This window comes from Clarias gariepinus, chromosome 25 (assembly GCF_024256425.1).
Source record: "Clarias gariepinus isolate MV-2021 ecotype Netherlands chromosome 25, CGAR_prim_01v2, whole genome shotgun sequence".
In the NCBI taxonomy this organism is placed as follows: domain Eukaryota; kingdom Metazoa; phylum Chordata; class Actinopteri; order Siluriformes; family Clariidae; genus Clarias; species Clarias gariepinus.
The window spans coordinates 3350001-3466472 of NC_071124.1; the positions used below are offsets into that span (position 1 = coordinate 3350001).

Consider the following 116472-nt stretch of genomic DNA (forward strand, 5'->3'; position numbering starts at 1 on the left):
AAGTTCCTGTAAGGGTTCCCCGTTGGATCTTCGGAAATACACGCAGTCCTGGCTAAGTGGATTTTACTTTGAATTCTGTCTAATGAGAAACTCTTAAGGCCAATGATCTAAACTCTCAAAATCCGGCCATTTGTTCTTAGATCTACCCTGCTTAAAACTGATTTTACTCGGGATCCATGCGTCGTACTGAACTCCTAAGCCTCCATGCGGACGGTGTTGGATGTTTCTTAGTTTCCTTAAGGGGAGCCTTGTAAGTCTGCAGACTTTGGATGGCTGTGGTTGGCTAAAATTGATTTTATCTCCATTAATCTCTATCATAGGGACCTTTAAAGCCTCCACGTCGATGTTGTTCCATGGGTCTTTGCTTCCCAAAGTGATCTCTCTGGCCCTTTGGTTGTGTCTGCATTGCTTCTTAAACTTTTAATCCTCTTTTACGTGTCTACGCTTTGGAGGGTTTTGTGGTCTGTTCTTCCTAAAACTGATTTTTCCTTTAGAAAAAAAAAAAAAAAAAAAAAAAGATCAGATCTCTATTTGTCTTTTCGCTTGTTCCAGACTTCCTAAAAGGGATTTTTTTATTTATTTGAATCGTATTTTTTTGAAAGATAAACCTTGTTTGTGGACTTTGGGTTGCTTTTAACTTGCCATCCGCTTGCTCGGCACATCAGACTAAAAGCTGAGAATGTATTAATAGATCGATCGTTATTCATAATCAGATGTGTGTGCACGACAATTCAGAGTATTATTCACTCTAACTGAGATCTACTCTGTACAGTCAGGTCTCGTACAAGGCCGTTGGTGTCGTTTTGAACGGATTATCGAATATTTTTTCGTGTAAGGTCGAAGGTTCTTCTGCCGTGGTTCCAAGCCCAGATTATGGAAGCAATAAAACACTCAGTCTCATGCTTTTACAGGATGATAAATAATGATGCATGAACGGAGCCAATGTTATCACCGCAAAGTGAATGATTTACATATAACAGCATGTCCTGGAGTGTTTTATCGCTCTTACTTGCATATCAAGGCAACTGTTAATGATTTCTCATTTTATTCGACCTGATAATATTAATATTAAGGTTTCATTAGATATCAGATAGATACTTCTCTAGCACAAACATTATGAAGCAAAGTCAAGCAAGTCACCCTGAAGAACCAGGTTCTTGAATAATAAGAAGAACTTGAATAATAATAATAATAACAACTTTGACGTCATCTCTAACACAGATGCAGATAAATGCGTCAGTTAGAGAAGCAGGCTTAATGAGCAGATTAGCACTTAGACCGTTCTGTGGCTAACGCTGAGCTCAAGGCCGATGTGTGAGCAACCTCTGTGGTACATTTCTTGCTGCCTCGCTCTGATCACTCCTTCCTGTTCGAAAAAAAATGAAACCCACATAGACGATGGTCAGAGGAGGAAGTATGCAGCTTGGGTGGCCTGCTTCACTGTCACACGCGCCGATCTATGGCTACGCGGCCGCTGTACAAGCCTTCTGACAACTTTCTAAAAATACAGTGTCACTTTTCTTCTAGCGTCCAGCCGATTCCCGCACTGGTACGCACTTCTGAATGATTTAACCATAAATCGACCCCCCCGAACAAGTCTAACGCGATCTTTACACAATAACCAAAAAATAATTAATATACATGTAGAAGGAAATCAGATGTATTTCCTGACAGCGCTGTCGGCAGAAGGAAGTATGTTTTAGTTTTGCTTTACACAATGCTACAAATATAATTAGACATTTTTATTTGAATAAAGTGGATGAGTCAGAGGGAAGGAAACAAGGCAGCAGGTTGCTAAGCAACACGAAATTTGCATGAAATAACTGCAACCTATAGGCCGTATGTATCGCATGCTATGTGAAACTAAGACACTTTTAGTAAAACAATGGACCCCTGCTGTACCGTTTGACACAAAGCGAAACCATTAAAACTAACCGCGGCTGACAAAATGTAGCTTCGACCACAGATGAGAGGTGCAGATGTTTAACCTGGCCACCTTACAGGAAAGAAATCAGCAGTGTGAACGAACCTGTTAGACAGCTGCATGGGATTCCCTAACGACACGGCGTGCAAAGTGGACAGCAGTATTTTTGCTCGGAAAGCTGATGTGGGTTTAGTTTCAGTCTGTTGAAAATTGTTTGCGAATGTCTTTAGTAAAGGGTGTGACTCTGGGTTCAGCATTGATGGAGGCTGAGATGTGCAAAGTGTAGAGGGTGTCTGAGGACGCGTCCATCCTGTTGTTGCAAACTCTGAACCAGGAGATTCTTATTAGGTGATTGATTGATTGCAAATTTTACATTCATTTCAAGATACCAAAAATGGTCAAAAATTTTCATTGTTAATGCACTTGCTATTGCTCCAGTTACTGCTGTGCAGCTACGAGAATCACCAGGGACCGGCCGATACGATATTATCGCGATGCCCAGGTGCCAATTCGATTCGTATTGCGATTCTGTCAGTATTGCGTTTTTTGTTTCGTTTTCTTACAGTTCTAAACAAACAACAAAATGCCAGTGTGTAAATAGATTAGAGCACGACGCCTATGGGATTATAGATGAACATTTTTCCACCTTAAATGCAAACAAATGTTAATTGAAAATTCTTTTTGAGAATTTTATTTTGGAGTCAGTGTCACAATACATCGTCAAATCGATATTTTTTGCCATCTCTACTCTGTGCTGGATTAGATTTCATTTACAGCAACAACCTTTATTCAGATATATTTATATCCTTGTACAACCCTTATCCAGCGAGACATACATTTTATATTATTTTACATCTGATTAGCTGAAGGATAACAGCCTTGCTAGACAACTTGGTGATGTTGGGATTTGAACCTGCGACCTTCTGATCAGGAGTTCAAAACCTTAACCATTGTGCTAACGCTGATGTTAAAACACCTCATAAAACGAAGCGCCTGCTTTACATCAAACTATCCTCAAATTCCTGTTCACTGCAGCAAAAATCTAGAATTACCAGACTAGCCAACGTTATCCTTTTTCCACCTTTAACTTCCTAGTTTTATTTTTAATTATTGATTTTATTGGCTTACAGCAGCAGTATGGAAATATACAGTGCGAAAGTCTTGCGCCCTCCCCTATTTTTTAAAGATTAAATTTAATTATATAATGTAGATTTAAAAAAAATTGAGAACAAATAGTTTACTGCGACAGGCTGCGAAGTGACTAAAGTTTTTAAAAAGAATGTAAAAATCTGTTGTTTATGTAACAACCTGAGCAGCGACCTCATTTCCCCTCTCGTCTGTTCCGACCACTCAGCGTTCAGCATCAGCGGTATCGACATCATCACCGGCCTGATCATCATCTGTCATCATCTGAACATGAGAACCTTCAAATACCTTCAAATACCAGAAAGTCTGACTGTTTAGAAGGAAATATGAGCGAAGTGGGGGCAAAACTTTTACACTGTACTGTAAAGTTGTCCTTGATGAGTAGGTCAGGGATAACAGGAGCAAGGAAAAACCTCCTGAGAAGTCATGAGGAAGAAATCTTACGACTCGAAAGGGATCCCGTCCTGATGTAGCTGACATCGGATTTGTTTTAGCGTGAGCGGAATAAATCCTTCCCTTCTATACCTTCTTTTACATCTGTCCTAATAAATGAACCTTAATTCTATTGTATTGTCTAACGTTTCTGCTCACCTGTTCATGTATTTGTTAACTTTGCTCATGTGAAGGATTTACAATAATTTATTGACTCGCTAACCAGGTTCAGTCGAGATGTTAAAGAAATTTCTTCTCAAAAGAAAAATGTTTTTAATCATGTGCATCTTCGTCAGTCTACTTCTTGCTTTGAGGTGTGTGTGTGTGTGTGTGTGTGCGCTAGATGAAAGTAGTGCAGTGGCTGAAACTCTGCCACAGCTGTGACACGAACCTCATCCTTCATAAGGAAGTGGTCACATTCATTAGACCTACCCTAATGAGCACATTTTGCACATTTCATTACTCTGTATGTACACTTAGCAATGGTCGTTTGGATTTTAGCGACTTTGGTCAAAGTACGCTAGGTCTAGCTAGCTGTTTTCGCGTTAGACGAGGTCATACGCAGGACAGACCAAGAAAGGCGGGGTTTTATTTTCCTGCTCACAAAGTTGTTATTTTTTTTTCTGTGAAAAAAAAAAAAAGTTGCTGCTTCTGTTGTCGAGAATACAAGTCAAGAGTATGACATCATTTTTCTGAGAATGTGAACCTTTAGCATACGCAGACGAGCCACATAGGAGACAGCTCTCGTGTGTCTGTGCGTGTGTTCGTGTTCGTCTAGACACAGCCCATCTCAATTCCTTAATTACAGTTAACACTGATTTTTAGAGATGCTTCTTTTGCTTCCGTTCTTATTTGTCCCCGTGATCAACTTTCTGTTTTGTTTTGTAGTTTAGTTAGAAATAAAAAGTTCTGGAATGCCAGTCCTCCTGGCACCAGCACTGGCACAATTTCCCCTTTTGTGTTTGTCGTGAGAAATAGCCTGAAGCTCTTGTCCTGTATTTGCATGACACGTCAGTGACTGTCTGACAAACGCTGCATCGATGTACAGGTGTTCCTAATAAAATGGCCACAGAGCGTAGGGTGTGAGTGGGATGTACAGTAGATTATCTTATCTGTAGAGTTCTGGCCTAGTGCATGGTGAAGGCTGATCAGGAAGGGTACAGTAAGTCGGTGCTTGTCATCACAAGGCCTGTCATGAGTAGGAGTTTAGACTTTTCCTGTGAGCTAGTGGAGCAAAAAGAAAGAAAGAAAGAAAGAAAGAAAGAAGTCTGTTTAAGAATCGTATTCCCCCGGCTCCCAGGAGGAAGTTGTTCAAAATAAAATCCAAGCACCGCATACCTTTGTTTAATTAATTTTGCCCGGTCGCCGTGCCTGCCTGCTCCTGGTGTGTATAGGTGACTGATTAAGTGCTGCGTATTCACTGAAAAACAGAGCGGGGCTTTTGGATGTGTGTTGAGAGAAGATTTCCTGAAAGTGCAATTACAGCTTGTTTTGTTTATTGTTTTGTTTTATAGCGCGTCAATATTTTATCGTGATCCCGAAGTTAGGATTGAAATCTAACCCTGGAGTAGCACAGGATGGAAGTACGACATTATAGAATTACACATTAAATTCTCTTTATTATTTCATATATTTTATTTATTTATTTATTCATTTATTTATCTTAAATACGCACATTAAATCCAGAACCAAACAAAAAAAAGAGAGAGGGGGTCAATACTTATGCAAGTCACTCTAAATGTATTAAATGAACCGAAGTTAATCTTCAAAGGCCTTATTACTTAATCTTGTTGTGATTAAGGTGTGTGTGTGTGTGTGTGCGCGCGTGTGTAAATCCCACAGCCGAAGCAGTGTTATAATAAACTTCGTTCACCGAGTTTAAACTTTAAATAAGAGAATAATATTTACATGAAGTGTAAAGTGATTGTTCGGGTAATAAAGATGGAAACGGAAATTGATAGCTACGATAAATCAATTAGCGCCAGAAGGAAACCGTGACAGCCTACTGTAGGTTACTGTAAACCTGAACGCAAAGCCTCACTCGGGTTCGATGTGTGCGTGGAGTTTGCATGATCGTCCCCTGCTTGGTGGGTTTCCTTCAGGTTTCCCGGTTTCCTCCCACAGTCCAAAAACATGCAGATTAGGGTAATTGGCGTTCCCAAATTGCCCGTAGTGTGTGTGTGTGTGTGTGTAGCGTGGAGATCCTACCACGATCGTATAGTGGGAATGAATACAATGGTCACCATTGGCCTTTACTGTCCCTAGTTGGACTTCGGAGGTTCCTAGATGGATAGATGGATGTCATAAAAATAATAAATTTAAAAAGTTAATAAAAAAAAACAATGATAAATATAAAACATAAAAAAAGTTTTATCAATTGACCAAATTTGCTTTATAGTACATGTTGGGGGAAAAAAATAAATACAAACATAATAGCCTAAAATACATACCATGTCCATTAATCCATATATCCATACTGTACATGTATACGTAAATATATGTATTTGTACTTTGATTGATAGACAAATACATTTTGAATGTAATAAATATAAAAAAAAACAACAAACAAAAACCCTAATAGCTTATTAAAGAGAGACTTAAAGGTATTTATGAGTAAGAGCTTCTTCCTGGTCGGGATCGTGGTGGATCTGGAGTCTGTCCCTGGATCAGTGGGTGGATGTGCCGTCAGTACACACTCATTCTCTCTCTACGTTTGGTCTGTTTCTCAGGGACGATCTGATCATTTTGATTAATATATAATGTCCTCGCACATTTCAAACTCATTTCTCTAATTTTCTTTTGATTCTCTAAAGCTGCTTTTTTGACAATGGCCTTTATTAAAAGTGTCATATACTGTAAATACCAATTAATTGAATTGAAAAATGACGTTTGTGTTTATGGTTTTTGTAGATTTTGTAGACTAAGAATTGAATCTCTAGCTACAGTCTAAGCGTCATGTTCCTGACCTTCTTCTCTTCTTCTCTTCTACTGTTCTCCCTGACAGAAACCATGGGTTGTAAAAAATCCAAGCTGAGCGATGGGCAGAGTGGAGGTTCGTTTGGTGTGAAGAAGCGTGAGCCTGTACAACCTGACAAAACGGTATATGTGAGAGATCCAACCTCCCCTAAACCCCATACTATAGTAAGTAGTGAGTCAGTATGGGGAAAGTCTTCTCACTCACTATGGCTTGTCAGACCATTGCTTTAAGATCACATCAGTCTAATGACGAGTGTGAAAATTGGATTAGTCCGTCATAGATAAGCTTTCGTTTCTTAATTGGAGTTCCTTATTTCAAGAACTCTTTCACACTTGGTGTATTTTTCCCCTTTTTTAAACGACGTGTGAAGGGGCACGTCTCGCTCTTTAACGAGGTGTGACCTGTAACCTGCGTGTGAAAAGAAATGAATGATTTGGTATGTATAGAAGATAAAATTAGACCACAGTCTAGAATAGTGGAGAGACTTAATGTGGTAGGACATCTGGACTAAATAGTAACCTAGCTTTCTGTCTAGATTAGGATTATTTAATGGAATAAAGATTTTACATGAGTCTGACAAGCGGATCTTAAATTTCTACAATGCCAAAAACAAAAACACCAATTATGAAAACATCCTTATCTCACTGTCTGAGATTTTCATTCTTGCTTGTCGTGTTGCAGAGTACTTCTCCTCCGTCAGGACTCTTACCTGGACAGAGATTCCAGCAAATGGAAGGTTTGACACGATTAATATTTAGCAAATACTTTTTAAATGGCTGACGGATTATTATTTTTTTTTTAACAGACCGCTTTTTCTTTTCTCCCAAAGAGCAACATGAGCAAAATGGCAAAATAGTCGTCTCGCTGTATGCGTACGAGGCGATCCATCAGGACGATCTGGGATTTAAGAAAGGGGAGAAGTTGAAGGTTCTTGAAGAGTAAGCGTACTACATCATGGCTTGCGTCTATTTGTTGATATTTTAATATGTTTTTTTACCTGCACTGTCCTAGATGCTGTTTTAAAAATAATTTATTATTATTATTGTGCAGGCATGGCGAATGGTGGAAGGCCAAATCTCTGAGCACAAAGAAAGAAGGTTTCATCCCGTCCAATTACGTCGCCCAGGTCGACACCATGGAGACAGAGGAGTAAGTGCTGTAATGTTTAACTGTCCCAGGGTTTTTCCATCCCAAATGTAATACATCCGACTCAGTCAAACAGGAACATCGGTGTGTGGAGTAGCTCCTTGGTGTCTGGGGTGGTAGGGGCGAATCAGCTTCCCATAAAAAAAGTTCCCCCAGCACCACCAAGCTGTGATTTTCGGGCTTCGCGTAGTCATCATCATCATCATCATCATCTAGAAACCTCTGTAATCCAAGTCGGGGTCGTGGAGGCCAACGTCGATTAACATTGTATTTAGTCAATACAATTTAGCCTAATCTGCATGTCTTTGGACTGTGGGAGGAAACCGGAGTACCCCGGAGGAAACCCACCAAGCACAGGGAGAACATGCGAACTCCATGCACACAGACCACAAGGCATCTAACCCAATCTAACCCAGACCCTGGAGGTGCGAGGCAATAGTGCTAATCACTACGCCATCATGCTAATAACTGTTCACATCTTAGACCTGCTACTGTTAAGAAAGATTCTCATCTCTAAAACTTTGCAAAACATTCCAACCAGAACATTTTTTGGAATCCAAAAACCCTGAACTATTAAGGAGGAAAGAATACGTCTTCACTGTTTGCTAGCAAATAATTAGCTTTACGTAGAAACTGAACTGAGGAGAGTTTTCCAAGAGTTGTTTATTTATTGATTTATTTTCTTTATGGCTGCTTTTCAGATGGTTCTTCAAAGATATTACAAGAAAAGATGCAGAACGACAACTGCTAGCGCCTGCTAACAAACCCGGGTCGTACCTTATCCGCGAGAGCGAGACGTCCAAAGGTTTCAACACTTTGTTCACTTACAAAATTTTTTTTTTAATGAGATATTTATATATAACACATATTTATTTTTTTATTTTGCTATTTATAATGTGGCCACAAAATGTGTAAAGCTTTTTAAAGATGTTAGCTAGCTCCTGCCTCAGCCTGATGATTTAGCGAGCTAGAAAGTAGCACTTCATTGTGTAGTGATATAAAAGTGTAATGATAAAGGAAAAGGGAGAAAACTATCAGGAATATTAACGTTTCTCTCAGATACAGTGTGTTTAATGATAGAAGTCTCTGTCAGTAACAGAAGTCTCTCAGATTAAGCCTTCTGTTTTAGCTAGCTAAAGACAAACAATGTAGCTAAAGGTTTTATAATAAAGGAAAAAGTATAAAATTAACATAAATAGCAATGTTACTCTCAGACATGTTGGAAAGTTAATGCTAAAAGTCTTCAAGCGGCTAAATTTACTCTGTACGCAGGTGAAGTAATTTAAGTATTTAGGTAATTTAAGGTAAGGGTAATTTCAGCCGGTTTCTTGAAAAATTCATTCTGCGTTTGTAACAGCCAGGTTAAATATTCTAAATATTAGCAATACTGATGTGTTTACTGCAGTTGTTAAAATTTTTGGATTATATTTAAAGTACTAAATGAAAATGTAATAAATTTCAAGACATTTATAGACATACTTAAAGCTGTTGCCTTTTTTCATGTAAGTTCTTGGCGAAGCTAAAATGCGACAAACTGAATGATATACATGTTGTTATACAGATGCAAATAGTAAGAAAATTCCGCTTACTAAAAATAAAATGTTTCAAACAGCGTATAACAAGACTGACGTGTCTGTTGGGGTAAATCCTAATGTCCAAAATTACCCTCTTTATAAAGCATCAAAAATTTATATATTAATAAAAATAATATTATAAACTTGAGTGATTAACGGAAGTCTTAGTAACATCTGTATAATTTACTTGTATAAACGTAAATGTTAAGTAATTATCTAAGATCACGTCTCCAGCAGCATTTAACGTGTTGGTTAATAAAAATCTTGATTTATCTGAAAATCACGTTTTTTTTTTATAGTTTATGACTAAAGTAATGATTATACTTACACACATCATTCACAAGAAGCATTACTGCGATAAATGATAGCAATTTTAAATATAGTAACAAACCAAATTTATTGTATTATAACAGATTATTATGTTATTTCTAGTCAAAGTTTATTCAAATTGCAAGGTAATTTTTTTTTCTATCGACACATGATTTTGGTAGTTTTTATGAATATATTTCTTAAAAAAAGAAAATTAACTGGCAGTAGAACAAGACATTTTCGCTTGCAATTTTAATAACATTTGACTAGAAATGAGCTTAATCATCTTATAGTCATATTTGGTTCGTGGTCTTAATATTAAGAAAGTGTGGATAAATTTATACAAAATATAAGACTATATTCTATATTAGAAATATGCTTATATTTGGTTTGTTGTAAATTTATTTTTAAAGACTATATAAAGATGGCTAGTGTGAAAGAATATTTTACTTGCTAACGTCATATTTTTTTGCAATAAAACGAGAAAATGTTTTATTTATCTCTATAAATAGGCTGGGAGGTTTCAAGTAGGTCCGAAATTAGCCAGACTTCCCCTACACTTCGCATTTCTCGTGGTCATTTTCTCATAAACACTATGACATCACTCTTGTAGATACCATAGACCCCATGCTTTCTGCTTCCAACATTCCCTGTGTTTCCTTTTTTACAGGAAGCTACTCGCTGTCCATCCGAGACGTGGGTCCCCAGGGGTCAGACGTTGTAAAACATTACAAAATCCGGAGTCTGGACAACGGCGGCTACTACATCTCCCCTAAAATTACATTCCCAGATATTACGAAAATGATCCATCATTACCACAGTAGGTAGCATTTCAATACGGCAGCTTTGGATTGTAATAAAAAGCAGCCATTGCTACATGGTTCTGTAGTAGCAGAAGTAGTAGAAACTAAAAGTCATATTAGTAGTAGTAGTTTTTATTTTATTTTTGAGTGTTTACGTGTGTTTTATTACAGAGCAATCAGATGGGTTGTGTCGTAAACTGGAGAGGGCGTGTGAAAAGCCCAAAGCGCAGAAACCATGGGATAAAGATGCATGGGAGATCTCGAAAGAGTCCATCAAGATGGTGAAGAAGCTCGGGGCGGGGCAGTTCGGAGAGGTGTGGATGGGTGAGTTGAGGATTTTAACCTCAATGTGACAAAATACAGGAACTGCTCCATGTTTTAGTGAAGTTTCATAACCTAACAAATGAGTTAAGTAACTGCATCTTCGATTGAGTGACAGATGTGTGTGTGTGTGTGTGTGTGTGTGTGTGTGTTCATTTGCATTATTTTACACTAAAGCACGCTCACGAATCAGTCCAAAAATCCACATTTTTAAACTCCTTAATAGCGAGCGTAGCTTTGGAACAACCTCATCTTTAGACCGCCGTCAGCTTTAATTTAAACGTTTCTTGTTTTGAATGGAAGCCTGTGAGCCGAGCACCTGCCCCACACTGGCACTTATCAGGAAGATCGAAGAGGGAAGCTGTGGTGCGGTCGGGCGGTGGATTTGCATTCGAGTTTATTTTTCCATTATTATTCTCACCGCTTCTTCCCTCTTGGCAGGCGTGATGAATTGCAGGAAGCGGTCGAGTTTGCAAATATACCTCAAGATGTTTCCTCATGACGTGCCGCCGGTGCAGTGCCAGATCTAAAAGCTGCAGGTGGCTGAATCGATAGATCTGCTTCCTGCACTCATCTGCTTATGGTGCCTGGGCCCCTAATCACTGCGATTACATGAGCCGACATTAGCAGCATTAAAGCGTCTGGAGCGTTACTGTAGTGTCTAATGTTCTCTAGGCTAGGACATGTTGCACGTTTTTCACGGGGGGGGCCATTGAAAAATCCAAAATTTTAAATAATTTCAAATATTTCTGGCTATTATTATTATTTAATTTATATACCCATAGTAATGTTGCTCAATATTTCGTTCTAGAATCAATAATAATGTTTTTATTTACATTTTCTCATGTAAAATCCATCATGTTCACTGCATACAGTAACGACGCTGTGGTCACTTCCTTCCCGACAGACTAGCGCTTGAGATTACATCATGAGAAAACACAGTTTTTTTCTTATTGTTTGTTGGAAATTTGCTCTTAAGAAGGACAGAAACCAAAAGTATTGGCACCCCCAGTCGGCAATATGCGTCGCTTGCTGTGCCTCATGCTCAATAGTTTACAGTATGAGAAACAGCCAGTTTTAACCCGGAATAATCCTACTACTACTAATAACATCAAAGAAAACATAATAGTTTTACTTTTTCATGGTATTTTTATTAGGAGACTAATGAAGCACATAGTATCAAGTGTACAAAACAGTAATAAAGGATTTACAGAATTTTATTTTTAAAGCGGAAAAATAAGAAAATACAAGAAGTTAACTTTAAATGTTAAAAAACACACCACTCCCAACCCTGGCCAAAAAACAACAACAACAACAAAAATAAAAGGGAGCTAGGACACAATAAATAAGTAACGATAAATAATTTAAAAGATATATAATAATTTCAATAATAATTACAAGTATAGAAACAACTTATCAACTGGCTTTGTCCGAATGAGCGTCATAACATCGCTTATCATGATCCAGCACTTTGTGTTTGCATACTTTCCTGGTAGTGTGCATTAAAGCGTACTGTATATCCATCTCCAAAGGTGCTTAAAAATAGAAAAGAGTCTTTTGCTATTGAATATTGTACAGAATTTGAATCAGGAATCAGGAAACCGAGGCTGCAGTTCGCTTGGGCTCACCATAATTGGACAATAGAAAACTTTGAACTGGAAAAAATGTATCCTGGTCTGAAAAGAGACTCGTCTGATTTCTGCTGCCACATTCGGATGGTCGGGTCAGAATTCGGCGTAAAAAACATGAAAGCATGGATCCAAACAAATCCCCAAAAAACTTTCTTGGCAAACCTTGGGCCCCTTAGTACCAATTGAGCACGATTTAACCTCCACAGCCTGCCTGAGTATTGTTGCCGAGCGTGTCCATCCACAAAGCTGAACTCAAACTGGTTTCTTGAAGATGACCGTGAGGTCACTGTACTACACATCCTCCAGAGTCACCAGATCTCACCCCAATATAGCGACTTTAGAGCGTGTTGTAACGGAAGATCAGCATCATGGAAGTGCAGCCGACAAATCTGCAGCGCCTGCGTGATGCTCTCATGTCAATATCGAGCAGAAACGTTTCCTGCCTTGAAGAAGTGAACCGGTTCTGAAGTCCAACAAAAGGCGTCCATCATACCGTAGCACTAGCAAGATAATAAAGCTCAACTCTAACCACTTTAGTTTGGATCTAGCTGTGTAAGTGAAAAAAAATCAGAGATAGCATCAAGAAGCTGCAAGAGACGTTCCGCTGTCTATGTGGTGAGTTTATCGACAGAAAGAGAACCGCAAAGAAAAGTCTGAAGCGTACAATACTATTTCAGCATACCGGACTGTGAACGCCGGTCGCTAAAAGATGATGGGAGACTGTATTTGGCGGATGATACGCTAAAGTGATTTACATTGCAGTCTGGAAAATCTACAGGCATTTAAACCTTTTTGTTTATGCAAATTATTTAAAAAAAAAAAGAAATCAATGAAAATAGATTCATCTCAAAGTTTCCTTACTAAAGTCATTGTAAAAGCAACATGTGAAGGTAATAAACGCTGCATAAGCATAAGCAGTAAAGAAGATCACACACACTGTCCAAGAATAAAAAAAAAGAAGAAGTGATATTAGTTACTCCAAAATGTCGTCTGAAATGTCTAACACGTCTGAAATGGTTTTAAAAGCAAATGTCACGTGAGTCAGGTCTTCTGCGAAAAAACGTGAATTTGAGCAGCAACTTATGAATCATCCCGGGCACTGATCATCGCTTCCAGTTAGTCACGAGTTACAGTAGAATTAGCCGCGGTGTCCCGCGGAAAGATGTTGCAAGTCTCTAGCTAGCTAGTTACTCAGCACTAACGTAATATTCATTCACGTTACGGCTCATAATTTAGTTAAATAACATTTTCTTTTTTATTCTAACACAATCCTGCTTTTGGAGAAGAGCTCTTTTAGCATTTACTGTCGCTAATTCTGTTTTGTTGTTATTGTTATAAAATTATTTCTTGCGTCCAATCCTGGATTTCTTGTGTCATAGTTATGCAGTATTGATGTACGAAATAAAGCTGTAGATAAAATCAGACGTACGCGTCCTGGGAAGTGTGATGCATGGATGGATATTTAAAGGAAAAGTTTAGAGTGGGACAGTTTTAGAGTGGGACAGTCTGGGGGGACACTAGGAGACTTGTGAGCTGTCCATTTGACTAAACTAACTAAATGATGTGCTTTTCACTTATTGTTAACGTAACACATTATGCTAGGTGACTAACTAGCCGCAGTGCTAGTCGCAGGACCGGCGGGGTTCCTGTTAACTGAGAAATGTCTGAGCACGTACGGGAAAATCCGCGGAGGCGGAGATGTTGAGCGCAACATTCCGAGACGTGACGACATCCGTAACATTATTCAGTTTAAACATATTATACGGTATATCTCTTTATCTTGACTCACCAGTGTTGAGAAATAAGGGAGTGTGTGTGTGTGTGTGTGTGTTACTCTAACCAAAAAATTATAGTAACCCGAAAGAGAAAAGAAACCAAAATGAAAAGATGAAGTCCTGTAGCTTTGCGCAACAGGCTGCTTTTCACCCAAGCGAGATTCGTACCGATTCCTGACGTCCTTGTCTTGAGCGCGACCCGACGGGGAGACGGTGACCTTATGACCTGATGTTTTCACAGCGTATTACAACAACAGCACCAAGGTGGCGGTGAAGACGCTGAAGCAGGGCACCATGTCGGTCGAGGCGTTCCTGGAGGAAGCGAACCTGATGAAGACGCTCCAGCACGACCGGCTCGTTCGCCTCTACGCCGTCGTCACCAAATGCGAGCCCATCTACATCATCACAGAGTTCATGGCTAACGGTATTGACACGTCTCACACACACACACTTCTCTTTAAAAACATTTTTGATTGATCGTGCTCAGCCCTTGTTGACGTCTTGTTTACGGTCAAATGTGTTATCGTTTCCATAGCAACGGCTTGTTTACTGGCATTTGTATAGCGGATGAATTCGGAGACAGGGTATAAATTAAGCCATTGATTAGATGGAGGCGGCACTGCGGCGTGGTGGGTAGCACCGTCGGCCCACACCTCCAGGGTCTGGGTTCGATTCCCGCCTCGGGGTCTGCGTGCATGGAGTTTACATGTTCTCCTCGTGCTTGGTGACGTTCTTTCGTTAGTGATATAATGGAATTTAAAATTTTTTTTTAGATGTTTATTTAACACTTATGTAAGTGTTAAATAGTCTCCAATATCAGGTCTTTTATCAACATTCTCAAGACAGATGAGGTCACACTTATTTCCAGTTTCTCTGCAACATGAAAAGCATGTTTGATTATGTATTTTAGTTTAGAATAGAGAGAGAGAGAGAAATAAGTGAGTCTGGTTAAAGAAACGAGCGTTTTGTTCCATCAATGAAACCATAAACTTGTTTCTTTGATGTTCTACGACAATTATATCCAGATAAATCGTAGTAAAATAATCAGCTACTGGGTTGTAACGGAGACTCTGATTCATCACACCATCTGGTTGTTGATTGTTTTCCTTTTTATTCCTTGTGTATTGAACAATACAGTATATTATGGTCATTAAAGCTATAATGATGATGATGATGATGATGTAAAAAAAAAATTGTCTCATGGATTGTTTAATGATTCTTGATCTTTTTATTTCCTTCTCTTTCCAGGAAGCTTGCTGGATTTCTTGAAAAGCAGCGGCGGCTCCAATTTACAGCTTCCCAAACTGATCGATTTCTCAGCTCAGGTATATAAAAAAATTAATTAAAAAAAAATTATAAAAAAAATTATAAAAAGAACGTTAAATGTGCTTACTGAAAAGATTTTTCTTTTAGTCGTTGTTTTGTCTTCTTCCTCTTTTGTCGTGTCGTAAGATCGGGCATCTGGGGCGTACTTGCGTGCAGGGTTTGGAAACGCTGATGTCACTATTTCCATTAAAAAAAGAGGAACCAGTACTTTGGTGTGAAGTCTGTCGTTATAAATGGGCCAAAGAAAGTGTTTCATTTGCAACAGGAAGCGACCGTCAAGCACAGAAAGGTCTAATCGATTTTAAGATCTTCGGATCGACCTCGGTTTATTATAGTTTTATTATTTTTGATCGTGGTGTCAGCGCCTGTCTCTGTTCAAAGTTAAGTTAATTTGTCACATACACATTACAGCAGAGTGAAATTGCTTCTTCGCACATCCCACCGTGACTGGGGTCAGAGCTCAGGGTCAGCCATGATACAGCGCCCCCTGGAGCAGATAGGGTTAAGGGCCTCGCTCAAGCGCCCAACAGTGGCGACCTGGTGGAGCTGGGGATCGAACCGCCGACCTTCCGATCAGTAACTCGGCGCCTTAGCCCTCTGAGCCTCCACTGCCCCAGATTTAAAGGAAAAAGAAAAAAACGAAACGAAACAAGAGCAGGGATGATTCTTGGAATTAAATTTCGCTTTTGGATTTCTCTAAAATTGCTCAGAGTTGTTTTTTTTTCCCTGAGAGTCAGCTTTCGACATCCTGTTTCTGAGACGGAACGTGGACACTGAAGGAGAAGAGAAACTTTCGGCGTGTCTCAGTTCAGACCAGAGTGCGTTAGCTCGGCTCCAATAAAGCGTGGTGGTTAGATTCGGTTGTTCTGGAGAGAATTAAAACTTCAGTCAACATGCAAAGGTCAGCGGTTTTTCCGCTGGATGTTTATTCATTTATTTAACGAGGCGCGGTCTGTTTGCAGAGTCGTGTCTAGGCTTTGGTGTTTGGGCTTGGCTTTCTTTGTCAGTTCTGGGCTTTGAACTCACAACCTTCTGATATACAGCGCGAATGTATTGTATGGCAAGTATCAAAGAGCAACGTATCAAATATCCTTTGATTATAATTTGCCAAACAGTTATCGTGTATTTAGGCACAAAACGCATACGGGATTCGAACCGAGCAGCTTCTCTTACCACCTCGTAGGTGGTTCTATTTCTATAAGACAGCCTTTTTAGACATTTATAGCTACATATAATAGACCTTCCATGAAGAAGTTCTCATTATTGTTAAAAATTATATGTTGAAAAGCTAAAAAAGATGAAAGTGGTTGAAAAAAAAAAAACATGAATATGTTAAAAAGATTTGCAAGTTTTTTGCAAATCACTGAAACTAGAGACTCCTTCCATTAAAACCATCATATACTGATGGGAATCACCCGGGATCACTTGATTATCACTTATTATCACGATACCTAGGTACTGATACATTTATACCGAGCAGTATCTGGGGTGTGTCCTGTGCCTTAATTGGCCTTTGATCTTCACTCCCACCACACGGGATGCTGTGTGAATAGTTCATGGTGTCCCACCTGTAGGACTATACAGGAGTGATGATGATTCTACCCTAACATTCACACTTACTTTAGAATTGACATGTTGTTTATATGACGGTGTGTGCAGATAGCAGAAGGCATGGCCTACATCGAGAAGAAGAATTACATCCACCGAGATCTGAGAGCCGCCAACGTGCTGGTGTCCGAGAGCCTGCTGTGTAAGATCGCAGACTTCGGCTTGGCCAGGGTCATCGAGGACGATCAGTACACGGCTAGAGAAGGTGTGTGCGTGATGTTGGATGAAGGAGACAGTTCTCTGTGAGTGACGATCCTCCCGCAGTGCTAACGTTTTGCTAAATTGTCTTATAGGAGCGAAGTTCCCTATCAAGTGGACTGCACCGGAGGCGATCAATTACGGTTCCTTCACCATCAAGTCTGACATGTGGTCCTTCGGGATTCTCATCTATGAAATTATCACATACGGGAAAATCCCTTATCCGGGTATTTAATGTTTGTTTTTTTTCTCCTGTTCTATCTTTGTGCTAATAAGATGTAAAGGTTTTAATGCTGCATCGCCCTCTGCTGGACACTGCAGAGGGCGTTATATTAAATCCCACTTTTACAACAATGTTAGCATTCACAAGCACATTCACACACTACGGGCAGGAAAACCGGAGGACCCTGAGGGAACCCACCAAGCACGGCGAGAACATGCAAACGCACACAGACCCCGAGGAGGGAATCGAACCTGAAGCCTACCATCGTTATCAAATCATGAAACTAAACTCTTGAATCTTAAAACTGATCTTCGATTTAAATTCATAAAATAGTTTAGTTTTTTTTTTCATGTTTTAATTTTGGACCTGGATTTTATCAGAATTATATTAGTTACATTAGTTAGAGTAAAAATCTTCACCTAGATAGTGAAATCATGTTTATTGCTCTATTACAAGCAATAATGTCTCTTATGTTTGTCGCCCCCTAGTGGAAAAACAGTGACTAGCTAAACTAAGAAAATTCAGTTTAATTACATTGAAGTTTTTTTTTGAAAGAAGGTTTAATGGATTTAAATGTTTAACGTTTAAAGTTCACTGTATTGTCCCTATACTAGTACAACAATATTGAGTACAATCCCGTAATAGTGTGATACCCGTGTTTTGTACTTTGATACAAAATAAGACAGCACCTAAAAACACCAACACAAAAATACGAATACACACATGAAAAAAAAAACGCATTTACTACTTAACAAGTCACATGAGTGAATAAATAAACAAACATACAAACAAATAAATAAATACCATTATTTTTAAAATAAGTGATGTTACCCAATATAAAACACTCACATTAAAACACAGACTTAAGTGCTAATCAGTGATTATTGCACAGTAATATTGCACTTTACAATCCCTCAGAGCCGCCGTTAGATCCTTTATGACTGTGCCGTACGTTTGACATCTTGATATTAGAGTATTATAAACGTTCATAAACACGATATTTTCACCTGCGCACTTGATGATGACACATCAGGGTGCTGATACTGTATGAGCCTGAAATAGACCGTGTAAATATAATAATAACCAGCGTGTATATATACATTATATTCAGTATATACAGGGGATCTACACAGGAACAATACAGGTTATAAATACACACCACTCATTTTTCTTCTTCATATTAGTCATGGAAACACATAGGTGGATGTATTCGTTATTATCAAGGTCGACATAATGTTAATATTGCGTAATAATTTGGAGTTAATGAACGTATTGGTATAATGAATGTTTAAGTAGTTTTACGGTTAAATAATTTATTTCCTGCTTTTCAGGTTGGATCAGATCTGTCATTAAGTGTGCTGAAAAGTGACAAATTGTTAAATATATCTAGATCTATTCAAGGTTCCTGAATGCTTTTCTCTTTCTCTCCTTAGGAATGAGCAACAGCGAGGTCATGTCGTCTGTGCAGCGCGGCTACCGCATGCCCCGGCCGGAAAACTGTCCCCCCGAACTGTACGACATCATGAACACCTGCTGGAAAAATAAACCCGAGGACCGACCCACCTTCGACTACATGCAGAGCGTACTGGACGACTTCTACACGGCCACCGAGGGGCAGTACCAGCAGCAGCCCTGAGCCACGCCCCCTCCACCCCCCCACCCCGCGCACCCCTTCTATTATTATTTATACTCGCCGAAAGAACAGCCATGCTTTGGGGACGAACTCGTGTATAGATGTAAATGTATAGTATTTTATGCAGCTTGCTTACGTTTGTTTAAGCAAGATCAAAAACGGCTTCTTCAAATTGAAGTTTTATCTGCTTGCTTGTAAAAATGATACGTGATTATAGTGGTGATTTTTATTTTATTTTTTTATTTTATTTTAAAAGGTAACTCTTGGTATCGTAATGGCACTGATGAAGAAGACTAAATGACACGGAGCCACTGTACGATGGTGATGGGTTTATAATCCGGCACTTCTGATAGACTCACTGAGCTGGAAATGTATTCAATAGTACCATCCATAATCATTCCTCAGTTTACTTTATACCTTCCACAAAAATTTGTGCTGCGGTTGTGTTCATCGTCAAACTTTAGCCGACAGTCATGTGTTGCTCGTGAACAGATCAAATCTTCGATCAGGTCTTCGCATATAGGAGGCCATTACTTTTTCTTTTCTTCTGTAGACAGAGCCACGTCTCTTGTGATGGAATTGAATCAAACTTATTTGCTGGGAAACTCTTTCTTTCTTTTCAACTATTATTTTATATTTGACAAGTCTGCATTTCGTTAATTAAATCCCATCTTAAAGTCTGACCAGGTATAGCGCTGACACGTTTGACTTACATCCCTTTTATCACCTTCTATTAATTTGAAATGACTCACGGAAAAAAAAAAACACCGAATTCCCAACACTACCTTGTACAAAATCACCCGATCCCCGTCTCCTGAGGAGTTCCCCTGGGCGTTTCCCAACAGAGGATGATTCAGTGACATTAATTTATTGTCTAATTAGTCTTTCATCAGTTAGCCACCTGATCCGAACACAACTCTGGCACAGGTTTTACGCCGGATGCCCTTCTTGATGTAACCCTCCCAGGATTTTATCCAGGCTTTGGACCGGTCACTGGGGTTTGGGCGTTGGCTCGGAATTGAACCCGGGCCTTGTGGACAGACCTACCACTGAGCCACATTCATTTATTGTTAAGTAATGTTTTATAAATAAACACAGAGAGATTGAGTCAAATAAGTGTCGCCTACAAAGTGAAATTTAACCGGACAGCAGTGAGATTTTATAAACATGTTTTGTTTTGTTTATAAATGTATTATAAAACATAATTCATGATAATCATCCCAATCTTGCAATGATATGATTTCTAAGAGCTCCCTTCAGTGTGACAGCGTTAAAGCGTCTGTGTCTGCGTCTGCGTCTGTCTGTTCACTTCAGTGTTGCTTTAATGGCTAATGATTCAAACTGAAATAATTTATATTAATGCAGACGCTATGGTGTTGTAATTCAGTTGTAATTAAATCTTCTTGTGTGTCAAACCTTAAAATATTGTGCATGAGACTGTTGTACATAAACTCACTGTAGAAATGTTATACCCGATGTTTGATATGAATGTGCTGTACATTTTTATATTTTTAAAAAATAAACTGATTAAAGATTAAATCTGAGTGCAGTTCCGTATTGCTGATGAGTGACACAAATCCTGAATAATAATAGTAGTAATTGTCTTACTAATGTCTAATCCAAAATGTGAAAAGATCACACAGACAGCTGGGTCTGTGATCTCTGTACCCTGATTTTTTACATTTTGAAATACATTTGACAATTTGACATTTTTCAGAGCACTATGTCAGAAAGCTGTCTTAAAGCTGTGTCTCTTTATTTGTTTAGAAATGTCATCATTAATTTTGCAGTTTTATGCAAATGTTTTAAGTCTATCATTGATGTTATTTATTTTATAATTATAACTTGGACATAGAGTAAAAACTGATTACATCTAATAATTTTTTTATTTGGACATAATTGAAAACCATGTAGTTTTACACGTGGAAGCTATTTTATAAAAAGTTATGCTTTTTCTCTAAATTGTCATTGGTGTCACCATCATTGGTCAAGTCAAGTTGGTTTTATTGTCATTTCAACCATATACAGTTCAGGACACAGAGAAATGAAACAATGTTCCTCCTGGACCAAGGTGCTACATGGATGGAATATAAATTAACAAAACTAACTAGCTAACTAAGAAACCGCATTAGCCGACTAGCTGGTTAATTAACACCATTAATTAACCAAAATATCTACGTACTATACAAAAAAAGCAAAAGACAACAAAGTGTGCCAGCCGATGTGCAAACAAGTAGCAGCAAAGATAGAAAAGAGTTCTTGCGCAAATAACAGGTAATACATATTGTGCAAAATGAGCAATTGCGGGTTGTTGTGTGAAATGTGAAATTGATCAGTTGAATTGTAGATCAGTGTGTTTGCATTACCGTCATTGGTATTAATGTCATTGGTGTTAATGTCATTGGTGTTAATGTCATTGGTTTTACCGTCCTTGGTGTAAATATCATTGGTATTAATGTAATTTGTGTTACTGTCATTAGTGCTACTGTCATGGCTGCTAATGTCATTGGTGTTACTGTTGTTGTTGTTAATGTCATTGGTGTTACTGATCATTAGAGTTATCGTCATTGGTGTTAATTTCATTGGTTTTATCGTCATTGGTGTTATTGTCATTGGTGTTATTGTCATTGGTGTTATTGTCACTGGTGTTAACGTCATTGGTGTTAATGTCATTGGTGTTACCGTCATTGGTGTTATCGTCATTGGTGTTACCGTCATTGGTGTTACCGTCATTGGTGTTAATGTCATTGGTGTTAACGTCATTGGTGTTAATGTCATTGGTGTTAATGTCATTGGTGTTACCGTCATTGGTGTTAATGTCATTGGTGTTATCGTCATTGGTGTTACTGTCATTAGTGTTACCATCATTAGTGTTATCGTCATTGGTGTTAATGTCATTGGTGTTATCGTCACTGGTGTTACCGTCAGTAGTATTACCATCATTAGTGTCACTGTCATTGGTGTTAATGTCATTGATTTTACCATCATTGGCGCTTATGTTATTGATGTTACTATCATTGATCTTACTGTCATTGGTGTTAATGTCGTTGTTGTTAATGTCTTTAGTTTTACCATCATTGATGTTACTGTCAATGTTGTTACCGTTATTGTTGTTACATGTGTTCAGGAGATTTTTAAGACCCAAATTCCACTTTTCCTGTAGAATGACCCACTAATAATAATAATAATAATAATAATAATAGGCCAGAATTAACCGCACTTTGTGTATCTGATATTTACACACAATACCGCAAACATATTCATTAATGTGTGTCATGACGATTTTTATTTCTAACATTTACTATTTAGCATATAAAAAGCTTTAAAAAATAAATAAATAAATAAATAAATAAATAATCCTGACTCCAGGAAGCCCGCGCTATCACATAACCCCGCCCACTTTTGGTCATGTGACCGGTTCAAGATGGCCGCGCCCATGCGCTCGTAGGCGTCCGTTCAATTCCAAACACGCTCGTGACCGGAGGTGTAGTGCACTGTGTAGGGGGTTTAAGCCTTTATTCTACCCCCTGCGTAGTGCACATGTAGGGATTAGGGCTGTATTTAAGACACAGCCCGGGTTTAGGAGCGAGAGTCTGTAGTTAAAGACGCTGTTAAGGAGAGATTTGGGTCAGTTTTACACCATGACCAACGACAATCACATCCTGTAAGTGTGTCTTCCTCATCCTGTGTGTGTGTGTGTGTGTGTGTGTGTGTGTGTGTGTGTGTGTGTGTGTGTGTGTGTGTGTGTGTTTAATGGTATTAAGTGTAATGCATGTCTCATGATGATTTTGAGAGATCAAGACTCAACCAGGGTGATCAGTCACGTGACATTATTATTATTATTATTATTATATAAAAGATTTCAGAAATATTTCCTTCATTCAAGCTTGCAAGGCCATAAAAAACAAGAGCTTACTTTTTTCTATTATAAAATATTTTTATGACTTGTGTCATGTTTTTGTCTAAAACCTATGACATTATTAACACATTAAAAGTTAACACATTATTATTATGATTTTTATCTTTGATCTTTTTTTTTAATCAGACGGCACGGTGGTGTAGTGGTTAGCACTGTCGCCTTGCACCTCCAGTGTCTGGGTTCGATTCCCGTCTCTGTGTGCATGTCGTTTGCATGTCCTCCCTGTGCGTGGTGGGTTTTAGTGTTTAGTCTATTTCTAATGCCTGTGAGAATAAACAGATCTATGTGCATTACATTACACCTGATGGTGTTTGCATTGTGACTTGGTGTGGACCGTTATAACCGAGTTGTTAGCAGGTCTTATCTCCTCTCTCCACCTGTTAAGGGTGTTGATGATGAGAAGAGGGAGAGGCAGCTGATAACACTCTTACTGCATTGTGAGAGTCGAGGGTTCGAGTCACGCACGTTTCTAACAGCACCGCTTTCCTTCACAGGCCTAAAGACTTCCCCGAGCTGAAGAATGACACGTTTTTGCGAGCGGCCCGGGGCGAGGAGGTCGAACATGTCCCGGTGTGGTGCATGCGGCAAGCGGGACGTTACCTGCCAGGTACACATCTGTGTCTGAGAGCACATCTGTGTTGATGTCGGTCCTGTTGATGGTTGATTCATCAGGCTGGAAAAGCTGTTGATTATATTTCTGAATACATGCACGTCCCTAATACCAAAAGTGGTGTGTGTGTGTGTGTGTGTGTGTGTGTGTATTTAACAATCTCAACATTCCTCTGATGATACATTCTCAGATTTAGTGAATGTCTGTAAACAGTTTTACACTCCTCCTTTCAGTAGCTCTTATTAGTAGCCCTTTCTTCTCATCATATTAATATTTGTGTAATTATTATAAATTATTATATAGTTCTTTGTTTCTATGTGCATTAATTTAAATCAGATTGTAACTAAGGTGTAGATCAGTGATACACAAGCAATAAAAAGTCACTTATTTTACATGCCTTATTTTTATTAACTAGCTGAATGACTAAGTAACAAACTAACAAATTAAATTATTTATTTACTTATTAACTAACTGGATTATTAACTAACTTCTCTGTTAAACTTACTAACATACCTACTAACACTAATTACTAACTTCTATTGCAAACCCATACTACAAAGGTTTCCATACTAACTTGGACACTTACTAACTCACTAACTCGCTTTATGTCTGACTTTCAATGTAACTTGATAAAACTTAAAATGATTTAGTAATTTCTTTCTTAATTAATTAACTTACCTACTTACTAACATGTTTGTTTAATAACTGAGTGTCTGATGTACTAAATTACTTGTTTACTAACTTGCTTACTAAATAAATAACCTGATTATTAATTAAATAACTAACTGACACATGGTTACCCTGACTGATTCCTGACATGCGAACATGCATTTGTATTAATTGACTTATTTACGTACTGACCTGAACCTATTTATGTATGAAGTAACTACTATACATGTACATATACATATGTGTACTTACTAACATGTATTAAAAAATACTTTTTTATAATTTAATAATTAATATTTTGTAAATAAACAATATTTAATTAGATAATTGCTACATTATTTTCTAACATATTTACTAACTTTGATAACCAACTGATCAGATTTCGTTTGTTTTGGACAAACACGGACTGTAGCCCATCTGTTAGACTGCACAATGTATTGGCACCCCTGTAGCCCATGTTGAATGAGTTAATGGAGGAGCCGTTAGTTGGATGTTGGTGTGTTTATTCTCAGTACAGCACTAACATGTATGTACAGTATATACACTCACAATAGGCCACTTCATTAGGTACGCCTGTTCAATTGCTTTTGTTAACGCAAATATCCAATCAGTCACTTTAATGGCAACAAGTCACTGCGTTCAGGCATGTAGACCTGTTCAAGACGATCTGCTGAAGTTTAAATCGAGCATCAGAATAAGGAAGAAAAGCGATTTAAGGGATTTTAAATGTGGCAGTATGGAATCTATGGTTCTGAAAGCAAAAACGATTCCAACTCAGTACTAGCCAGGTGTACCTAATGAAGTAGCCGTGACTGTTTATGTACACATGGACCGCTTCAGTATCACCATAACTTTCCTTGGCAGAGTTCAGGGAATTCCGAGCGCTGAAGGACTTTTTTGAGACGTGCCGCACCCCGGAAGACTGCTGTGAGCTCACGCTGCAGGTCAGCACCATAAACACCCCCAAACCCCCTAAAACCCCCTCGGTGAAGACTCTGAGGTCACTCAGTAACCGTCTCGTTTTCCCCTCAGCCGCTGAGACGATTCCCATTCGACGCCGCGATCATCTTCTCAGACATCCTGGTGGTGCCGCAGGTAAGGGGTTCAATTAAAAACCCCTTAAATGAAAGTATCTGCAAATTAAATATTGTTGCAGGAGTGTGAGTGCAAGTTCAGCTTTCAGGAAGTGTGTGTGTTTGTGTGTAGGCACTGGGTATGGACGTCCAGATGGTAGCAGGAAAAGGGCCGACGTTCCCAGAGCCTCTGAAGGAGCCGGATGATCTGCAGAGACTCCGGTCCAAAGTGGACGTGGCGTCCGAGCTGGGCTACGTCTTCAAGGCCATCACGCTGACGCGGCACAAGCTGGAGGGTAAAGTTCCTCTCATCGGCTTCAGCGGCGCACCGGTGAGTGGACCAGGATTAAACTGGATCACTGGGTTTTTCTTTTCTTTAAAGATGGTGATGATGTAATCTGGATAAACTGCCCCGCTGTATTTTTCTCCCATGTGCAGTGGACTCTGATGTCGTACATGATCGAGGGCGGGGGCTCCGTCACCCAGTCAAAGGCGAAGCGCTGGTTATACAGACACCCCGAGGCCAGTCACCAGCTCCTCAAGCGCCTCACTGACGTCATCGTGGAGTATCTGCTGGGCCAGGTCAAAGCCGGCGCTCAGGTCAGAGTCACCATGTTAAAATTGTCGAAACTTTGCGGTCCAAAACATAGAATTAATGCTGTTGATGTTATACACACGGTGTTGTAGTGCTCAGCGCTGTCACCTTTTACCGCCAGGGTCAGGGTTCGATTCCCGTCTCTGTTCTTATTACTCTCCCCGCGCTCGGTGGGTTTCCTCCAGGGACTCCGGTTTCCTCCCACAGTCCAAAGACTTCAGACATTTTGGAGAGATGATTTTATATGAGCCCCAAAAATGGCCTTTTTGTAGTGTTGTACTGTCTCGCTATAAACAATAATCATTTAAAATGCAAATTATTAATATTTCTTTAAGTATTTATAGTAAAATTGGTTTAAGCTTCTAGAAGCATATGACCTGTAAAAATAGTTGCTTAAATTGTCTTTTGGTTAAAAAAAATAAAACATCTGTAGTGTCTGTAACCATGTCAAATTCATGCTGCAATATTCTAATCATTTTATATTGTAGAATAATACACTTTCATATTTATGTTGAAGTTTCACCCGAATGACGGTCAAGATCACTGATATATTTAAATTCAAAAAGTTACAGACACTACAGACATAAAATTTAGTATTGTATTTTAATCTGATAAAAATATAAAGGTGTATATTTACAAAAAATGAATTGTGGATCGGGGGATAAGAGGCATGAAAAATTATTCGTAGTTATGTGGTCCTGTCTGAAAATTCACGTTTTAGCAGCGATATCGTGTTTTTGGCTGATGAGTTTATTTTTTTGGTGTGAAGGAGTTTAATTCCAGAAATATCCAGGAATAGAAACGGTTAATTCACTAAAAAAGGAAACATGTGGGACATTAAACACGCTCACGTCTTTGAGCTTCACGCAGACACGAAGACGCTGCTAACTTCTAACTACACTTCACACTCCGTCTAAATATTTTCTTTGACCTTGTACCAAGATCGCTGCAAAGACTGTCTCATTAGCCATGCTGGCACCTGGGTAGAAGTGATGATGCTCATATTGTGTGTGTGTGTGTGTGTGTGTTGTGTATTCTTCAGGCCCTGCAGGTGTTTGAATCCCACGCCGGCTGTCTGGGCCCGGTGGAGTTTAAAGTGTTCGCTCTGCCGTACCTCAGGGACATCGCACGCAGAGTAAAGGACAGGCTGAAGGACTCCGGGCTGGATGACGTCCCCATGGTGGGTGAAGTGTCTCCAGTCTTTACAGATTTGCTTTAACACTAAATGTAAAAAACATTAGACACGATCAGTCTGCTTTCTTCTTATAAAAATTATTTATTTATGAAGTTATTATTCCTCCTCTGTCTCAGAGGTGCCTAAACTGCGATTAAAGTGTAAAACAAATGCATCTGATCAAGAGACGGCTGACCTACGTCTCTAAAAATTCATAAAAATAAAAATATCCTGTTCACTACATAGTGCACTAATTTGGAGGTGAATGGTCAGTGCCAGGGTTGCAGCCAGGGTTAGTGTCTGAGTGATGCAGAGGGAAAAATACAATACCCATAATGCACTTTGTAGGAAAAAAGAAGTTGAAGCACCATGGAACGTCTCGGTTTCAGGAGTCCTGACTGTGATGTTCTTAAAAACACCTGGAGGACTGCCTCACTGCCTCACTGCCTCATATATTGTAGTTAGCTCATGGTTAAGGTGTTGGACTGATGGTCAGGAGGTTCCTGGTTTGAGCCCCGACTCCGCCGAGCTGCCACAGCGAGGTCCTTGTGCTCGAGCTGGAAATAAGTGACTGCCACAGAAACGACGGATCTACCTTCAGGGTTCGGAGGGTCCGTCAACCGATGTGGCTCCTTTTTGTTTTTTTGTTTTTTTTGAAACATGTAATATTGAACATTTTTAGAAATGTTGGTTCTACTGAAGCTCTTGCGCTTGCAAATCCTTGTCACTAGATGTCACTGTTGTGCAAATGTTGTGTTTCAGTCCACTAACACTGGCCTGTTTTTTTTTTTTTTATTTTTTTTAATATATATATATATATTTTTTTATTGGAGTAGATTGTATTTGCGAAGGACGGCCATTACGCGCTGGAGGACCTCTCTCAGTCCCACTACGAGGTGGTGGGCTTGGACTGGACCATTGACCCTCGTATGGCACGGTGGGTCACTGCTGCATCATGGGACATGATGTTGTTGTTTGTTTCACCAAAATACTGACCGTGTGTGTGTGTGTGTTTCAAAGGCAGAGGACTGGAGGAAAAGTCAGTCTGCAAGGGAACATGGACCCCTGTGCACTATATGCTACTAAGGTGACACTAAGCTTTGAATAGGACAGAGCTGTTTTCTGATGATTAACAATTTTTTCCCGTCTCGTTGAGCCTTAATAAAAATCCAGATATAATAAATAAATGATCATTAATGTTTGCAAATCTGTTAAATAATATTTAAAAACATGATGATCCTCAGCTAGGTGTTTTTGTGTGGGGTGCCAAAACTTTTAGTGGAACTGGAATAATGGAATTGTGATGTAATGTCAGACTAGAATCTTCAAATATAAATATAAACCTGTGTGTGTTTAGGAGAACATTTCTGAGATCGTAAAGACGATGGTGGAGGCGTTCGGCACCAGGGGCTACATCGCCAATCTCGGCCACGGGTTGTACCCCGACATGGATCCCGAGAACGTGGGCGCGTTCGTGGAGGCCGTGCACTCGCACTCCCGTCGGCTCCTCGACCACAAATGAGACGTCATGACCGACAGCACGAGTCGCTATCGGAGCCACACACACCATCAGAGCACTATTCAATGCCTTTAAATAAAAAGAGAGAGAATTATTGTAGTATTTTTCCGCGTTACTTGCAATCAGAAATGAATGAATTAAAATAATTTAAAAAGAAGTGCGTTTGTATTTGTGTGTATGTAGGCTTTTTTTTTTTTTTTATATATATTCAACTATATAAAGAGAAAATTTTTCAAAGATTTTTTTACATTTATTTATCAGTTTCTTTATTTGATGGAAACGAGACGGAAGTAGACAAGGAGACAAGCACACAGACTTAAAGAAAAAAACATGATGTAGGAAGCATGACTTACACGTCGTCTCGTGTTACCACGAGCGTGATCGATCAAATCAGGCCAGTGTGGTGTCTGATCCACGCTAGTAATAGACGTCTGACTCAACCAAAAATCACTACTGATTCACTGATGTGGTTTAGGTTACAGAGGGATTTATTAATCGACTCCGTGGCCCAAAAGTCTGGATTCACAGCACGCGTGTTTATTCTGAACACCAGAACGTTAAGCATTTTTTGAACTTCGTCTGGTTTTGTTCCTAATTATATTGTTAGGTTTTTTTTTTTATCTGTCTTAGGTCTGAAATAAACCAGAAAAGTCACACACACACACACACACACACACACACACACACATACATACATACATACATACATGCATATATATATATATATATATATATATATATATATATATATATATATATATAATGCTTATTGATCTAGATCTACACTGCAATATTAGAGGGACAAATTATCCGTTTTTTGTTTAGTGCTGTTAATTAGCACTCCTACGCCCTGACTCCTAAAATTGGAGCTGGTGTCGCACCTCCAGGGACCAGGGTTCGAATCTCACCTTGGGTCTGTGTGCGTGAAGTTTGCACCCGTTGTGACTGGCACCATGTCCAGGGTGTTCACCACCTCGTGCCCAAAGTCTCCTGGGATGGTACAGCATAAGTGTATAGTCAGGGGTAGCTCTGTGGTTTAGACATTGGACTACAATTCAGAAGGTCCCTGGTTCAAATTTCACAACCGCCAAGCTGCTCGGATGTGTATATATATATATATATATAAACATTTTCCATAATACTTGTTGATTTTTATCTATTGTTACGATAGTGCATGACAATTTGACATGGTTACGGACACTACAGATTTTTTAACCTTTTAAGCAACAGTTTTTACAGGTCATATGCTTCTAGAACTTGAAAACCGATTTTATCAATACTTAAAAACTTTAAAAAAATACTGTAAAAGACACGTGTCCACAACCTCAAGCAGTCACACTCCAAACTCCACTATGGCCAAGACCAAAGAGCTGTCAAAGGACATACAAGACCACTGATGATACTGTGAAGCATGGGGGTGGAAACATCATGATCTGGGGCTGTTTTTCTGCAGCAGAACCAGGACGAGTGATCTGTGTAAAGGTAAGAATAAATGGGCCCATGTATCCTGAGCTCTTGAGTGAAAACCTCCTTCTATCAGCAAGGGCATTGAAGATGAAACGTGGCTGGGTCTTTCAGCATGACAATGATCCCAATCTCACCGCCCAGGCATTGAAGCAGTGGCTTCGTAAGAAGCATTTCAAAGTCCTGGAGTGGCCTAGCCAGTCTCCAGATCTCAACCCCATAGAAAATCTTTGGAGGGAGTTGAGTCCTTGTTGCCCAGCGACAGGCCCCAAAACATCACTGCTCTAGAGGAGATCTGCATGGAGGAACGGGCCAAAATACCAGCAACAGTGTGTGAAAACCTTGTGAGGACTTACAGAAAACCTTTGACCTCCGTCATTGCCGGTGAAGGGGATATAACAAAGTATTGAGATGAAATTTTGTTATTGACCAAATATTTATTTTCCACCATAATCTGCAAATAAATTTTTTTAAAATCCTACAGCGTGATTTTCTGGATGTTTTTTTTCTTAATTTGTCTCTCATAGTTGAGGTATACCTATGATGAAAATTACAAGCCTCTTCTTGTCTTCATGACTTGCTAGCTAAACTAGCTAATATTCTAGCCTGAGTGCACAGAACTGAAGAAGGCTTAGCCTAGATAAGAGACGTCCCAGATAAAAGATGAGACGCCGATCCCTCCCAGGACAGCTTACGAACAGTTAGGGCGAGTACCGGCTTGTTTTTGGGCGGTCGGAGGAAACCTGAGAACCTGGATGAAACCCATACGGACACTTGACGGGCTATCGTGTGAAACTTTACAGCGAAAGAAACATGAGATCAGAATCGAGGCGAGGACGAGCCTCGCACCGGGATGTTTTAGTGCATAATCGAGAGAGAAACTGAATATAATGTTAAATATTCTACGCTGACGGAGGTTTATCCGTGTATGATCAGGAATTACAGAAGCAAACATTTAGCTTGAAAGGGAAAATCGAATGGTCTCAGCGGACGCTTTTCCTTAAGACACGTAAACACCCGAGGACGGTCTAATCCTCCAAATCCACTTGTTTTTCCCTCTCTGAGTTCCGCAGCACGTCACCTGACCTCGTCTAGACGGTGCCAATCCTGAACTGATCTGAATAAATGGAATCTGCAATCCCTAACAGGTTTCAATCATGCTCAGGATTTCTGTGTTGACTCTCTCGTCAGGAATCTGCTTGTTTTGTGTCCGTCCTGTGAATCGTATTTGTTTTTCATATCCCTGATCGCCATCGGTGCACAAAGCCAACGCGAACAGGCGGCATCTCATTCTCTAGGTGTCTATTGTCTCTGAACAAACATCTCAACTGTACACAATGGGGGTGGAAAACACACACACACACACACACCAACACGGCCATTGTGTATGAAATGGTAGGCAGCTGCAGCTTGTCCATACGCCATGCTGTTGTCCTTGATTGTTGAAAAAAAAAAAAAGAAGCTGCAGTCAATTTACTGATTAGCGGCGTAGCATTTCTAGTCCCTGTCACTCCAAAGGGCGCAGCTGGGATTTAGGAGGCTGGGATGCACCTCGTCCCTTCTAAACACACACACATACACCTTGTACGAGTTACCTCAAGGGGCTCCGGACATTATTTTTAATTGCAACAATGAATCCACACTCAGAAAACCTCCATTCCCCAAGGTCTTCTTTAAGGACCCACGAGGAGGATAAGCGAGACAGAGAGACAGAGGGGGGTTACCGGGGTTCAGGCGCAATCTCTCAGCGAATCAGCAGGCCTGAAAATCCAATCTGCTGCAGCAGACACCATGCTGTACATCACTTGTCAGGCCCTGGCACTATCAGCGCTTTATCAGACACACAGGGCTTGGCCTGGGATCGATTCGAAATATTAGTGAGCGCAGGGAGAGCGAGGTGAAGTTTGGACATGTCCTCACGGCTCCACTGCAAAATAGAGCTCGGAAAAGGGACTGACAGGTCCTTAAAGTCATGAGCGATTGTGAGAAACAGAGTGGTTTGGCGTTCGTGCCTCTGTGGATAAACAATAATCCATAACTCTTTCAGCTCTGAGGTTTAGGTCTCTACACTTCATGCGGTTCCCGGATCACGCGTACGCCACACTGATGGCATTTTTCTCTAGAACACAATTCCTCTAGCTGAGTATTTCCTTTTCTAAAAAAAAAAAAAAAAAAACCCAAACAACAACCCAATTAAAAAAAAAAAAAAAGCACAGTAGGGAAAATCAGAGAGGCAGAACAAAGCTGCGCAAATCAGCTCCCCTAAGAGCCGAGAGAGAACCCAGACTTTATAGCAGATCAAGGAAACTGCTGGAAAAGTATTTAATGCATGGAAGCACGGTGCTGTAGGACCAACACCACCCTGGGATCCCATCCTGCCTGATGATGATAATAATAATAATGATAGTAATGATAATGATGCAGTGAACTGTAACATTTTAGTCAATCTTGCTTTAAAACAAACACACAAAACTAAAACTGCCAATTTGCAAATTTTACATAAATGTATTGGGAGACCAAAAACTGCTATTATAAGTCTTACTCTTGACCATCTGATCTATACACAGCTTGGCACAGGTTTTTATTCTGGCTGCCCTTCCATGTTATCAGTGCTCGGGACCAGAACTGCATCCCGTGGCTGGGGTTTGGGGCAGTGGGTGGGAGTTGAACCTGGGGTTTTTCGCATGGCAGACAAGAAACCTACCACTGAGGCACCAATGCCTTTACTTCTCCACCTTCCCCCTCTACATGATTAAGCTAAAGCCCCAAAGTAATCACAGTATTTGTTCTACATTTTAGTTCATTTGCATGTTCTAATACATCGTGCAAACATTTCTGTGAAACAAGTAAATGAATGAGAAAAACGTGCACATGTGATACGTAAACAAATTCTATACATCGTGAGTACAAATTACAGTGGACTCAAATTTTGGGGGGATTTTTTTGTATTTTGCTACGACATGCAAAACTACGGCGGCCGTGAAGTGCAAAACAAATCTTGAGTGACAGATGTCTCGTCCAATCAGCGGTAAGCATTTCATTCGCTAACTATACCTACCTTTTCCGGTTTGTATCTGACTGGCCGAGAAGTGCAATACAAATTAACAAAACGGAAAACAAATTAACAAATTCAAAACCAAATTAACAAATCCGAAAACAAAATAACAAAACCAAAAACAAAACAACAAAACTCCTCCCTCCAAAAAAAATAGTTTTGGGTTTTGTTATTTGGTTTTTAATTTATTTTCCGTTTTGTTAATTTGTATTGCACTTTTCGGCCAGTCAGATATTAGTTATTTTGTTTTCCGTTTTGTTAATTTAGTTTCGAATTTGTTATTTTGTTTTGGGTTTTGTTATTTTGTTTTCAGTTTTGTTAATTTGTTTTGCACTTTCGCACGGCCACCGTACAAAGCAGTTTCGCTATACAAGCGATCAAGCCGGTCAAGGTTTTTGTGCAAGATGTAGTGAGAATATAGCTAATGTTAACAAAGATGGTATCAAAAAAAAAAAAAAAAAAAAACGGGAGCCTCTTTCAATGGAAATTAAAAAAGAAACAATTAGAATAATCTGTGTTCTGAGTACTAATTGTCTAGAACTTGTCATAGTTTTAGTGGTAATAATTCCATATAACAAGGAAATAAATCACACTAAGGGTAAATGAGGTTTGGTGTCTGTTTTTTTTTTTTTATATATTTCACGCAATTAATATGTCTTTTATAAATGTTGTGATTGTTTTCATATGCTAAAACTGATTAAGCCTTGGAAATTTAGAATGTGGATTATAATCTGGAACGAATTATGCACATTTATATTGCTTTCTATGGAAAAATGCACTTTGTTATACAATATTACGAGCTACAAACTCGCCTCTGGAACGGACTAAATTTGTATAGTGAGGGTCTATACTAAAAAATGGGGACAAATTGCGTCTTGTGCCCACAAATTAACAAAAAAACATGTAAACTAAATGTATCTTGTGCACAAGCAATAGCATTTCAAGACATTTCCTTGACATGCATTTGTTTTTCACTCCAGGGCTCCATACATCTATTTTAGGGGCGGTTGTAGCTCAGAGGGTTAAAGCACTGAGATACTGATCTGAAGGTCGGTGGTTCAAGTCCCATCTCGACCAGGTTGCTGTTGTCGGGCCCTTGAGCAGGGCTCTTATCCCTAGCTGCTCCAGGGGTGATGTATCATGGCTGACCCTGAGCTCTGACCCCAGCTACAGTGGGAGATGAGAAGATGAATTTCACTGTACAGTAATGTATATGTGACAAAAGTTTAAGTTAAAATAGAGAAACAATAAATATCTTGTAGTGTTACTGAGAAAACGCTCCCTAAAATGGAAAAGCTAAAGCTTTACTTGTGACTGTGGCAAATTATTGGCACTGGAGACTCATTCCATACATGTGGAACCAAATCAACAGGAACACATTCATCATGCGTTTATGTGAACATCCACCCCACCAGCCCCCGTGATCTGCCTTTCAACCACAATTACCGCACCAGTCAAAAGTTTGGACACACCCTTCTAATTCTTTTTTTTTTTTTTTTTGGTTAGTGATTTATTTTCTACATTCTAGAACAATACTGGATTTCTTTCATTTAAAAAAACTATGAAATCATAAATATGGCATTAGGTAATTAGGTAATGAGTTGTTATTTTAAAACATGAAGGTCAGCTGTTCTGGAAGAGTTCTTTCAAGACTGGTATCGTGTCGAGTGCGTTTGTAAAATCCATCAAGCTCCATGATGATGAAACTGTCTCTCATGAAGACCTTCCCAGGAAAGCAAGACCAAAACTGAGCTCTGCTGCAGAGGAGAAGTTCATTTAGAGTCACCAGCCTCAGAAATGGAGTTAGAAGGGGTGTACAAACTTTTGACTGGTTTATAGACCATTAATAAAAAGCTTCTGTGTTACTGTTGCAATAAAAAAATATCAATATTATGTTGACATTCAGAAATTATTATTGATTAGATATGTTAATTAAGAACATGTGTGCTTGTGTTCAGTTAAGACACCATTAAGTTCTGAACTCAAACTCATCCTGGTGTTTTTGAAAGCCTTACAGATTTAGTCCATCCAGCTCTAAACTCACAACCAGTTGAGAAACGCATTTTTTTTTTTTACCTCGTCTCCCAACATGTAAGTTGTGCAATCTCAGCAGGCTGAGGAAGCACACAGTCGCCCCATCTATATTTCAGCTGGTGATACTCCCTCGTACAGTCGGCGGCCCTCGCAGGACCCCAAAACACACGGCTTCACGACTCGGTGATGAATGAAGGAGTTTGTACAAGCAGGTCTGGAGTGTATTGCTCCTGTCGACTGGATCTCCTGTGTGTGTGAGCTCCTGCTACAAAACAACACCGTACAAGCAAGGTACACGTCTTAACATACGGCAATGTCATCGCCATGCAGAGTTTGTATCATGAGTGTTTAATTTTTTAAAAGAATTTGTAAATTATTTAAATGAAGATACACTGGCAACTAGAGGAGGACGATAAAAGAGTCCCAAAAAAGAAATGTGCATCGTGGATAGAGTTGCTATATGTAGAAATATAAAGATGCACAGACAACCTTCTTAGGAAGTATATAAAGATGTATTCAGCTTATTATTATTATTATTAGTAGTAGTATTATTATCAGCTTAACTTTGTCTTTTCTATTTCTTCTAAACCCCACTTAGGAGAAACAAAGAGACATAACTGAGACACAAAGCGAGACATACTTTTGAGAAACATTTGTAGCAGTAGTAGTAGTAACCCTTAGCATTTACCGTTTTTTTATTTATGCATGAAATAAGATTAAATGCTTCATTGTTTTTTGTGACTGTATAGGCGTGCAATAAATTCAACACATACAGTACATATAAGAGTTAAGTATTCGTTTTAAAGTGTGTATGATTTGTGGCATTTTCATTTGAAAACCTTGAATTATTGATGAACATTAATTTGTATAAATGATTGCATAAAATTTGATCTCTAGTCATGTGACGAGCCCTTTCAAAAACGAACATATTAAAAACTTTCCATTATTATTATTATTATTATTATTAGTAGTAGTAGTAGTAGTAGTATTTTAATGCATATATTTGGCTAGAATTTGTCATATTATGCAAATTATCTTAAGTAAATTGATATACTAATATATCAGGCTACATGTATAGGTGAGGCTACAGGGAGCAGAGGTAAAGAAGGTGCAGGATTTTAAGTACTTGGGGTCAACGGTCCAGAGCAACGGAGAGTGTGGAAAGGAGGTGAAGAGGCGGGTACAGACAGGTTGGAATGGGTGGAGAAAAGTGTCAGGTGTGTTGTGCGATAAAAGAGTATCAGCGAGAATGAAAGGAAAGGTGTACAGGACAGTGGTGAGACCAGCGATGCTCTACGGCTTAGAGACAGTGGCGCTGAAGAAAAGACAGGAGGCAGAGTTGGAGGTAGCAGAGCTGAAGATGTTGAGGTTCTCTTTGGGAGTGACAAGGATGGATAGGATTAAGAATGAGTTTATCAGAGGGACAACCCACGTTAGATGTTTTGGAGATAAGGTCAGAGAGGCCAGATTGAGGTGGTTTGGACATGTTCAGAGGAGAGATTGTGAATATATCGGTAGAAGGATGCTGAGGTTGGAACTGCCAGGCAGGAGGTCTAGAGGAAGACCAAAGAGGAGATTTATGGATGCAGTGAGAGAGGACATAAAGTTAGTTGGTGTGAGAGAAGAGGATGCAGAGGATAGGGTTAGATGGAGGCAAATGATTCGCTGTGGCGACCCCTGAAAGGGAACAGCCGAAAGACAAAGAAGAAAAAATTGATATACTAATAATCATTTAAATATTCATCCATTAAAATGATTATTGCTGTTCTTCAAGGTATAACATAAACTGTAGGCATCCTTACTGTATTTTTGCTCAAATACAATTCTGTTTAAAACAAGCTCATGTCAATTTCGATATTAATTAACATTTGACTTTATACATTTCTATGAACGTGCTATATACCATAAATACCACTTTAATGAACAATTAATAACGAAAGCATGTCCCATAGCAAAATTTTGCTGCTCAGAATGAGATTTTTCTTGTCTCATTACAAGCTCGACTTTGTCTTTTTTTATTTCTCCTAAACTCCACTTAGGAGAAACAAAGAGACATAACTGAGACACAAAGCGAGACATACTTTTGAGAAACATTTAAAAAATCTGAGATGTACATGAGAAACAGAACTGCATTTAAAGGAGAAGCAAATGAGACATATATAAGACCATAATGAGATTAAAGCCAGATACAAATGAGATGCATGAAACACAAATGAGAAATATGAAAGTTTATCAAAAATCCTCAATTAACAGCATACGGTGTAATAAATTTACAATTCACACGATATTACAGACACCAGCAATATCTGGCAAATCAAGACACTGAATGATACAAAATGTCACCCAACCTGACCAAGATATAAAGTGTCACACTGCTCAACTCAAAGTATGATTTACACAGGAGTTACACAAAGTCCACAGCATTGTGACAATCTTCCAGTGAAAAGAATCAGTCAAAAAGGAGATGAAAAATGGTTTCTTGCTGTGTGTAAGGGCTACAAGAACGGGCCAAAGCCAGGAAAAGTTCTCTCTCGCTGCACATTTTTCAAACACACTAACATTTTCAGGCTTAGAGCATGTGTGGGAGAAATTGTGGGAAATTATGTCTTTATTATAATCTATATACACTGTAGGCTTAACGACATTTGTATAGAATCTAAAGTAAGTTTGTCATTTGCCAGTTTAATTGCAAGAAATTCATTAAGGTGTACACATCTGTAAAAGGTTAACCATGTTGATCAAGAGACACCTGGGCGTAGAGGTATAACTAGAGGTTGGATTAAAAAAAAACAAGCTAGATTTTAAATTTTTAAAAAAAGGACATAGAACATTTATGTATTACAAAGCAATTTTGTAATTGACTTACATATCTACATATCTTCATTTCAGAGATCCAACCTACTAACCGTCCCCTCCATCTACCTGTATGTGAAGAGTAAGATGAAGTATATAATAAAGTACTAAACACCTCTTTAGTGTAGATGGATCTGTTTCTAAGAGAAGCCTAGCTCTTAAACCCCAAAGCATTTTAGCAATTCTTTGCAGTATGTTTTAATAAATATACTATATATGAGTCAGGATTGTGCAATATAGATAAATGTTTTTACAGCAGAATATATTCTTCAATCTAAAGAACTCAATTTTATTTCATTTAAACTAACTATACACACATGACTAAGCAAAAATTTAAAATAATTATAGGATCATATCAGAAAACCCAAATGCACAGTTTACAATTACTGTATACTTTATGTGCGGAAAACACCGCTTTAGGGTATTAAAGTCGCACCCATGACAAATATGAACTATCTGCGAGATGTAGAGTTAATGAGCCAATTTTGAGAAACATTTGAGAAGTTGCAGAAAACGGCTAAAATCTCATTCGAGTCTCAAAGACAGCTCATTTCTGCATATGTAAGTTGCGCACAAGACAAATATGAACTATCTGTGAGATGTAGAGGTAATGAGCCATATTTGAGACACATTTGAGAAGATGCAGAAAATGGCTTAAATCTCATTCAAGTCTCAAAGACAGCTCATTTTTGTCTAGGGGACAAAGAAGAGATTAACTGAGCTCTCATCTCTGTGTTTCTTTGCTATGGGGTAGTTTGAATAATGTACTGTAGTAATGTAAAGCAAGAATCATACCGTATGTAAAAACAGTCAAGAATGTCGATATTCCCCTCAGACGTGTTGGTAAATCAGTGCCATGAAAATGTCCCATGTTAATTATTAACAGTTTAATTAGACTTAGCATTGACTGCCAAACCTAACTTTAAAAAGCATCGCCATTTTGACCTCAAGACGTCCTGACAAACTCTAAACTTTTACAAACTCTAAACTTGGGGACTTGTGAAGTGGTTAATCTTATTTAATCCAATACAATTTTTTGAAACAATGTGTTTTACATCACAGAATATCTAACCTGGGAAAAAAATAATAAATCTGGACGCACTGGAACCTATACATCAGGTATTCACTAATTTTTTATGGAGAATGTTAAGTTAGCAATAAGGCTACACAGATCAATACTGAAATCATTACACTTTAAGAGAATAATATTTTTTTTTAATTGTCTAACTACTTGGGAAAGGGAAAAAAGGAACTGGCAAAAAAAAGATAAAGGAAATAGGAAAATAATTAATGAAGAGGTAGTACAGCGCATCTCAAAAAATTTAAATAGTTAGGTTTTTTTTTTTATAAGTTTACTTCATCTAAATTCAAAACATTTAAAGCATTTATATGTATTTTAAATATTAAAATATTTCAAGCTGGTATTGTTTTCATTTTAATGATTATGGCTTACAGTTTATGAAAATAAAAAAATTCTGAATATTACAAGATTTCCAAAGATCACACAGTATTTACTGTATATAAAAAAAACTAATACAGAAATTCTGAAACCTTATGTTCATATACTGTATGTACTAACACTTAGTCAAGGCTCCTTTAGCACAATAAATGCACCAATGCAGCATGGCATAGATGCGATCGGCTTGTGGCGCTGCTAAGGCGTTATTGGAGACCAGGTTGCTTTTATAGCAGCCTTCAGCTTATCAGTATTGTTTAGTCTCGTGTTTCTCATTTTCATCTCTACAAAAACCTATAGATTCTTTATTGGGTTCAGGTCAGCTGAGTTACTTGACGAGCTGGAAAAGGAAATTTTCCATCTCTGGAAAGCTTGTCAGCATGGAGTGCTCCAAAATCTCCCAGTGGAAGTGGACCAAAACCAGCAGATGATCACTGACTGTGCAAACTTCACACTTGGACGCTGTGCCTCTCCACTCTTCCTCCAGAGTGTGCAAGCTTGATTTTCAGCTGAAATGCAGAATGTCCCACTGAGCAAATGTTGTTGCCCAGTTCCTGAAGATGTCTGTGGATGGTGGCTCTTGATGCACTGACTCCAGCCTCACGTCACTCCTGCGACCATTCCTGTTGCTCATGCACCCTTTCCTAGCACATTTCCCCCCTCCAATGGACTTTACATGAACATGTTTTGATACAGCACCTTCTGTGTGGAGACTGTCGATATTGGTCCTCTGGATAATTGTCAAGTCAGATGTCTTACCCATGGTTGTGTCTGTGTGTGCGAAACTATACTGATAGCTATATGGTATTTATACTGTATGAATAAAAATTTACTTAAACTTGAAACTAAATATTCTAATATTTTGAGATACTGGATTTTTTTTCATAAGCTGTAAATCATAATCAGAAACAAAACAAAACAAAAAATACACTTGAAGCATTTCACGTTGTAATAAATCTAGATTTAGAGTTTCACTTTTTAAATTATACAATATGCAGATTTTCCATGATGCACTCTATAATCCATCTGACATGAAGCAGACATGAACAGTTATCATGAAGCTGATTATTTTTTCTATAACACCGCATTATGATGTGATTTATTCCTTTTATACCACAGCAACAATATCCAACGACCGTATTTAGTCCATTTCCTTTTAAAGTACATGCTGTACATGCTTAAAGTTGCAATTAAGACGTGCAATATTAAATGCATTTTTAAACATGTAAAAGTACAGCATGTTGTACGATAATACGTGATTTCTTTAACCAGAGACTTTCTTTTCCGATTCTTTTGAAGCGAATAAAACAATTTAACAGCTTTTGCGACCAGGGAACCTTACAAATGTTGGCCATCTTTAAAAACTTTCAGAGAAATGATCCAGTTACAGAGTGCCGACACTGGAGACTCATTCCATAAGAGGTAAGTAAGGCCAGACCTTGCAAAAAGCATTACATCATCTATTAGAAAATTCCTAATAATTATTAGGTTTAGATTACGTAGTATATCCTCAATTGAATTGTACTTTTTATACCATTAGTATAAAAATGTTATATATATATATATATATATATATATATATATATATATATAATATTAGAAATAATATAAACTGAAACCTGACTCAGAGATCAGACCAATCAGATTCAAGAACGTATCGACCCCTAAGCTGACTCGCTCGAAGAACAGACGATGCCGTGTTTCACACTTTATTCATAGAAAAAGCACTGAAATTCAACACAAATCATATAAAATGGTAGTAGCATTACATAAATAGTAATAAATTTTTTTATAGACATTAGCTCAAGAGGTTGCACAAAGGAAAAAACAAAAAAACAAAACGTCGTCGAACTATACTTTTGTGGCAACAAATACTGGATACCTTTTTCATAATTCAGTAGCACGGAGAGGTGACAAACACTTTTTCCCTTAAATTAAAAAAAGAAAGAAGAGGAAAAAATAAAAATAAAAACAGAACTCAAACAGTAGATGAACTAGTGAACAATCTCTACCAGCGATTATTATTATTATTATTATTAATCTTTTTTTTTTTCCTTCTAAACTCTAGGGACAGATCAGAACACTGGTACAGTCAACACATATAGACACTTAAAGGAGTAATGGGAAAGAGAAAGAGAGGAGAAAAAAAAAAAACTCAGAGCCACAGGAATTCTGATATTTTTTGTTGTTGTTGTTGTTGTTGCCATGCCGCTGGATCAGCTAGGCGAGCTACTAAGGATGCTTGGATGCGTGGAGTCCGTATAAGCAGGCAGCAAGGAGCGTTCTGCATTTGCCACGTGAGGCAGGTTTAATCCCTAAAGCTGCAGAACATCTGCGCGCATCTCTTCCGGCGATTACGGCTCAATCTGGTCGAGGTCATGTGAGACCACTTGAGGAAGAAAGGATGGTTTGTGGAAGGTTTCTTGCTTTTTCTTACTAATCGTATGAAGGACGTTACGGAACGGAACGTGAAGATAAAATGAATTAAAGTGAATGAACCTGATGTCTCCTTTGAAAAAAAGCTAATAAAACCGGAGCTTTTCTTTAAATTCCTGCCATAATTCTACAGCTGGCAGGTTTCGACTGCGCCGTTTATCTGCAAAATAACATGCTCGCTTTTACACTGTATGCATATGCTTTTCTTTTCTTTCTTTTTTTTTTTTTTATTAAAGAAGCATCTCTTAATTTCCTTCCATGAACATTTAGACAAAACCAAATAATCCTCAAGCCGTAATCCAAAATGCTTCGGTTAATTGTTAAGACGATTTAAGCAGAACTCAGCACAGACCCGGTTTATACACCTCGCCGCATCCTCCTACGATCAGACTCCCTAAATCACTTTGAGAAGATGATAAGGCTTCAAAAGTTAAAGAGAAAAAAAAAATTCTTAAAAAACAGAAGACGTATGCAAGTCACTCGAAAGGCAAAAGTCCCCAAACTGTCCGTTCCCAAAAAAAGGGTTAAAGAAAAAACATAAAATCAGGAAGTGGTTCTGCATAGTCAGTTCAACGGCTGTTCTTCCTTTCCTTTCTTTCTTCCCTTCAGTTTATTTATTTATTATTTTCACACGCCATGCTTCTCTTACGAAATAAAAGAAGTGTACAAAAAAAAAAAAAAAAGGAACCAGAAATAAGAAGGAAAAAAAACAAGGAACTGTTCACAGGAGCACCTGAGAAATGTTTTTCTTTTTTTTTTTTTTTTTAAGTCTTTCTGCCGTCACATTCCCAGCCCGCGACAAATTCAAGTATCCGAAAAAGAAAACGACAAAAACAAAAAAACAAAAAAAAAGAAACCTTACAGTTATCATAAATAATTATAACTTTACAATTTTTTGAATTGACACTTTCATATTTACAATATCTTAAATGCTTATGCTACTATTCTTTTTTTTTTTTTTCGTTTCTTAAAGTGATTCCCTGAGAACTGAGTTGAGCATCTTGTCCTTTCTCTCCAGGTTTCCTTCCGTTCGTAGCCGCCGAGTGCATTCTAAGTGTTGGGAGGCGAGCGGGCACTTGTAGGGGGAGATGGAGGTGGTTATGTGGTGGTAAGTTTATAATTTTTTTGGTCCTCTGGCATTATTTATTCATTTCTTTTATCTCTATAGGCAACCGAATTTTGATTAATGCTTGGCCAGACATAGTAAAAGGGGCGGGGAGTAAATCAAGTGCTTGTATAACGACAGTTATTTTTGTTTCTGAATCATTTCTAAGCGCGACGCGGCCGACAGATCCGATGATCTCTTCCGAACTTTCAAGCGGCCGCCGGACTCGACGAGGGAGCCTCGCGTGCGCGGTAATGCTAAGCTGTGACGGTGCAAGAATCTCTGTCTGCGTAACTTCCTCCGTGAAAGTGAAGCCATTTATTTGTTCGGATTCAGGCGGAGAAGGAAACCCTTTGCTCTTCTCAGGTGTGGAGGCGTGGCTCTTACGTTCGGTTAAAACGTTCCCTTAAATCTTTTTTTTTCTCGTCTTGCGAAGACAAACCGAGAGGAGCAGACAGAGAGGAGAGGAGTGTGGCACTCACGGCTCGGCTGATTCCTGGGACACCTAGAACTGGGTTAGGATGAGGAACACCTCGAGATTTCAGCTGGCTCTTTTTGCTCTGAACCTCCCCTCCGAGCGGGAACGAGCGAATGCTAGCCCTCGTCCTGCTTAAAGCTGTTCCTTAAAATACGATCGAGGTATGACTGTAACACTGTGTGCGAGTGGTTTATTCGGAATGACTGCGTTTGAGCGTTTGAGCTCTTTACCGGGAAAAAAATTAAAATAAAATAATGATAACAATAATAAGAATAATAAGAAGAAGAACCACCGATCACCATGACGGAAAAGGCTCAAAATACTCCGCCTATCATTTGGTTTCTCTTTATGTGCCACATCTGCATCAGTTTTGAACTAAAGCGAGCGTAAGCCGAAATCTAAAGGTTGTTCTGGCCTCCACAGGTTCGGATAAATCCGTGAACGTTGGATGTTCACTTCAACACAAACTGTTTCAAACTTAAAAACGAGAATTAAAATTAAGGATAGTCAGAATATACAGGAAGAAAATAATGCCTTAAATAAAGAAGGAGTGAGCAGAGGGGAGTCCTTCGAGTGTCTCCTCAGCCGAATCGCTCGCGCACGAGCATCATGAGCTTCTTCTTGCCCTTGTAGATCTGCTTGAGGTTATCGATGAACTGGGCGAACTGCACGTGGCCGTCGTGCGCCATCAGGAAGGTGTCGCGGGCTTTGCCCAGGAACTCGATGAACTCGCCGTAGTGCCGCGGGCTGATGTGCGTGAGGCGCGAGTGTGTGGTGCTGATGTAGGCACCGATGGCGGCGTCCAGCAGTTGGCGCAGCGGCGCCTTGTCCGTGCTCATAAGCTTGCCTGAGCTGCGGCGGCCGGGGATACCGGCCAGGCCGGGCGCCGTGACCGTGCAGCGGCGCAGGATGTCCGAGAGCACGGTGGCACAGCGCACGCCCTTTACCACTAACGGCACCATGGCACCGAGCTCGTTCTTGCCCAGCGAGTGGCTGAGAGCGCACGCCCACAGGACGTCGTTGATGGCCGGATGCGTGTCCTGGTTGTACGCCAGACTCACGTGTGCCATGGCCAACGAGGCCAGCTTGAAGGCACGCAGCGGGTAGCCGCGGTGCTCCATGTATCGCGCGATGGTAAACAGCTGTGCGTGCGTCATAGCCGTCGCCGCCGCGTCCACCGCGATCTGGTAGGCCGTCTCGAAGGCCACGTGCTCCTTCTCGCAGAGCGTCAGCGCCGACAACGCGCAGTTGGCCGGGTCCTTCATGGCGCACTGCAGCGCGAGCGTCCGGGCGCAGCTCGCCAGTTCTTCGCGTTGCCCGTAGTCCAGGCTGAGACGCAGCGCCGTGCCGTGGGACATGACCGCTGCGGCGACAATACTCGTGGCCTCGGTGGGTGTGAACAGTGTGTACCAACTCTGCAGGATGCTCACCAGCGCCCGCAGCCCTGGAGAAAAACGAAAAAGGAAAAAAAAAAACGAAAGTCAGAACCAGGATATGGACACAGTATTGGTTTTACGGTAAGACATGATATATACAGTTGACATGATACGGACCAACTTCTGTAGCGCAGGTGACGAGCCAGCGCACCATCTCTCTGCGTCTCCAGTTCAAAGTGGACAGAGTCATCCTCATGACCTAGAGAGAGACAACATGCAGGGATGAATCAGACGCCACATAGACAGACAGACAGACACTAAACAAGACAAACTGCGCAGACAAACACACACCTGAAGGCCGAGCTCCAGCGCCACGTTGAGCAGGGTGATGTCAGGCGGGCTGTCTGCGGGCGTGGCGATCTTGAACGCGTCTTGAGCCAGTTTAAAGATGAGGGACGAGGAGTGGATGTTTTTCTGGATGGCCTCGAGGACGGTACGCAGTCTCAGCATGTCTCCTGCTCAAAACACACAACACACAACGTTGGTTAGGACGAAGCGAAGCTCCAGCTGTCCGTCTTTAAGGCATCGCGGCTGATTTCAGGTTATTACGAGAGGGAAAGTGTGTAGATTTAATCTTTTATGTAAAAGAGAAGAAGAAGTGTGTGTGTGTGTGTGTGTGTGTGTGTGTGTTACTCACCCTTGGCTGCAGTGAGCATGGTTGATGCCAGCTCACACTGCTGGGACTCCAGGTGCCCGAGGGTGAACCAGCGTGGGTATCTGCTCGGCACAATAGAGATGCCGTGGTGTGGGTGACCAACATCACCTGATGGAGCGGTGGATTCCAGAACAGGCAACCTACAGCACACACACACCCTAATGGATTAACACCCAGGGTAAACAGTTCACCATCTCATTTATATCCGTTATACACAATAACTATTAATAAGGAACCAAAACACCGTACCATCAAATGCTACACCAATATGTAATGAAAAGAATGACCTACATTTGCATACTGGCACATGATTGGCTCTTACATTCTGTGATACAATACCAGGCTTGTGTTAATGAATATATTTCCCAGAATGCATTATTTAAATTCACTACACTGCAGCTCTGTGCTCTACTGCTCGTGTCTGAGAGTGCAGTGTGATTTTGTATTGTAAAACATGTTGTGCCATAGGAAACAATGTAAATGCAGATAATCCGTTTCAACCACCCAACAATATTACCAATTTCCAACACTATAATTATATTTCTGCGTATAATAATAATCAAAACATTTAGAAAAAAACATGTAAATGAAATTAAACATGAAATAAATGAACATTAACCCCCATGTAACCTTAATTTATGATTCCTCTCGGCACCGGCTGCTTTAAAAATCCAAACTGAAAGCTGCTCGCTATTGTTCTTGCTAACCCATGGTGCTAAATCTTGCACAAAACGCAAAAGAATATGCTAAACTCGCTTCGCTTGTATTTCCACTGATGTAAACAAGTTTTGAACGGCCCCTTGACGGACGCACAACTTTCCAACATTAGGTTCGGTCGAGACAATTTTTTGCGAAATTTCATTTTTTAGGCTAAAAAAAGAGCCCGAGGAACCATTACATGATCTACATTCAATAATAAGGTCTGGCAGAGGACGCTCTGTGACTCGGTTCTCACCTCATGGCCCTGAGTCCGATCTTGTAGGCCAGGTCTGTGTCGTGTGGAAGGAGTGCCGTGAACAGGTACTTGGCGAACGTGTGCATGGGCACGCTCTCTCTGTGGATCACCTCTCCCAGGCCGCTGAAGGGACCACCTACGGAAAAAAGGCCGTCAGCACTCAACATCTCCTCGAGTAGTTCAATATCGCACACGAGTCGCGGGCGGGGTTAAACTCGTACCTTCCAGCAGAAGCATGGCCTGCTTGCGGAGTGTGTGCACCAGCAGCTCGTCCAGCTCCAGCTCCTGCAGTTTGGAGACGATCTGCTCCTCGTTGCGGCACACCTTGTCCTGGGCGTACAAGCCCTCGGGCATTAATCTCTGCTGTCCCATACCCATCAGAGCTACCTCCAGCGCCAGGGCCAGGTACGACTCGCCGGCGTCTGGGCAGCCCCACACGGGCACGTGCTGATACACCGGGGGCTTGGGCTCGCCGGAATCTGCAGGAGAGCGAGAGGAAGGAACGCTTAGGACGGAATGGGGTTGTGGAAGTGCACACAAAATGTGTTAGGAAAAATATGAGGGCACGTGTATGTGTGTGTGTGTGTGTAAAAGCATGTATAAAAAAAAGAAAAAGAAAAAAAAAACACCATCTGTTTGATAAGTGTGTCAGCGCCAGATATTAAATCCTGGCCATGATTCCGGTGTTTGCATTAGACGTTATGAAGGAACAACAAAAACAACGCACACACACACACAAATACGTGCATATATATTTATATGCACACACACACACACACACACACACAAAGTGAAGGCCTGGAGGATGCCCACCAAGTGATAAACGAATCGGAGTTGCTAATTCACACATCTGTTAAGAAGGACAGGGGACACTCCTGAAGGTGTGAACGAGTGTCTGGAGATCGTAAAGTTTTTCCTGAGACAAAAACAAAGCGAGAGAGACTGGGAAGAAAAAGAGGAGAAAAAAGGGGGGGGGGGGTTTCAAGTTTGGAATACACACTCCAGCTGTTGTAAACGCTCCGGAGCTGCTGATTGGATGAGGTTTTAGGCCACGCCCACTGTGTTACAAAGTGCCAAATGTTTCCAAATAATGTGTGATGGGAGCTGAACAAAGGGCTGTGCAACGTACACCCCTTACACACTCCAGGACACACACACACAGACACACAGACACACACACACACACAGTACCACTTGGCTGCATTATTCCAGATCACAATAGCTCCCTGTTGGTTTGGCACAATAGCAACACAAAAGGCGACACTCTGCAGCTCGGAGCGATGTATAGAATGCAAATGCTGATTGATTTTATACATTTTACTCCGCCGTGTCGTCAGGGTGACCCCACGGCTACAATATGACCATACACACACACACACACACACACACACACACACACACACAATAATACAATTCTGTGGCGTTTTGAAAAGTATGAAAGGCTATAGAGGCCTAATCTAATTCCTTCCAACAAACAAAACACACACACACACACACCCCACCCCATCTGCCAGCCCATAATAGTCTACCTCCGGTATCCATGGCGTTGTCGTCCTCCACTCGACACGTCTCCGTGAGAGTGGCGAAAAGGCAGCCGATGGGGTCGAGCGGGTGGCCCACCCAGCCCTCCAGATTGGTAGTGCTGGTCATTCCTCTCTGCAGCAGCTCTGCGCACACACACACACACTTAGATTAATTGTGCTCAACCTTTTATCACCCATAATTCACTTAACAGCTGTTTCTTTTTAAACCGCTCCGAAAGTAAGTGCCCCCCAACAAGCCATTTATGAATCTCGATAATTCATATCGAGCAGCCGAAAGACTAACAACAACATGTCAGAGCGACAAATTTCCTGATCCGTATATGCAATTCTAGCAAGCTAACATATCGAGCTAATGACTTATAATAATAATAATAATAATAATAATAATAATAATGTGCTAGGTAATTTAGCAAAAGATTAGCAATAAGCAATAAAGATGTGGCGGGGGGGGGGAATCTGTTGAGTTGCGTTTGGCAATTCATAAATCTATTTTTAATTCAATCCATAATAAAATCAATATATTATATATATATGTTTGTTTTGCATTTGAGGCGGTAACATGTTGCTATTCCTTTTTCACCCTGCAGGTGGCGAACTCTAAACTATTCACATCATGTGTGGAAGGAGCAAATTATGGGCCCGGTTTTTTTTTTTTTTAGGATTGGAACAAAATATGAAAAAAAAAAAACCAGCAGATCGAATATTTAAAAATTTGGCGTCACACATCGGATCGGCACTGCGGTATCTTGATAACCTCTGATATCGGGTGATCCCTGGTGATTTGCGTCCCTGCTAAACAAGACAAGTAAAAATACTTAACTTGTCATCAACCCCATAAGCATTTAACGCACAGCTTCACTATGTAACGCAATACTGGTGACTCTGGTACTAAAGCTCCCAGTACTCCCAGTACTCCCAGTCCCCCCCCACACACACACACACACACACAACTGATCTGGACTTGGCATTAGTTCGATACCAAACACTTGAACACAAAAACGAGCTGTGTGATGCTCTCAGGCCTTGTAGCTCTACACGGGGAGATAAGCCGCCCGCTTCGGAGCACAATGCGGCTTTTGTAGGGTTTTTGGCTTATACGAGCGCGCCGCGATGCCGAGGAGATAAAGATTGCTGTAAGGTCATGTTCCAATCTGTGTGTGTGTTTATGCGTGAGAGTGAGTGTGTGTTACCTTTCTTCTGGTGTTTGTAAATGTCCAGCTGCCTCTGCTGCTGAAGCCGGAGTGTGTTAATGATAGCCACGGCCAATCGCAGGGCCTCTCTCGGGTAACCGTGGGATCGCAGGGCATCCACCCTGGCACATGCAGTGGGCACGTGATCTGAAAGAATGAAAGGTCACTGTTAGACGAACAAGCGCAACAACGCTCCCACGTCTGTGTGTGTCTGTGTTTATGTGTGTGTCTGTCCTACCGAGCCAGAGTGGCAGGCCTTGAGGGTTGAAGAGCAGATTCTCTCCCTCTCTCTGGTAAGCGGGCGACACGTAGAAGTCGCTGCTGATGATCCGCTGCAGGTGGCTGTCCTGCCAGTGCAGGTCGCACGCCTCCATGGCACGAGTGAACACCGTGCGCCTCGGCCTGGCCAACGAGTCTAAAGACACACCGGAGGGACATGAGGCCGCGTACATCGAGGGAGAAACGCTAAATAAACATCTGACGGAATTAGACGTAAAAGATCAGATCTGGATGCCCACCGTGTGCCAGGTTGCTCTGCGGCAGCGCGTTGGTGATGTTCGGGAGCTCGCTGCCGTAGTTGCCGTCCTCCAGCGGGCAGATATCCATGTCGCTCCACTTCTTCAGCTGTTTGAGCCATGCGCTCTTCTCCTCGCTCTTACAGTGAGGGTTCAGCACGATGCACACCCACAATGCACCTGTGCAACAATCAGAAACGAACAGAGCGCGGTTAGCGTGGAGCGTCTCGGAAAAAAGGAAAAAAAAAAAAAAACAGAGCACACGAGAGGAACGGAGATAAAGAGGGGAGAAAGGAAAAAGATGAGAGCGAGGACAGAGTGAACAGAAAGACAGCCCGAGGCCGAGACGAGGAAGAGGAGGAGGAAGGGGGGGTGCACTCTGCCTCGCCGCCTCTCTGCCTCGCCGCCTGCAGCGTTTAAAAGGCCCTTTAGAAGTGAAATGGAAAAACGCGGGCGTACGTGCAAATCTCACGTTCTGTCGGTTAACCGGATCAACACCGGGCAGTTTTGCGTGGAACTCGAGTCATGGCGGTTATCACGCGTGTGAAGTGGGGCAAAAAAAAAAAAAAAAGGAGGCGGAGCTTTGCAATGCAGGCATTTTCAGGAATCCGGCCTCTAAATGTCCCGATCGATAGCGAGCTGCCGAGAGAAAGGCCATTGATTTTTTTTGTGGCCATATTTGATGGTCGGCGTTGCGCTGCCTTACATGTTGGCGGTGTTACGGCTTTCTGATGTACATTAAGGCTTTGAAGTTCAAGAGCATGCGGTTACAGTTAAACGCTGCGATGAGAACTGCGATGGACTAAAACCAATACAGCAGTCGGTACCTCGGCATACGGACGCCACGGCTATAAAACAGACCTCACAATACGAAATGTCACATCAAGAGCTCGGATTAAATCCATGCCGATGTGATATAACGACGTTGCAGCATTAGAATCGTTTCATCTCAAACCGGCGACTCACCGAGCTCATCCCACAGCTGTCGGCACTTGTCCGTCATGCCCGTGCCCTGCTGTCGCCATAGCGACAGGCGTGGGTCAGCCATAAACTGCTCTGTGATGAGGGTGAGCATGCGTGCTCCGTTCGAGTCCCTCATGCGCAGCATCTCCCGCACCTACACACACACACACACACACACACACATTGACATTTCTTTAAAGCACAGGTGTATCATACTGTATAATCCTTTATTAAAACAAGATTTGAAATATACACAGCAGGCACAGAGGCTAATTCGAACGTCAGCTGAACCACACACACACACACACACACACACACACACAGGAAATGAGAGGCTGCTTGACATTTTATTAAAGCACATTGATTTTAATAGTCCTCGCAGGATTTTATAGTGCCGTCATTTATCACAATAGCATCTTTAATATCGAGCATGTCTTTCACACACACACACACACACGCTAACGTCGTCTCACCTTGGCGAACATGGAGTTGAGCTGTTTTCCCGAGCCGTAGTAGCCTCCCTGCGAGAGGAACTGCTTGACCTGCTCGCGTACCTGCTCCTCGTCCAGGTGCCAGCAGTTATCATCGTCGATACTGGCTCCTGCCGTGGGGTCCGGGGCCCCTGAAAGACACACACGCCCAGAGGAAGGGTTAGTAAAAAAAAAAAAAAAAATCTATAAAAAATATGAACCTAACCGCGCAGCCTGGCTAAAAATGAGCAAATACAACTCATCACAAATAAATCTACAAATCATTTTTGTTCGCTCGCTCTGGAGTAACGCCTCCACTTAGATCGAATAACTTGAAAAACACTCGAGTTCCACCCTGTAAAAACGCTCTTCAGCAGAGCCTTCCTTCTTTACGCTCCTCTCTGGATAATGTCGCGCTTTCAGCGGCGAGCACACGCTGATTTGGGAATAACAGGCTCGAGATGGAAAGCATTAGCGATCTCGGATTTCATCACTTTATCAAGAGAGATTCGGAGACATCGGTTCATTTCAGATCGACTTCTCATTGGTGCGCTTTAAAGCACGCACACACACACACACACACACACACACAGAGACAGACAGAGAGAAAGAGAAACTTCTTCACGCTGCACTAGTTCTGCTTTTTACATCCAAACATAGTCAGAAAGCAACACGTACCACCAGATCGATATGATAAAGTTTTGTAAATCATCAAGCGTTTGTTTTTTTCTTTCCTTCTTCATTAATCAGTCATTCATTTCCCGCATAACTCGCAGTCTCTCAAAAAAAAACACATAGTCCAGCTTCATTTCATAGGTGAGGGAATGTTTTTCTCTTTTTGATGAATAAATAAAAAAAGAAAAAAAAGAAGAAAAAAAATGCTTTTATGAATTTCTTCTAATTAATAAGGTCAGCTTATATTTATAAATTAAAAACCTGATCATATTTAATCACAAGTTAATACAAACTTATCACCAATTATAACTAGGGCTGCCGATATTAATGCGTTAACGCATGTGATTAGTCTAGAAATCTTAAGGCTTTGTTATTTTTGTAACACAAATTAATTCTATGACATACAGTAGTTGTTCGGATCTGAGCATCCGGGTTTAAGCCCCGCCCATTGGTGGGTTGGCCACACCCACATACTACACCCAATAACTGCATACAGTGCCGGTCCTACTCGAGATATTTTAATTTACCAGCTGTTAAATGTTATTATAAAACTATATTACAATTAATATTTTTATGACTATATATATAAGGATTGGCTCAGAATAAAAACAAAATCCGAATAAAATCATTAGAAAATAAAATATGTTTCACTGCACTTTGACTGAAACCTTAACTCATTTTCTGTAACGCTACCTCTCGCCAGCCGTGGTCATGTGACCCTGTTCCTCAGCTCCTGGTGAGCGGTTGATAAGCGCCCCTGGGCGACTCCGACAGAATGAGGGCAACTTCCCGGCCAGGGTTTTCGTGCCACGTGTGCCGAGACCGGCTATAACCTTCCGCTAGGAGAGAGAGCGGGAGGAAGCGGTGGTCTGCTTTCCCTCACCTATCCACCTCCTAACTCCTGATTATGGGACTTGTGAGAGCTCGGGAACGCTGTCATAAACCGTTTTAGCCTAAAGAGCCGCACTTGGCAGAGCTAAAACTAACACGGCTCCCCTGATAGGGTCTTAAAACGAACCGGTTACGAGTTACGAGCAAACACTCGAAGACACTTCTGAAGAGAAACGGGTCACGTGACCGGATTCCTGGCAGGCTGCGTCCCATTTCCTCGATTCCCCCCCCCCGCTCAGGCCTCGATCCCCCCCCCCCTCCTGGCAGGTCTCTGCGAAGAGCCCGAGCTGATCGTTAAAGATGATGTCAGACAGAGTGGGATGGAAAGTGGGAGCGTACGTTGATTTTCATAACATTCGCGTACTCGGAGGCAAAAAAACCCAAAATAAATTCGCGTCTGTAAGTGGTAGCTAATGGATGGCAGTAAAGCAAAGTAAAGAATTTGGAAATGGCACACCATCCTCACCGTGCACTTGATTAATCTCCGAGTTGGAGGACAGGATCTCATCCGCGAGTTTCTGCGCCGTGGGCAGCACTTCGGTGTGGTGCGCCGTGATCAGGTACTGCACCAGTTTCTGCAGCTGGTCCCTGTTCATCTGGAAGAGCGTCTCGGAGATCGGCAGCCGCAGCTTGACTTGCTCGGCCCGCCGGATGCGGTACAGGGAGAGCGCCACCACGTGGGCGCAGTAGAAGATATCGCGGTTGCCGCAGCCGCACGTCACTGACGTGATCTTGCAGCGGTCGAAGCTGATAGCCACGCGGTGCGTCACCTCGGGTTCCGAGTGAGTGGCCGGTTCTGTTACCGTCCCGCTAAGATGGAAACCTGGAAGGAGACAGGGAGGTACAAGAGCGTCAGTCATGTGATATCCAGGTTGAAGAAAAAAAAAAAAACGGGAATATGTACAGATATATACTTGAAAAAGGCCTCGGTTATTCTCGCTACAATGTGCTCCTTGGTATATGGAGCTTTAAACACACCCGGACGCACCCAAATCAAACCGGTAGGGTATCGCTTATGCTCACAAGCAAGTGTGTAAAAAAAATATATATATATTTTTATATTACTATCCTTCTTTTGAAACTAAAGTTGAGACATTGAATGGAAAGGAGGTGGAGTTAAGCGGTTAAAACTTTGCTAATCTGAGCTAACGTTTACTAAGTTTCTCTACGGCTCATTTACATTCCGATTATAAGATTATGAGAGGTTTAGAAACATTTTTAAAATCATGCTAAACTTCGGCTGTGAACTCTGGAGACATCAGCAGTCACCAAAGCGCCACCCGCACTGCACTGATCTGAACACAGTAATGGATTAACGTCATCCAATCCTCTCGGAAAAAAAAAGTCATAATCCCAGGGGAGCTCCGAGACTCACATGTCCTACTAGGAAGCGGGGGATACGAGACGAAAGTAGATCCTCCGTCACCTTTGACCTTCGGATCCCCACGGGCCGGGGTTGTGAATTCGTCCTTGGGGACGAGAGCGTATCGGAGTTGTAAGGCACTCTGTAATGCCGGGGCTGATGGATAGAGGCGCTGTAAGGTCTCTCGTTCAAACAAGTCCCTGAGGATATGTGGGTTAAAATGTGGGGCAAATATGCTTACGGCTATGGGGTTTAGGAGGGGCGGAAGAGGTGTCTGGGTAGTCGTGTTTTCAGGCTTTGAATGGTGAATTATTATTATTATTATTGATCGGGGGATGGACAGTGTGGGGTGGGACAGTCAGGATTATAATACGAGTCTCACCCTAACTGTGCACCATGGCAACCGAGACTGGGTTATGAGTGTGTGGGGTGGATCACTGGAGTCTGTAAAACATACTATAGGGTATAGCGCAGGAAATGACTGATATATTAATAAAACAATATTAATGTTTCTAAACCTTTTTGATATTCTCATAAATAATGTAAAAAAAATTTAAACCCAAGGTCTAAGTGTTAAACACGCTACATGAAGTCTTTCGAGTCAGGCTTTCCATAAAAATCCCCAGCACTTGCGCACGGACTCGCCCATCCCAAACAACCCGACCTAAATCTTATCCAGTACATACAGTACGTCCACAGAAACATGCTGGTACACATTCCCTACGTCGACGTCTCGCGTGCACAGACATCGCGTCTCGGTTTAGTCCGGCGTCTAACACTAGAGCTAGCAAAGCCCTGTCTTTAGCCCTGCCAAATCCCACAAAAGGCTTTTCCAGACGAGTTCTCCTAAGAAGGCGTCCTACCTCCCCGCCGCCCCTCCTTAAGGTTTTTCAGAAAACAAATCCGACGTCCAATTTACTGCCGAGCGCTTTCAGGCAGAGCCAGCGAGCGCCGAGGCACCTGATTAAGCCGAGTTTATGGTGATGTCTGTTTCCAGTTTGATAAAAGCCTGAAAAGGAGAGGGGCTAGCCTCGCTCCGGAGTAGATCCAAGCGCAAACAAAGACTCGAGAGACAGTGTTTTTTTTTGTTTTGTTTTTTTTAAACCGACCTGGGTGTTTCTTTTAGGCTAACACATGAGCTGTTAAGCCTCGTGTGGCCTTCGTACGGCGCTGAGAAGAACCGAGATGCCACATCTTGAAAAGAGAGAGAGATAGAGCTAGAAGGCAATAAAAGGACTCGGATAATAGCGGGATGCCGTCCCGTTCGCTAAGTTTTAGAGCGAGGTTGCTGGATGAATACGTACACTCGAAGGACTGGATGCAGATCCTGCAAAAATCGACGAGTTTTCGACGAGAAAGTTGCGTTGAAAGGGCGGGATGAGTTTGAGATAATCGGGAAAAAAACAGGACCTGATGTAATGTCTGACACATCGGCTAAAAAAGCAAACACTTGAGGAAACGGTGTCTTAGCAGGTGAGATGGAGGGAGGTGACGATTTGAAGATACAATAATCATTAAGTCTTTAACTTCTCAACAGATGTAGGTTTCCTGTGGATCACCGACTAACACTCACACAAACACCAAGCTCCACCACAATCAGTGTACGGCACAGTCTGTTACAGCAGCAACAACAACAACAACAACAACACTGTGCATTAGCATCAACTGTAATGGCGTAAATCTGAAGCCTGAGAGAGAGCAGCGTGTCATTCTCCTGCCTTCCTCCTCTCCTCCTCCTCCTCCTCCTGCTGTCCTTACTGACTCCATTCCGCTAAATTGCTCTTTATCAGATACGCCGAGGGTGACTCAGGACTTCTCATCTGCCCAGGAGGAGGAGAGAGAAAAAGCGAGAGCGAGAACGAGCGAGAGAGAGAGACAGGAGGATGGCAAAGAGAATGAAATTGAAACTGTGTGTGTGTGTGTGTGTGTGTGTGTCGGAGAGAGAAAGACTGTGACACTGCAAAACAAGCCACAGGGAGTCTTAGGAGACCTGCAGAGCTGCAGGAGACCTTGTGCCTGTCACCAGCCGCCATAACACAGAGGACAGTAATCTCCACCAGTCTTATAGCCCTGCACCCGACACACACACACACACACACATATGTGCACCTTCAATGTGTGTGAACTAACTGTCAAGTTTCAATACCCTCTTTTAACCAGACTTTACTTCCCTCGCCTACATTAGTTACACACACTGCAGTGTCAGGAAGTGACGGAGGAATTGTGCAAAGCCTGTGGCCACGCCCCCTTCACACTGATTGATGCACAAAGGCCACAGCTCTTTGAAGAAGACTTCAGTCTCAGGAAAGATCAAAACACTACAGCCACACCTCCTTTGCCAAGACTGATGCAGAGGCCACACCTCCTTCACTAACACTGATGCACAGAGGCCACGCCTCCTTCGCTAAGACCGGCAGATTACTGTGATTGTACGTCTAAGAGCACTGTAGCAAAACAAAAAATAAAAAACGAAACGTTACCAAGGCATAAAACAAAGGATGTTATTTAAATCCTATATGTGACAGTAGGTATTGCTCATTGGCTGCTGTGACGTAAGGGGGCGGGGCCTGACGCAGATAGATGTTAAAGGTCCTCTTCTCCTTTCAATACAAGCCTTTGTTGGGTTGATAAGCAGTCCATGCTTCACTACCATCCTCTTCACGGCTGCTCTTTTCACACTGACCTCCGAGGCCCTGTGTGTGTGTGTGTGTGTGTGTGTGTGTGTGTGTGTGTGTGTGTGTGTATACATGCATGCGTATCTGCTGCTCCCTCTTCTAGGTCTTTTTGATCATCCGGTACCTGGCTGAGAGGAGGCCTCGGGCACGGATGAGACAAAGAAGAAAGAGAAATGGACAGAGAAGGATGGGAACGGGGAAGATGTCGTAAGCAGATGGAGTGCCAGCGTCGATCACAATAAGCCATGCAGTGTCAGCCTGGAGGAGTAATGACACTGCTCCAGTTAATATGGGTCATTGTGCTCAAACACACACGCACACACACACACACACACTCATGAGCAGGCATTCAGCCTATTTGACTGGCTTGTTTAAGATACACAAGGCTGATTCTAAACGAGATGACGCCAACGCTTAGTAAACAGTCCAATCAGGGGAAGCTTAACCGAATCAGAATCAGATGCACTTGGTCGCATACAAAATACAAATCGTATAGAAATGAAGACAAAACAGTCCTCCTCCTCCTCCCCTTCCCACCCACAGCCTGGATCTAATCTCCATGCCACGCTGCAGCACCGAGCTGAAAGACTACAACTGTGTGATCCAGCCACAAGCTAATTCTGTCCAAGCCTCTGTCTAATCTAATCTAATCTAATCTATTCTGTTCTATTCAACACCAAGCAACTCACAGCATTAGACGGCTGATTGGATATTTTATGGGAAACAATGCAACGTCGCTAAGGCCATAAATTGTATTAGCAAAACTGAAAAACAAAACCCATGTCCGTTATATAACGCGTCATATCGTATCTGTTACTGCGGGTGCGCTCCTAACCATCATATAATTAATCTATTGGCACCGGGCGCTAATTCTCAGTGCTAACAAAGTCGCTAATAGCGAGCCTCTCTATTGGCCATCTGTTTGTAAGGGGATTGCTGTGGGGGCCGATACCACTGCAGGCAGCGGCGCTCATCGGGAAACAGGAGAGAACAAGAAAGAAGATACACACAACACACTCCCTTGGCACCATCTGCCGGCCTTTAAAGACACCCACGCAGAAACCCGTCAGCCAATGGCAACACCGTCCCGCCCCCTTAAAGCCACAAAGCCTTAACAGGAAGGACTCCGAGGCCCCTCCTCCTCTTATCCGCTAGACCCTCCACTCCACCTCCCATCTGTCCCAGCAGCAATATGGTTAACACCGCAACCCCCCTACCTTCCTATCTATCTCCACACAACAGACATGCACGCACACAAAGCCACTCATTGAGGCCAGAGCCGGGCCCCGATGCCTGCCTGGATAAAAGGCTGATTTGTTCATGATGGCTCCCGTACGCCAGGCCTTGCGCCTCATTTGTCATGATCACCCGCAATTGATTTCTGATCCTCGGGCCTCGAGCGGCCTTTCTTTCAGCCACCGGCGTCTAACTCAGACCATGCACGCGCTGTAACTAAGGCTGAAACGAAAGATGTAATTACACAGCGAAACGATTGCGTCCCGAAATAAACCTCGCACTGGATGCACAACCAGCTCTGGCTGAAGAGCTTTTATTATCTGGTTGCTAATTAACCTGCCGAGGGTTCGAGAGTCCTGAAATGAAAGGAGACACGCGGGCGAGGATGAATATGGAGTACGTTAGGGTGGTAGAGGGGAGATGGATATAAGGAGGGCGTAAGAATGTCCCGCTGCAGATAAAAGCAGACGCTCTTGAAGCAAAACCATGCGGCAACCACTGAAAAAAAGGGGGGAGGATATCCTTTCATTGTATTTCTGTCTCAAGGTCTTCTTGCATCGGTGCTCAAAAGGACGCTGAATATGCATCCCGGCCCTTTAGACTGTGCGCCAACCCTGGCTCTTTGAAATAGGAAGTAGGATGCTTGTTGTAGAGCATGGCTAATTATGTTCCTGCTCAGCGACACCTTAAGATCTACTTCCTTTTATGCAGACGGGCAAAACACAAAAATTATTGCGTGCACCCGGAATGGATCTAGCACATCCAGGAAGTTGTCTGGTTATGCATTTCCTCCAGAAACAGACAACCAACAATTTTCTAGCCACAGGGCATCTCACTTGTGGAAAGGATCCTGACAGGCCCTGCTTGTGTTTATGCCCTAATCTGGTTCATTTTGTCCGAAAATGACCACTGGGTGCGCTTCACATGCCGCTATGATGCGTCTATCTAGCTTGGCCTCCTTAACTTTATGACATGTTGGCCTTTTGCTGCTCGTTTCCTCCAAAACAGAGCCAGTATTAATATGTGATCGTGAACAAACCATCTGCTTGGCTGTAAATGACGAGTAGCACTGGGAAGACACAATGGGCCTTTGGAGCGAGCTTCAGACGCTCACTCATTCTGCACAACCGGCGGCACTGCAGAATATATATTCCCTTTATAAATGTTTAAGGAAAAAAAAAAAAAAAAAAAAACACAAAAAGTCTCTATCGAGTTTGGTGCCTCTGCCAAATCTTCCGTCTTAGCGAGCCTGTCTTTCTCCCTTTCGCTATGCAAGCTAACGCTTTTCAAACTGTTCCGCTCCCACTACACTCCATCTTTGTAACTGTTTCCTATAAGCACTTTGGACTTCAGCCTGCCCCACAGCTGTAAAACAGGCACTAGAGCATAAACATCGCCTCGGAAACACCTAGAAGCCCGTGCAAGGTTGTGTACTTTAACTTTACATCTACAAGGTTAGAAAAAGTCAATATATGCCCAGGGCTTGTCCAAACATTTGCTAACGACTTTCTGAAAGTTAACTATTGTCTCCCGCTTACCTTCCCCCCCCCCCCCCCCCCCCCCCACCCCCCCCACCCCCTTGTGGCTGGGCACACACATGATGCAGGACTCATCAAGCGGCGTGAGGGAAGTGGACTGTCTTGGCTGCAAGCGTACAAAAGCTGGTTTGACGACAAAAGCATCGGCGAGCTGCTCCTCCGTGCATAAAATGCTCATCAGCCCAAGCTAAACATATGGGCAAGGAGGAAAAAAAAAAGGGGGGGTGATGGGAAAAGCAGAGACACAAAGCGGGTTTGCACAGCCCTGTCGAGACCCTGAAGGTATACTTTGCCTCCACAGTCAGCTGATGGCTCACTCATTCACTCACTCATCTTCTATACCGCTTTATTCTGTATTCAGGGTCGCGGAGACCTGGAGCCTATCCAAGGAGGCTTAGGGCACGAGGCAGGGTACACCCTGGACAGGGTGCCAATCCATCGCGGGGCACACACACACACACACCCATTTACACAGTATGGGCAATTTGGGAATGCCAGTTAGCCTAATCTGCATGTCTTCGGACTGTGGGAGGAAACTGGAGTAACCGGAGGAAACCCACCAAGCACGGGGAGAACATGCACCCACAGGCGGGAATCGAGCCTGGACCCTAAAGGTGCAGGGCGACAGTGCTAACCACTATACCACCTCAGCTGATGGCCTCATCTCTAATTAACAACCCTCCCTTTCCCCCCCTACTTTTTCCGTTCTTAACTTCTAAAGCTTTTCGATTGTCTGTGCCCTCCCTCTCCCCCTTCCTCCTACAGCAGAGCCATCCAACCCCTATGTTGTCCTCCATGCTGCCTTAATCTGTCCCTGACCTGCTTTATTTGCCCCAGTCCCGCTGTTCTCCGGGTTCCCACCCTCCGTTTTCTTTTTTTTTTTGTCTCTGCGGGGCCGTCTAGGCCTCAGGCTGGGATCTGGCTCGCTATTGTCGATCGCAAAAAGGGCCAACAGCAGCAAGCAGGCGTCAGCTTGGAAGCAGAAGCCTGGAGGAGAGGACAAGGGGATGGCAAGGAGTCGCTGATGCACATTAGAAAAGCATCGCAATACGGCCAAAACATGGTGTTGGTGCTCAGAAGTTTCTCACCTAGGTGAAAAAGTGGATTTTCAGACCAAACACCATTGTCTCATAATACTTCATTCATAATGCTTCGTTTATCAGTTAAAAAGAAACTTATTTGCTAAATACAATTTCATGTCCTTTTATGTCTGTAGTGTCCGTAACTTTCTGTATTTAAATCTTTCAATGATCTCAATTGTCATTCAGATGAATCTTGGCTGATTTGGATTTCACTTAAAAAGACTTAAACATAAAAAGTATATTATTCTAAAATGCAAAATTGGTAAGTTTAACATGGTTACGGACACTACAGACTTTTTGCTTTTTAAGCTTTTTTTTTTTTAACCAAAAGCCAATTTAAGCAACAACTTTTAGGGTTCATATGCTTCTAGAAGCTTAGATCAATTTAAGTATCAATACTCAAAGAAATATGAATAATTTGCAATTTACGTGATTAATGTTGATAATGATCAATTTTAATTCATTCATTTTTGGGGGCACATATAAAATAATCTGTCCAAAACGGCTGAAGTTGGCAACTTGACAAATTTTAGGGAAGCGAGATCAGTCACTTCCATGTTCATAAACTTCAGAAGTAGCTTCTTTGGCAAACACATTTTCTCCTTTTTATATGTATAAAATAAAAAAATTAAAATCAGCACCAGTACTGTATTTTGGCCAATAGCGAGAGGTTGCTCAGGATGGACAAGCACCGTGATTTCGTTTGGACAACAGGACAAGACATGCTAGAGGTTCTGTTTTTAGATGTAAGAGAGCGTTCTACAGAGGTTAGGCTTTAGCAAACCGAATAAAAGTAAATCGAACAATGTTTTATGGTCGTAGGAAGGTTTAAGTATGTTGGGTCAAATCTCTTTTGAAGCACTTGGTCTGGGATTCAAATGTTTGTTCTCAGAAAACGTTCTGCTAACCCCGAGTAGTTAGCTGAAAGTGTACTGATGCCAGAAATCCAATCAAATCTAATAATATATCAGGGAAATTTTAAAACCTGTGATAAATCAGTCACTCTGTGCTGGATGAAAATGTAATGACGGTGCATGCCCGATCCTAGCGAGAAGCCTCGATCCATTCTGATGACTGTAGCTTTTTGTTGACAAAAGCATCTACCTCAGAGGCATTATGGGCAAAGTTAATGGTGCAAGGAGATGAGTACAGAGCTGGATAGACGCTCACAAAGAGGTCCTTGTTTGACTGGAATCATCACATGCTCTGAAAGCAGTTTCTCGTAATCAGTTTCTCCCCTAGGCCATTGCTGGTCACATTCCAACCAATGCGAGCAAAAGCAGAACAAAGACTCAGACTGATTATGAAACATATGTGTCCTTTTCGGAGCGTCCCTTCTTTTCAGACACATCATCAAAAACACATCACCGCCACAACCCCCTCATGCTGCATTTTTTTTTCTTTCTTGCTTTTTTTATTAAAACCCTAAATTTGGCCCAAGCCCCCATAATTGGCATGCCTCTCTCATCTAATAAAGTCAGCAGAGCAAGACAAAGCTGCTTCGCAACACCCGAACGCACGAGTGCAGATGGTCCGCCGCGCATCGGCCATAATAGCTGATGTCATCTCTGCGCCGGCGCACCGAAGAAGGAAATCTATTCATTAAGGGGTTTCATTGTCACAGCTTACTGACCTTTTTCATTTCTGCCAGTCATGTGTGCAACCATAGTGAGGTGCCGCGGTAAAATATTAGGACCAAAGGGAATTTCTGATAACCTGGTCAGGCCCGTTTCTAAAACCGAAAGAAGGCTGGTGTAAAAGGAACACCTTATTGCAGCGAAGGTTCCATGCTTTCCATACACACACGCACCAATGTGCACGCATACCAAAGAATGGGAAATGCTCGGTAAACAATGCTGCACAATGCACCGTCGCTGGAGTCTGCGCACAAAGAAAGGCCTTTTGCCAAGCAGTCATTCATTCAAACGGCCCTGGAGCTCTCCAAAGCGCGACTCACCAATAACAGCTCTTCTCTACGGCAAGCCGAGAGGGACCCGCAAGGTCACATCTTTAAGAAGGCTGGCGCGCTTATGAATAGGATGATTCATCGTCCCTGACCAATCGGGGTTCAAACTAGGTTAAAAAAAAAAACTTTCAAAATTATATTTTAAAAAAAACCCGACAAATCTTTTTAAGTCCCACTGAACCGGGGACGGATCTTTGTACGAGAATCAAAAAAGACGTGCGTTTAAAGTGACAGACAAAAGGTTACAGTGTGGCAACTGTGAAAGCGCACAATGCACTCCAACAACCTTGCGTTCCCTTCAAAGCTCCCACAATGCACAATTACACCTCGTTTAAGCTTTACGAGGCTGCAGCTGCTTTAAGTGCCCGGACACTCATCCGCAAAGGTTTAAAAGCAGCCTTCGGCCTCGGCGCTTCGAGGAGCTTTTGGACGGCGAGGGCTCGCTTTACAATGGCAGCTTGATTACCAAGTACGGCTCCTTCTCCGTCGAGTGTCAAAAGGAAAAGGCCATCTGAAAGTCACTTAAAGCCAAATTATGCAGATTTAAGCGCTGCTTTTAGTAAGCCGGGATGGCGGCATGAATATTCACGCCCTCGATTCAGAGCCAGCTGTGAAGGACGGAGGAAAGAAGAGAAGAAGGTGGCTGATGAACCTGTTAGAAACCTTTGAACAGGATGACCCTGTTACCTCCAGGGGGAATAATACAGGACAGTCACTTGTGCGGGGTTTAGCCATCTGTTCTTATGCTAATTAAACTTATGCACATATGAGGGGAAAAAAATTTAATAAAATGTCCGGCGGTGTAGGCGTAAAACAGTTGGCGTACTGTTCGGGTAAATGCAATAAAGAGATGATTAAAACATTTATGTTTTTTCTCCGATAAATAATGATATTTTAAGCGTTTTTCCAGGTCATCTCTGAGACTGGTTGGCTCTTTCCTCGATTACATCATTGTGCATTTTGGGATCTGCTTCAAACTGGGCCGAAAATATAAATAGCGACGTTGCGAGAACGCGCCGAAACAGCTGGCGTGGCTACACATGACAGCAACAAAGTAGTCACTTCAACAAATTTCACTCTCCACATCAAGGTCGTCGGTATCCCAAAGCCAAGTCTTGGCACAAAGCGGGAAAAGCAGGAAAACAAAAGCCTGAGCTATGCCAGCTGGCCCCTGTCCGGCCTGGCATGACGAATGTGGTGAGAAAAGTGGGAAAGGCTAACATGCCAGGTACGTTACATCTACAAAGAGCGAGAGAATAACTTTGCTCTTTCAGTCAGTCGTGAAGGAGAAGCCTGACGTCCGTCACTGGCCTGCTCTGCCAAAGGGTACGTGGTGTGTGTGTGTGTGTGTGTGTTTGTATGTGGTGTGCATGCATTCTTTTCCATGCCTGGGATTAGAGGACTCAGCAGGGCCTGGCAGACCTTAAGGCAAACATTGGGCAGTCCAGCAGCAACAAACACACACACTCGTACACTCACACACACTTTCACACAGCCCAGGCCGGCCCATTAGCTCGTGTGCCGTAAGGGAGGATGGAATTCTACACACCCTGAGCTGAAGTGCTCTGAAGGGCTGGGCCACGGGGTTTCCTGTTACCGCCAAGTAGACGAGTGCACGGACGCTGCATGATTAACCTCACACACACACACACACACGAGAAACATACCCTCTTTGGAATTCTGTTCGAAGCGACTACAGCCGGAACTTTGCGCGATAATGGAAAACAGGAGCCGTGAAAGGCACCTTTAATTGCAGAGGTACACCGAGGAAGAAAAACCAATCTCTTAACCGGAAGAACATTCCAGAAGCTCAATGCCGCCGCGCATACTCCGCACAAGGGCCGATTAAATGTCTTGAAATATCTTCCTCTTGGGAAAGCTGGGTATTTTTCCTGCGTAGGAGCTTTAATCTCCAAAAACATATTTTCCTACGCCAGTCACGGGTCGATCAGACGACCGATTAAAACGGGCGCGAACTACGTGCTCCATGCTAACGTTAAAGAAGATTGTTAGAAAGTGTTACATTTAGCTAGCTGTTAGTTAAAAAACCTCTTTGCCGCGGGTTGCTTTCACATGATGCTAACATCTAACATAAAAGACTGGCAACAAAACATGAGTGTTAGCATCTTATCTAGCAAAGCGAATGTATTAAAAGGAAATCGATGTTGGTTAGAATAGCTAGCTAAATCACAGCGCAATCAAGGTCGCTACACCACTCAAGTGAAAGTAAAAAAAAAAGAAATTTCTAGAAGGTATCTAGCAGTAATTTACTTGGAATTGTGACTAAATACAATAAATAAATAAAAAACACCTCTATGCCCCACTACATGCTAGCACGACTAGCATTCTCCATGCCAAGCACCCTCATTAACACTACAGTGATGTTTGTTTTCCTATTTGCGTCAGTGCCCGCTTCGTGCTTCCAATCGGGATCATTTCCCCCGCGAGGAAGCTTTTTTTCCCCCTTCGTTACAACACCAAAGTTAAAACTGCTGTAAACCCCGATGGAAAAGGAGACTGGAATGACGAGCCCGGTCTATTTGTGATGCTGATGCTTGAACAAGTGTCGGAAAATCACGGTTAAGGAACGGAGCGGAGTTTTTCTTGCGTTCCATGGTATTACATGTCGAGACAGGGTCCCGGGATGCCCCCCTACAAAGGGCCACGTGCCAAACATAATGACCCACACAGCACAGCCATGGCACTGCGGAGACAGCGGGAGGCCTGTATGTAACTGTGCATAAGGCGGTCCGGTGGAATGCATTACTCGAATTCCACGGGCTCGCCGCCTCCCTCACCAAGGCAACAAAAAGAGGAGTGTTTGGACTTCCAGTTGGAGTGTGTGTGTGTGCAAGTGAGAGGAAGGAGGAGGGACGAAGACATCAATGGAGAGAACTGGGAAGCAAGCCAAACTCTGGGATTTACTATAGTAGCACAGAGAGAGAGAGGGAAAGGAGAGAGAGAGAGAGGAGAAGAAGAAACTGATGTCTCTCCGAAGGTGAGGGCAATTCAATTACGTGAGGAGTTGAAGGTGTGAGCGAGTCTCTCCAGGGGACAGGGTGAGCATGGACATCAAATAACATCTACACAGGAAGCTGGCGCAGCATGTCGCAAAAGCAAGAACACACCAAAAGCAGCAGATAAGACAGAAAGAAAGAAACTAAAGCGTGTATTTTAAGAGGAAGAAAGGAACGGAGCTCTGCCTCATATAATCATTTTGGGTGAATCCTAGCAGGATGGCATTGTTACACACCCTAACACACACCGAGCTATTTTTCCAACAGGCGCATAAAGAGTGTCCAAGCACAATATCGCACAAAAAAAATTGAAATAAAAAGCTTACTCCCCTTATAACCCAGTTACGACTGAAGAGACGGAGCTTCCTGTCGAATGTGATAAGAGCTGATCCTGAATCAGAAGGCGGGAGGCGAGTACAGGGTGGCTCGTCTGTAACTCTCAGCGGCTGGACAGAGGAGCTCATTAGCGCCACCTGAAGCTGAACTAAAATAAGCTGCAACTAGGTTAAGAGCTGAGAAATGCCAAACAGAACCTATCGACATGATTGTCATGCGATAATTAGAGATGGGAATCAACAGGGATCGCACGATACGGTATATAATCGCGATACCCAGGTGCCGATTTGATCTATATCGCAATTCCGTAAGTAAACATTTTAGATAATTAAAAAAAAAAATCCAATTCCAAAAACAATTCTAATTTAAAAAATTCGCTGTGCTGCCTGTTAATGTGTAAATAGTTTACAGCGCTCCCCCTGCAGGATGATGGAGGAACAGCAACATTTTACAACCTGAATAAATAAATAAATAAATAAATCGAGTCCGCATGGCGAAACCTGACAACTTTTTTCCTCCAATCTCTGTAATTTTTTTTCTCTTTCCCCTCTTGAGCGTACGCCAAGGATTAACTTCTGCCACTACCCATATCCATAATCCACAATCCATAAGCAGCCAAAGTTTATGTTCTTTACCCGTTCGTCTCCACTGTGCTAAGTGCTGTAAAGTACATCCATCAGTAGTGAGGCTCAGTTGGACCGCACGGACCATTAGTCTCGATCTGGTCTCTGATTACGTGGACAGAGTTTGAGTTATAGGCGCAGCATCGAGCTCTGTTCCTGCACGACGCGGGCATCAATCTTGGTTTGGGCGCCGTTTGCGTGTCCTTGAACGCCCGCTCGAGGCAGCGGTTTGCGTTAAGCGTTTTTTTTTTTTTTTTTATTAAGTCAGGATACTTTGAAGGTGCCCCCCCTATAATTTAACCTGGATCCTTTAACCTGATTATCTTATTAACAGAAAAAGCGCGGAAGAAAAAAAAAAAGCCACATTTTCAATATTCTGCAGTGCGCTGTACTGGATGTGTTCGCATCTCTGCACGCATAACTTAGTGAGGGGGGGAAGGTAGATGTTCCTCATTTACGAGGCTCTTTCTTTTTAAGTCGCCCCGGGACGAGGAAAGGGTTTAATCAGCATGAGAAGGCAGATCTATCAGATATGCTAATCAGAGATCTTACCTGAACAAATACCCTAAAGAGCAGGCTCATCCATCTTAATTGGGAGAGACCTCGTTAATAATGCAGAGACCGGGGTTTGGGAAAGAGGTGTTAATGGAGGCGCGCGCGTGGAGGGTTTTGGGGGGGGGGGGTGGACTTTTGAGTCTAAACGCCGAGAGGGCTAAATAGAAATACTGTGGGGTGTTTGGTTCTTTTTAATAGCAGGACTTGTGCGATTTGTGTGTGTGTGGGTGTGTGGGTGCTAGTCAGCGAGGTAATTTACCCAGAAAGAACCTCGATTCTAACGATTCATGAGCAGTCCTGGGAATTCCAGCGAAATGTCCTGCAAAACTGCATTTCATCAACATAAAAATTGGCGAAACAATACTCCAGTGTCAAGCATGACATGTCGCAAAAGATAATTATCTCTGAACCAGGCCTGCATTCAGCCAACACGCTGGAACACAATCCTTCCTAAGTGGAGTGAAGAGCGAGCTTTGAACATGAGCATAAAGCTGGCGGAGCACAAAGGGGCTTCTAGGTTGTCAGCGGAGGCGAATGGAGGGCCGGTCGTCTATTGTGCCGTTCTTCTGGCTTCAAAGCCGGGGTGTGTGTTTATGACACATGCACCACGTTTGAATTGGGCTGAACTCTAAGACAGGAGCACCCGAGGGAAAGGAGGGGGAAAACCCCGGCAACACACACACACACACACACACTCACACTTACAGACAATATCGCTATGTAAAGAAGACCTGATGCTCCAGACAGGGCGAAAAAAAAAAAAAAAAAAAAAAACACCTTGAAATAAGATCCTTCTTGTCGTCGCTCTTTTGTTTTTTTGATTTATCTTTTAAACTTTTCACTTCTTCGCTCAGGAAGTGAACCGCTGGCTTTTAGGGCTTTTCCTAAAGGATGGTTCGAGAGCCCTGGAGCTGTGGAGTGACCTCCTTCTCGCCGTGGACGTGACACCCTAAGGGTTCTGAGCGCACGGTTTGCTGGAGCCCGCTCGGGGAAGTTCCCAGCACGGCACTCTTGTAATAATCTGTTAAGCTCCAACCTCCTCAATTTACATGCCGTCCTGAGACCAGCTTGGCTCGCACAATGGAGCCTAGTGTTCGTGACAGGTTAGTCATTCCCAACGCAGAATGAATGAATGGCTAAGCCAGGTGCTGCTCACCGAACACACCTTATAGATCATCTATATAGCTTTGTTGTTGGATTAACCCACGTGGGAAAACATACTCTCTCTCTAAGCATGACTTTATTATAATAATAATAATAATAATATCTCGTCGTTTCTATATCTCCTAAAAGCGCAGAATGATCATGGGGAACAAAAATAAACAAACTAACTAAAAGCGACTGAATCATCTGAAAGAAACTATGACACAGGTGAAGAGCCGAACGGAGACCGCAGAGGAAGTGCTTGTTGGTGTAAGAAAAAGAATTATGAGGCTGACTTCCTGTGCAGGCGCCGCTTTTCATGGAAACCGCATGCAGCAAACACCCACTGGGTAAAAATATGATTCAACAGCATGGCTGACGCCTTGCGCGTGCGGTGCTGTTTGTTAACGCCGCTCAGGGACTCCTGAAGCCAGGAGTCGACCCGCCGCTGCCCGTGACCTCCTGATGGCCCTTTGCGAACACGACAATTGTGTTAGGAAGTAAATCTGCTACGCCGTTTCAAGATTGGTCACGGTTCAACTTCAGGACGCTGCACCTGAGGTGCGAACAGGAAGAAGAAGAGAAAAAAAACTAAAAAAAGTGAGCTAGACAACTTTCAGCAGCGAGATTTGCTTTCTCGATGTCGGACGCAGAATAGCAATAAGACAGCGAGGTTCCAATGAAACTGAATTATCCCAGAAAGGCCTCTTCAATCACCTGCTGATTCCCCCTCCTCCCTCAACCTCTTTCTGTTCCCAGTCTTCTTCTCTCCCTCCCTCCCTCCCCTTTTCCATAAGGAGAAGGAGGAAAAAAAAACCTACGATGAAAGATAGCGGTCATGAATATTCCTTTAAATCACTCTCTAAATGAAACCTTGGAAGCGAGCGCACACCTGTTTCCAGACCGCGGCAGAGCACGCACAGTGATGAGACACAGCCAGGGATGCTGCTGGCTTTCATTAGAAAGCCTTTGTGCTTTCCCGTCACAGCCACAATGATCCACCATTTACAGACTGATGAAAACAAATTGCGCGGCAGACGCAGGTCAGTCGGCTCCGAACACATCCATTACCGCGTAATATCTTTAGAACGGTAATAAGCTTTGTTGAAGAAGCGAGCGTTCGGCTGCGGCCGCTGCGCGGATCAACATAAAAACGCAGTTCGGTGTTACGTGAATTAAGTCCTCGCGATTCGAAAGGCCGACGGAAACAAGAGGGCTAGTGCTTAGCTTAAGCGTAACATGATGCATCGATGGCGCGATTCGCCTTCGTTTAAAGCAGCTTGACTTAACGCAAACTCATGCAGCTTTTCTTTTTTTTTCTCTTTTTTTACACCTCTGGATATATACTGTACATATCTTGTCTTTCAAAAGTTAACTGAAAGACCTTTGTTACAGACATATAAAAGAAAAAAAAAAAACCTCAAGGGCTGATGAGACGTTCTGAGGGAATCAGATCAGATAATGTTTAATTGCAGTTTTCATGGGCTGTTTCTTAACACCACTGCAGCAGGCTTGTTTTTATCTTTAAGATAAGCCCGTGCACTTTCGGCGGCTTTGACGCCGGGCGCCGCTTCTTTTAGTGCTACAGCAGCATTTAGAAAAAAATAAAAAAATAAAAAATGCTTATTATTTCATAAGTTTGAAGGACCAGGGAATGATGAGAATTTAAATTGAAGTAGACGAAACCAAAAACTCAAAGCAAATTTTTTATTTTTTTGATTAATTTGGTTGGAGGACCTTAAATCAAAGCTAAACTAGAGAGCTTATTCACAACACGGCCTTGATACGCTGCCTCTCTCATAGTAAAGATTACAGCGATCATAAAGATCATAAACACTGGGCTGTACACACACACACACAAAAATCACTAAGAAGCTCCCTTAATAGCAAAGACTTCAAACGTCAGACGTCTTTCTTTATTTCAACTCATGCTAACGCTTCTCACGCGGTTTTCATTTGAATTACCGTAAGATTACAGACAGCTTCCTAACCTGGTGCGCGGTTTGACTTTTAAATAAATCCACAGACAGAAGACAGGACAAACGATCTAACATAACCGGCCGATCTAAAGAACTCTTAAGGAACCCTGTAACTTTTTCCATCAAAGCAGTTCCGAAGCTAGTTTGGAGCCGGCGCCCAACGGACCTGGTTCCGTGGTGGCGCTGACATTCTGCTGGGCTGGAACAAACAACTGCTGACATCAGGGGCTGGGGGACGGGCAGGATTATCATATATCTCTCAACAAAAACAAAAAGAAAATCTTATGAGCAGCTCAAATGCTTTCTAGGAATGAAAGCCAGGAGAGCTGCCCCCAAAGCCATGTTGAAGTTGATGTATTTGTAGCTAGCTTTTTATATTTTTTTGCCGCCATCATCACTGGGGAAGTAAAGACGTGCACAGACGTAATGATGTGACCGGCCCCAGCACTAAACACAAACTAGCACCTGGTGGAAAAAGGGCACTAAAGAACTCCGTCCTCGTTGGTTCTCTTCATGTCCTCTCGTTCCTACGATCAACACCTTGGCCGTCCCCTGCACCCTGATTTGATCCTGTTACACCATGACCCGGGACACAATTCCGTTCCAGAACACCCCACACACCCCTGGCCTTTACAACTCCATGGTGCATTTGCTGGCACGGTTCCTTTCTCCTTTTTACGCATCGCTCTGGTCAAAAACAGGTGACGTTTTTAGAGATGAGATGTGGGGGGGGGGGGGGGGGGATAAAAACGGACGGTTTAATAGGGACGAAGAGACCAAGCGCGGAGCGAGTCAATTGATTATTGTTGCTTCCGTGCAACACGGCTGGCTAAACCTATTATAGCTAGCATTTTCTTTCTTTTTTTTCGGAACAGAGTCCGATTCCGAGGGATCGCCGGCTGTCGCTGGTGTGATGAATTACATTTCCACTCGGCCTGCCTGTCGATTCGGGAAAGGAGGGGTAGTCGGGGTGTTATGAGAGGGTGTGAGTGGGGATGTTTGGGTTGTGTGTGTCCAGACGTATATAGCCCCATGGCTGCTGCTGCCTATATTAATCAGACTGGAGAGCCAGGGGGAGGTGTGAATGTGTGTACGGCTGGGTGGAGAGCCGAGAACAAGGGGAGCCCCCTTTCTCTTCATGTCTCCTGCCCTGACGTGTTGACTGTCAGACCCCCCCCCCCTCCTCCCGCCCCCCCCAGGCCCAAAGTCAAGGAGGCCTCCAAGACTAATGAGGTGTCTCTTTCTGTCTTTCCCTATATCCACGCTCGCCCTCTCCACTTTCTAGTTATTCACTCCGCCTTTCATGCGTCAGTTTGATTGTTTTCCTGCACACCCACTTACCCTCTCTCTCTCACTCTCTCTCTCTCGCTCTCTCCACCCGTTTTCCTGCAGTCATCTGTTCTTGGGATGCTTCAGAAATGTGTAATGGCCCATATCAGTGTGTGTGTGTGTGTGTGTGTGTGTGTGTGTGTGTGTATGTGAGCACTGCTGGCAGATAGGGCTGAAACTGAAAGGCACAAAGACAGCCAGGACCAAGAGAAAGGGCTATTGATATTTATAATGCACTAACCATGCTGCTAGCCAAACTCGCACCGCGCTCGCGTTTATCAATATTTCATACAATACAGGGGCGAGCGGGGGTGACGTCCAAACTCACCGTGCAAAATACACGGCATGAATACGCCGCCTCGCACTCATGAATAGCCTTTTCATTGTTTCCCCTCACTCTGTTTTTACTCCTCTCTCTCTCTTTCTCTCTCATATGCGAGCGCTGACGGACACGAAGGCCGCGATGAAAAGACTTAAACTTTAAACCTAATCTGCTGTAATGGAGGACCAGGCCATCTGCACCACCACCACCACCACTCTCACACACACACACATATATCGGTTTCACCTTCACTCAAAGCATGCATCGAAAAATTAGCGCTGCTCATCTCTGATGCTACACTTTTTTTTTTATGTTGTTTTTCTCATGACTCGTCTTCTGAAATCAAGATAGTGTTTTTTCCTGTTTAACAGCCTGATTCGACAGAGCGCCGCACCGAACGTGCAGATTAAGAGCGAGCGCGCGCGAGTGTCTATGTGTGTGTGTGAGAGAGAGAGAGAGAGAGAGAGAGAGAGAGTGTGTGTGCAAAGGTGATGAAGCAGGAAAACTGCTGTTTGTGTGGTTAAAAAGAAAAGTGAGAAACCTTTGACGTTACACACACACACAAACAGACACGTGCATACAAAACACAGCTTGAAGTTCTTAGTCAGGCTAAACGTCTGGCAGAAGATAATGACTCACTGAGACGTCTGAAAGCAATCACGATAACGCTGTCGGTGAATACGCCAGACGGACACTTTTGGTCCCATCCTATACACACTTTCACACACATACACGTACGTTTCAGAGAATAAATTAGAGCGATAAAGGGGGGGGGGGGGGGGGGGGGGAAATCGATTCGGTTATGAATCGTGATTCTTTTGTGTGCTAATCCATGTATTGTTAAATCGATTTATTACATTCATAATAGAGAGACAGCGCTCGATCAGACTGTGACCGGAATTAGCTGTTTTTTTTTTTTTTGATCAGACACGACAGATCAGCCCTAGCCATAACCGATTCCCAGTCGAGCGCACGAGCTTCTGAGTTCTGCGACAAAGATGCGTTTTTTGCCGTTACATTATCAGAAGTTGCATGCTGAATTAGCTTTAAAAACTTACACCGATCTCACAACACCGCGAGCGCTAATCAGTCTCCAAACACTCTCAAAACACGCTAGAAGTTGAGCGCACCCGGCCACGTGCTCGTAACCGCTCAACATGTGCTCGAGACTCGAACCGGAGGCGTTTGTGGGGGTAAAAACCTCTGCCGTTTCTTTATAATCCTGCAGGTGGCGCGCTCTGAACTATTCCCACATTATCATTATCATGTAGTACGAGTGAATTATTCGCCAAGTTTGATTAGAAATAACTACAGCGGATGACATAACCGTGATACAGTACGTGCTGCACAGAAACAATGTTTCAGTAGTTTCATTTAAATGAAAAGTTTAACACTGAAAAATGTGAACTCGGTTTGTATTGTTTAAATGCTGCACGTGAGAAAACTAACGCTATTAGGAACGGGGTGCATTTAATTACTCGTGATCAATTCAGTTGTAAAGCTGTGGAATAAAGCGGAGATATTAAAACTGTCAGAACTTTAAAGGTTTGAATTGTAACAAAAATCGATGGGAAGAAATGTAATGGGGATAAATAAGCAGGTAGACTTCAGTCCGGAAGGTCTCGGGTTCCACCACCCACCAAGTTGCGCAATATTAATCTAATCAGCAGCAAAGTATCATGATAACATGGTATCAGGTGGTCCCTGGTGATTCCCGTCCCTAATAAGTCATACATTTGTTTCATCATCACCTACTCGGCGAGGACGTCTAACTCATTAGAACTTTCATTTATCTCCGGTCATTTGTTCTACACGGGTGTTACATCTGTAAAGCATCTCTCAGCCACTTCCCGGTGCCAGAACAGACACTTGCGAGTCGAACACCCCTACAGCTCTGCAGTCTACACCATATTAACACTCAATTATCGCGATTTCAGAGACGGAAAAAAGTGCTGTGATGGTGCCAGCATGGCTCCAGAAACTCCTCGATCCTCCTCGAAGAAAAAGGGGCCCCCGAGGCGGAGCCGCTAATGTGCGTTTACCTCAGGGTGAAGGTGTGTGTGTGTGTGTGTTTATGTTTTAAAGCGCAGACCGGTTGTCGCACGTTAACATCTGCAGGTACTAAGAGATGATGAAAGACTGGTTTGGTCTCATTCCCTCTCCGTTTAAGCACAGGGCCCCGTCCTAGACAAAAGGCACCTCCATTTTGTTGTCCAGAACTCTCACAACACACACACACACACACGGTTCCGGATGAAACTTGCGTACAAGGGCTTTAGAGGTACTTATGCTGTCCGTTTACATAATACAGAGCACGACACTGCATCTTAATGAGTGAAGGTTTAATTAAAATCGCACATGCCCTTAACACTTAACCGCGCGCCTTTACACATCAGTTAGCAAGCTACCTGGACCCTGCGCGCTCTTGTCGTGTTTTTTTTTCTTCCTTTCATTTTTTAATATTCATGAACCTCGAGCCCTTCGCCATCTGTGTGAGAGTGCTGCAAAAAAGTTTTTTTTTTTTTAAAAAAAAAAAAGATTTTTATTCTAAACACGGGGAACGTCCCTCGACATGCGCCCGAGCTGCGACTGTTTCCATTCGAAATCCGCACACAATGAGACGCACGTGGAGCGCACACGTTGAGCTCAGGTGTTTTGCATGACTCTCCCGAGCAAACGTTAAACGCGGCCTACGTTCAACGCGCGTCTGAAGCAGCCGTGCGGCATTTGCATAGAGGTTTGGCGCTAACTGCCATTGGCTGGGGCCCTTTTCTTTCCCCTTCTTTTGCCTTCTGGCAGGATATTTGACCCCATCTCGGGCGTGCATTATCCTTCCTCCCTCGTCCAGACTGAGAAAATTAAGTTTCCATGTGAACTGGTCACAGAAGGAAGAAAAAAGATTTGGGGGAAGAAAAAAAAAAAAAAAAAAAACCTCGCCGCAAAATCTCAGCTGGATGAAAGAGGCTGCCGTGGGGGAGGGCGGCGCGAGTTTCCTGCACTCCCCAGTTTAGTCTTACAGCCCCAGATGGAGGGCCTTTTCTCCTCTTCTTCCTCTCAAGCCAAAGTGCAGCTCCGGTCTCTGTTCTCGACCTGCTTGAATGCGCCTGGTGTATTATCCCTGCTCATTCCTTTTCTCCCCTCCTCCTCCTGTTCGGTTCGCGTTTCCCCTCCCACGTCTCATTCCAGCTCGGACGAATCGCTTTAGTGATCATTTTCATTCGGTATTTATTTCAAAATAAATATTTTTGCAGTTTCAGATTCAAGCCTGCTTGCTTGCTCGAGGGCCTGAATAAACACGTTATCAGTTATGGAGTTTGAACCAACAACCTTCTGGAAGCACCTACACACACACACACACACACACACACACACACACAGCACACTCCTTACCTGTATTTATTTACACAGTTGCTTATAATAAAGTACAATCCCACCACTACATTATTACGCAAACATGGATGTAACCATAAATTAGGACATATTTGAAGCGAAGAAGTCGGAAGGTTGGACAAAGTTTTTGTTTCGCAACGATATAAACAGATATTTGGACTTTTTAATAGACGTTTTAAATATATGTAAAGAGCATTTGTTAAGCAATTACAGGCAAATGTGCTTATGATACGTGAGGATGCCCTACTGAGCATAAAGAAAGCCATCATGCAAGAAAGAAAGGACTACCAGATGTATGATGATACACACACACACACACACTGCCTGGCAAAAATGTCTTACACTCCAAAATTCAACTCGATTGCCTTTAGCTTTGATCATCCAATCTGTGTGTGAAAATGATTCCTCATGCTCTAGAACCGCTCGGTCACAATCCGAGTTCTACATGGAATATGAAAGAAAAACGCCAGAACTGTAATAATCTGCTCAATCAGTGCCTTCAGGTCGTCAGCTGACTTCATTTCTTGCCACATCATGACCCCGCCTCCGGAGGCTTGTACAGTCACCGCAATGCATGATGGGAGCATCGCTGCATGCGCTTCCCTTCTTACCCCGACACGCCCATCGCTCTGGAATAGGGTCAGTCTGGACTCATCAGGTCACATGACCTTTCTCCATCCAAAGTCCAATCTTTATGCTCTCTAGTAACGCTAACAAGTGGTTTTCTAAAAGAGAAATAGAGATTGGGATTAAACACAGCTGTTTAATCCCAATCCTGTGAGTTCTCATCACATTGAGTGTGTGTGGAAATGCTTTTACGGTCACTATTAAACATAGCTCTGGTCTGCATTAGAGTTTGAGTGAAGAGTATGCTGCGGAGATATGAAGCGTTTGGGGTTTGAATTTGGAAAAATCTAATCAATACAAATAAATCTTTTCCAGGAATTTAAGGTGAGACTGTTCAATCGTTTAGAAATCATTGCAATAGTAAAGTACGATCTCAGCCGACTGAAGAGAAACAGCTTCTAGGGAACTTTATTAGGGCCGCGGAGTCTGAAGGGCGTTCATGCTGGCGGTTTGTTTGTATATTAAACAGTACAGATCCTCAGAGAGGGCTGCAGGGGCATCGGGAGGACGAGGGGGGCAGGAACGGGAACTTTGGCCTCGGGTAGGGAGTTACCACTCAATGTAATCAGGAAGGGGAGGACAAAGGGTCTAAAAAGTTCACAGAGACTCCCTCGGTTTAAAGATAAAGCCAGAATCATGTGCGATGGCTCAAACACAGGAGTGGCGACGACGTCACTGATTAATTATCTATCAGGAGGTTACGTTCGGATTCTGATTGGTCAAAATGTCGATCATGTTAATAGAAGTGAATGTTTATGGAAGGAGTCTCCAGTACGAGTGCTTTGCAATAATGAGCCATCGGTTTCACAACAGTTATTCCTGGAGCTTACAGAATAATGGTGACAATAAAAGGTCACAAGGAGTTCATAACAACAATAATCAAAATAATAATAATAATAATACCACACACTTTAAATATTGCAAACGTGATTATCAGCTCATCTCTGTCCCTCTCAAGTTCACTTTTTCTCCTCTTTCAGTTATGTCTTCGCTCTTCCTTTCCCCGAGTCTCAGACATTGTGCTGATGAGCTACCTCTCGCTACTTTCAAATTAATTTCCTTTGATAAAGACTTGGAGGAAGAAGAAGAAGGGAAAAAACGTGCTTAATGACCGTGTCCTTCAACGCCGACTCTTAATAAGTGCAAAAAAGACGATTTGTTTAACTGATTTTCTTTGAGACTCGCAGGCAGGGAATTAATTACCTTGATTAAACATTGTCGCTGAAAGACGGAGCAGAATTAGCGCTCCCTTGTTGAACTCGCGGTGCCCTAAATGAGACACGTCCCGATTACAAAGACCGAAGCATTGCTGACACTGGAAGGAGACGCAGGGCAGGAGACGTCACGGCGACGTCGCACGGTAGCTGCTGCTCTCTTTCGCTCGCATGGAAATGTTTCCTTTCATAACCGGCCCGGAAAAAGAAAGCGCAAAAATAGCCGCGGTTCGGTTTTTCCGGATGGGAAAATAGAGAAGAAGAAAAAAAATTTTGCCCGATCAAACCATGACTTGAAGTGGAGTTGTTTTCTGCACCGGTTGCGGTTGAGCGTCGGTCATGATCTCAAGAATTCGCTGTAGGATTCAAAAGAAAACAGGCTTGTGTGTGCGTTTTTTAATTAAAACTAATAAATCCAAAATAAAGTCAAAGAGAACTAGCTGAATTACCAAAGAGAAACACTAACACACACCCACACACAAACACACACACACAAACCACAGTGGCTTTGTACATTCCTCGAGAAACCACTAACACTAAAAAGGCCAGTCGAAATCTCAGGATTGAGCTGGAGAGCAGAAAGCTCGAGGGCGGGACGGCTCTGAAGCTCGGAGATGCTAAAAATGACAAAACTCCGGGGGAAGAAAACAAGGATTCATCCTTTTGGGATCCTGGTGCAACTTCTTGCCTCTGTAGGAGGCTCCATAAAAACGCCCCGTCACAGCTTTGCGCTCTTAACAACCCCCTGTCCCTCACACACACACTCAAACACACACACACACACACACTTGCCTCCTCCCCTATTTAAAAAACAAGAGGAGTTTCTACAGCTGGGTAACAAAGCATGACCCATAATAATCCTCAGGCTTGACTCGGAGCTGGAAGCTCTTCCAGGAGAAGAGCCAGGCGTGGAGGAGGGGCCTTGCGCAAACACACTCTGGAATTAATTATTTCGATTAACACACCGTCACACAATGGTGCATCGAGGATCCCTCGCTTTAGCTACGGAAACATGAATCACACACAAATGTATATATCGCTTTGAGAATCCTGAGTTTGCTCAAGGTGGTTTTGGACTCTTCGACTTCCCGAACACCTGCATGGCGCAGCAAGCACGACATCGATCCCTACGTGATGTCACATAAGACACGGACAGAAGGTGGTGTGGGTTACTAATACACCAGACCAGTTGTGAGTTGCCTAGCACGCTCAACAGGGCACCGAGCACACCAGAAACCTGGGAGTTGCCCGACACACTCATACGAGCTCTCGAGTACATCTGAGAGAGAGAGAGAGAGAGAGAAAGAGAGAGGCTGGCTTCCTTGCACGGTCTGTAGCGTGAAAGCCCGTGTCCTGCGTGGGCGTCAAAAACACCAGAGCGACTTTCTGCACCTCGTTTGCGGTTCCTTTCTGCATCCCAGGTTCAAAGAGGGGAGGACCGAAAAAGACAAGGCTTGAGAAAAACAAGCAGCGAGTTCTTCTTCTGGCACTTAAAGTGGGTTTAGTCTATTGCTGACAAAAAAAAAATATTTAAAAATGTAAAAAAAAAAAAAGAGGAGGGGGGATTTCACAAGAGCACACGCCTTCGCACATGATCATTAAAAAAAAAAACACGCATAGCAGCGATGGGCGATATGACAAAAATATCTCATGTGAGGACGTTTTCACGATGCGTGCGATATTTAAATTTAGTGGCACAAAGTGCCTGTGAAGCAAGCTTTTAATAAGCCAATGAAACCCAGTGGGCTCAAAAACAGGTTTTAGTTAACGCCTATTAAAGAATTTGAAGCACTCCTTCAACAAACTAGATTTTACATCTAATTAGAGTGATTAAAATGAACATCAAGTGTATCAAGCATCATTGCAGTGGTATATCACATGACTATATTGTCGTTACTCTGACGAATCAGAATGTGCGAGAACTAAAACAGAGCAGGAAAGAAGCTGAAAGTGTCTAATCAGTTTCATTTTAGCTTCAATCGACGATGAATGTAAAGTCTAGCTTGAGGTCATTAATAGTGCAAAATCAAGCATTTACAGGCTTCGTTTTCATTTTGAGTGTAGACTTTTCTTAAAAAATAAATACATAAATAAATGCTGTTGTTGTTTTTTTAGCCAAAACTCCAGCTGTCTGCATACAAAGTATAGGAAAGACTAATAATGTCCCGCAATTAATGTAATCTGAAAGGTCACAAGTTCAAATCCTGGGTTGCTGTTCCTCAGCTGCTGAGGCTTGGATCCTACACCTTACATCATAATCATAGCAAAATAAATAAACACATGCAAAGCAAGTCCTCTTTTAAAACCACCAAACCAGTCTTGTTGAAGGAAGTACATTTCACAACAAACAGAATCCACGCTAAGTCAACAACGCAGCGTTTGTCGAAGTAATAAACCTTAACCCTAACCTCCGTGTTTGCTCGTGCGACTTCCTCCTGAGAAACTGGACTTGTATGTTGTCTATAAGTAAGGCGTGGAGCAGACGTGAACGAGGCCCTTTCGAGATGGCTAAATACGCGCCGGCGTTATTGCATTACAGCAGAGTTATCGCATTTCCACATACGCAGGAACATAGAAGAGCTTTGTAAGAATAAACCGGTCACGGCTTCTTTATTCAATCAGCTATATGTATGCTTTCATGGGCCTCCTAACACCTAAGCGTAATGGGGATTTGGGGAATCCTATAACTGCTATTTCAAGAAATGAAAACACACGCTAAAGCCTGACGACTCACAAAGGTGGGCTGTGTTCGCCGGACAGTGCGGCCTAGAAATAACCCTGCATCTGAACCACACTTCATACGTCAGGGGTGCAGGGTAGGAGCTTCGGGTAGCGGTTAAAGAGCAGGGCGGTACAAAAAAAAATTGTGATATTTATATGATGTTCGAAGAAATGTCACAGTATCCGATATGTTAAGTAACAATGCATTTGCTCAGAAGGATAAACACACACTTACTTATAAGGCTTTTAAAAGAATAACTGTAATCTATAATTATATAATGTTAGTACTGGCACCTTTAACAACAAACCCTGATCATAAACTAATGAGGTTTTCTAGCAACAACGTCACGGTCACTCTACAAGCATACCGAAGATGTGCATGACTTCTCCTGGTGTATGCATCCTGCCACGTATTCTACATAGTTCTACGTCCCTGTTGGTGTGTGTTTCTGCTTTGCCACCGATCTATTTACTGAAACGCTCCTGGCGCATGACTAAGCCTGTGTCTCGGCTATCCTGGTGGCTCAGCTACGTGAGCAAAAAGAAAAAAGGAAAAAAAAGGGGGAAATAAATGCAGGAACGAAACCAGGAACATATTCAATAGTATAACTGTATTTGCTATACGAAACATGCAAGGGGAATGGATCTGTTGTGGTTTTTCTTTGTCTGGAATAAAGCTGATTACAGGAGAGGCTTTCTTCCTGCGCTGATTGATGGGAGAGAGCTCTGTGTCCTATCATGTGGGGGGAGGAGAGCTCATTGTGTAGCCTATTCCCCAGCCTAATTTTACTAAAACAAACCCTTTCTTCTTTGGACACTTTTTTCTTTTCTTTTATAGGAACAAACGAAAAAGCTGAACGAGCACGCTGTGTTAGTGATGGTATCGAGACAGATCCTGACTCCTTTGTCCTGATCAAGCACCAAATAAACAAAAGCCATGAGATCCGAATCTAACCAGAGTGCAGGCTGAGATCTGATGCAGCAGTAATAATGTCGCAATAATCATAAGAATAATAACAATAATAATCCAATTCCCTTTGAAGAGTCAGTGGAAACTGTAGAAACCAGACCACTCTCAGTGTGTATGAGCCTCTGAGCACTGAGGCAGGTTATACAATAGGGGTTTGTTGTTGTTTTTCTTTCTCTCTCTCTCTCTCCCTCTTTCTTTAGAGACTGTCCATTGTGAGAGCTCAAATGTCGGGGTTTACAGACTCGCACAAACTGCACACCATGGTGTCTCTGGATCGTGCAGAACCTTTCTGCAGTAAACGGATCAGCTCAGATTCAGATGGGACGCACCGGGACCGGGGAGCGCGCGCGCGCCCGAGCGGCCCTTTAATCTTTAAAAAGCCTGGCTTTGATCATCAGCAACAAATGTAACCCGAGCCATAAACACTGCAGATCCGACTTTTTACATTCTGATCCCTGGTAATAAAAATGTTCTAATTGAGAGTGTGAGTGTTTTATATTGAGAGAAGAAAAAAAATATATAAATAAATAAAACCCCCTGACTCGGTTTGGTTTTGGACCGCCAGAAAGGTTGCCAGAAACTTCGGAAACAGGAGCGCCCTGCTTTTTTTTTTTTTTTTTTTGACCCATTTCCGAGAATTCGGTAAACAAAAGGGGGCCAGCGTCCGCGCACTTACCGACTTGCAGGACGTTCTCCACGCAGCCCATTTCCAAAAGGCGGATCCCGCGCCGAAAAGGAAGTCCGTCCGCTGCCGCCGCTCCTGCGCTGGTGCCTGCGCCCGCAGAGCTCGAGCTGCTGCCCGCCGGGTTGGACGCAGCGGAGACTCCGGGACCTCCGGCGGATCCGGCGGACGACGCGGATGCGGACGCGGCGGCGCTGCTGCTGCCGCTGCTGCTCCCCCCTGTAGAGGACGGAGACGACTCCTCGGCCGCGGCGCGGCACTGAAACGACGAGTACATGCATATCTCCCGCTCGTTCCTCGGGAAGGACCAGAAGACGATGCGGCGCTGGACGGGTTCCGGGATCCTCTCGAAGCGCTCCTCCACCCGCTCGAAGGCCCACTTCTCCGCTACGGCCTTGGCCGCGCAGTCCAGCAGCGACTCCGGGCAGCGAGCGCGCCCGCTGGAGAGCCCCGGACCCGGACCGGGACCCGGACCACGCGGAGCAGGACGCAGGCACGGCCGCTTGCTGGCCGGCGGCGACGCGAGCTGGAGCGGCGGCTGATGCAGCGGTAGATCGCCACGTCCCTCCGCCATGACAACCGACTGAAACACTGCGACTTCGAAGAAGACGAGAGCGTGGCTCGGGAACGGACCCGGGGAAGGCGGGGGGGGGGAGGAGGCGGGGGGTGGACTGGAGGAGGAGGAGGAGTAGGAGGGGCGACACCACCGGAGGACCACGTCACCAGTAATAACAAACGCGCTCGCCAATCCGGACGCACAGCGCCGCGCAGACCGACGCGCAACTTCCACAGGGACTCCGAGTGTGCGCGAGCGCTCGCGCGCGTGTGTGTGCGCGCGCGCTTGTTCGTTCGTGTTGTCCGACTTGTCAGGGTTACGATAAGTCTCTAACTCTGTACCCCTGTCGCTTTTATGGCGCCTTCATTCTTGTAAATTTCGCACTTCCGGGTCAGAAGTTTGCACCTCGCCTGGTCCACCACGCGCGCGCGCGCATAAACACTCGCGCTCCTGTATCTCCATGAAAGTGTTTAAAGATTTAAAGTCCATTTTTTTCTCCCCCCTCTTCTGCCTTGATGTATCCGGATCTCCTTATATGGGTATGGATTGTATGTCGCATAGATAGGGGAAAAAAGGGGGGGGGGGGGTACTAAAGGATTGGTTTATACTTTGACCTGCTTAACTGTTTGAAATAAAACTTTACAATTGTTATGTGCCAAAATGCCCCCCTGCTATGGATTAACACACACACACACACACACACACACAATCGCTCTCAAATATGATATTATGACATAAATCCATAGGTTTATTATTATTATCAAAAATGATATTACTATTATAATGAACCCCACGTGACAGACAATTAATACAAATTCTTGTATAATGTTTATTTTGTGGCAAATTTATTTTTTTATGAATATGCAAATAAACATTTATATGTAATAAAAATAAATATTGTTTATGATGAAACATTAGACGAAAGTAATTGTATTATAAAATAAACAATATAAAAGTATACATGTTGTATATGAAAAAATATGAATATTTCTATTTTTTTTATATACAACATATAGTTTTTTATTATGCTTATTGAATTTTATTGTCTCATGTAATTTGTAAATCAAGGTATGTTCTAATATTTGACATTTACATTTAGGCATTTGGCAGACGCTCTTATCCAGAGCGACTTACATTTTTATCTCATTACACATCTGAGCAGTTGAGGGTTAAGGAATCCATGGCAGGGGGTGCATTTCAGTGCATAACAACAATAAACTGGGAAGACTGGCTTTCCAACAAGTGTGGTTGTATATTTAATTTTGTTTATATGCCACTATATATAAGACATGAAGATTAAGTTAACTGTAGTTTCAAATTTGCCCATAGAGTGTAACCATGTGTGTGTTTGTGTGTACCCTGTCGATTGGCACCCTGTAACCCCTGTATACAATATAAAGCGAGATGACTGAGTATATATATATATATATATATATATATATATATATATATATATATATATATATACCTCCAAAGTTGAGTGTTCAATTCCCTCCTTGTGGTCTGCTTGCTGGGTCTCCTCCAGGTACTCGGGTTTTCCCCCCACAGTTTAAAAGACATGTAGATTAGGCTAATTGGTGTCCCCAAATTGCCAGTAGTGTGTGATTGTTGACCGGAGGTCTGGTCGTAAAAAGGGAATAAATACAATGGTAAACACAATTGGCTTCCACAGGTTCTAGTTGGATGGATAGAGGATAATAATAGTAATAATAATTAGTACTTTATTAATCCTCTATGGGAAATCTTAATTTTCACACATCCCAGTTAGGAAGCTGGGGTAGGAGCGCAGGGTCAGCCAGGTTATAGCGCCCCCTAGAGCAGAGAGGGTTAAGGGCCTCGCTCAAGGGCTCAATTAGGCAGTGCTGGAGTTCGAACCCCAGAATATCCCATCAGAAAGGCAGTAACCTGCAGCCTCAACTATATTTATTTATTTATGAATATGAGTTCATATCTATGTCCATATGATTTACCCATAATACACTGTGGTGTTTATAAGAGAGTGGGTATGCAGTTTCCTTGCCCTTTCAAACACATTTCCTGTTCATCTCTAGTCTATTAATAACAGTCACACTTCACACTTTTGTCCATCAGCTTTTTTTCGCTGACTATCATTAGACCTACTAGGGTTTTTTTTTTTACCTTTTCATTTGACAGGATGAGTGGCCACTAACTTCCTGTCAGTCTCTCATGTCACCTAATCACCTTTCACAAAGAGCTGAAAGTCGTTGAGCTTCAAGAAACACAGGCTTTCACCTAGACAGGCCATCAAGGGCAATGAATTGCTAATTCAATTCACACTCACACCCTTAAAAACACCACGTCTTTCTGAAACGCTCAAATAAACATCCAGTAACGTGTCTGTAAAGGTGGTGCAGGTTGACAGACCCTTTGTCTAGATTGTTGACTCGTTCTTTTTTACACATGCATACCGGCAAGGATATACTTTTAGGCAACAGGGTGTATTGTGTAATTTTATTGTGCAATGCAGGACATACTTTCATCACCATGTGACAAGAAATCTACAGGAAGTAGAGCTTATATTACATCACCAGGAGGCCGATATTAACAATGGATTGCTTAGGGCAATTTACATTTTTCTCCTCGTATCCAGATTTAAAAGTAAAAGAAATGACTGGTAATGAAAATGGTGCCGGATGATGAGTTGCTGATTAAGGACATGGATATGAATATGAATAAGTCTCTGTATATTAATATAGAGCTCAGCCTGGATTTTAAATTTCTCATATTTTTCTTAACAAAAAAAAAAAAAAAAAAAGAAAAGTTCCTGCTCTCATTGTGAGTACGGGAAATGCACTTTCTTAAAATCTTCACTCCTCATAACTGGTGGGATCACAAAGGGCTCACCATGATTTTTTATTAAGAATACTGTAATGTAGTGTACGATCTACACTGAATATTATTTTATGATTTTTTTAATTTGTTGCCTCAAACCCCTCCCACACAGCTTCTTTTCTCCCTCACTTTCTTTCTTCCTCCATTTGCAACTTCATAACACACACACACACATGAGCACAGAGGCGAGTGAGTGTGAGGGCCTCTCACCTCCCTGGCCCTTGGCAGACACTGAGAGAGACTCTCTGGCAGGACACTGTTGTCGTGTCTTTCTTTCTCCTGATGATCCCCTGCCTCTCGCAGCTCCCCGGCCAACAAGCTGCTTTTTTCTCAGCCTGTTGAGACGCCCTCACCTCATTGTTCCTCATAAAAAAAAAAGAAAGAAAAAAAAACACAGGAGGGAGCTTTAAAGCTTCCTTAGACCTTTGAAGATGGAGTTTTGGAGTCCAGCTGGGAGTGAGGCGAAGGACGTGAAAAGAGACTCTTCTCCTTCTGTCTATCTCTAGCTATCGCTCTCTCTCTTTCTCTCTCTTTCTCTCTCTTTCTCTCGCTCTCCACCATGGGTGGCCTTTGGCTCGTAATCTCAATCAATGACGCCTTCGCTCCGAACAACATGTCTCTAGGAGACACAGATTTGGAGGTTTCACGTTGGAGGATCTTATACCATACGATTTAAAGTGATGAGATGCGACTTCAAATCCTACTAGTGCCAAAGTAATGCAAAATACAAAAACATGTTTTCATGCAATAAAACTTCTTACTATTAGATTATTATACATGTTGTATAAGATAATTCATATTTTGAGATGTTTCCTCATTCCAAGCTTGAATTTCTTTACCTTGAACAATACGCATTGTCATATCATTGAGCAATGAGTAAGAAATAAAACACCCAGTGTTGAAAAAAAAACCCTGTGTTGTGATACAGTGACGAAACGGCACATCTTAAACTGTTTTACTTATCTTTCTTTATACACTGCTTTCCCCCAAAAAAATCACACATTCTAATATTTAACCTGCTCATCTTTAGCTCTGATTACATCACCCCCTGTGGTGTCCAGGTCATGGAGTCCTCATGCTCCAAGAACCACTCTCACAACCTGAGTCCTTGGAATATGGAGGAAAAACTCAGTCATTCAGTACATTCATGTCAGCTGACTTCATTTTATTGCCCCATAACGTTACTGAGTCTAGACCTGAGTAACTGATCAACCCCAGATCATAACACTGTCTCCAGAGGCTTGTACAGTGGACACTATGCATGATGGGAGCATCGCTTCATGTCCTTTTCTTCTTACCTTGACACGCCCATCACTCTGGAATAGGGTCAATCTGGACTCATCAGGTCACATGACCTTTCTCCATCACTCCCAAGTCCAGTCTTTTACGCTTCCTAGCAAACTGAAGCCTTTCTTTCTGACAAGTGGTTTTCTTATGGACACACAGCTGTTTAGTCCCAATCCTGTAAGTTCTCATCACATTGTGCGTGTGCATGGAATTGATCTTACTTTCACTATTATTACACATAACTTTGGGTTTTACTGGCCCCAATTTTTTTTTTTTTACCATGCAACAACTTTTTCTTCTAGGTTTTATGCATTTCTAGTTGCATGCCATACTGTGGAACGTCCATGAAACAGGTAAGTTTCAGTAGAACAGTCTATAAAGGTGATATGATATACGATATGATCTACAACAATACTGGGGATTTCAAAACTATAAAATAACACATATGGGATTAGGTAATTACGTAACAACAAGAAAAACAACAGTTTAAGACACAGAGGTCAGCCTTTCTGTAATAGTTCTTGCAAGAACAGTATTGTCAAGTGCATTTGCAAAATCCGTCGAGCACCATAATGAAACTGGCTCTCATGAAGGCCGTCCCAGGAGGGCGAGACCAAAACCTACCTCTGCCGCAGACGAGAAGTTCATTTAGAGTTATCAGCCTGAAAAATGACCAATTAACAACCAGCACCTCAGATTAGAGGCGTTATGAAGTCTTTACAGAGCAGAAGTAGCAGAAACATCTCACCATTAACTGTTCAAAGGAGATTAATGCATTTTTTTGGACGCCTTCAGCATTCCTTTACAATGTAGAAAGAAATAAAAATCAGGAACCATCATGGAGTTAGAAAGTGACCACAAACTTTTGAACAGTAGTGTATCTTGTCATGTCCAGAAGACCTTTCCATGCAGCAATCTGAGAATACACTGTGACAGTCCTTGCAAAAATGGTAAACGTCTCCTTAGAGAAAACCTGAAAATATCCATAATTATACACTGTTTACTCACTCACCACTTTATCCTGTATACAGTGTCACGGGAGGCTGGGAGCATATCCCAAGAGACCTACAGCACACACTCACACACTAGGGGCAATTTGGGAACGCCAGTTAGACTAATCTGTATGTCTTCAGACTGTAGGAGGAAACCAGAGTACCCAGAGGAAACCCACCAAGCACGGGAGAACATGCAAACTCCACACACACAGATCGCGAGGTGGGACTGGACCCTGGACCCTGGAGGTGCACGGCGTCACCACTACGCCACTGTGCCGCTATACACAGTTAAAATCAGATCTAATTTTTATACCGGAGCATAAAGTGTACAAATTCTCCAATTTCTGTTGTTTTTAAACGAATTTCAGTTTTCATTATGCATGTACACTTAAACAAGTTCAGACATCAGTATCATTTCCCTTTTATTTGTTTGCGTCCTATTTTAACGCGTAGTTATTCTGATGAACCATAAGTAAGCTAGTGTGATGAGAACTTGGCTGGAATATGCAGCTTTGAGCCTGCACATCAGCAGGGTGCCATTACATTGACTTGTTGAGGTATCCAGCTGTATAGGTGTTTGTTTATGTGTGTGTATGTGTGCGTGAGTGTGTGTGTGCCTGTGTGTTTGTGTTTGTTTGCTCGGTGACTCTTAAGGAGAGAGAAACAGCAGGTGTGAGGAGAGCTAATGAGAAGACTCCATTTTGCTGGCTGACATATCCCAGCATGCTCGCTGCTGTCTAGTCGAGTGCACCGAGTGAGAGATGACGAGCTGACAGCGTGCCGCACAGGAGATGAGTTCTGTGTGTGTGTGTGTGTGTGTGTGTGTGAGTGGGAGAGGGGTGTTGTCACTTTCAGTGCTCCTCAATGCACCTCAGTATGGAGGGGGGGGGGTAGTGAAGAGGGGTGTCTTTAAAGAAACAAATCATAAAATCATAATATATCTCTAATACTACAGCGTTCTTAAATTCTCAAACCTGATTGGTCGGAAACCAGCGTTGATTCATTTTCTATAACAGCAGCTTTACGTTATACGTCATATTGTTCTATAACATTCACGGAAGGAGTCTCCAGTGTCAGTGTTTTTAACAGCTGGAGGTAAAGCTGTAACGTCTTCTACATCTTCAGAAGACACTTTTAACCTGAAAACTCCTCCTTGATGGACGCTGGTAAAAGATTGACTGTCCGTAAAATTCACATTCAGATTTCTTGAATTTGACATTAAAGCCACACCCCTTTTCTTAGTCTAATAATCGTGTGCTGTGAGACCTGTGAAACCTACAGTATGTGCTTACGCTATGTGTCATACACTCCTAAATAAATAAAAAAAAGTACAAACCTTGTCACTATATGTTATTAGTGCTTTAGTGTGTATGTTTCAAGTGGAAAAGTGAAGCAGAAATATCACACTCAAGGGCGTGCTGTTGTACTGAATATCAGCACAGCGGTGATACGGTCATAGGTACGAGGACTGAAGATATTACAGCCGTGCTGATATTCTGTACAACAGCACGTCCTAGAGTCTGATCTCGCTTTTATACAAAAGTTCTTCAAACAACATTTAATAACAACAGATTATGATTTGTTATTTTGCTCCGTCAACACTTAAAAGAAATAAATAGCGGAAATAACTAACTGCGACTGACGGTTAGTGTGATTAACAGGAGTAAAGGTGGTTTAAATTTATTTCCTGTACTCTGTAGGCAAAAAAAGAGGGAAACAAACCTCATGGAGGTGGTGAACGGTCATGTAAACCTCATCATCTTTCGCTTTTTATTTTTCCACTTATTCCGCTTTATCCCAAATAGTGTTAAATAGAAAGCTAGTGCACTATGTAAGGTGTACAATGCCTTTTTCCACACACAATGTAGTGCACTTGATCAGAGGGATTTGGGATTCAGCCTTGCGTTAGAAGCTAGTTAGCTTTGTAGCTCAACTTATGCATACATAAAACAATGCGGTGGCAATTCGGAATGACTTAGAATGACCCGATTACTAAGGTGACAACGTGTTATTTAAGACGACATAACGTCATCAGATGTGTGTTCTTGCTAAAAGTGCTTCTGTGACTGGTTGTGAATGTGGGTTTTGGCAAACAAAACGGAAAAAGCCATAATATTTTGGACCGATATCCAGTGCAAGTACAGTCCAACAGCAAGCAACTTAGCCGTCAATCAACTTGTTGTTAATTAATGTTGTTGATTATCTTCTCGAAACAGTGATTATTATTATCATGGTCAGTGTTACATATTTTTAACTCGAGTACCGTGTAAATATGAACGCATCCAACACCAAAAGGTGTTAAAATGTGCACGTCCATGTTGATTTGACTTCAGTCTGTAGACAGGAAAGGAATGCGAGAAGACTGCCCCAAGGCTTGATCAAAACAACACTTGGTTAAAGTAAATAAAAAAAAAAACCATTTGATAAAATAAGGCGTATTGCATTAACGGCTGATGTATGCACGCGCATATTCTGTGTGCGACGTTCACACTCCCAAACACTCATTTATTGATTCTTTTCCCCGTCTCGGATTTAGAAGCAACTATCCGTCAGTCTCCTGATGATGCGAATGAAGTGTCTCCTTCTCTTAAAGGAAGCATTTAGGATCATTACAGGCGGCGCGCTCTATAAACCCCAGGCTGCTACGTCTACACAAATCAAACAATAGACCAAAACCTAATGGAGGATGCCATCAGTTTCCAAGGCGACGATTCTGATAGATTTCAGCGAAACAAGACAGGTAATTGGAAAAAGATTGATGGGCAGAGAAGAAAAATCCCATCAAAGTCTCTTTGGGAATAACTATACGACAATACCAGGCCTGCATTCTTTCAGCCATCACAATCCCTCTGTCCATCTATTTCGGATAAAGGCACTATCCGCCGGCTCCGACACACCAAACACCCGTTCCTGACAATCCTCATCCACTGAAGGGACATAAATGATCTGTTATAACTTGCTGCCAGACTCAAAAATGATTCCTGGTGTTTGTTAACGGGATATTCACACCTCTCCAGGACTGGTTTTAACCCAACCGATGCATTACGTCATCATCTCAAGTGTTTTACATTGAAGCTACGTGTAGCTAACGGTTAATAGAAATCTGTCTCACATAAAATCTGCTATACATAACTTCCAAAGTAGGGCTTATTGTAGTCTAAAATTATAAACAAAAACTTCAACGCTGGAAATTTCTTTATGCGAGCCGCCATCTATAGGACTAAAGAAGCACATGTTGGACATCAAACATGGCTTTTTGGCTCATTTGTTGCCTTTAAGTTGGAAAACTGTGCATTTCCCCCCAAAACCATTCTGTTTATAGATACACTATATTGCAAAAGTATATGCACCCTTGACCATCACCAAACTGCTCCCAAAAAGCTTAATGCACACAACTTTTAAATATAGAATACCTGTGTATGCAATAACATCACAATTTCTCTTGGAACTAATACCCTTTTTCCACCAAGGCAGTTCCAGAGCTGGTTTGGGGCCAGTCCCCCTTTTACGGACCAGTTCACTGTTTTCAGGCAGCCAAAGCACATCCAATCAGACAAAAAAAAAAACACTACCAAAGCCTTGTTGAAGTTCGGCATTCATATTGTTGTGCTTGCCGTTAGCATTTTTTACCGGTAGTATTGCTGGAAAAGTAGAGACGTACACCTGCATATACAGTATGGTGATGTAATGACATGACACTCTTTTGAACCTGGCACTAGCACCAGACATGAACTAGCACCTGGTTCCAGTGGAGCAAACAAAATGTTAATTAAACTTTTAATAATCGCCTGTAAATAGCCATAAAAAGTGCTTGAAAAGCACCGAATGTAAGCTCGGCCGTGATCAATTGATTGCTGCTTAACTAGAAGATCAGGTCAATCTGCTGACTGTTAATAAGACTCGTTGAGAATGGTCCAATCACATGAGCCCAAATTAAAAAACAATATTGATTTGCTGAGAACAAGAGTGGGAAAGGTTCGGGGTGCACAGTGCTGCGCCCCAAGGATGATTAGAAAAAATCTGCCTCAAATCACATGCTTTTCAAAAATTTACGTGCCTACATAGACACTCATTTGTCCAGCCCCATAAGTACACAAACACAAATGAACGTAATACAGTTTAGAATTTTTTTTTTATTATTATTATTATTGTAAATTAATTATATTAAGATACATACAGCGGAATATTGTGACTAAATGACTTTATTTCATCATTTAAAAAAAAAAATTATGTTAAATAATTACATATTAAAGTAGCATTCTACTCTGCCCAACTTTAGGGGGCGGCGCCCCAGCGCCCCTTATTGACCGGCCACCACTGCCTGGTTCACTTTGTGGGAAAAGAGGTATAGGAGGCCCAAACCCTTATCCAGCATGATGATGCCCCTATGAGATCTACAAAGCCACATCCATGAAGACATGGTGTGTTGAGAGTATGTTGGAGTGGAGGAACTCGAGGTGGAGTGGAGGAACTCGAGTTGGAGTGGAGGAACTCGAGTGTCCTGCACAGACCCTGGACGGAACCCAAATCCCATTGAACATCTTTGGGATGAACTGGAACCGGAGCCTCCTTGTCATCCCGACACCAGCACCTGAGCTCACGAATGCTCTTCTAGTGTTTGTGAACCGATACAAATCCACACACTGAGGCTCCAACAAAATCTAGTGGAAAGCCTTGCAAGAAAAAACAATGTGAGACAAGGACAAGGATATCAGCATACCAGCCAGGTGTGGACAAATATTTGGCCAAATAGATTTTCTAGGTGCATGAAGCATGTGGTTTTTCTCTAATCTGATATCCAAATAGGATCCAATTATTAAAATTAATACTTAAATCCATAATCATATAAACACACTCCATCTTCAGCCCTTTAAAGGTTCTGTGTCGAGCCTTATAACAACCTGTCTGCATTTTGAGGATAGTTCTGAGTTCAAGGAATCTACAAAACCATCCAAAAACCCTTTCTGAAACCGTGTATACATTTATACACTCTTAAAAACCTTCTAGCACTCTTCAGCGGGAGACCTTTGTCCTTTAAAAGCAAATACACAAGCATCTCTCTCTCTCTATCTCTCTCTCTCTCTCTGAACCCTAAAACAGAACTGGTTTAAAAATCTCCATCCATTAGCCCCCTATAGGATTCCAAGAGTGTAGGTGATAAACACTTTTAAGTCACCTGAGGAAGTCAACAAGGGTGTGTTAAAAGAGCTAGAGCTCATAATGCACTTCTGTCACGTCCCCAATGTCAACATCTCTGGCCCCTCCTGTTCCTCAACCTTCCTGCGGGCCGTGTTAGGATTCGGCAGGCTCATTCCGGCACTTGTTGATGACACGGTGTCTAAGAATGTCAAGTCAGCCTGGGGCTCGGAGCTCAGGTGCACGTCATGTCGATCTCTCTGGGGTGGGAACGTGTGAACGAGTGGGAGGGAGAAGGCCGATTTTGAAACTGTACGTGTAGGTGTGTGTGTGTGTGTATGTGTGTATGGGTTTTAGCCGAGCGTCGGTTGGCACGGTGAACAATGGCGGTGTTGATAAAGGACCCAGCTACACCTGTAGCACTTGATTTTATCGCGCCGAGGCTCGCGGCTGCCCCTCCTCCCCTCGGGGGCCTTAGCTGTCTCCAGCCTATCAGGAGCGCTAACTCTTGTTAAAAGTGACTCAGACTCGAGCTCGAGTGGGGAGCAAAACTCGCCCATGTGTGAAAGAAAAGGAATTACCTCGACCTTTTGTTTCACGCCGCCTGGCTCTGCTAATGCCTAGCAGGCATGCTGGTCTCACCACAACAGACTTTTGCAGCAGACAATGGGGTAGATAGCATGTAGTTTGGCATGCAAAACTTATAAAGCTTAGCCCCTTTTGTTGCCTGTGGTGACAGGTTCTCTCTCTCTCCCTCTCTCTCTCTCTCATTTGAACAGTTTAAGCTGACAGCTAAGCTTTGTGCTAGGCTCCTTCCAGACCGGGCGTTTGTTGTGTTGACAGCACAGTGTTTATTGAGGCGCCGTGCTGCGTCAGACATTTGTGTATTGGGTTCTATTAGAGCGTTTAAAGGGTGTGATTTTACCGCACAAGCCTTCTCTTCCCCCCCACACTCACACACAAGTGTGCATATCTCACTTCCTGGTCTGACAGAAGCTTAATTTAAAACACAGCCAACATCTCTGGGTTGTTCACACCGGAGGTGACAGAAGCTCTTAGCTACTCTTCACGAGTCTCCCAACTTCTTCATCTCTTTCCTCGTTCTCTTTCCTCTGGCCCAGAGCCATTTCGAGGTCCAAATATCGAGAGACAGGGAGGATTTAGCACAAACAGAAAAGAAAGACTGACCAGTCAGGGATCTCAGGTGATGGATGGCTGTTTTCTAAAGGCCGGATTCTTTTATTGGCTGGATTAGAGCATTATTTACCCAAAAGCCACGAGCGTGTCCCTCTGGGAGCGGGGATGCAGCTGCAAGGGATATAAAGAAGAAAAAGAAAGGCTGTTAATGATGCTGATGCACGGCCACATGTCATCGACACTCGGGGTATCACCCTGTGCTCGCACTAGCACGAGACAAAGTGATGTGTGCGAATATTTCCACCAGCGATCCTCGACGGAAACGGGGTTTTCTCATTGGTTTAACATAGGATGTTTTTGTTCCAAATCTAGCAACATTCATCCGACAAATCATACGACCTACTTAAGAGGATTACACGTTAGGTCAACATCAATAAGCGTCGTGGTTTTTGGAATTTCCCGATAACCAATCTAACCAACGAACCAATCCGGCCATATTTTGCTAATATTAAAATAATAATGAACTTGATTGGATTGTATTGAATTGTTGACTACTTGATTCTGATTGGTCAGAAGTTAAAACACCAGGTTTATACACTTGTTCTAATATAAAACATCACAGTAATTTCTATAAAGACCTGCATGGTTGACATGACAATCTAAAACTAATAACCAATTCATAAATAAATGTATTTGACTAAACAAACCTGTAATTAAACACTGCTGGAAAAAGTCAATTTAACATTTATGGAAGGAGTCTCCAGTGCAAGTAATCAAAGGACGTAACTATGGAACTGGATTAACCTCCTAGATTTAGTCACATCATCTCATTTTTAATCGATTTCATATAACAGCATGGCATGAAGTGTTTTATTCCTTAAGTATGAACTGTTTTATTAGAAGAATGGCATGTTTATCCACGAGAGACTTCAACACCCAGGACAACGGCGAGCTCCAATTCAAAATCGTATTTCTCTGAGTTTTGTGTGTTCGTTCTCTCCTTCTGGTCTTTCTTAGACAGGAAACGTCTGACGCTCAGAGAAGACACTCGTCACAGAATGCCCCAAATGGCTTGAGAAACAGCCCGAGTGGAAACTCCTGTTGTCTCTCCTGGGCCCGGCGAGTGTGATTGCTCGGATGTCTCTAATGGTGTTAGGCTGCGATTTTACGCACAGCATGCCTCTGGGTTTCATTTGCCTCCACGCTGCCATGGTGGCTGATGGGACTCCTCTCTGGGCAAACACGGAGGGAGGGGGAGCCACTCCTGAGGAGCACGACGTGTGTTGTTGAGCGAGGCAGATGCCTCAGCTCTCCATCGCACCTCATTTGCATGTTCAAATAAGTACGAAATGACAATAGAGTAAATACCAGCAAAAGGCCAAAGCTTTTGAGGAATGATAATGAGATAAGGTCGGACGAGATGGGAACCTAATCTTAAGCTCTTAACGTTCCGGGGGAGATTTGAAGAAACAAAAATAAATAAATAAATATAATAAATAAATAAATAAATAAATCTAAGCACACAGCAAAAGCTCGCAATAACCGCAACGCATGCTGAGACTGGAATTTGGTCTTTGTTTGATTTGGCAGCTTACCTGAATTTTCCCTCGGAGTGGCTTTGCAACTCTATTTAAGTTTCTGTTTTCTTCCTTTAATCTCTTCAGCTCTCCAAAGCTCTCTGATTAAGTAAGTGCAGCAGGAATTAGTCTGGCCGAGCCTTGTATATCTGCAACACTGTAAGGAAACCCTGAATGCCAATGAGGCTAGCGAGTCATTTCTGGCTCCATAGCTATTTTATAATTCTTTTAATGATACATAAACATAACACTTTATTACATAAAACATTTTTTTACTCTTTCCTCGTATAGGTCTACTAAATGACACAATACTTAGTGTAAATTATAGGACTTGATTAGGCTTTAAGGTTCCCAGGTATAACCCAACTAATCAATCATGATAGGAAGAATCGGTGACACTGACGAGACAATTCTTTAAGCAAACTGCCTTTGTGTGCTTGTATTGACTCTAACTCGGCCATTGTTAGCCTTCTGCCAGGCCGCGTGATCTCCAGGTCTCCTCCCTCGCTCTCTCTTTCTCTCTCTCTGTCTGTCGTTCAGGGCAGCACGGCTGAAACCGGAGCTTCTGGAGCGTCTTGACCACACTGAACCGTGGCCGTTGAAGCGCTGACTGCAAACGCGCAGAGGCCCGAGGCTTTTCCTGATGATAGTATTGTGGGCTAGCCACAAACACACGCAGAGTCCAGGCTCAGAGGACGAACGAAGTGTGTGTATGGGTGTGTATGTGTTTGTGGAAAAGGGGAGGGGGGATTAGCTTACACAGCTGTTAGCTTTAAATTGGTTGTATAGTTCTTTTGAATATGTTTCAGATGTACAGATGGTCAACCGACACGATCAAATGGTTTTATGACACACAACATCCGCGTGGCTAAATACAGTCACGCGGCTTTGCTGGAATAAAGGATTTGTGCAATCCAGGTCATTAAAAGCAGAAATTGAATACTACATACAGGTATTATAAATGTTACGAAATCCCAGCTGCTAATTTTAAGCTCTCTGTTCGAATTTCACTATCCAACTTAAACATTTCCGCCGTTTTATTAGCTTGACTGTTGCACGCTGAGATGTGGGAGTTTATTAACCCCGAACGAATGACCTGAAAACTTTCGTCCATAGACTTGAGTTCAGCCTTTATACGTCACATAGACTGTACATTACTGCACAACGAAATTCTTTACTCCTCACAGATCCTGGTTTTGTTAGGAGGCCGGAGTCAGAGTGCATTATACGGTGGTCAGCTATTATACAGCGTCACTGGAGCAGACAGTGTTAAGCGCCCGACAATGACAACCATGCCAGAGCCACCACTTCCTTATTCATAATTTCAAGATGCTATATATTGTTAAAGGTTTGGTTGAGACCTAGACAAGCTTCTTGCTTGTCAGGCTTTATATTATACACAAGCGTTTGGAAGCAACCGATCGCCACCTATCGTAGTGGAGTCGAACATACAGTGCATTCAGACAGTAAATGGATTCCACCTCCAGGGCTCGTATACTGTAATATGGCCCAGCACAGCAGTCCAATTAAATGACTTCTTCGTTGTGTAAATGAGAGATATAAACATAAAAACTGAAACTATGTAGGTGAAAGGTGAGGTGTATAATCCACGGAGATGGTGGACAATTTTGTTATATCATAAATTATTTATATCATATGAATTGCAGTAATCCTCACTAATCTGGGTAATCTATACACTCCCTAGCTGGATATAATAAACAATACGTTTGTGTTAATCACTCCTTTCATTGAACAAATTAAATTTAATAAACATGCTAGCAGACTGTAGAAGACCTGAACAAAGGAGTGAAAGTAGGCGAGCATATATAATACGTACTGTAATATATTAAATATAGCACTTTCTAACACTATGGACCTTACTTACATTTTTGTCCAAGTTACCTCCATTGCACAGTAAAATGATTACAGAGACATTTTTACCTTTTATCTTTAGCTAGGCATTGTAAGAGTCTAGGTGCTAAAAGTAATTTTGTTAACATTAGCATTACTCAGCACGTTAGCATGGCATTATGTTAATCCGACTAATTGTTTTAGCCTGACTAAAACAGGACGTTTAACAATGGACGACGCCACTAGCAATACAGCTTTCACTAGAACCACGGAGGATAACGTGCATCTCATTTATGGAAAATGTAAACGTACAAAATATACAGAACTAAAGTTGATTTGGCGGCACGGTGGTGTAGTGGTTAGCTCTGTCGCCTTGCACCTCCAGGGTCTGGGATTGATTCCCGGCCAGGTTTGATTCCTATCTCTGTGTGCATGTTCGCCCCATGCTTGGTGGGTTTACTCTGGGTATTCCAGTTTTTTCCCACAGTCTAAAGACCTGCAGATTAGGCTAATTAGCATTCCCAAATTGTCCGAAGAGTGTGTGTGCCCAATGATGGTTTGGCACCCTATCCAGGGTATACTCCGCCTCGTGCCCTAAGGCTCCTCGGATAGGCTCCAGGACCCCCGTGACCCTTAATACAAGATAAAGCGGTATAGATGATGAAAAGTTCTTCATGAAACTTTATTTAAGCAATATCACACAAGAAGGAGTGATGTCATGATGAATATCAGCACGGATGTGGTGCGGTCGTAGGCACATGGCACAAGCAGTGGTGGAAGTAGTTTTTAATTCTTATTGGTAGCCAAAAGTGAGGAGAGTAAACCATGGAGGTGGTAAATAGTCCTGTAAATCTTTTGAGTTTCTCTTTATATACATTAGAATATCAGAATTCCAGAGCTAGTGCACTATGTAGGGTGTGCAATCCCTTGTTCCACACACCAAGTAGTGCCCTTGATCAGGAGTTAAAGAGGGATTTGGAATTTAGCCTTGTGTTAGAAGCTAGTTAGCTTAGTAGCCGTAAAGAAAACAACACAGAGGAACGGCTTAGTAGCAATCATTAAAGAGAAAAAGTGTTGTTTTAAAATGACATAATGTGTTCTTGCTGAAAGTGCTTCTGTGACTGGTTGTGCATGTGGGTTTTGTCAGGCAGCTGCTCTCTCTCCTCAGTACTTCGGACCATACAGACCTACTCTCACCCATGATCTGACCGACAGTTACTGTAATTATCGAGCAGAGGACACCTGGGAAGCCGAGTGATGCATTTAGTTAAACGTCCCAGTTCTGTTACTGTCCATTATTGAAACTCGTAGGACGCCTCTCGTCCAATCAGATCACTAGGTCAAAATTAACTGTTGTATAATTAAGCGTATGATATAAATTATGTTTAAAGGGGATCATTACTGCTTCTTACTTCCATACAATTAGCATTAGCATTTGATGCGGGAACCAAACCGATCTTCTCACCCAGAATCACTTCTTTTGATTAGACCCTAGCGTCATGTCAGTAGAAAAACGCTTAGCATAACAAACTCTTGTCAGCACGATCCCGGCTGCTGCCTGGAGTCCTTAATTTGCAAGAGTTTTAGTTCATATTATTGTGTGCTTGTTTTTTCCCCCCAAACCTCTTTGCTATGCTTATTGCGGTTAAGGAGGTAGACGGGAAGAAATCGAGGCACTCAGCATCTCGTTCCGCGAAAGTACACTTGTCCAAGAGCTCGGAGAGCTTAATGAGTTCCTCACGAAACGGCACAAGTCCTTAATCAGACCGTGCTGTGAAATTGCATTTAATTACTGTCTAGCACTTTTTGAGGATCTCTGTCCTAGATGATGAAGTAGATCCTTACAAAGAAAGGCACCTGTACAGAAATTCACAAATTCCCTGGGTGTAGTTATCTCACTGGATCGAATCTAGCCGTACCTGAACCTGTGCACCAGGCACTTTAAAAGCACCCTAAATTAAAGATCATAAATCATTCACTATTTATAAGAAGCTCCTTCTGGATGTCGAACCTCGATTCCGTCGCCCTTCCCCCTGCGAGCGCCCGGAGCCCTCAGGAGCTCTCAGGAGCTCTCCTGTCCTGCGTTCTGGACCGCTGCATTAAAAGCTGATACCCTGGGCACGGCCAAATGGTCTTCATCAACCCCCATCAAGTCGTACCATTGTCTGCCGAAGAAGCCAGCAGATGGTTTGTACCAGATCGGCTGAAGTATCAGTTTTACACCGGCGCAACCACTGGGAATATCCTCTACAGCAATTAACTTTGGTTACAATCGAGAAACTGATGGCACCGTCCTGCTCCTTTGTTCCGTAAAGATGGCTCCCGCATCGGGGTGTTATTATGTGCCTCAAAGCACACCACGGTCCACTAATGACCGAGTCTGTGTGCGCTATTAAAGAGAACGGGACTGGCGGGGAGAAAGAAAATAAATGGCTGAGACGGAGTTAGAAAGAGACAGAACAAGAGCAATAAAGAAAAGAAAAGAGCGGGTATTCATGGTTCCCAGTCGTGACTGATAACTTGAGGTAAGAAAGGTGTGTCAGCATCCATCAGTCTTCCTAATTAAAGGTTTCGTACCTGTCTTTCATAGGATCCATTTTCCACAGTCCCATTAAACACACACTCCCACATGGACACACAGGGCCATTGTGTGTCGGTGTTGACTCGGCTGTGAGTGAGCATGCAGGAAATGCCCTATATTGACATTGGAATGTCTCTTCGATGTCCCTCGCCTATATGTCAGGCTCCAACACTGCCCCTTTCCGCTGCAGTGTATAGGACGTCCTTCCAGAAAAAAATATCATGGAAATGTGTGTATCTTTACATTCTTTTAATTTTCATAGATGTAGTGTTTGAGTTAATATCAATATAAGGTGGCTTCAAGGTTCTCGTCAGAATCACCCAGTTATCATGAACATTATAATAATAATGACATTCTGAGATTTAATTATTATTAAGTCTCTTTTTTTCTTTTTCCCAACAAATTTAATAAAACAAGTCCCTACATTTTGTACACATCCCTGAGACTGATGTCCACATCGTCGTTTTTGGGGGAACCTATCCTTTGGGGGACATCACAACCACCCTGTTGTCTTTCTTCAATGGAGATTCAAATACCTGCTGTAACTACATTAAGTATTTCCACTTATATTTTTTAATGTTCATCACATTGTGTTTGTAGTTTGATGTCGAGCTTAACATCCACCGTCCACCCAGTCATGGTGAAATTTTAATACATATTAAAAAGAAAAACGTTTTTTTTCCTTCTAAATACTGTATATGTCATAAACGGTGATGTCATGATGACTTACAAGCGTGAATCACTTTGCTAACTAAAGGTCCACTGTGTGCTCATTAAACGCTTTAAAATAAATAAATAAATGTCCACCCTGTTATTGATCCGTTCATGACGGGATGGACACGTGCATAGTTTTTGTTATATTTTGAATTGATTATATTATTATTATTGCAACTCAGTCTACAGTCTCTTATGTTGTCCACCTGATTGCGCTGATATGATTACATTCTTTTGTTCTTTCTTTTTATTAATATTACAGTTTTTGGTTCCCACCAAGTTCCTACCCGAATATACAATCTTCATGTACATAGAATCAATATGTGATTATTATTATGCATCATTTTTACCTCTTTAATGCACCTTCATGTGCAGTTTTACAGATTCCCACCTGACTACACTATTGCAAACAGTTGTTTTTTTTCTTTAACTTAGCTTTAATATTCTTCTATACCTTACATTTACCCCTGCCTCTCGTTTCTTGCAGGTTTAATAATCAAGTTAATATAAAGTTAAATAGAAAATCTTTTTTTGGGATGTATGACATCTCAAACATACTATATCATAATATTGACCCGTTTACATGTTTATACCGAACCCTGGTACAGTATATTTTCCTATTTTTTCCTCGCTCAGGTTTAAAGTAAAACAACCGTCCTGGGAGAACCTGAGCATCGAATCGCAATTATGAATTATGCAAGAAATTAATGAAATTACATGTTTGTTTGCGGTAAAAGCATTTTTTTTTTTTTTTCGTTGGAAGGTGTGAGATGTTACTGAGCAAAAAAACAAAGCAGCAGACGTACAACATATTGTAAAAATTTAATCTACAAACAAAAAAACCCAACAAAATTAACACCAGGTCGGTGTTCTCCTTGCTCCAATGAATAATAATAATAATAATAATAATAATAAAAGAATACATTTTGCTTTGATTTCTCTCAGTGTCCTCACAGGAATCATCATCATCATCATCATCATCATCATCGAGGCCGCTTCCTTCAGACGTGGCAGAATCAGACAGGCCAGCGCTCGCCCCGACCAGAACGCAGGTTACGAGCCTTCATTTAGTACGAATTACAAGCAGCGCAGTCATTTCACGCTTTTCAAAAGATTTTAACAGATCTGTTTACAAAGCAGATGGAGAAAAGATCGGCCTTGCTGACTTTCCAATCACGGATGATTAAAAAAAAACAAAAAACAAGCCTTTCCTGCTCGAAAGACACAATAGGCACACAGACTCGGATTGTTTTGAGAAAAGAAGGCACGCTTTAGCTCCTGCAAATTTCTTCCCTGGACCATAATGCATTTCACAGTGTGTTTATTAGCGTGCCAGCCATGTGGAAGGCAGAATAATGACACCATGGAGGGAAAGACTGCAAGGACCATTAGTTAAGTGGAGCGGCTCAGACACAGAAACCAGAAAAAGACACACACACACACACACACACACACACCATCAATGAAAACACTCTCTCCTAGATGAAAAAATGAACTTTAAAAATGTTTTTTTTCTTTTCCAAATCTAAAAATCTGAATGAAAGCAAAGCATCATGAAACGTCTGAAGATCACCGCCGAAAATAGGCGACTAGATCAGTGTGTATTGCTCTCACTTTACTTCTCAGACACTCAGTGCCTGGTTCATGACCTCCTGAGGACAGCTCATACACACAGAAGCGTAAAGAAACACACTCTCACCCTGAGCTATGGAGGAGGGATTGGCTCTCTCGCTTATGAAGGTTAACGCTAGAACGAAATAGGCTCAAAAGTTGGTGGATCTGAAGTTTTTTAAATAAATGCAGCTTATTTGGACTACAGCAAGGGATCTAGTCATGTCTGAATAAAATACCGTACATCCTTAGTTGTCTTATGTATCCCATAATCCTGTGCAGCAGATCCAGTAGAAAGATCCAGAAGTAATGGTTAAAATCATCACTTTAATCGATACAACCTTAGTGTAATTCCCTTTGCCCTCACAGACATTTTCAGGCTAACAAACATCAAACTGAGCTAGGCTATGTGACATACTTACACTACTGTATATACTATCATCCATCCATCCATCAACTTAGGACCGTGCGGGCCAGTGGTGATTACCGTTATTTTTATCCCCATTTCGTATTACCATGGTAGGACCTCCGGTCAACATTCACGAGCAATTTGGGAACACCATTAAGTCTTATCCTCACGTCTTCAGACTATTGGAGGAAACCCATCAAGCACGGGGAGAACATGCAAACTCTATGCACACAGACCCCAAGGCGGGAATCGGACCCTCAACCCTACAGAGGCGAGGCTACAGTGCTAAACACTAAGCCACGTGCCGTCTCTAATATATAAAAAACTATGACTATAACAAACTATAACTATGACTTTGGGTGATGTCATATGTCAGAATGTAACATAGTGAACATTTGCTAACTCTTGTGTTATACAGTAAAATCAGGATTTTTTAATTCCTATTAGTAGCCTAGTAGCTATGAGCTTCTGATTTTATTTTAAAGTTTAATCTTTATTCCATCGGATTTTAATAAATCAAGAGCAAGTGTACTATGTGCTCGGGACCTTTTCTTAAAAATCTTTTTTTTTTTTTTAAAGTTTAAATTTTTTTTTAGTTTTGTTTAGAGTCCCCTAGTCCACATGGGGTCCCATCTGAAACAGGTTGGAATGCCTATGTTGTAAAAAAAAAAAAAAAACTTTGGCCATGAGGAGGAGAAAGTGTGAAACCTTAAATGGATTTTTTTAAATGGAAGCTGAAAGCTAAATGTATGACAGTTAAACATTTTATCGTTTATGAGTACTATTTGAAGCCTCCTATCAATTAACATTTTTTTTTTAAAGAGAAAATGCTGGTCTAAGCACATAGTATGCTTGCTTCTAGTTTAGATTTATTAAGATCAGATAGGATAAAGATTAAACTTTAATGTGTAAAGATTAAATGTTATTTGCCTTTGATGTAAAATCAAAAGATTTTTTTTTTACTGCTTGTGTTACTTGACTATACAAAACTGACCAATTCTGTGGTTTCGTTTGTTTGTTTTGCCTACAATATTAATAATAAAAGTTAATAAATTGGGTACAATAAATGTGTACTTATGTTCCAATTAATATATAGCACCAGTCAAAGGTCTGGACACACCTTCTAATTTAATGTTTTTTTCTTTAGTGATTTATTAAAATAACAATCAGGAAAGACCATGGAATTAGAAGGGGTGTACAAACTTTTGACTGTTAGTGTATTTCTCCATTAATTTTTTTTTTAAAGAAAAGGTGCTGCTCTCTCGAATTAGATTTATTACAATTAGATAAAATAAGATTCAAATTTAAAGTTTAAAGATTATGAATGAAAAGATTAAAGGTTCAACTTTAAGGATAAGAAAGTTACTTGCCTTTGATGTAAAATCAAATGTTTTTTTTGTTCTTTTTTTTTTTAACTGCTTGTGTGACTTGCCAGCACAAAACTCACCAACTTCATTATCAATGATGAAATTAAATAAATCAGGTGCAATAAACTTACTTTTGGTTTGTAATAAACATACTTATGCTATAATATGTACCTTTAGCCTTCCTTTCCTGACTAATTCACATTTTTTTCCCACTGCACTGATTAGCTTAAAGTTCCCAAAGTCTCACCTCGCACCTGTATTATACTTAGACGATTTTTTGCAAATTATTATGGTTTTATTTTTATTTTTTTTGAGGCTCCGACACACTCTGACATCATTAGCTGAAGTGTAGCTCATGCAGCGCTAAGGCAAAGCTAAGGCACAATATGGTGTTGCAACGTAAAAGCACTGTTAAGCCAACAATTTGGTACATAAGGCCACAGATAATGATAATTACTTAGCTCTAAGCTATGCTATGAGGATTTATGATCCCTACAGACAGACCAGGGATAACTGTCACAACCGTGCTCCTTAGCATCATGCTCCTTAGCGCCACTACGGTATCTTCCATAACAATTCGTAGCATGACCTAGCTATTACCGTAGTGTCTAGCAGTTCTCTGCATGTTTATATCAATTTTCATGTACGTTCTGTTGGCTGTAGCCCTGCTGTAGTTGCTTTAGATTTCTGTAGCCCTGTGGCTAAGATCTTCAAGTCATAGAAAGTCATATGTTGTGTAGCAAGAAATCTACGAATCAATATCTACAATATATCTACAATATCTAAAAAAATAATTTCCCAAAATAATTTTTAGTGTAGGTAACCATGTAAATTTCCTGTTGCAATATCGTAACAATTTAACATTTTGGAATAATATACTTTTTCATGTTTAATTTTCTTTTTCTTTTTGTGTAAAATTAAATTGGCCAAGTTTCAGCTGAATGACATGTACAATACAATGTATTTCTAAAAAAATATATAAATGTGTATGCATATTTACAATAAGCATGAAATGGGAGATAATAAGCATTAAGTATTTTAAAGAATGGTGTTTGGTTTTTATGTTTGGAATGGTATTTACAGTTCCTAACTTGCTGCACATGTTTTACTCCAATGTTGTAGAAGGCTCCTCCAGTCAGACAAAATAAAGAAGTATTTATAGCTCTACAGATTTAACCCTTTATTGTATTAAAATCATGGATAAATTCAGGTTTGGATCATATTTTTTTGTCTCCACTACTTGCTGCCTTGCTGTGAATGCAGAGCTGAAAGAATGATGTCACTAATCATCCCAAATAATAACTTGGCACCGAGTGGCGCAGCAGGTGCCATAGCGACCAGCTGTCACTTTGACATGAGTAATAAGTGGCATCACTGCACTGATAATGACACCATCAATTTGCACACAGGCCTGTGACACGGACAGCGCTTGGATCGGTGGGGGAAAAAAGGCCTGCCTCTTTGTTTTTGAAGGAGATTCAAGCGTCAAATTTTGCTTTCTGTTACCATGCACTACGCCGTGGAACTGAAAAAAGAAAGACGCACTTCCAAATAGCTCAATTAAACATAAAAGCAAGCTCGGGTCAACATCATGAACCTGTTTCACCTATTGCTCATGCACTGAGCATCAAAGCAGTGCACTCAGAAGGTGTATTATAATCTACACAGTATACTGTCTCCGTCTTTGTTATAGATTGTCTTACATTCTTATATTGGCCTTAAAAATGGGAAAGAACCCCATCCGACTAAAATTTCAGCTTTGCATGCCACGTTGTGTGTGCCACTTGCATGCAGTCAAAACGGAACATGTAAAGACTGGGATAAATTCGTTATACTGTACAATATTATGCAGAATTTAAAAAAAAATGATATCCGTCGTAGCTGAACATCTTTCCCGGAATGGATCGTTTGAGCTGCACATCTCAGATGCCTTCTGAAAGTTCAGGAAATGTGGCGCACTCCGTTTTCCTGTCACTGTCAAATCTGAATTCCTCCCTTGGGCTCTTTCGTGAGAAAAGAAGTGAGACATGCTTTTTGAAGCCTGTGACAGATGTTTTGTCATGTTTTGTACTTTTGCCGCTTTGTTCTTCTCGGATGACAAAACGGAGACAACGCTAAAAGAAGGAACTCTGCTTTCTTTCTTTCCTTCTTTCTATCATAGCATCTTTCCTTTTTTCTCCCCTCTAACTTGTCCCTTCAGATCGTCGCCCTCTCCACTGTTCCCCACCTTATCTTTCTTGTTTTCATCTTGACCCTTTTGTCACCCTCCTCCTCTCGTTCTTTCTCTCCATCTTGCCCCGTGCTCGCTCTCCCGCCGTTGCACCAGATATTAAAACAAATCAGCCATGAAATAAGCTCCTTCCTCCATCCTCTGTCGAGCTGTCGGAGCTTGTTGCCATCCACGTCGGACGTTTTTCCCTCGTTCACCCTTTCACGGTCTTCGTCTTTCGTCCCCTCTTAACTGCCTCGTTCTGAGCGTTTGTTCTGTTGCTGGATGCTGAGACGTGAAACAGTGATAAAATCGAAGAAAAAGAGATCATGCACCATGTTTTGATGCAGGGGGTTAAACTCCTGTATCTGCTGTCGTAATGGGGCAAACCAATATGGCTACGTTTAGAGCATATTATATTATCACCTGAAGCTGAGGCTGATGAAAAATATTAAGCAGAGCATGAAATGGTCAGCTAAAGCACAGACAGGAAGCATGTTCATGTGTGTGTGTGTGTTGTGTGTTATGAGCTTTTGGTTTTGGTAGAGGCATAGTGTACCAGCGGTGGGTAAAATTAGACATTTACTCCACACATCCCTGTGATTTGCTCCAGCTCTTTGGACCTTGGGGGAATATTCCCTACACCAAATTTCCATTAAACAAACCCTCTGTAGGGAGCGCACATCCAGTCATGAAATGTCTGCTCCAATTTTTTTTTTCCAGCTGAGCCAATCACACACAGGCTGCAGGCCTGTTACGGAGACAGAAGGCAACGAAAAGGTTCATCGACTCCATATTGAGACTCTTCACTTTCTTGCATGTTAGTGGATGATCTTTGGTTGGTTCATGTCAGAAAAAGGTGTTATGAATAAGAGTACTAATTCTAGTATTATCCGTGAACACCATTAAAACACCAACAAAAAGGTCAAATGTTTTCTGTAAGGCCTCACAAGGTTTTCACACACTGTTGCTGGTATTCTGGTCCGTTCCTCCATGCAGATCTCCTCTAGAGCAGTGATGTTTTGGGGCTGTTGCTGGACAACACAGATTTTCTATGGGGTTGAGATCTGGAGACTGGCTAGGCCACTCCAGGACACTGAAGTGCTTCTTACGAAGCCACTGCTTCGTTGCCCAGGCGGTGTGTTTGGGATCATTGTCATGCTGAAAGATCCAGCCATGTTTTATTTTTAATGCCCTTGCTGATAGAAGGAGGTTTTTACTCAAAATCTCACGATACATGGGCCCATTTATTCTTTTCTTTACACGGATCAGTCGTCCTGGTCCCTTTGGAGAAAAACAGCCCCAGAGCATGATGTTTCCACCCCCATGCTTCACAGTAGGTATGGTGTTCTTTGGATGCAACTCAGCATTCTTTCTCCTCCAAACACGACAAGTTAAGTTTTTACCAAAAAGTTTTATTTTGTTTCATCTGACCATAGGACATTCTCCCAATACTCTTCTGGATCATCCTAATGCTCTCTAGCAAACTTCAGATGGGCCTGGACATGTACTGGCTTAAGCAGGGGGACACGTCCGTCACTGCAGGATTTAAGTCCCTGCCGGCGTAGTGTGTTACTGATGGTAGCCTTTGTTACTTTCTTTGTAAAATTCTTCCTGGCACTATATAGCCAAAAGGTGAGGAGAATACACCATGGAGGTGGTGGACAATCCTGAAGATCTCATAAATTTCTCGCTATTATTCCATTTACTCAGTTTCGTTAATGTCCGAGTTTTGGGGTTGAATTTCAAATAGGGTTAAACGGAAAGCTAGTGCACTATGTAGGGTTTATAATCCCTTGTTTAAGACCAAGAAGTGCCCTTGATCAGGGATTTGGGATTCAGTATTGTGATAGAAGCTAGTTAGCTTTGTAGTTGTAAATAAAAGAACACTGATAGTTTGGATGAGATTCGGAACAGCTTAGAAGTGATTACTGCAAAAACAGCGTGTTGTTTACGACAAAATAACGTTATCAGATGTGTGTTGTTACTGAAAGTGCTTCTGTGACTGGTTGTGAATGTGGGTTTTGTCAGGCAGCTGCTCTCTCCTCAGTACTGCAGACCGTACAGACCTACTCTCACATATGCTGAGACCCACAGTTAATGTCATTAACACCTGGGACGCCCATACAGTCCAGAGTGTATAGTTAAACGGAGTAGAATAGAGGAGAATAAACCATGCAGGTGGTGCGCAGTTCTGTCAATCTAATAAGCTTCTCTTTATATTTCCGCTCATTTCACTTTTGAATATCAACTTTGTTAAATCCGGGTTTTGCATTGAATCCCAAATAGTGTTAAATGGAAAGCTAGTGCACTATGTAGGGTGTACAATCTCTACACAACCTAGTGTTTCACACACTAAGTAGTGCCCTTGTTTAGATATAACAGATGAATGTAGGACACAACCTTGTTTTATAGACTAGTTAACTTTGTAGCTCAGCATAGGTAAACAAAACAACACAGATCGTTCAGAGGCGATTCAAAACAGACAATTCGAAACTTGGACAAAGTGTTGTTTAAGATGACATCACCTGATCAGATGTGTTTTCTTGAACACCTGCATTGCTGAGTGATTTACATACTAAAACATCCCAGTGCTGTTACTGTCTATTATCACCATTCATGGAATGCCTCTCGTCCAATCGGATTACTTGTGAACAGTGTTGGGTGTAACGTGGATTACTTGGATTTTTTTTTTATGTAACGAGTAATCTAATGTCTACATCAATATGTAATATGTTATTTAGACATAATCCATGAGCCAGACAGCAATGATTTCCAATCCATTGATGTGTGTGTGTGTGTGAACATCGTCTTACAAGCCCCGCCCCCGATACCCCCCCCTCTGTTATTCCAGCTGTTATACCCCTATCTTACCTATGCGGTTTAACTATTTGAGGACCGACATCCGGAAAGATGGAAACCTAATCACAGCGCCAAAACTTGCACTGAATCATAATGAACCGGACTTACGCTGAGTAATGATGGTGGAAAAATTATAAAGGTCTTTATAAAGTTTTTATTTTCTTCAATGGAAAAGTACTCGAACTAGTTACTTTTATCAGAAAGTAACGCTGTAATGTAACTGATTACTTTTTAAAAACAGTAATTTTGTAACGTAATTAGTTACTTTAAAAAGTAACGTCCCTCAGCACTGCTCGTGAATATACAAGTAACTGTTGCATCTTCACGATCAGCACGGCACTGTGCAGTGTAGATGTGGGCGGAGTCATCCCTGGAACAGACCACACCCATCAGTGAACAGTCAAGTACTTTAGATTGATTTGGAGAATCAACGGCAGGACAAAAATGTTCCTCATGGGTGAAGTTACGGATGTGAAAGTATTGTCTGAACACTGAGTACGGTGACGACAGTCTATCATTCTGTTCTCCTTCCAGCCACCTTGAATTGCTCCCATTGTCTTTCTCCGGTTGTATTTAATTAGTGAGATCTTAGAGCACTCGGTCCGAATGGGCTGTGCCCAGGGGCTGGATTTTGCAGAGTAGAAAAGGCTCATGTTCCTCGGCATCGACGCGGACTTTCTCCGAGGCCGGTCTGCGTGGGGAATGCCAGGCATGAGAGGAGAACAAAAGCCTGCACTGTCCCCTGGAGAGTAGCAGGGCTCCTGCAGGGCCTCGACTCAGACCCTGGGCCCCATCAACGACATCAGTAATATTAGCCTCAGGCTTGTTCTCCATTGGCCTCATGAACAATTCGAGTGACCCGAATGATCATGACGTCCGAGAGGTTTAAAGCAAGCCAGCAGGAACTTTTGTGGAACATTTCGCTCTCTTTATCGTTCATTCTTCTGTCGCTCCCACTCAGAACATGCCTGCCATTCTCCTTCGCCTCAAATCCCATACCGAGGGAAGGGAATGCTTATTTGCATGGTATCTTTATTAATCGCGAGATTCCTTCACCTCCCTTTGCGCTCGGCATGCAGTCGGAGAGAGGCGCGCGCTTCCAGGAAAAGGTCCACCTGAGTTCGGAAATTAGATCTACACCGCAGAGTGTGTGTTACACTCTCATACGGCGCCGCTCACATGGCGCTTTCAGGTTGAGCCGTCGCTATTGTATAACAATCGGGCCTCTTCTGGCGTGTAGATTTTCCTCTTGGCCATCTGCTTATTCAGCAAGACAAGATTTCACGAACGCTGTGTGTCCTCTACCCACGGCTGATTGAGCGCCCAAAATTGCAGCAACGCTGTGCGTCTTTTTATTATTAGAAAGAAAAGTAGAAAGAAAGGGCTTTCATGTGTGAAGACTTAAACGTCGACATTTTACATAATTTTCACAGCTTTTATCTATGGATTAGTCGGGTTCTGAATTGTATTCCGCAAGAGCACGGAAAACATTTCACGAGCCTAAATGCTAATTGCCTTCATTCTGGGCCGAAAGAAAGAACCCCTGAGAGTTGGAAGCAGTGCTGTCCTTTGTGACATAAAAACACACACACACTGCGTACAATTAATGGAGGTTTAACTGCATGCAAGGACTAATTTCTTCCTCTCTTCTACCCCTTCCGACCACGGCTCTGAGACGGGAGAATTTTCTGGCAATTACCGCACGGTTACCATGGTTATTACGAATAATTCCAGGTTATTCATACTCGGAGTGCCAATCAAGCCAAAGACTCACCCGTTCATTATCTTAGGCAGGTTATTTTCTCTTGACTGCAAAGTGATTTAGCCGGCATGATTGTAATCACAATTCTGGAGCCCTGTAGTTCATCACCGAAACGGATCTCTTTCAGATGTTGGAAGAAAAACACCAACACTGCCATCTTCTCTGCAAGCAAGAAGACAACAAATCAGCTTGTTTATCTTCTCAAACGTTGGGCCCCGCTTTTTTTTTCCTGCTAATTTTGCCTAATCTCAGACAAACAGGCTTTTCTTGGCATTACACAGGAGGACCATCTGCCACACCTGGACTTTGGCACCTATCCTGATGATGACAGTTTTTTCTCCTTCCTCCTTGAGACAACGGCCACTTTGCCCGAGCATCGCTGCCTGCATAAGATTTTAATTGTTCGTTCTGACAAAGCTGTGATTGCGCTGCCTAGGCGGCTGCCAACCGAGCCAGCCCTCCGTTTATTTCCGAACGATCTCCCACTTCAGGCCCCGTCCCTTGTTCCATCTGCGGAGGAGCAGGTAGTCTCGTATCCCCTGGTGCTGTCGGCATGAGTAAATTGATTCTTATGATGTTTACCTTTAGCCCGTCGTATTAATTAACCCATAAATTAGCTTCTAAGTTCCTCAGAGGTGTTCTGGAAATGAGCTGGTTAATTAACTTACTGAGCCTCTGGCTATGAGCCGGGTATTAACATCACATATGTGTGTGTGTGTGTGTGTGTGTATGAGGGACAGACTGAGAGACATCATTTAAAGGTAACATCTGTTAACAGCTTTACTGATTGAAAGAACAATGCCTTGTTAGCTGATTGGGCAAGATAGGAATCTCCTTATCACATCCAGTTAACTTTGCGGCCCCTAATCTTTGTCACAAAGGGCCTTTGTGGGGACGAAATGGTGCTCGGAGAACACACCTGAGTCAATTGATCAAGCAACCTTCCTGAAAGAACGACGGCTTACCGCCGGTTTATGCTGGTCTGCATTGCGCTGGTCATAGATATGCTACTTTGTTTGATAAGACGGTTAGATAAGACTTGACATTTAATCTTCATCAGCCACAGGACTCGCTTCCCTAAAAATTTCAAGTTGCTAACTTCAGCCGTTTTGGAGAGATGATTTTATATGTGCCCCCAAAATGGCCATTTCACTTTAAACAATAATCATTTAAAATGCAAATTATTCATATTTCTTTATGAGTATTGATAATGAAATTGGTGTAAGCTTCTAGAAGCAAATGACCTGTAAAAACTGTTGCTTAAACTAAAGCATTTTGTGCAAAATGAAGGATCCCCCCCCCAAAAAAAAATCTGTAGTGTCCGTAACCATGTCAAATTCATGTCTCAATATCTTAAAAATTTTGCATTTTAGAGTAAAACATTTTCCATGTTTATGTCTTTTCATGTAAAATCTATATTTTCCAAGTTTCATTTAAATGACAACTAAGATCATTGAAAGATTTTAATTCAGAAAAGTTACAGACACTACATAAAAGGGCATGAAACTGTATGTAGCAAATGTGTTTCTTTTTATCTGATAAAAATAATAATGTGTATGCGTATTCACAAAAACAAAGCATGAATCGGGTACGGTGGCATTGGAGCGCAAAACAAAATAACAAAACCGAAAAAAAAGAAAATAACAAAACTGAAAACAACATAAGTCGGAAAACACAACGACATTTCCAGAAACAAAATATCAAATAAGGAAATACAACGACAATTCAGTCAAACCGGAAATTAAAATGCCAGGGGGCTGCAGTACTTCTTGTATGTCTTGCGTGACAGATGGCTCGTCCAATCAGCGATAAGAATTTCATTTGCAAAATACACCCGCATTTTGTGTTTTCTTATTTGCTTTTTTAATTATTTCTGGATATGTTGTTGCGTTTTCGGGTTTGTTATTTTATTTTGCTGTTTTTGCCCACCGTGATCAGGGGATAAGCAGCATTAAGCAATATGCAAACTGGTGTTATATGATCCTATCTTAAAATTCCCTTTTTCACCTAGGTGAGACTTTTTAACACCAACACCATGTTTTGTCTGTCTGGCTGTATGACATTTGCATTGAAAGTTCGATAAACAGTTCGAGTTCTAGTCCTTTATAAACATTTAGTTTACAAAGGCTGTACAGAATACAGCAATACTAATCCTAGTGCTGCTAATCATGCTCTAATGTTATAGTAGAACACAGATGAGCCCTTTTGTAGGAGTCAAGCGAGTCTTCTTTGTGAGACAGTTTGGCTGCTTACTCTTGTTCTTCTACTGATTCCATGCACCATCTTCACGGACGGTTGGTTGTGAAACCAAAACGAAGGAGTTATGATTTGAGCAGAAGAGAACTTATCACTGCACACCTCCTCTTCATCTCAAACTAGGGAATGAAAATGTCTCTCCGGCTTCTCGAAAATACTCTCGTTCGGATCGTTCCACTCGCGAGCCAAGTATCCGTATGTGGTCACAGTTGCCACGTCGCTGGCTCAGAAACCCCTTATCACATTTGAATAACGCATTCCTCACGTCAAGGGCTTGACGCTAAAATAGTCGAACCGACATCTGTCACCCGGAGCTCGTCCTCCGTATGCGTACCCTAAACCGAGTATTATTACTGACCCTGGCAGAGCTGGGTGTAGATTTGGGTTTCCTGTGGCCTGACTGGCTCCACCAAGCCGGAAAGGTCACTGTGAGGGTCTGGGTCTGGAATGATGAGTACGCTAAAAACACTCCACCTACAGTGAAAGGGAGTAGAGAACAAACTTGAAATAAACCATGTCAGCGGAATTATTGTGCAATGCACTGCAGAATTGTATCATGAGGGGGCTAGGAAGGCGGTTTTGCGGCACTATTTAGGTAAATGTTTACTTTTTTTTTTTTTTTACTTTACTACAGATCTTCAAATATTTAAGAGGCAGCTACATTGCATGCCCCACCTCGGATATACAAAAAAAAAAAAGAAGTGTTATACGTCTTCAATCGAACCTCTTCAGACATAAGCTTCATCACACCATGACCATCCTCCACCTCCAGCCTTTGCATTTAGATGCCTCGTCCCAGCACGCACAGGAGGGAGGAGATGAGGAGAACAGATATGTATATCATTCTTATTCCCCCCTTCATCTGTTTCAAAAGCGCATCGTAAAGAAGGGGTGGGGGATTTGCGCTGGAGTAAATTAACAAGGGCCCTTGATATGCAGATCAGCGCCTATTAATCAAAGAAATGCGATTAGGGTTTCAAATGGGGATGAAGAAAGCCTCCATTATCTCACTGGAGTGTCACATCTAATAACGCGGAACAGCAATGTAATTCTGTGGCACGACGGCCTCGGGTGGAGAACTCGGCTCTCCGTTGGATGCCAGGTGACCGCGAAAGATGGGGGCAAGGATGGTTGGGGAAAAAAAAAATGTAAAAAAATAAGAGAGAGTGTGCAAAAGAGAGTAAACCAGAAAATCAAAAGGATGTTGGGACAAAGGAGGCATACGAGGCTTTGATGTAAAAGTGGTTCTCGTTGCTCAGCACATGAATGACAGTGGGCGAAATGGAGAATAAATGTGCGGAAAAGTCTGAGCACAGGTTGCACCAAACATACCATGAACACACTCATCGAGACAGCGCTAAAACTGTTAGCACAAATCAGCAAGATAGATAGTAACTTCAAACTGCGAGGATTTCGGAAAGCATTTCAGTTGGGTTGCACCTCGTGTATTATACAACAGCTATTGCTGACGAGCGATCTGATTGGACGAGACTCATTCTACAAGTGATGATAATGGACGAGAACATCACTGGTATACGTATCACTCTGCGTCCCAGGTGTTGTACAGTGGTTAATTACACTGACTGTGGGGTGAGAGTAGGTCTGTACGGTCCGCAGTACTGAGGAGAGAGCATCTGCCTGACAAAAGCCACATTCACACCCAGTCACAGAAGCACTTTCAGCAAGAACACACTTGTTTAGGACGACATAACGTTATCAGATGTGTTCTTACTAAAGGCGTTACTACTACTCGATGTTGAGAACAAGGGATTGTACACTAAACATAGTGCATTAGCTTTCCATTTAACACTATTTGGGATTGAACCGCATTAGGTAACGGAAATAATATTTAAAGCAGAATAAGCAGAAATATAAAGATGAATGTATGAGATTTACAGGACTGTCCACCACCTCCATGGTATATTGTCCTCAAATTTCGGCTACATAGTACCGGGAAGAATTTAAGTCAACTTTCACCCCTGGTTAATTACACTAACTCTCGGTCGCCAGCTCTACCAGTTGCAGTTGGTTAGTTCCGCCAGGCATGGAAGGATATGATTTGGTGGAGCAAAATAACTGGAGAAACAAATCATAATCTGTTGATAATAAATGGTGTTTATGGAAGTGTTGTATAAAAGCCATTCACACTTGCTGGGTGATTTTTCTAGCGCAAACATCTTTTGAGCACGAATACAAATATATCAATGACTTTTCGGTAGCCATATGAGAAACAAGCGACATGGAGGCGTAGCGGTTAGCACTATCACCTTCCACCTCCAGGGTTCGATTCTCACCTTGTGGTCTGTGTGCATGGAGTTTGCATGTTCTCCTCCGGGTACTCCGGTTTCCTCCCACAAGCAGAATAAACTAATTGGTGGTCCCAAACTGCCCGTAGTGTGTGAATGTTGACCGGAGGTCCTACCATGGTTTCAAAGCTGGGAATAAATACAACGGTCACCATTGGCCTCCATGGTCCCTAGTTGGGCTGCAGAGGTTCCATTGTCCAGTGAAAGTTATTATAAACGCTGTGTTTAGATGAGAGTAGACTGCTGTTTATCTTTTATTTTGCAGTTCCTGATTTCATATAAAATGTCACAGAAATGTCACCCAGTGTAAAATTAGCAAACAGCCAAATTTTAACTAGGGGTCTCATGCAATCGTCGAGCTGTCACAATTCATGCTGTAAATACCTCTGAAGCCTGCTTCTGAAAAACATTTCCCCTTAAGTCGTTTTCGAATCCTTTTGTAGTCCATGTTATGGCTGTTAATTAAAGTGAGCTTTCAAATCTTTCTTACAAATTAAACAAATTTAAAGTGATGTCAAAGACAACAATTTTTTTGCTTTAACTCTGATAAAGATATATTTTATAACTACTGGTCAACTAGTAAAAATTAGGAGTCGTGTGTGTAAAACTCTCGTGGTAGTCTTGTCTATTTTTGCCGGGTTTATTTCAGTGAGAAGTGTACAAGCTAGAAATTTCGGTGCAATAACATACCCTAAAGCGTACCCCCTATACCTCCTTCTTCCTTTTTTTTTTTGAGCATGCTGTTTACCCAAATTGGAACACATATACATGCCGTTCCCTTTGCCTGAATAAAGTCATAAGCTTTTTAAACACAGAGCTGTTTCCTTACTCAATTCCAAATTGATTTCGACAATCGTCTTGCCACTGGGAAAAACACACATCTCACCAATGACTGCGGGGCCTGCATTCCTCAGCTCCTTGGGAGCCTCGGAAATTATACCAACATTAATATTTAATACTGTCAGGGACCTGGGAAATACACATGTGCATGAGGCTCTTTGTATGTGAGCCAGGAGAATGTGTGCACTGTTGAGGAGTCTTGAATGGACGTGTGAGGGGACCGTGGAGAGACGGGCTGCCATGGCTGGTTCATTGTGAATAATGCAAAGCAGAAGGACGCTGAGGAAGCCTGACCAGCATAAAGAGGTCAGCTCATAGAGAAGCTAGTCCATGGAGAGGCGGCGGACGTAATCTTCACTTTCCATCAAGCACAAGGATAATGAATTTATTCCTACTCTATATGGAATACTAAAAAGATGAACGTTAATGGTCATGAGGTCATGATGAACAATAAAGAATGGAAGTGCATACAAGCTCCTGCCTGCTGAGATGATCTGAGGCACAGCGCAGTGGTTCGGTCCTGATCACTGGTTCTGTATGGGATTCCTCCTGGTTCTTCGGTTTCCTTCCACCTCAAATTACCATTAGGTTGGATTTTAGGTACATGATCTGTCCATCCATCCTGGACACACCTC

General features: G+C 42.1%; 3 protein-coding genes across 4 annotated transcripts in view; 2 read left to right on the forward strand and 1 right to left on the reverse strand.

Moving 5' to 3' along the window:
• The window catches only part of lyn (LYN proto-oncogene, Src family tyrosine kinase), a 21777-nt gene extending 2727 nt beyond the window's left edge, over positions 1-19050 (forward strand). Inside the window, exons 2-13 of one of the 2 annotated variants that reach the window (XM_053486252.1) lie at positions 6507-6643; positions 7161-7215; positions 7309-7417; positions 7530-7628; positions 8327-8430; positions 10179-10328; positions 10483-10635; positions 14280-14462; positions 15287-15363; positions 17024-17177; positions 17266-17397; positions 18827-19050. In XM_053486252.1, the coding sequence (XP_053342227.1) occupies positions 6512-6643; positions 7161-7215; positions 7309-7417; positions 7530-7628; positions 8327-8430; positions 10179-10328; positions 10483-10635; positions 14280-14462; positions 15287-15363; positions 17024-17177; positions 17266-17397; positions 18827-19029 (1551 nt within the window). In that variant the 5' untranslated portion in view covers positions 6507-6511 and the 3' untranslated portion in view covers positions 19030-19050. The remainder of the gene's footprint in view (positions 1-6506; positions 6644-7160; positions 7216-7308; positions 7418-7529; positions 7629-8326; positions 8431-10178; positions 10329-10482; positions 10636-14279; positions 14463-15286; positions 15364-17023; positions 17178-17265; positions 17398-18826) is intronic. The other variant, XM_053486253.1, reaches the window with a different exon arrangement.
• A 3416-nt stretch (positions 19051-22466) lies between these two features.
• urod (uroporphyrinogen decarboxylase) lies at positions 22467-28742 on the forward strand. The gene is made up of 10 exons (XM_053486762.1): positions 22467-22690; positions 23440-23552; positions 25089-25168; positions 25257-25319; positions 25431-25628; positions 25736-25897; positions 26935-27072; positions 27903-28003; positions 28087-28153; positions 28424-28742. The coding sequence occupies exons 1-10, from the start codon at positions 22668-22670 to the stop codon at positions 28586-28588; spliced, it is 1110 nt and encodes a 369-aa protein (XP_053342737.1). The 5' UTR covers positions 22467-22667; the 3' UTR covers positions 28589-28742.
• Positions 28743-41143: 12401 nt separating this feature from the next.
• zswim5 (zinc finger, SWIM-type containing 5) lies at positions 41144-82294 on the reverse strand. Its single transcript, XM_053486540.1, has 14 exons — positions 81523-82294; positions 53227-53583; positions 51198-51346; positions 50728-50878; positions 49765-49941; positions 49485-49661; positions 49247-49393; positions 48042-48179; positions 46734-46991; positions 46513-46648; positions 45540-45697; positions 45194-45357; positions 45020-45101; positions 41144-44910 (listed from the first exon to the last, which is right to left on the reverse strand). Exons 1-14 carry the CDS (start codon positions 82100-82102, stop codon positions 44048-44050), a joined length of 3537 nt encoding a protein of 1178 aa, XP_053342515.1. The 5' UTR covers positions 82103-82294; the 3' UTR covers positions 41144-44047.
• Positions 82295-116472: the final 34178 nt, after the last annotated feature.

Coding starts and splice junctions, on each gene's coding strand:
- urod (XM_053486762.1), top strand. CDS start 22,668: ATGACCAACGACAATCACATCCT. Junction 23,553..25,088: donor AGCGGGACGTTACCTGCCAG/GTACACATCTGT, acceptor TTTCCTTGGCAG/AGTTCAGGGAATTCCGAGCG. Junction 28,004..28,086: donor ATTGACCCTCGTATGGCACG/GTGGGTCACTGC, acceptor TGTGTTTCAAAG/GCAGAGGACTGGAGGAAAAG.
- zswim5 (XM_053486540.1), bottom strand. CDS start 82,102: ATGGCGGAGGGACGTGGCGATCTACCGCTGCATCAGCCGCCGCTCCAG. Junction 48,180..49,246: donor TTACAAACACCAGAAGAAAG/GTAACACACACT, acceptor GTGTGTGCGCAG/AGCTGCTGCAGAGAGGAATG. Junction 45,102..45,193: donor CGCTGGAGCTCGGCCTTCAG/GTGTGTGTTTGT, acceptor GTCTCTCTCTAG/GTCATGAGGATGACTCTGTC.